A 140093-nucleotide genomic window follows, 5' to 3' on the forward strand; every position below is an offset into this window, starting at 1 on the left:
AAATAAATTATTAAAGTGAAGGGATGGAAGCAAAGGATAAAAGACAAATGTATGTGCATAAGTTTTGTCTTTCACTACCATAAACTTATTAGGGAAGAAGTTGAAATGCACAGGTTGACAGGATAGATAGTCGTGCTATAAAGAGGGGTAAATCAAGTTTGCAAACGTAGTTTATCTAGTGTCACTTGAGTGATCTAACTTTGCATATGCATTAGGATCGAGTGGCAGAATGTTAACAAGTGAAAAACTTTTGAAAATGTTTGTAAAATACTAACTTGGTGCTAGAAGTGTTGGTCATCCCATGAGATATCTATTGGAGTTAGCCATTTGAAAAAGTTTGAGAAAAGGAGCTGGTGGAGTGATTATACACTCACTGGAGCCCTTTGGTGTGCATTGAGTGTTGGCGCCAGAACTTCAGGTCTACGTTCTACTCGAGCTAGTTGTCCAAAGCATGCATATTACATCTTTGATGCCACTAGAGTTGTGAACACTAGAGTCTTAGAGCAAAAGATTGTCAGACGATGACAAACTCAAAATATGCCACTGAGCTCTCTGTGTGGCACTAGAGAGTTGATCCAAAGAGGGTGTTTTTATGCATGCACATCAAACTCTAACATGCACTAGAGCTTCTAGGTGTGAAAGGTCATTGTTTGGTTTTGGTAATTGAGTGACAACTTAGGTGGACTAATAGTATTTATGTGAGATATACAGGAGATTAGTCCATAGGTGGATATGTGATGATAAAGGAACTCATTGCATATGAGACATGACATGGAGTCATGTGACCAAGGTGGAGAAGATCAAGATGAGGCTTGGCTCGATGGACTAGTTGCAAGTGTGAAGGGCAAGTTAGAGGCTTTGAAGCGAGGGACCGCATGTGACGGTAAAGCTTGAGCAAGACTTGGCGCCGATGGACCAAGGCAATGGTGAAGAGCAAGTGAGGTCAAGATTGATGAACCAATACGGTCATGTGATGTTATGAAGTGGATCATATCATTTGTGATTGGTTGGTGCATGTGTTGCATCAACATCGAAGGAGATGGAATGAAATACGCAAGGCAAAGGTATAACCTATAGGGCATTTCATTTCACCGGTCTAAGTTGAGTAGAGAAGTGCTTGACCGGATTTAGGATAGATAACCGTACTATAAAAAGGGGAAATCTTTAATTGCAATGGTTATCTAGTGCCACTAAGTGCGAGTCTTTTTTTGCATATGCATTGCGCTTAGTGACGTGGTGGGGTCGATCGGAATTATTCACTACCCTACCTGGATATTCTGTATTTGTGCTTGCAACAGAGAGGGGTCGATCGGAATTTTCCTTGCTTTACCTGGATATTTTCATGGCCCTACCTGGAAATTCCGGTTGAGCTCAGATCTAACCCACGCCAACGGTCAAAAGTGTGTTCGCCTGGAATTATTTCCTACCCGCACTGGAATTTCCTGCGAGGCTGAATCTGACCGTTGGGAGCACGAGCTGAGGTATTTGGGGATGCTGCTGCTGAAAGCCCTAGTTTGGTTTTGGATAATTAATGAAACCCTAGTACTAACCTCTATGCTAAGTGTGTGTAGACTTAATGAGGTTGGTACATGCCAAGTGATGGAGCAAGTAATGATCATGGTGATGATGGTGATGACCACAAGATGATCAAGTGCTCAACTTGGAAAAGAAGAAAGAGAAAAACAAAACCCTATGGAGATCAAGGCAAAGGTATTGCTTAGGGTTTTGGTTTTGGTGATCAAGACATCATAGAGGGTGTGATCACATTTAGGATAGATAGCCGTACTATAAAGAGGGGAATTCTTTGGCTAAGCGGTTATCAAGTGCCACTAGGTGTCATTGTTCTTGTGCATGCATTTAGAACCTAGTGAGCTAACTTAACTCCTTCGAAGAAAATGGTTGTGAAAATGCTAACACACATGCATTTGTTGGTACACACGTTGTGGTGTTGGCACACTTTGAGAAGGAGGAGGAGTTTGAAAGGTAGAGAGACGATGGGTTCCTCTCTCCCAAGCTCGGCGGGATTCGGCGCTTTTCGAGAAAATGAAGTGCATATTTTCTATTGCACCGGTGGGAAATTTGGAGAAGTCGCGGGAGTGTTTCTCGCTGGATCAGAGGCACCGGACGCTGGATCAGAGGCACCGGACGCTGTGTCTGAGCGTCCGGTGTGTAGACAGTGCCTGGCCCAACTAGGGTAAGGCACCGGACGATAGGCACCGGACGCTGGCTTGAGCGTCCGGTGGTGCGCGTCCGGTGTGCGGGCGTTTTGCGACCCTCTCTGCGCATGGGTCCGGTGAGCACCGGACGCTAAGGGTGCGTCCGGTGGCTTGCGTCCGGTGACCCTGCGAGTCTGCGGAGCTCTCTGCGCATGAGTCCGGTGTGCACCGGACGCGTCCAGTGCCAACCTGCTCAGCGTCCGGTGCACTGCAGGTTACCGTTAGACTCTGACACGCGGCTGACGTTGGAGCACCGGACGCAGGTGTTGAGCGTCCGGTGCCCCTTTAAGAGCGTCCGATGACCCCATATTTCGCCCAGTGAAAGAGCCAACGGCTCTATTTGTTTGAGGGTCTATAAATACGTGTTTGGCCGGCTTAGGGCTGATACTCTTGGCATTCTAACATACTTGACATCCTTGTGAGCCTAAGCAAACACCTCCCACTCATCTCCTTCATAGATTAAACATCTTTGTGAGATTGGGAGTGATTCCAAGTGCATTTGCTTGAGTGATTGCATCTAGTGGCACTTGGGGATCGTTCTAGCTGCGGTTTTCTTGTTACTCTTGGTGGTTGCCGCCACCTAGACGGCTTGGAGCAGCGGAGGAGCTTTGGCACGAGTTGGTGATTGTTCGTGGCCATCTCCCGGTGATTGTGAGGGGTCTTGTACCTTCCCCGGCGGAGAGCCGAAAGGTAACTCTAGTGGATTGCTCGTGTCATTGAGCTACCTCACTTGTGGGTAGGTTCTTGTGGTGTCCTAGTGAGGACGAGGTTCGTGCTACACCTCTTAGCCACCGAACCACCAAGTGTTGGTCGACACAACGGGGACGTAGCGTGCCGACAAGCACGTGAACCTCGGGAGAAAAATCGGTGTCTCAATTGTGTTTGATTGGCATTCTCCCGGTGCTTGATTGTTTATATTGGTGATTGGTTCATCCCCTACACGGCGGTATAAATATCTCATCTTATCTTTACTTACCGCAAACTAGTGTAATTAGTTTAGTTGCTTACTTTGACTTGTGTAGCTTAGTTCTCTAGTGTAACTTGTAAAGTCTTAGTTCTTGTGTGCTTAGAGATCTTAGCAACTAGAATTGTTGGGTAGGTGGCTTGCAAACACCCCTTTAGAGCTAGAGCAAAAAGCTTCGCTTTGTTATTTACTAACCTTTTGCTCTAGTGAGTTTGTAGATTTTTTAAATAGGCTATTCACCCCCCCTCTAGCCATATTAGGACCTTTCCGCTGCCCTCTTCCTCCTCACCTCTCTCCCCATTTTCTCACTTTAGGAGAGCAAGCAAGTTAGGGTTCCTCCTCTCCACTCTCTCTCCCATGGATTTGAGCTAAAATTTCTTAGAGAGATTGAGAGCCCTTTGTGGGTGTGGATGAGAGGTTGAAGATCCACTTTTTCCCCTTCCTCTCCCTCTCATGCTCGGTGCTATTCTGAGTGAGGGAGTGAGAGCCTAGTGTGTGCTTTCGTGATTTGCATTTGGTGGCACTAGGAAATCTTTGTGATTGGGGATTTCTTGTTACTCTTGGTGATTGCCATCACCTAGACGGTTTGGTGGATTGTGACTCCGTTTGAAGCACGTGAGAAGATTGTGCGGTGCTCCGGAGGAGGATTTGTGAGGGGTATGGTGCTCACCCCACGGGGAGCGCGAAGAGCAACTCTAGTAGAGCGAGACGCGAAGGGCGACAAGTGGTCCGGCCGGGTCAAGTGCTAGAGCTTGTGGTAAGCACTCCATGTGGGAGAGTGTGACTTGCGGGTCACCACTACCAAGAGGACCGGCGGCAACCTTGGAGCTTGTCTCAACGGGGACGTAACTTGGTGGCAACCAAGTGAACCTCGGGAGAAAATCATCGTGTCAACATTATTCTTCCCGTTGGTTTGCAAGTCCCTAACACAAGCTTGTATTTACTTTCATATACTTGTGCTTGTGTAGTTTCTCTTGTAATTAGTTAGATTGTGTAGCTTGCTAGTTACCTTCTTGCTTGTGTAGCTAGAAGTAATTCCCTTACGTGGCTAATTTGGTTTGTGTAACCTTGTTAGTCACTTTGCTTAGTTTGTGTAGCCTTGTTAGTCACTTTGCTTAGTTTGTGTAGCTAAGTAATTTGCGCTCTCTAATTTGGCATTGGTTACCTTGTTATTGAGCATTGCTAGTGAGCTTAGGAGCTTTGTGCTTTTGCTTACTAGTTGTGTAGGAGCTCCCTGTTTTGCAAAGTACTAGTGGCATAGGTTTGTGTGACCTTGCACCTAGATTTGGTTAGGCAAGCTCTTGCTAAGGTAGCACCTTATTTGCTTGTTTAGGATCTTTTACAAGGTGCTAGAGAACTTAGATAGAGGGGTGTAGTCTTGGCTAGACCGATAGTATCAATTTCGCATTTGTTTCGGTTAGCCGGCGTGATAAGTTTTTAGAAAGGACTATTCACCCCCCCTCTAGTCCGCCATCTCGACCCTACAAGGTGGTGCACTGGAGACAACACCAAGGTCTAACAACTACTTTAATTGACTCAGTAGGTGACTGTTGGGAAGCTCTTGTGAGGCACATGAGCTCTTTTTAGCACATCAAGTTAACAATGACTAGTTTCTTGAGTAGAGCTATAAATAGAGGGTGTGGCTAGTCTAGATATAACTCTTGGACCTCCTAGCAATCATACATTCGAGCTCAAGAGATACACCTCCACTCATATTTGCTTGCTAGAGCTTGCATTCTTTGTGATACTGGAGTGATTCTAGTACATATGCTTTGAGAGATTGCATCGAGTAGCACCAAAGATAAAATTTGCTGTAGATTTTCTTGTTACTCATGGTGGTTGCGACTACCTAGATGACTTGTAGTGGGACTTCATTGAAGCACTCAATTGAAGATTGTGAGGTGCTCCAAAGGTGATTTGCGAGGGATATTGGGTTCATCCTTGCTAGAAGGCGAAGAGCCACTCTACTGAAAGGGGCTTGGATAACACATTATGATTGAGCCACCTCGAGATGGATCAAGTGCTCACATCATCACATCAGAGCCAACCTTGTGGGGTCATTAACTTTGATAAGGAGCAATGATTGTTGGGCTTGCCTCAACATGGACGTAGGTGACCATGAAGTCACAAAATGACATGTGATATATCTCTACGTCATTGTCCCTTATGTGGTATTTTCACTTGATCACTCTACTATTGTGCTTTACTTTGTGTTCTTACTATTCCTAGAGCAGAACTATTAGGATTTATCACCTCAGGAAGCAAACCAACCTAGTTAATTCAATTCTAGTGACATGCTTGGTTCATATTGTTGGCACTCAAATGGTGTAGGTTGTTGACCACCCTAGGTTTGCAAGACACTAAGTAAAGTAGACTTATTAGTGTCTCCTTTGTATCTAACCTCTTTGCATAGTGTGTGTGTGTGTGTGTGCAAGTTTTTAGATTTTTTTAAATTAGGCTATTCATCTTTTCTAGCCATCCAAAGATACTTTCAAGTGGTATCAGAGTCAAGTCTGTATTAATATGAAGAGTTCACTATTTTGAAGTAAAGAAATGGCTAGTAATAGTATCTCCAAGCCCAACTTTGTTGTCACAACTTATGACTATTGGAGTAGAAGAATGTGTGCTTCTTTGAAGGCTATGGGAAAAAGATGTTTGACTAGTAGTAGTCAGAGTTTGCTATGCTTGGTATGAAGGATCCTACCTTAGTCTAGAAGAGAAGGATCAACACCTCAATATGATCTATGAAGCACATGATCCCAAGGTCATGTAGACCATCAAGGATTTGGAGACGGCACATGAGGTGTAAAGAGATTAATCAAAGCACGAGGGTAGTACAACAATAAAGGATACCTAGCTATATATTTTTATGGACAAATATACAAAGCTCAAAATGTCAAGTGAAGAGAGTGTCCTAGAGACGTTTCATAGACTAAATGTGATTGTTAATAAATTGAGAAGCCTAGGACAAGAATGTAGGTGATGCAAACTTCTCTCACAAGTTCTTGAGATGTCTTCCTAAGAAGTTCAAAATCATCATCATCATCATCATCATCATTATCATGAGAGGTGAACTGTAGAACCTCACTCCCACACAAGTATCGAAAAATATCATCACTCGTAACACATTTGATCATGATAATGAGATTGATGAGCAAGAGAAGAAGAACAAGAAGAAGCTTTCATTGTTTGTGTGCAACCTTATATAAAGGCTAGTGTCCACAAAGCAAACTCAATATGCATTCCATAATTCGTTTTTCTGCATAAGTTTTTCTTCTTAGGAGTTCCAAACATGAATATGGCTGAAATTTCACATGACCTTTCCACTTCTTTTTTTTAGATAAATACAAATGCTAGTCTACGAGTCTACAGTCACCGACGGGCAGGACCCACAGTCAGTCACCCAGTGGGCGGCCACCACGTCGTACTCGCATCCCAATCTCCGTCGTCCCCCGCCTCACTCCCTCCGCCGCACTCCACCTCCCCATCCCCGCCCACCCCACCGCGTTGCCGGCCCCATGTGGGAGCGCGGAAGGCCGCCCCGCAAGCCGCGCCCGTCCCCGATCCTCGTGCCACCGCCACCGTCGTCGCCGCCTCCCCGCCTGAACCTCCTCCTTCCGAGATCCCTCCTCGCGCTCGCCGCGCGCGCCATGCCGTCGCGCCGCTCCTCCCCGGTCCTCCTCCTACTCCTCGCGCTCTCGCTCGCCCTCCTCTTCCTTCTCCTCTCCCCTTCCTCCCCCTCCGCCTCCCGCTTTTCCCACTCCCTCAGTTCGGGCTCCGTTATCGCTTACTCATCTCCGGCATCAACCTCCGCCCCGCCTGCTCCCGTCAAGATCTACCTGTACGACCTGCCGGCCAAGTTTACCTACGGCGTTGTCCGGAGCTACACGGCTACGCGTGCTCCATCGGGCTCCGCGGATGCCGCCGCAGCTCTGCCTGACGAGCAGCTGCGGTACCCGGGACACCAGCACTCGGCGGAGTGGTGGCTCTTCAAGGACCTGCTCCGACGCGGCCCGCGGGACCGCCCCGTGGCACGCGTGGACGACCCGAGCGACGCCGACCTCTTCTACGTGCCCTTCTTCTCCTCCCTCAGCCTTGTTGTGAACCCCATCCGCTCTCCGCCGGCAGCAAACGCCTCTGGGGCAGCGGCAGCGTACAGCGACGACGCCATGCAAGAGGAGCTCCTAGAGTGGTTGGAGCGGCAGCCTTACTGGCGGCGCCACATGGGGAGGGATCACGTTTTCATCTGCCAGGATCCCAATGCCCTGTACAGGGTGATCGACCGGATCAGCAATGCCGTACTCCTGGTCTCTGATTTCGGCAGGTTGCGTAGCGACCAGGCATCTCTCGTCAAGGATGTCATCCTGCCCTACTCACACCGAATCAACTCCTTCAAGGGTGAGGTCGGGGTGGATGGCCGGCCCTTATTGCTGTTCTTCATGGGCAATAGGTACCGCAAGGAGGTAACTCTCGAATTTTGGAAGAAACATGATGAATTTATTCTGATTGGGGCATCGGTCAGTTTATTTAAGTACAACTGTGTTTTAAGGGGGGGCATATACTGTATGCTGTAGATTACAGATAACCAAGTGAAGGTGCCCTTTGGAACTTGTAGTTAGCTAATTTACACAACATTCTTACTTGATACTCCCTCCATCCTAAAAAGAATGCAGTTCTAGATTTGAACCAAGTCAAAAATTTTTAATAAGTTTGACTAAATTTATAGAAAATAGTACCAACATTTATGTCTCCAAATAGGTTTACTATGAAAATATATTTCATAAATAGTCTAATGATACTTATTCGGTACATAAGTATGGTCAAACTTTACATTGTTTGACTCCTCAAAGAGCAAGAATTGCACTCTTTTTGGGACGGAGGAAGTATTAATAGAATGGTATTATATTGGTGGTGTTCTTATATGCATATTGTCATATATAAAAATGAAGCTTAGAAGAAAACAGAGTTAGGATGCCTTTTCTTTTTGCGAATAAAGAGAAGAGCTTTACAAATTACTCAAGCACACACTGGACAATGATTGCAATCTGCAGTATGAAACAACCGTTTTGCTAGCTGGGTGAGCTCATGAGTGACTGAATTCTGCTCTTTTTATGTGCTTGAAGAGAGATAGGCATGTGCATCTAGATAGGACTTATCCCTGGCTGCAAATTGGATGCCTCGAGTCCCAGAAGGTACACTTGGGTCAGATTGCGCCAACATCACCAAGCACCTGATCAAACCAACTACTCAGAGAACCAGCTCTAGCTTTGTTATCTAGGAAGCGCTAGAAGTAGCAGATAAACTCCCAATAGTTAGGATGCAATTGTGCCTGCTTTGAATTTGTTTTGTTCTATGGCAAGTGGAACCGATGCCCAAGGAAAACTGAACAAGGAAAAGTCAACTGGGGTTTCTTAAGACAATTGGTTTCAAGGGCCACATATACAAATTCCTCATTTTTTTATCTCAGTATATTTTTTGAATAATGTGTAAGGGCTTGTTGATTCAGAAATTCGTCAAATTTGAGAATTGCATAGCGTTAGAGTTCTGCAATCTTCAATTCATGGTATCCAGTTTTTTTGGATACTTCACCAAAAAGTTTGTCTTTTTTGACAATTTCATTTGCCATAGTTGGCCTCTGAAAGATTTTTGTTTCAGTTTCAATTACCTAGCTGAGATCTATGTTTGGATAGGAGTGCTTGGAAAGCAGCTATTGACATGCCTGAACTGTGACTAGGGGCTCATGTTGGGTTTCAACTCTAGCCTACCCCAACTTGCTTGGGACTAAAAGGCTTTGTTAATTACCTACCTCCTTTTCTTTTGCTCACCTTCTATGCATAGAATGTGATATTATTGTTGAAGACAAAAAATTTCGTTAGGAAGTAGGAACACTATAGAAGACAACTGCAGCATCCAAGCATCCACAACATCCTGATAAGAAACACAAAACCATGATTGATAAGATAAATTAAGTATGGAATAGATGAGGAAAAAAAGGAAGGTGCATTCTTTCTTTCCTTTTTGGTTTGAAACAAGGAAAAAAATTGTTCAAGAGTCTTTAGAAGATCCCCATCCTAAATTCGTCAAGTATCCTGCTTTTGTTAAAAGAAAAACAAATGTCAAAGCATTACTATGTTATCCTTTAGTTTGATCTTTTTGTTCCTAAAATGTGTCTCTTGAGCCTTAGTTTCTTTTACATATAGTTCATCATTGTTTTCCTTGTCAATGGAGTTACAGTCAGTGTCCTGTTTTGATTTTGTACTTTGTTTATGCAATATTATGTACTTACGCTACAGCTTGTCATTCTGAATATTGTAGGGAGGGAAGGTCCGTGATGCACTTTTCCAGATTCTTGAAAACGAGGATGATGTAACCATAAAACATGGAACTCAATCGAGGGAGAGTCGGCGTGCAGCTAGACAAGGAATGCACTCATCTAAATTTTGCCTCCATCCTGCCGGAGATACTCCCTCAGCGTGCAGATTATTTGATGCACTTGTCAGTCTGTGTGTTCCTGTTATAGTCAGTGATTACATTGAACTTCCATTCGAAGATATTATAGACTACAACAAAATATCAATATTTGTCGGGACAAGCAAAGCAGTACAACCTGGATACTTAACTTCAATGCTTCGAAGAATCAGTTCAGAGAGGATTCTGGAGTACCAGAGGGAAACAAAAAAGGTCAGTACTGACTAACCTATATCATACTGCTGTTTACATCAGTAAGATGCATGCTATTCTACTTATTAACAGCTCTTTCTTAAAGATTTCTTATTCCTGAGGCAAATGGTTGTTCCAACAATGGGTTAGATGTTTCCTGGCTGCAGTATTTGTTTCGTGCAGTGAATTTTGTTCTTTTAACTTGGAAAACAATGTGTAGATTGCACATACAAAACATGTTGGAAAATATGTGGTGCCTGAATGATGTAATAACATTTTGACTGTAGCTCAGTAAACTTCAGAGGATTTGAAAATAAATTTATGGGGACTGAAGTATAAACTTCCTCACCGATCAGCCTTTCAGGATTTAATGTAGTTAGCTTAACTAGAGACCATCATGAAATTCTGCCATCACCATGCCTCAGGCAAGAAACTCCATTTGTACTTTCCACTTCTGTATACATTTGGCATCTGAGTCAGCTACTTAGTGCATTTGCCAGGGAAGATCACCCCACTGTCTCATTCATGTTTGACTTATAATATGAAGTAGTAAGAATGTGGATATGTCATGGGCAGCCAGCAGGCTGACACGGCCGACGAGCTGATAGTTCGGCCCAGTTATCTTTATAAGTTTAGTTATCTTTGTATTTGCAATTTATATTAGTCCCAGATAGGTTATTTAGCGAAAGAGGTGAAGTAGAAGGGACATAAATATCTGTAGACTCTATTGATATAATTAAGCAATGAATTATGAAGAAACAATTCTAGTCTCCCTCAATCTCTCAAGCTCTTGGCAAAGCATAAGGCCTAGTTATCCCAAAATACCCATCACCATTACATCTGGTATCACGAGTCTGGCGATCCTCGTCGTTCCGCTCCACCTTCCCAACCGCCGCGCCATCTCCTCCACCACCAGCAGCCACCGGCGCCCTACCATCACCACATCCTATGCCATAATTCCAGATGGATTTTCCTCAATTTGATGGGAAATCTGATCCTCTCGCCTTCATCAACCAATGCGAGACATACTTCAACCGGGAGCGCATCATGGAGGAAGAAAAGGTGTGTCTGACTTCCCATAATTTGGCGGATGACGCCCGACTGTGGTTCCTTCAAGTCCAGCGGGATGAGGGCACACCGGCATGACACCACTTCACCAAGCTGCTACACTTGTGTTTCGGATCGCTCCCTGCTGCGACCACTGTCCTTGCTGATGGGATGCGCCGGCTCCAAGAGGACATGGATCGCGTCGCCATGATGATCAACCGCGTCTGTGCTCAACTGGAGAAGTCCGGGCGTGAACGCCTTGCTGCGGTGCGGCTACAGGCGGCAGCGCGATAATTCCTGGTGCGGCACGCCACAAGGAAGCTGTGTGTAGCAATCCAACCTGCCCTACTCGCTCCCGATCATCATCTCCACCTGCCGCCGCCGCCACCCACCCTCGTCGTCACGCCGACCACCCTCGTCGTCGCGCCGACCACTCCAGCAAGGGGCTCAGGCAAGAGCTTCCAGCAGCAAGAGCTTCCGGCGGTGGCAGCCTTCCCTGGTTCAAGGGGCTCAGGCCACAACAACCACCAGGGCGACCAACTGGCTGCTCGTCTCTTCCCATGGGATCCAGGACGCTCTCGGCACCTTCCTCGACCACTATCACTGCAGCTCCAGGACGAGCTGGTCCTCAAGGGAGGGGGAGATGTCATGGGCAGCCAGCAGGCTGCCACGGCCGACGGGCTGATAGTTCGGCCCAGTTATCTTTATAAGTTTAGTTATCTTTGTATTTGCAATTTATATTAGTCGAAGTAGAAGGGACATAAATATCTATAGACTCTATTGATATAATTAAGCAATGAATTATGAAGAAACAATTCTAGTCTCCCTCAATCTCTCAAGCTCTTGGCAAAGCATAAGGCCTAGTTATCCCAAAATACCCATCACCATTACAGTGGGTTTGTTTTGACAAACTGTCACTTTGGCCATATGATTATTTTCTGGCCTCATATATGAGTTATTTTGTGCTCTTTCACTAATTCGATCTTATATGGTATTATACTTTTGAGGATGCAAGTGGGCCCATTGCACTGAATTGTTGGTTCATTATGTACTCCTTCCGTCCTGAAATGTATGTGTATATTGATTAGGGAAAAGTCATACAGAATAGATTTTGACCCTTAATTTCTTTCACAATATGTTATCATTTGCTAAAGAATCAATATCTCAAAAACACTTTGAATACAAATCTACCGATGCAGGTTATATATCCTAAGCTTGTATATAGTTTGAGTAATTGTTGGTTTACGATATGCTTATCATTCTAGGACGAGGGAGTAGTACATATGGTTGATTGATCAAAATAACTAGAATGAGCTGATGGGTCCATACTAAGATTGCGACCTTATTCATGCATGGGGTAGAGATATGTGGTGTGAGGCTGGAACATGTGATGTTTCAATCTAGTCTTATATATTGCATAAACTTAGCTTTCAGAGGCATGGCATGCACATTCAAATTTCTTTCAGTATATTTATCTGTCAATAATTTTCTTATTCGCTGAAATTCGAATGACCTTTTCAGGTGAAACGTTACTTTGAGTATGAGGATCCGAATGGACCAGTGAATGAGATTTGGCGCCAAGTATCCCTTAAAGCACCACTGATAAAGTTGTTGATTAATCGCAACAAACGGTTGCTTGAAAGAGGCACCAATGGAACAGATTGCTCGTGCATCTGCTCTACAACTCCAACTGAGATAACTGCAGCCAGTTAAACAAGATGGAAGCTTTGTGCCTATTTTCAGTGATCACATTGCCTGGATTTTTGAGGCTGTACAGTTTTATGTAAAGAGAGATTACCAGCCACTATTTTGAACATTAAATTTACTAATTGCCATAATTCTTAAGTTTTCACTAGATTTGTATAGGATCGGATAGTCAGGATAGTCAGGAACCTTGTTGTGATGCCTGTCCTTGATACAAGGTACAGTACCCTTTTTGTATGTGTAAGTTACATTAGCTCATTTTTGTCAGCAGTTTGCTGCCCCAGTTTTCTGACCTACATAAGCATCAGTCCCCGTGCCAGTGCATGGACAAAGTTATTTGTGTCGATTGATTCTTTGGTAGCATAGCAGCAGGCGGTAATACAGGTCCATCCAGATTTAAGGCATGTTTGGATCATAGGATTTTAGTAAGGAATTTATGAGTGTTTGGTTTGAAGAATAATTCCATTTTAGATGAGGTGATGCATAACAAGTTAATGCCTCAATTTTGATAGAATGACTTATTTCTCGTATCAGTACTAATTATTAGCTTGCGAGGAACAATTTCTGTTTCATAAACTAAACAAAAAAAATGTGATGAACAAGAAAATGATGGATCATCTTATTACTTGGACCAGACACCCTATTACTCAAATTTGGTGGAATGAATTTATTGATGATGGGTCAACAAAACAATATAAAGAGTGAGGAAAAGATGAATCGCCTTATTCCTTGAACCAGACACAGTGTCTCCTTTGTCTTGAAAGGAACTGCTTAAGTCCCGTTTGTAACATAGGAAAGCTGATTCCCGTTCCAGAGGAAAGGGTTCAACTGGTGTAGCACTGGAAAGAGAAGGAAATAAACAGTATGGAGAGACGAGGCTGCCCTATGATTCCTCGTGAAGCAGCCCTTTTCCTCGAAGCTATGGATTATCCTTCCAGCACAAGGATCTACATTGTATTTTCTGATCGCAACATGGATCTACATTGTAGCATGGATGCATTAAAAGCAGGTATAGGCCTTGTTTAGTTCAAAAAAAAAATTTCGCAAAATTTCTCAGATTCCCCGTCACATCAAATCTTTAGACGCATGCATGAAGTATTAAATATAGATAAAAATAAAAACTAATTGCACAGTTTGGTCGAAATTGACGAGACGAATCTTTTGAGTCTAGTTAGTACATGATTGGATAATATTTGTCAAATACAAACGAAAGTGGTACTATTCCTATTTCGCAAATTTTTTTGAAACTAAACAAGGCCGACCAGTCTCAATGCATAATTTCATAGCACAGTTACCAAGACTATAAACTAGTTAACCGAGCCACATGAGTTTCATGGGGATGAAACTCCTCTCTCATCTGATGAAACTCCTTCATTTAATGACCGTGCCAAGTCAGCAATTTTGCTTATGTAGCACCCTATTTAATGTGCATGACACTCTTATGAAACATGCATTGAGACTGACCTAATGGGTTTATAGTCAAGCTAATGCTGATGTGGAGGAGAGAGAAGAGAGATGATAGCTTGGCTTTTATGCAAGTACCAAGCTAGGCACATATGCATATGTAGTAGTGGGCTCAAATAGCAATTATTATGAGGAGGAATAGGAAAGAGAAAGCGTTTTAGAGACAACATACTGTATAACTTGGCTCTAATCACTTGGCTTAGAGCCAAGCACTTGGCTCTCTTAGGGCATGTACAATAAGCAATGTTAGCTTGGCTTATAGCCAAGACAGCTCAGCAAAATTCTATGTGGAAGAGAGAGAATAGAGGAGAGAGAATGGGCTTGGCATCACATCTTGCGCTCGACTCCAGTATGAGAAACAATGCGCCAGAGCCCGTTTAGCGCTGAACCGGTCGATTCCACCGAAGCTCTGTGGTCCCCTTTCTTCCTTTCTCGATCCCGTGTGCATCGGCTCTTTTCTCCCTCCCGCCGCAATTTTACCTGAGCGCGCTCTCTCCCGCGGAAATTTTCTCTTCGCGCCAAATCCTCTCCACCAGGCGCCAAATCCTATCCTCCCGAAACCGAATCGTCTTCTTTCAACGTCGATTTAAGTTCTCCCCACAATTTGTTCTATGATTTTCCATCTGTGATAACCCTAGCCTTGGATAAATCGGATGCCTCGCCGCTCGAAGAGAGAGCTAGCGCCACCACCTAACCCCTTTCCGACTTCCTCTCCGTCCGTCAGCATGTCGCCCGTGGCACCACCAGGGTCCTCCAGCAGCTTACTAAACTTCAGGGCACAAATGAAAGTCGAGAAAAGATGTTGGAAAGCCAGAAACACGTTTCAAGCCAGAAGCTTGAATCGGCTAGACTTAACCACCTTGCAGCCAAAGAAAATGCTAAGTCGGCTATGCTGGAGACGTATAGAGCACTCAGTATAAAAGATACAACTTTGGAATGTCTGATGATGTCAAAGCTGAACACTTGGCGTTTATGAGATGTGTGAGGGAGAGTATATTTGGCAAAATTGGATTAGGTATTAGTTCTACAAATTGTTATGTTTGTAACATTTTTTTGTTGTACATTGTTGATGTCATTTCCCCCCTTTTACAGATGCAAATGGCAGTTCATAAAAATTATCAGGTATTAATTTTGTGAACAGCTATTCTTGGCATAGTTTTTCGTTGTACATTGTTATTATTTTTCCATAATTATTAGTACCACTGCACCTATATGCAGCATGCAGTCAACGTGCAATTAGTACTCCTGATAATCATGGAGTTAGTACTACTTATCATTAGAAAGATTTTTAAGTCTAGTTTTTTAACAAATTTATTTGGAGATACAAATAGTATATATTTTCTACAAATCGAGTCAAACTTGTGGCACAAAAACCCAAAACGACACTCTTTTTGGGACGGAGGGAGTATGTCTGACTCATCTTCTTCTTATTCTAATGATTCCGAGGAACTAGATCCAGCTCACGTTAGGACACTCACAATGCAGACTCTATCATAGAGTCTAAAGTTATTTATTACCTCGAACAATGTGGACTTAGAGTCTAAGGGCACTCACAGTACAGACTCTATCATAGAGTCTAACGTTATCTATTATCTCGAACAATGTGGACTTAGAGTCTAAATAAGACTTGGAGTCTTATTTTTTCTACCTCTTTCTTCAATAAATATGCTGCCACATCAGCAAAATATCATAAATAATATGTAATTAATTGTCTTGGACTCTGTGACAGAGTCTTGCATTGTGAGTGCCCTAAATAAGACTTAGAGTCTTATTTTTTTCTATCTCTTTCTTCAATAAATATGCTGCCACATCAGCAAAATACCATAAATAATATGTAATTAATTATCTTGGACTCTGTGATAGAGTCTTGCATTGTGAGTGCCCTTATGGAACATATTGCCCAACAAAATCTCCTAGGCTCCATTGCTAGACAGCTGATAGACACCCTCAACTCAGGACCTTCTCATCGCCAAAGTGGTCCAAGGAGGTGTATCCAAAGACACCATGTAGGTGCTCACCAACGTCTTGATTACTTTGCTGAAAATCCCCTCTACCCTGAAAGAATGTTCCATACTAGATTTAGGATGATAAAGCATCTCTTCCTGTGCATCGCCAATGCTCTGAGTGAATGGTCTCCCTATTTCACTCTAAGAGCAGATTGTGCAAATCGCCAAGGGCTCTCGCCTCTTCAGAAGTGCACATCGAAAATTCGCTTGCTTGCATATGGCACGCCTGCTGATGGCCTTGATGAGTACCTGAAGATTGGGAAGAGCACGACAAGTTTGTACAAGGTGTGATTGAGGTGTTCTCAGGGGAGTATATGCATGCTCCCACAGTTGATGATGTGCAACGTCTACTTCAGGTCAATGAGTCTCGTGGCTTTCCAGGCATGTTGGGAAGCATTGATTGCATGCATTGGAGGTGGAAAAATTGTCCTACAGCTTGGAAGGGACAATTTACCCGTGGTGACTACGGAGTCCCAACGATCACCCTAGAAGCAGTTGCTTCACATGATCTTAGAATATGGCATGCTTTCTTTGGTGTGCCTGGTCCTAATAATGATATTAATGTGCTGAATCAATCCCCATTATTCATTGAAGCATTGAAAGGTCAAGCACCTCAAGTTCAGTTTTCTGTTAATGGGAGGCAATATAACACAGGCTACTACCTTGCTGATGGAATATATCCAGAATGGGCAACCTTCGTGAAGTCGATTAAAGCACCTCAGATGGAGAAACACAAGCTGTATGCATTGAAGCAAGAAGGGCGCAGGAAAGATATTGAACGTGCTTTTGGAGTTTTGCAGTCACGTTTTAATATCGTGCATCGTCCATCACGGCTGTGGAAAAGGAAGAGTATTGGGAGAATAATGAAAGCTTGTGTCATACTCCACAATATGATAGTCGAAGATGAGAAAGAGATGGTGGAAGTTCCTATTGACTTGAATGAGCAAGGTGGATCATCAATTGCTCTACCTCCGGAAGTACAAAAGGGTGGTGGCCCAATTTTCTCTAAAATTTTACGTAGAAGAGCAGATATCCATCATCAACCAACACATAAGCAACTGAAAAAGACTTAATTGAGCATATTTGGCAAAAGTTTGCCAATAGAAGAAATAATTAGTTGTGCCTAAAATATCCTCTTTCTTTTACATGCAAGATATAACAGTTTATTAAATTTATTATTGTTTATCATACCGTTTATTAATATACTTGTCAATTTCTTACAGGTTCTTGTTGGGGGTTCTTTCAAGTATTATCGACGGCTGCTAGTCATCAAGAGATATGGCTAAATAAATGATAAACTATGGATGCTAGATTTATTTCCAAATCATTGTGTAATAGTTGCTCATAATAGTAGCCTTCTTTTGTGGATCAAGTTTTAGTTACAGTACAGACCATGTTTTATTCCTTAAGCTTTTAAGTTTGTGTGTCCTTAGTCTATCTGATGCTATGAACTTGGTTGTAAGAGCCATTATATTTTACTAGTGAGCTATATTATTGCTTAATTGCTTCGGTACACCTTGTTTGATTTATCTGTGAACATGTTGATGTGCCAGCAACACAAGTAGCTACAGAGATGTGTTTAGTATTGATCCTAGGTCTAGGTGTACCTCAGGGACTTAAATGCATGAGCATTTTTTATACAGCCAAGCTAACAGTCAAGCTATTGTATCACTTGTCTCTTGTGTTGGCTCAAGATGACATGGACTTGGCTAAAAGCCAAGCTTATTGCCCTTGCTCTTATTGACCTTGCTCTTATAGTCTTGCAACAGTAAATGAAATTAAAGCCTCTTGAGTAGTACCAAAAATAGATTAGCTGATATAGACTACAATGTAGCCCTCCACAGTGATGTTTTTGTGTATACATATGGAAGAAAATGTGGCCAAAGCAGTTGAAGACCATAGAAGATATGAAGGATTCTGAAGAACCATTAACGCAGATATAATTTTCAAAACACCTCCTAGGGACAGAAAAATGTATTATCCCTATCCAAAAGGCAAATTAAAGGAGAGAAAGACCCAAAACCACATAGAAAGGGCTTGATTTCAGAATAACCATCACCACAGAAGCAAAGATATTTCATTGACTGCTGCACATCATTACCTTATTCGGAACCGTATTGCATGATCTGATCAGGCTTCTCATGCCTAGGCAGTAGGCATGATCGCTAAAAAAAATTGATCAGGCTTCAGACTTCACTTTCGATCAGAGTTCAGTTCAGAATTGGATCAGATCCCAGTGTCTTGAGTTCAGACTCCAGTTCTGATGAAAGTTGACTTGCTTCAAGCTTCACGTTTTTCTCATGCTATAGCAGCATGATTGGAAAACTCCAGAACCTGAAATTAGGCCGTGTTTAATTCCTCACCTATTTTGCAAAATGGACAACATTCTCCGTCACATCGAATCTTGCGGCACATGCATGAAGCACTAAATATAGATAAAAAAATAACTAATTACAGTTTGCCTGTAATTTGCGAAACGAATCTTTTGAGCTTAGTTAGTCTACGACTAGACAATATTTGCCACATACAAACTAAAATACTACAGTACCTATTTTCTAAAAAATTTTGGAACTAGAACTGGCAACAGGAAAAGTCCACAAAACATGTGGCATCGTTCACCTACATTAGGCTTTATTGCCCGACAGGCTACAATGGAGCATTTGCTGCCGTACCTTCGTCCTGCCGTCGTGGAATGACACTGGATGCTTGGTGAAACAGTGATAGCAACCAACATGTCAGTGTCTAGAATCAGTATTTTCTGCGTGTATGTATCTTCACTTCAGAAATAGTGCCGACATCAACCAACATGTCAATGTCCAAAAATCAGTAGCTAGTTCAGACTCATACAAATATTGATCTATCTATAGGCTGCTGAAGGCTGAGCACTTGGGGTAGAGACCTGTTGATCCGATTGAATATGATACCGAGATAATGTTCTATGTTCTGGCATGGAACTGTATATACGCAGTAATAAGAAAAATGTAATGATCCCAACCCTTCTCTTGTCTTAACTGTTCGCGAAGCTCTGAACTTTTAGTTTTCTGAAGAAAAGAGCTAAGGGAACGGACAGTGAATGAATATGCATGTCCTCAGTAATTTTTTTTCGGCACTAACGTTACTTACTCGTTGTGACAAACTTTTGATTTGGACATGCCCTGAAGAATCAGAACAATATTATCATGATTAACACACACAAAGTGAGCAGTTATTTGGAATCAAATGATTCGATATGCTATGCTATTGTCTACCAAGAACACGATAATAACCCTCATTAGGTAAAATAAAGTTAGATCCAAGAAAAAGTAAGCACAATAACTCTGAGATGAGAAAGATCAGGGGATGTATGATAACCCAGAGATGAACCATATCAGGGATGCACCTACCAAGTACAGAGTACATGCTTAATTAGCTACATATCTGCACCCAAAAAAAAACACTTGCGTTGGCTCTATTACCATTACCAGTGCAGCCCTTAGACCAATTTTATGAATAAAAAATATTTGATTTCAAACTCTCTCGCCCACTACTAAGGAATGCAGTGTTGTAATAAATCTTAAATTTAAGGGTTGTGTATCCACCTACTCATAGTTATGGGATATTACAACACCTCATTTTATGAGTAGGTTAATATAGGACGATGTTCGCAGTGTAGTGCCTCGAATGTCCACCGAGAAGTAGATGAGACGATCCGAGAAAAAAGAAGGAGACATCGGCAGTCACTAGGAAGAAGTGAGCAGTCGCAGCTCTCCAAAATCCTGATCACCCGCACACACAAGTAGGTATTGCTTGATTCTCCGTGCGCACAGAGGATTAGGATGGGGAAACTCGGGAGCACCTCAATAGAAGAAAAGTGGTGTTGGGTGTGTTGTGTCTCGTCCGTGCGGGTGAAGGTAAACGCTTCTTCTTATAAGCACGGAAGGTGGAACATGAAGTGTAGATGATGAACTTGGATGTCATGAAATGGTCATGAATTACTAGTAACCTCTGCCATAAACTATAACCATAATAATAGGAGTTACTAGTAACTGTAGGTATAAGGGCACACTCAATGCTAGAAAATAGTTTCTATACATATTAATTTCTATACTCTCTCTCTATAGAGGAGTTACTGGTAACTATAAGCATAAAGATACTCCCAATGTTAGAAACTACATATAGTTTTTATACGTATTGATTTTAGACAATAATTTTTTATCCAATCACATTCATTCTCTCTCCATTTTAAACTATTCATATCACTTTATGTCTTAGATCTCGTGTAGACATGTGTAGATATGGTTTCTAACTTAAACCTGATTTCTATAATTTTTGCTCTTTCTTTAATAATCCCATGAAGTGCAACATTAGATCTAACGGTGTTTGTTGATGAACCGATGAACAACAAACCCATGTGTTTGTGATGCTTCTCGTGAGGGACGATTCCTACTTGCAAACTTGCAATGTCTGAATGAAGCGCCTAGCGAGCTGTATGTCTGTATAAACTAAGGGCATGTTTGAAACGCATAAATTTCGTTAAATTTGCACAGATTTCTCACTAGAATCAGTTCAATTTTACATGAAAAATACATGAATAGGGGAAAAGAAAATCCCGTGTTTCAAACAATGGGCAGGAATTTATTTCCACCTGACCCTACCATCCTGCAACATTCCGACCTAATTAAAAATGCTCAAAAGAACCATTGGATCGGGTTCCGAAAACGTGGCATTCAAGTAGCCCCACGAGTTCCACGACGCTTCGAACCGAAGGTTCATTCATCATTAGTGATCCAATTGTAAGGCCCTTTGGTTGGTCTGATAAATTTTATCGCCTATCACATTAAATATTTGAACACATATATGAAGCATTAAATATAAATTATTTATGACACTAAAAACACAGTTAGAGAGTAATTTGTGAGACAAATTTTTTAAATCTAATTAGTCTATAATTGGACACTAATTATCAAATAAAACAAAAATACTACAGTACCTATTAAACTTTAACCGCCAAACCAAACATCCCCTAAATACAATAAATGCAGCTCAAAATATCGGGACGTCATGTGTACAGGATAAACATGGGAATCACGTGTTTGGATCCATTGTACAAAAGTAAAAGACTGCAAAACAATTAAAATGGTCTGAGGAAGAAAATGATGGAGTTTAATACCACGAGCTGTCCCACCTTTGCCTCGTTACCTCTGGAAGCATAGGAGAAGGAAAGATCAAGGGAAGTTACAGTGAATGTCTAAAGTACTTCTAGAGTGAAGCAAATTTTCCTTCACAAAACTTATTAGAGGGTCACCACTTATCTTATCGTTACCGGTCCTTCAACGAAGTCTTCAAGTTAATTCTGGCAAGAAAAAATAATTCTAGATTCTTAGAAAATAAAAAGATCAAGGCATTAATTTGGTAGACTCCAATCACCACTAATAATAACAATCATTAGATGTAATATGCTTTTTTTAAGGAAAAAAGGTCTACTGGAACTCTCCTGTATTGGCAATTGTCTATTTCACACTCTCATCTATAAAACCAAACCAAGTATTCAGCCCCTTAAAATATTAAAAACTACCTAAATAACTCATTGAGACGGTTTTAAAGGCGCCTATAAACATGACATATTATATGGATGCTGACACGGCGGTGAGTTAGAGTCAGCAAATAGTAAAAAATCAATGCCTTGTCTCCTTCAAAGGTTGGTTTGCTGACACGGCGATGAATTAGAGTCAGCAAACAGTAGAAATGCACCATTTGTACTGGCGGCAGTGAAAATATGTTTCCACTGATGGTTTTTGAGTCGGGACTACCGATTTTTTTTTCATAGACATTTTTTTAATTGAAACCGTCTGTAAAAATTATGCTCCACTGTCAGCAAAGAGCTTTTACCACCGTGACAAACAAGAGGCCTAGGTCTAGGCCAAGCTTAACGCCCGTCCCTATAAGCCTCTTTTTAGAACACAGGAAATTATCCCTGTTCCTTAGTTTTTTTTTTAAGTTAAACTATTTTCTATGAAATTTTTGTTTTTAACACCTTAGCCTTCTAGCTAGGCCGCTATATTTAGAGTGAAATTCATCAGAGGTATCTAAAGTGGTCTCAGATATCATCTAGATCCTTAAAGTTTCAAAATTCATTTATTATTTTTATTATTATTTTGACCATCTTAATGATCTCAAATAGATTTCATCAAGAGCTATAATTTTTATATAAAAATTATCTTAATTTGAAACTGTATGAAAAAAAAATGATTTTTCTAATGTTGAACCTTGCTGCTGACATGTAAGTCCCATCTATCATGTCCACATAAGTGATGAATCCACATGCCACGTCAGTCATTAGGTCGAGTAAACACCCGTTTGAACCTGGACGAGATCTGAACCAATTTTAAAGACTTAAAATGCATTTTGAGATTGGATACCTATATAACACCTCTAGATAACTTTAGAAACCTCTGATGAATTTCACTCTTTTTTTTGCTACAACATCTAGCTTGCTCTTGTCTTCTATCACGGGGGATGAAGAATACGAGAGGTCCTTGATACCAGGAGCGCCTTCGTGATGAGGGGGCAAAAAAAAATCAAATGGTTGGGTCGCTTTAGAAGTCCTAAAATTCAATTTATGCCTTGAGGAGTAGGTATTAAAAAATAATGTAATGATAAAAATGAGAAACACTAGATTGTTGGTTTTAATTCTAGGATTCAAACAGACCCTAGGTTCTGTTTCTGGCTGAAGTTGACGCACGTGTTGCCAATTTGCCATGCCGCCAAATAATTGAGTCCTCTATATGCACGTGGTGCACGTGTTTGTGCCCATCCATCACTGTTGGCCGCACCTAATTAATAAATTGATATACGGCGTCTCTAGGCCGAAATAGAATTTTGGAGTAAAACGCCAGATTAGGCATATAATGAATTTCGAGGTGACCTCTCTGGCTCGGTTCGTCTATAAATACCATTCTCCTCTTCATCCATCGTCTAAGTAGCTCAAGCGCTGAGGCTGGGAAAGCTATATATATAGCTAGCTAGCATTTCTTTTCGAGTTAGACACATAGCAATACACTCTGATCCGCTTCCATTCCATCAACGCGAGAAGTCACTGAAGGAGTGGAGGCTGCAGCTATACTCTACCAAAACTGAATCTCTAGCTAGCTGTAAGGCGCCCTTAATAACGCTTTCTTACTGCAATGTGTATCTAAGCTAGCAGGGTACGTAGAATGGTCTAGCACGTAGTCTAGCTTTACAAAGTTCTGAAAATGTATCTTTATATATTGTCATGTTATTTAGTTTTATACTATAGTGATATAGTCACTTGCTGGTGGCGTGGGGTGTTTATTTACTTGGTCAGTGATTAATTCTTTCTTATTACACATCTCGGATTTAAAAGTGTCATAGACTGCTACACACACCATCGTGTTATACATATTGGTTTTAGATACACTGTTTGTACTTCATATCTACTCCCTTTGTCCCCGAATTTTGCTTGTGCATTCAAATGTTGTGTACTTGCAGTGCAATCCTGTCATGGATTTACCGACAACCATATGGACACTACTGGTCTTTGCTGCCTTTTCCGTCGCCATAGTAGCAGCGACCAAGATTATTACAAGACGACGACGACGACGACAACAATCAGCTGCCGGTCCGACGACAACGAAACGCCCACCTCCGCCCGTGTCTCCGGGGATCCCTCTGCTGGGCGACCTGCCGGCGCTGCTCACCAAGGGCCCGTTGGCCCTGATCCGCGACCACTACACGATGCTGGGAAGCGTTTTCACCGTGCGCTTGTTCCGCCTGAAGCTCACCTTCGTGGTCGGGCCAGACGTGTCGAGCCATTTCTACCGGGGCCTGGATTCCGAGATCAGCCAGGACGAGGTCTCCCAGTTCACCATCCCCACCTTCGGCCCTGGCATCGCCTTCGACGTCGATTACGCCACTCGGCACGAGCAGTTCAGGTTCTTCGGCGACGCCTTGAAGCCGGTGAAGCTCAGGACCTATGCCAGCCTCATGGTTCATGAAGTCGAGGTAAGTTAATTAGCATAACACGCCTCATGTTGTTGTTATTTACAACTTACAAATATCAAAACGGTGCCTACTAACACGCATGCATGTACAACTTGTATATATATATATATCGTGCAGAGTCATTTTGCGAGGTGGGGACAGTCCGGCACCGTTGATCTGAAGCAGGAGCTAGAGCACCTCGTGACGCTCATCACCAGCCGGTGCCTGTTCGGCGCCGCCGTCCGGGAGAGGATGTTCACCGAGGTCGGGTCGCTGCTCCGCGAGCTCAACGACGGAATGCGCCTCGTCACGATCCTGTTCCCTCACCTCCCGATCCCCGCGCACCGCCGGCGCGACGCCGCGCGCGCCAGGCTAGGCGAGATATTCACCGAGATCGTCAGGTCCCGCAAGAGCCGCACCGACGACGACGACGACGACGACATGCTGCAGTGCCTGCTCGACGCCCGGTACAAGGACGGCCGCGGGACGACGGAGACGGAGGTCGTCGGGATGCTCGTCTCCGCGCTCTTCGCGGGGCAGCACAACAGCTCCAGCGCGGGCACCTGGACCGGGGCGCGCCTCCTCACCCACACCAAGCACCTGCGCGCCGCCGTCGAGGAGCAGCGGCGTGTCGTGGCGCGGCACGGTGACCGCGTCGACTACGACGTGCTGCAGGAGATGGAGACCCTGCACCGCTGCGTCAAGGAAACCCTGCGCCTGCACCCTCCCGCGCTGATGCTGCTCCGCCACGCGCGGCGGAGCTTCACCGTGCGGACCAGGGACGGCCGCGAGTACGAGGTGCCCAAGGGCCACGCGGTCGCCAGCCCGCTGGTGCTCCACAACAGGCTGCCGCACATCTACGACGAACCGGACAAGTACGACCCGGATCGGTTCGCGCCCCGGAGAGCGGAGGACAAGCCCGGCGGCGCGCTGGCGTACTTGTCGTTCGGCGCCGGAAGGCACATCTGCGTCGGCGAGGCGTTCGCGTACATGCAGCTTAAGCTGATATGGAGCCATCTGCTGAGGAACTTCGACATGGAGCTGGTGTCCCCGTTCCCCAGGACGGACTGGAACGTCGTCATGCCAGGGCCGCAGGGGAAGGTGATCATCAGCTACAAGAGACGGCCCCTGCCTACGACAGACTGAACAAAGAGCTGGCTTGTTTGGAAAGCAGGAATATCTCACGAAGAACTACCGTTAGACATGTTACGTGGAACAAAGTATGTCGACAATAACGGGCTAGTAGTTTATATTGTCCTCGTCATCGTCTCTTCAGTTTACATGTATAGACAGTAAGCTTTTGAAAAATGCATAACTTACATTATACTACCTCCATTCAAAATATAAGATGTGTTGGCTTTTTCTAGTTATACATAGATAAAACAATATATATAGAAAAGCCAAAATATCATATAATTTGAAGAGGGAGTAGCAAACAATTCAGCTTCGAGTATTGACAGTCCAGTCTTCGAAGAAGCTTATATGATGAGTAGGGTTTGCGTGCGTGCGTTATGAGCATTGTGTTATTCTGTGTATTAAAATAAAAAAGAAAAGACGTGTACTATAATTATGTGCTAACATGCTTGTTCCCAAGTCGTTAATTCAGACATTTTCATGCTCTGAGAAATAAAAGCTTACAAGAGATCTCGATAAACCAGGGAATTCGGTACATGGACCTTTAACTTCTACTAATCTGTCTTACATCAATCATGTCATTTTAAAAATATCAAATTGTGAAAATTATCAGTATATGTGCAAATATAGAAGGGTACCGAACTAGTCAAAACTCTCTAGTTCCAAATGCCTTCAGTTCTTGCAGTCTGTATTGCCAGTATGAAGATTTTTGCTATCGACAACTGGTAAAATAACTAGTCAAGTCAACATGCTTGCACTTGCTTGCAGGCGCAGCTCCGGCACAAGGCTTGGTGAAAGGAATATATACACAGTGCTGCCGGTATTTTTCCCCACCACAATGTTCTGTAAGATTCAGCAATATAACATAGCCATTCTGAGTACCCAATGGAAGAATTCTTCTGTGTATGTGTTGTGTTCTAAACCAAAATGACTGCTGCAACTATAAAACATCAAGGCAACGGATGCAGTAACGGTTAAGGATTTTCGAAACAACACTGCTGGGTTCAGGCACCAGTGCAGACGTGATGCCATTCCAAAAATGGAAAGTGATAGAGTCATTCACGATCCTAGAAAAGATTGCATCATGATGTGTTTTTTCGACCATATTATCTGGCTCTGAGAAATATCTGCAGCACAACAACACCATGGTGAGTATGAATATCTTGAATCCGTAACTAGTACTCAGCTTCCAGCCAAACATGTGAAGAGGTACATATAACAAATAAATATAAGGAATATGAGAGGGCTCTAAGGTGGTTGAGCGTGACAAATAAGGTATGCCATTCAGGATAAAAAAAATGAGGATAAAAGATTGATACAATAGATAAAAAATGAGGTGACAAATAAGGTGGCTCAGATGCCATTCAGGATAAAAGATTGATACAATAGATACAAAAAAAATGAGTATAGTTTGAAATTATCTTTCTGGTTGAGATGGACAACAGAAAACTGTTAATCTAGCTTCTGGATAGTAAAATTGACCAAAAATAGGTATTGCAAGCACAAATGGATGAAATGAAATCATACCGTATAATGTCAGTAGAGCTTATAGGGTAAAATTTCACAGAGGGCTCCAACTTAATGTCAAGATACCCCCTATTTTCATCTGCTTTGCTAGAAAGATTGCTTATCACTCTTGTCATAAGTTCAGCCCCATTCCACTGCATGAGGGTATCATCATATGTCGAATAAAATTCCTTAAGGCACTCCTCCAATAAAGGGCTGCAACCAGCACAAGCTAAGTGAGAAACTCTAAACGTGCACGAGCATAGCCAGTCAATGATGTAGCTGTTCCAATCTGACACCTATTTACAAATGATTTTTTTAGTATCTTATTGTAAAAGAAAAGGATGGATATTGTCCCATGTTTCTGTGTGAATCAATAGAACGTTAGCTGACGTGGATTTCATCTGTTTGTTATGTAATGGTATAAAATGAGTTAAATGTAGTTTATCCAAAACTGAACCAGCCTCCTTGCAGAAATGAAAGGGTAATAAGTCTGTCTAGAGCTTTCAGCACCGGGTATAGCTCGTTTAAAAAAGTTTTCTTCAAAATAAAATAATGGCACTTTTACCTCTGTTTTTCAAATGCTAACACAGCAGCACCAAAACTGGAATTTCCAGAGACATGATTTGTAGCACCAATAGAATTCCGGAGCGATGTTAAAGGTTTAAGTACAATAACATCAGAGTCAAGGTATATTCCACCATATCTGCACATAAAGCATAAAGAAATAAATTAATCATATCAATCACAAAGCAAGGGGAACAAATAATGTTCTCAGGAGTCAAGATTACATCTATTTTCCAAATTTTGATGAATACCAGTGTCATATTCATCAATGTTCATGAAAACATATGTACCATACCATATTACAGGTTTCATAAGAGCAAGGTTGAAACTATTTAGTGCAAGAAAGTTCAGACATTATTTGCCGATCAATTATTTTCTCTATTTTTTATCATAATTATTTTCTCTATTTATGGGACAGTTTGTAATGATTTGTATGGTTTGTCTCTTTTTTCTTTGAGGGCAATGTTTTTAGTCTTACATATTCTCTATTGTTCAGCCGATCAGCTCTGAAAATAAGGACATCATCTGTAGATGACATCTCATTGTCTAAAGTTAACTAAAATAAATGGGTCAAGAATTAAGAGGGTGCTTCGTTTGACAGGCCACCTAACTCTAGGACTAGTTATTCCATCATGGGATCCTTGTAGTGTCACAATAGTCCAAATTTCCATACTGCCTTGTGCTTGTGAGGGAAGAGGTGGGGACAGGAAACACATTCCATTCCCCAAACGTAAGTCAGCTGGTAAAGTTCAGGATTAGGAAAGGAAGCACATTCCATTCCTTAAACCACCTTGGTCAGATCTCTGCTGCTTGTCAACAGAACTTCTAATTCAGGATTAGGACTGGAGGATGCTTGATTGTGCATAGTTATCTGTAAAAAAAAACTGGATTTCCAGTTGGTGATTTCCCTTTATGATGTTGTTTACTCAAACCAAGTTGCACAGTCTGAGCTGATAAACAGTGCTAAATCGTTCATCATCTGTTTGCTAAGGCCCTCCACAGCGTGAGGCTTGAGTGGTGCTTGTAGAGGAGAGAGAGACTTTGGGAGTCACTCTTTCACCGGTGCCAGAAAAACCAGGAGCAGAGCAACTACTTGCTCCGGTGCACAAATAACAGAATAGAATTTTGTTGGTACTTCCCTGGCCGATGCAGAGTACTAGTTGAGTTTAGCTAGTGGGTTCTGTGTATTTCTTTTATCTCCCCTATGGTTCCCTGTGCCCAGCAGCTCTACACGCTGCAGCAACTGAAGAACGCTCCTGGTTTTGGCAGTGGGGTCTGATTTTTTTGCTGGCTCTACTTCCACACTGTGGAAGGCCTAAGGTAACTATTTTGCCAAGAGCTACAGCATTATCTCTCAAGACTCAGTAGTATTTTTCTAATAGAATGTTAAGCAAACAACGCATGCCTCCCAACTTCCTGAACTAATGTACTGTAATTCTTATATCATCTTACCTGTAAAGAGCAGCAAGGCGTACTAGCTCACTGTAGTGCAAATGGTAATATTTTGTCTGCCGCCATTCATACCACACTGATGCAAATACATGAGCTGGACTGCTTTCCAAAAGTTCATCAAGATTTGGCAACGCAACAGCAACTTTATATCTGCAAGAGAAACAAACTTTATAATTCAAAATGCACACGCATACATGGATATAGCTAGAACAATTACAATTGATAAACAGGATTACAAGTGAGGCTCATAGCATTAGTGCATCTCATGCAAAGTCCATAGAAGTCACAATGTCTAAATTTCTAAGCATTCAGATGTAACTCTTAAGTGAATAGTTGAGTTAGCTTAATTATATAATTGAGGTTCAACTGAAAATGCACCATTTGGCTCCTGCAGTTAGTAGATAGTAACAATACAATTCCATTAATGTTCCAACAAAGAATACACTGCCAACTATGACTTGCCACAAAGCTAATGTTAAATAGTTCCTTTTTCCTCAGGAAAGAAAAACACACTAGATGGGGTATCTGCTAGTGTCTGAGGACTGCTAAGCAGACTAGGCTGCTGGTTCCTAGTGCCTATGTGCTGCATAGACAGGATAGACAACCGCCTTTTAGAATAGTGGCAGTAAATAAATGGAAATTAAGATAAAATGTCATTCCAATTACAAAAGTTACAAGTTGCACTACACTAGCTCATGCATAGCAATCACTCTATATTCTATATACAGAAATATTAATAAGTAAGCAATATAATGTGGATCTTGTTGGCCTAACTTCCTGGACCACAATCATGAAACTGCATATTAAAGGGGAGAGCAGTTTTGGCGCCCTCGTTAGCTAAAATAACATGTTGCAATGTTTCAAAAAATCATCACAAAAATCATGTATGTAGTACACATAAAGTTAAGTACAGTTGCAACAATTCAGTTTGAAATTCACCCTAACAGATATCAAGAAACAAAAATAGACAAGCAGTCAGCCTGGCACTGTTCATCATGCACTGACAGTTGGTGTTTTTTGAATGTCAACATCAAAGATGAATTCAAACAGAATTGTTGCTGCTACACTTAACTGTAGGTGTATTGCATACATGTCTTTGTGATGAATTTTTGAAACATTGCAACATGATATTTTAGCTAAAGAGAGCACCAGCCCCCCTGAGCACCCTGTAATTTCCCTCCAAGAAAGCGTATAAGATGGTGGAAAATTTTGAAAGTTGGGTGGCAAGTAGCAAAGGTTTAATCAAGTATCAAAATATATCATATGTGAGACTTGAGAAATTATATAACTTAAACTAGAATTGTATCATCAGGAAAAGATGTGTCACAGTTAACCATGGTTATAAGATCGTTGTTCACTTGTCAATGAGAATTGAGAAAACAATTGATAACTAATAACATCCTATATTTTTGTCATTGTGCAAAACAGTACATAAATACGAGAAAACTGAGAATCGATAATACTGCATCCTGTTTTTTTTCCTCATAGTGCACTAGATGCAATCAATGTCATAAAATATCTAAATGGTATATGGCCTTTAAATACTATTTAAATCTTATATAATACTCCTACATACCAATTCAGAATTCCTCTCAAAGATGCCTCACGTTTTCGGGTTGGAATAATGCATTTCTTGTTTGGTCTAGGTCAGCCTGTCACTTACTAAAACTAACTATTTAGATTATTTGCATTCTAACATCTTAAGACTACGGTTGTGTATCAGCATAACATACCCTTCCTTGACGAATTGCTCGAAGGATTCTAGCTCCAGTGTCTCCGATAGCATGACTACACAGGCATCTGGGTGCTGCTTGAGTAGACTCTCCAATCCCCTCTGGTGCCTGATGCCATAGGCCCACTGTGGGCTGTTCCACACCATGAACACCCTCATGGAGCACTTCCCATGCTCGAAGAACCTCTCCATGAACTCTGAGAATCCCAAATGTGGATCAACCCCCGGGAAATATCCCCACCTCCTTCCCTTCTGCGGCTTCTCCTTCATAGTTGTTCCCATGCTCTGCTTGTTCTCGGAAGATAGAAGCCTACGCCGCTCAAAGCTCTTGGACGCGGGCTTGTCGAGCTCGGCCAGTAGCATTCGCTGCACCATGCGGTCGCCTTTGGTGAGAGAGGTGAGGCCGGGGCTGTCCGGATCCTGGAGCAGCGGGTGGTTGCGCGGATTGAGGGACTCCAGGTTGGAGCGGAGCATCCGATCGCGCCGTAGGTAGTCGGCCTTCCCCTCAAGCCAGCGCGCCCACCCGACGCGGAGCCGCGTCTCGGCGGCCTTACCAGAGGCGGGCTTCAGGAGCAGCGCGTCCTCGATACCGGCGATGGACGAGATCTCGACCCGCAGTTCCAGATCCACCAGCTCGTCGTCCGATCCGAAGGCCGCGGCGGCTATCCGACGCGGGGAGTCGAGGCGCGGCAGCCCCGCGGGCAGGGATTGGCCGGAGGCGGGGAGGCGGAACGGCAGGCGAGCGGCGCCGGCGACGTGGTCCCAGACGAGGGGTGTGGCGGCTCCCGCCGTAGAGGCGGAGGCGGAGTCGGCCGCGTCGGCGCCCACGGCGTCCTCGTCCAACACGTCGAGCTCATCGATGCGATCGTCGTCGGCGTTGGCGAGAGAATCGCCCTCGGTGGCGGCGGCAGTGGTGGTGGCGACGGTGAGCAGCGGGTCGAGCGCGGCGGCCACGTCCTCGTCCTCCTCGTCGGCGAGGAGAGCGGAGGAGTTGTTGGAGTCGGCGGCGGGCGTGGAGGAGCGGGAGCGGGAGGCGGATGTGGGGAAGCGGGAGGAGGACGAGGAGGAGAGGCGCGAGTGGAGGACGGCGAGGGAGAGGAGCAGCAGGAGCGCGGCCGCAGCGGCGCAGAGCTGCGGGCCCAGGCCGGAGCGCCGCCGCGCCTGGTGGGAGTGCGTGCGCGGCAACATGTCGGTTCGAGGCGGGGGAGTTGCGACGCCGCTTTCCCTCCCCACCTCCCCGCACCAGCAGCAGCCGCGCGACGGAGGAGGACGTGGGTTTCTTCGTGTTTAAACCACGCCGACGCCTGGTAGCACGTAGCAGTTCGCGCGGCGTCACCAACCGAACTCACTAGGCTTTGTTTGGATGTTGTCGCCTCAATCCACATGTGTTGGAGTGGATTGGGGTAGAATTTAGTTCAATTTCCACTCCAATCCACCCCAATACACGACTACATCCAAACAAAGTCTAACTTCTTTCAGGAAGCTGAGTGAGGTGCGACTGCGACTTGTTGGGGACCCTGAGCACTGAACTTGGTTCTGTCAGAGCCTCAGGAAGCTGAAAATGTGGACTCTGCCACTCTGTCTGAATAGAAGTTCAGAAAACAGAAACACAGACAGGTCACAAGTTCAGGCCTTGTTTAGTTGCGAAAAGTGAAAACTTTTCGGAACTGTAGCACTTTTGTTTGTTTGTGACAAATATTATCCAATTATGGACTAACTAAGATCAAAAGATTCATCTCGTGATTTACAGCTAAACTATGTAATTAGTTTTTATTTTCGTCTATATTTAATGTTTAATGCATGTGTCACAAGATTTGATGTGACGGAGAATCTTGAAAACTTTTTGGTTTTCAGGGTGAACTAAACAAGGCCTCAGTTCAGAAACAGAAACAAGAAGGTTACAAGTTCAGAAAGTCCTAATAATTCCTAAACAACACAAACACTATCTTCTCGTCGCCATTTTCATCTTACTAACAAGCACCATCTTCTCGTCGTTTGTCAGTTAATCAATCTTCATCGCCCTCGATCTTTGGCCACCCGTTCTCAGCTTGCGACTTGACAAACGAAGCTAGGAGCTTGATGTCATCTTCCGATAGCCGGGGGCCGAAGGTGCACTGTCCTCTTGGGGTGCATTTCTCTCCAAAACCCTGATCAAAACGAAACGAACTGCTATTAAAATTCTACTTCTCATAAACAAGTGCTAGCTTTTGCTGATTCGAGAACACAAAAGGTCGATCATTTCAGAAGGCAGAACTGACAGGCATTCTTCCTTTCCCATAGTATGTGATGTTATACAATTCCTCCTCCGTGGCAACTCCATTTCTGCAACAAGTTTGCTGACTTTGCATCAGTAACAGGGAGCGGAGAAACCGCAGCACATTCTTCAGTTTGCCGTATGTGAGTGACAGGTTACAAGGCTATACCTCTCGAGATCCTTCAGGAAAAGAGTGGCTCCCTGGGCACGATCGAGCAGGATGGTTAGAACAAGCTACGACCAAAACTTGTAAGGGTGCGCTCCACACAAGGATTTTCAGCAACTCACTGGCTGTAGGATGTTTCCTCCCATGTCATGGCAACCGATACAGGCCTTCCGGAACAGCGCTGCGCCTTCTGAAACTGGTTGCGCAAATGCTGCACCATATGGTAAAAAAAAAACTGATCAGCCTGGATTCCAACTAGTGTGAACGTCCTGTGTAATATGCATTATGCTAGATTCAGCTTTCTTTCTTTCTTTTTTCAAGATTATTAGGCGAACAAGTTTCAGCATGTGATAGACAGATAGAGTTGCTTTCATGCCTGAGAACTGCGGAGCAAGTACTTATGTTTTTCATCTAATAATTCTATAAAATTTGAACCTTTCTGTTCCACCTCCCTGAGTAAGACATTACTTCACTGCAACCGCAATGTGTGCACTACAAACCCACACCAACCATGCGTGCGTGAGAACCAAGTGCCAACTACCAGTCTGCCAGTAACCACTAGTATTCACTATTCAGTAAGTAACCAACAACCAAACTCGAATGACACGGAACAGTAGATATGGTGTCTACAAATTCCATGTAACCACTAGTACAAGCAGCGGATTCACATGTAATTGCGCAATGCAGCGAATCCACACAACAGTAAAAGCAATAGGTTTGTGCATGTTACAACAGGCAAGAACTGAAGAAACCTGGTGAGATAGCAGCAGGCAGGCCAAGGGGTGCAGCTACAAGGAGGAGTGCCGCAGCCAAGAGCGGCGCGGCCTGGTGCACAGCGACGGCGGAGGGGGCAGCACTTCGGCCTGGGCCTGGACGCGCCTGCCTTAGGCTGGCGCAGCATGCCGACGCTGCCTTCGCCTGAGCAACGGAGGAAGAAGAGAAGAAGCAGGCGCAGTGAGACGGTAGCGGCGGTCGCGCGGCTGAAGGAAGCCCGTACATCGCGCGTGGCGAGCGAGCGCCAGCCGTCCTTCGCCGTCGCAGGGCACGGCACGTCGAGGCAAATCTGGGAGGGCTGGAGCGTACAAGCCGACGAGGGAGCTGCAGATTGCCAGATTGGCGATTGCCAAGATTGGTTCAAGTGGACGCCACGTGGTTGTTCTACACATTGCAACGGACTGGGTTGGGCCGGGCCATGCGCAACGGCATTTGGCCCAAATGGACTGGCTTTCTTTGCCAGGCCGCCAATTTATTATACAGTAATAAAACGGCTCCTCATGTTTACTTGTAAAATATTTTGCAAAATATGAATAGTACCAATTTCGTTTGTATTTGACAAATATTGTTCAATCATAGACTAACTAGGCTTAAAAGATTCGTCTCGTCAATTCCGACCAAACTGTATAATTAGTTTTTTATTTTCGTTTATATTTAATACTTCATGCATACGTCTAAAGATTCGATGTGGCGGAGAATCTGAACAATTTTGCAAAAATTTTTGGGAACTAAACAAGGCCTCAAAAAAGGGGGGGTTCAATTTAAACCAACTCTTATAAGTACGACCAGACAAAATTCTGAACGTTAGCAACTAGCATTTGAATGGAATGTAAAAGCACTTCAAATCGGCCAAGGTCAAAGAAAATCCAGCAATAAAAACAGGTCCTGAATTTATACAAACTATTATAAATTGTACAGCCCCCACGAAATTATAAACGTTGGCAACAAGCATTTGAATGGTGAGTAAAACACTTGGAATTTGCCGATCAGTGCACACTTCCGGTCTCCCACAAAGCCCACGACCCACAGGACATGAACAGTGTGCAAACTCACTTGTGAAATCAATACTGATCACAATCCACAATAGAAGGCCCAGATCATCATGATCACACACTTCTCGAGCAAAATAGCATAGGCAATAGAAGGCAGTACATGGATTGAGAATTAACAAAACTCTGAATTGGTTTAAACTTTTGTCTGTACATGAACAACATCCACCACGATAAATTACAAAGAAACATAATAATTAGTTAAACATCCGTATACACCACCAATTACATACATAGGACAATGAGATGTACATGTAATAGTTTTAAATTAGGAGCAAAAGAAGGACTAAAAAGTAGGTTCATGCAGAAATTGAATTCTGCATTTCTGCCTAACAAATAAATCACAGTTTAAAACAAAAGGATAGTTTGAGTTACATCAATTTGATCGTGCACAGCAAAGGAAACTCACGGCTCGCCCATTTATGCTACTGCAGTGTTTGTTGCCTCAATTGCTCATCAGCTGCACTTGCGTCAGACTTGATATAAGTCAGACTTCTCCACTTGCTAATGGATGAAGCCTTCAGCCCTGATATGAGTCATATGACAGATGAAGCCTCCACTACAATATAAATCGGAACAAACCTGACGAGACACGGGACTCATCACTCATAGCTAATGCCTATTTGAACTCACGAATTATTATTACAGTATGGTATCCCATTGGTACATGAACCGCTAATGCAAATGCAACATCTCCTTATTGCTGTCTCAGAATTGTCCCCAAAGCAGTTTCAGAGTAGCATATGCAACATCCCCTTTTCAATGTTTCTATAGTTTCAATGGCTGAGTATATATGTTACTACTAGGCATTTAGAATATGAAGCCCACACAACAAATCCCAAATACTCCCTCTGTGACGTTTTGGACAGTCTAATTAGCTCAGCGTCCAACGTCATATATTCAAAAACGGAGGGACTAATACAAGTGAAGTATCAGCTAGGGCAGGCAAGCTTTGCTAGAAGTTGCTCTACACTCTACACTGTTTTAAATCAACAGCAACCAAATTGCAATTCATGATCTTTTCCCAATAATACAACTGGAAACTTATGATCAGAGCATGGATTTCGCATTCAAGCCAAGCAAATGCCAAAACATCTGCAATTTTTTTTTCAGAGTTCATTCCTGCTATTTCTATAATGTTACCTTCAGCGCTAATCCCCAATGGGGCTCTTTACACACAAATTGGTTGGGGGCTCCAATGTTCCATAGTTGGATTGCATTTTACTACAAAAATATAAGAGGTTTACACATAGAACGAATACGTGTGATCATCAAAGTAAACAGTTACCGGATGAGATTCCTAACACAGATTGATTAGGGCTCTTGATGAGCCTCGAGGCAGAGGGCGAGGTCGATGCGCGCCCGCTGGCACTGCTGACGCTTGAGCGCGGTGCCGGCGCTGCCGCAGAGGGTGCGGACGGCGTCGGTCTCGTCGGGGCAGCACGCGGTCACGACGCACTCCGCCAGCGCGCGGTTCAGGTGCCGGCACAGCACCTCCGGCTGCAGCGGTCCGCGGGCGGCGCGGCGGTGGCACTCGGCGAGCGCGCGGTGCGTCGAGGCGCAGGGCCCCGGGACGGGCAAGGCCGTCGATGCGTCTCGGTCGGACTCGTGGTCTCGTCGCCCGCCGCTGCCGCCGGTCATGGAGTCTGGCGGTGGTGGTGAGAGATCGGCGACCGGCGTGATCTCTTTCCCCTCCTGCCGGCTCCTGGTCTCCTGGAGAACCTGGACGCTCGAGAATTCGCCATGGATTTCCGCCGTTAGGCTGATTCTAATCCAACAAGGGTTTCTTAGAGGCCCAAAAAATATTGGATCGGCCCATTGAAAGTTATTTACGGAGCCCATGATGAACGAGTTCTTCCCTCAGTTGATTCGGGCTGGGCCAAGAGGTTTCTGAGATCCAAATCCTAGCATCAGTATAATATAATATAATGGCATATTTATTTTTCTTTCTTTTTTTGAGAGAACGGGGATACAGATGTGTGGCAAGCGAACGGGGCAGATGAGCTAAGGGTCGCATTTGCGACGAACACTCCTCCTTTCAGTCCGCGGATCAACACTTGCACGGGCCGCCGTGCAGTGTGCCGTCGATGCACGGGCACCGGCATGCGGCAGCACTGCTGTTGTTAACCAGAAACGTCAAACGTCCCACCGAGGCACCGGTATCCTAGGGAAAGCTTTTGTCCCGCGCCGCGCCCCGTCTCGCCCGCCGGTCGTCCGCCATCGAATGATAACAGGCTTTACCAATCAATCCCAGCCGGACCAACCCCCGTCGGCACCGCCGGCCGCACATCCCTCCCCATCCCGCGCTCCCCGTGATTTTCATTCAAGAAAACCCAAGCCTTTCCCCGTCCCTGCCCGGGGATGGGGATGGGGATGGGGATAGGGACGGAGATGGAGACGACCGGTCGCCTTGTCGCGGCTCGCGTCCTTTGATTCCCCCTGCCTGGCCGCGCCAGCAACTGCCTGCAAGCAGACAAACAGACGGCCGCCCTGGCACCCCCTCCTCGGTCTCACTCACTCACTCACTCTCACGCACCGGACCCGCGAAGCCAACGGCGAGACGGACCCGGTGCTGCCCCCCGGACCCCAGTCACCAGCGTTATCAGCTTCAGCCCAGCCGTCCCCTCTCACTTCGCTTGCCTTGCCTTCAGTGATCACCGAGTGACTGACGCCTTGCCCGAAACGAAATTATTGGCCGACGACGCGATGCTCCAGGGGGTGCTGTCCCGCGCGCCCGCCACCGACGCGGCGGCAGCGGCAGCGATGAAGGCCAAGAGGTCGGCCGCGTCCCCCGGCGAAGAGGAGGAAGGGGACGGCCGTTCTGCGCGCGGTGGGAAGCGGCAACAGCTGCTTGCGCTTGGCCCCGCCACCGCTTTGGCGTCGGCGGTGGCGGCGGAGGAAGGGCCGGAGACGCGAGGCCTGCGGCTGCTCAGCCTGTTGCTGCGGTGCGCGGAGGCGGTGGCCATGGACCAGCTGACGGAGGCGCGGGAGCTGCTCCCGGAGATCGCCGAGCTGGCGTCGCCGTTCGGGTCGTCCCCGGAGCGCGTGGCGGCCTACTTCGGGGACGCGCTGTGCGCGCGCGTGCTCAGCTCGTACCTGGGCGCCTACTCGCCGCTCGCGCTCCGCCAGCTGGCGGCCGCGCAGAGCCGCCGCGTGGCGGTGGCGTTCCAGGCGTACAACGCGCTGTCGCCGCTCGTCAAGTTCTCGCACTTCACGGCCAACCAGGCCATCCTGCAGGCGCTCGACGGCGAGGACTGCCTCCACGTGATCGACCTGGACATCATGCAGGGCCTGCAGTGGCCGGGGCTCTTCCACATCCTCGCCTCCCGCCCGCGCAAGCCGCGCTCGCTCCGGATCACCGGGCTCGGCGCGTCGCTCGACGTCCTCGAGGCCACGGGCCGCCGCCTGGCCGACTTCGCGGCATCCCTCGGACTGCCGTTCGAGTTCCACCCCATTGAGGGGAAGATCGGGCACGTCGCCGACGCCGCGGCGCTCCTCGGCTCGCGCCAGCACCAGAACCAGCAGCGGGACGACGAGGCCACCGTGGTGCACTGGATGCACCACTGCCTCTACGACGTGACGGGGTCGGACGTGGGCACGGTGCGGCTGCTCCGGAGCCTGCGCCCGAAGCTGATCACCATCGTGGAGCAGGACCTGGGCCACAGCGGCGACTTCCTGGGCCGGTTCGTGGAGGCGCTGCACTACTACTCGGCACTGTTCGACGCGCTGGGAGACGGCGCCGGCGCGGCCGAGGAGGAGTCGGCCGAGCGGTACGCGGTGGAGCGGCAGCTCCTGGGCGCGGAGATACGGAACATCGTGGCCGTAGGGGGACCCAAGCGGACCGGGGAGGTGCGCGTGGAGCGGTGGGGCGACGAGCTGCGGCGCGCTGGGTTCCGGCCAGTGTCCCTGGCGGGGAGCCCTGCCACGCAGGCCAGGCTGCTCCTCGGCATGTACCCGTGGAAGGGGTACACGCTGGTGGAGGAGGACGCGTGCCTTAGGCTCGGGTGGAAGGACCTCTCCCTGCTCACCGCGTCGGCGTGGGAGCCGGCGGACGACGCAGCCGCTTCTGCGCCCACCACCACCAGTTAACGAGATTTTGCAGCAGCTAGATTGGGAATTCAATTTCATCCATGCCTGCTGCTAGTCTCGCAGCCGTCCTCCTTGGTGGCCTGGCCGTCTTCTCTTCTTGCTACCTCCCTGCTCGATCGTGTAGGCCTTTTTTTTTTTTAGGAAACTGGAGGGGCCGTGGCCCCTATCGTGTAGGCCTTTTTGTGACTTGTTTTTGTGATATATGATCGTATAGGCTTCGGCATTCGTTCTCCCTACCTCCAGTTTCAAATCAACTTTGAATTTTGAATGTTTTTTAGTATACTGTAGCTTTGATGAGTGAGAGAATTGCAAATGGCCACATCATCATCTGCAGACTGCAGTCGACAGTCCGGCTGATAAACTGAAGATTCGGTGGGGTGAGTTCCCCAGCTGGGAGGGAGGTGAATACTGAATACTAGGTGATACTGTGCAGAAGTTGTCTGGTCTTGTCAGTTTACTAGTTCGAGCAAAAATCATCCATCGCCTTGTACAGTTCTGGGTGTCCCAGACTGTAAATAGACACAGACATCTCCACTTCTCCAGCCCAGCCGTCGGCCGTCTATCTGCAATGGCTAACGCGAGTTTACATGTAAGTTTCCCGTCGGCTACACAACGCCGCCTGTGAAGATGACAAGTTTACTGATACGAAAGTGACTGCCTGCACGTACGCGGGCGTGAGCAACCGTTTGTTCGATGTTAACATGCCACAAGTTGGGGCGTCCGCAGTTTCGTTCCCCCGGGATGCATGACCACGACAGACGATGATATGTCGCCTCATGCACTCACTTGACTTCACGGATGGACACGCAAGAAAAACAGAAATGCACGAGGAGGAATAAGGGGATGCTGCCTGGGCCTGGGCCTATTCTTCGACCAGCCCATGTCTAGCCAAGGTCGGCCCATGTCTAGCCTATTTCTGGAGGCATTTATTAATCTACTGCCAGCAGGCCTCACCATGGTGCCACCCATATAAGGACCAAATGACCCAAGAAAGGGTTGAATTGGCTTTAAAAATAATTCAACAGCCTTAGCCTATGCAAAAATTTAAACCCCCACTAGCACGGTGACACATAAGACTACAACAAAAGCACACTAGTGAGTGCTTAGGGCCGCTATACTAAGCATGTCCTTAACAAGGTTCACACTAAGAATAATGCCCTTAAGTTCAAGAAGTAAACCTATGCTAGGCACATTTTTTAAACTTATAATCCCAGTTGTCACTCGAAGCGAACTTACACACAACAAGCTAAGCAAGAAATAATGCAAGAACAAAAAAGGAAGCAAAGAGACAACTAGATTTTTCTCGTGGTATCGGATTGGTGCCACAACCCCCTAATCTACGTTACAACGCCAACAGTCACCAAGATTTGGTTAATTTCCCATCTACTAGTGAATGTCAATTCTCCACTCCAAAAATAGTGCCTTTCAAGACCATATACACCTTTTGGAGCCAACTCAACAAGAGCTCCATTGTGGACGATCACAAAATCCTCCACAGGACCATCTAGGTGATAGCAATCACCAAAAGTAACAAGTCTTCAAAGCCATCTCAAAGAAATCCAACCAATAACGCTGGTAGAACTCAAGGCTAGCTTGCTTATGCAAGAGCTCTTGTTGTGTGACAACTAGGATTGTTGGTTAAACTATGATTAGCATCTTAGGATATATAGATTTAGATTCTGCTCTCAAGGATCTTTCTCTTACTATGACCATGACCATCTATCTAGCTGATTTTTTTTTTTTACATTGTATCAAAACTAGTGTGAAACTCATGATAGATTTGCTAATTAAACACGTTGCTCTAGGTCTTCCTACTGAGGACGTGTTAGAAATGATGGCCCTAAGGACTCAATGGCGTGTCCTTTATATAAATTTAGGCCTTGTTTAGTTCACAAAAAATTCAGTTTTTGGCTACTGTAGCACTTTCGTTTTTATTCGACAAACATTGTCCAATTATGGAGTAACTAGACTCAAATGATTCATCTCACAAATTACAGATAAACTGTGCAATTAGTTTTTATTTTTATTTATATTTAATGCTCCATGCATACGACCAAATATTCGATGTGACGGGGAATCTCGAAATTTTTTGCGAACTAAACAAGGCCTTAGGAGCCACCGTGCTATAGGTAGTAATTCTTCCTTAGGTGCTGCCGCATTAAATTTTATAGAGCCCAATTCACCTTCATTCCTCTTAAGCCATTCGATTCTTTTAACACTGTTTTGTTTGACATATGCTAAGATGCTAGATGACGGGTGTGTTGCATGTCGGCAGTTGCGTGTTGACCACAATGACATATCGAGTGCAATACAGAAGTTTGATTTGTATACACGGTAACCATATTTTTCCAATGCTTGGCTCTAAATTAAGGATGATCAAGAGGAGAGTGGTCTACTATAGTTTAGAAAAAGGAGAATGGTTTATCAATGTCAGAGGCTAAGAGCAACTCCAGGAGTAAATGGGATTGGATCTCTAAACCTATATGCTTTCCAAAACTAATTAGACTCTTAGAATGGACAGTGCCACCAACAGAATCTCTAAAAAGGAGAATGGTTTATCATTGCCAGTAACCAGACGTGTGCCCTGGAACATTGGCTTCAGTCGGCAGTTGGATAGGAGCAGTATGTTGGCCTGCCCTCCTTATAGGATAAGTTCTGGTGAATGAGGTACAGTATGGAAGTATGGAACGATAAGCTAAAGTTCAGACAAGCATAAGCTACTGTACTCATCGCTGAGACAATAAGTAACTCGCAGACCAGCCTCATGAATAAGCTATACATTGTATGCATAAGTTAGCTTAGAACCTCTTTGTCTGAAAAATAGCACCAATTTCAGCTATCGTAAGTTCTGCTATGATAGCACAGGACTTCACCAGGTTGTCTGAAATTATCAATGAAATGAGCTCAAATAGCTTAATGATCCAGGCATCCAGCGATGGATGCATTCAGTCAGGACAAGCAGAGATTGATTAATGTAAGCCGAACTAAAATCACTGCAGGACCAATCCAAAGGACGCCTGCTCCAGATGCTCCCACCCTCCGGCTTGCAGGATTAAACAAGGGACCCTGTACGTCGCCGGCCGCTGGGGGACATGCAACTCATATCCGGCGGGGTGATTGGGTTTCCCTACAGCTTGGACACCAGATTTGAAGCACGCAGAGACTGAGACATGGTCTTGGTGTGTGGCAGCTACGATCACAAGGAGCTCTAGATAAAAGAACAGGGGAAGGGGAGGAACACACGAGAAGAACTGCGAGACACGCTAGCGGAAAGGCCACGGGAAGGGGAGGCTAGCGCGGCAAGAGTCATGTGGGCGCGGAAAACGCCGAGCGAACCAGCTTCGCCTTCTATGCCGAGCGCCATATGTGGGATGCCGGGATGGCGAGCTCGGGGTTTTGGAGAACGGGTTACTTGGAGCCGGTTTTTTAAGTTTTTTATTTATCGATCGATGGCTGGTGGGATAGATCAGAGCAGCTCTTGGAGATGTTCTCATCTACGCTAAAAAAGGCAGTGATGAAAGCATTTTGGTACTCGGAACTTGGAAGGCGACACAAAACATGCACTTGTTGTAGCATCGTGCATCCCTCAAATTCTTGGTCTGGTAATTTACCATGTTTGTTCCCCCGTGCTGCCGCCTCCGACACTCCGCCTGTTCTTTTGTTCACAGCGAAACCTGAGCTAACAACAACTGACGTGACCGAGGCCGGCCGGCCGGCCGGCCGGCGTCTGTGCCGTCCAGGCGCGTGCTTCCTGCCTATCACATCGAAGTACACCACCAAAGTCCTTGTCCGTATCGATCGATACCTACTCGTTCTCCGCGTTTTCCTATTCCTATATATAAAAACGCGCGCGCGTGCAAGCCGCAAGAGCATCGCCGAGTCCGTCCCACCTACACGAACTTCTACCAGTTTTTGTTGCGCCTGGCCTGGGCGTCGCACGATCGATCGCTCGAGCGAGGACCGACGATGAGCTACTACAACCAGCAGCAGGCGCCCGTGACAGGTACGGTGATCCTCCACGAGCTCCGGCCTCCGGAAACTGGTTTTCTCCTGCGACGTCTCGGCTTTTGATCACAGCTGAACTGACCTCGTGTTTCCGTCGCTCTGCCAAGCAGCGTACCCGCCGCCGGGGCAGCCGTACGTGCAGCCGCCGCCGATGCAGGCGAGCCACGTGCAGCCAGCGCCGCCGCCGGGGTACCCTGGCAGCTACAACGGTGGCATGATGAACCCTCCGCCGCTTCAGGTGGTGGCGCCCCAGACGCAGACCCGCGGCGACAAGGGCTTCTGGGAAGGATGGTAAGCTTCGTGCCTTTCGATCGCACGCGCCATACATAGATTATTATATTGTGATGATGCACTGATCCCGCTTAGTTGCCTTGCAGCTGTGCAGCCCTCTGCTGCTGCTGCGTCCTGGACATGTGCTGCTAAGTAAGCCCGGCGAGAACAGTAGTATACCTCCAACTAACGAACCATGGCATGATCTCTCCAAGTCTACATTTGTAATTGTCTGTGAGTCCGTTCGTGCCTAGAGAATAATCAGTGCGTGATACAACTACCTGTAACGTTACTCACGTACCATCTGTTTTTATTATTATGTTGGCATGAGGTTTGAATTTGTGAAATGCGATAACTCATGTACCATCTATTTTTATTATGTTGGCATGAGGTTTGTATTTGTGAATTGCGATACATGTACGAAGGTACTCCCTCTCTGTTCCAAATAATGAGACGTTTTGGTTTTTCTAAATACATTATTTTTGTTATGTATCTAGACATAGATATCTAAGTGCATAGCAAAAACCATGTATCTAGAAAAGTCACGGCGTCTTATACAATTTGGAACAGAGGGATAAAGATTTATCATACAGACAATCTGGAAAATAAACAGATAAGCGACAAGGTACAATAATAACGACCATAATTACCAACGGTATTTCTGGGTTCTTTTTTTTTTTCTTATCATGAGGGCAACGATGTTTAATGGTTCTGAATTCTGCCAACTATGCGGGATAATAAAACTTCAAATAAACGGGTAACAACATCTCCAACGAAGGTCTGAGCAGTTCTTAACTCTCAGGATCAGTGAAGTAAACGGGGCTTTCCAGATCATCATTCTTTGCGGAAGCGAACGAGTCTTCTGATCCTACTGTCGACGGAGTTGAGCTCTCTTCAGAATCAGAGATCTCACCATGCAAAGCAATATGTTCTTCCGCCTCAGGCTCGGGCTCGGACTCAGACCCAGAATTCCCCAGCATGAGCTTGTGAATTGCAGCCTTGGCGGTGTCGACAAACCACTCATCCTCAGGAAGAACACTGAAATCGTTTTTAGTGGAAATACAAAGGTGATGTTAAACACTAGGCAAGCATACAGCCTTAAATATTATGAGAATACTACAAAAAAGAACAGAAAAAGGATTCTGGTTAAGACCTTTGTGGATCAACACCCCTTGCTGAGAAAGATGCAACTGCTCTGGTTATGATTGTGGATACAAGCTGCTGAACTGGCCTATGTGGAAACCTTCCACAGACAGCAATCTCAACAATGAAGTGCATATCAAGAATAAGCTGCAAGGAGCATTCAAGAAAAGAGAAACCATCCACAGACAGCTCTGGTTATGATTGATAACTTCAGCATTTGCATCAAAGTAGCATGAAAACTCAATAATACATACCTGCTGCAGACCCGAAGGCTGGAGTTGGACAGACCGGTCCTCAAATATATCCCAGAACTCTTGCTCATTGGAGAGCCACATGATAACTGTTTCAGTTAGCCTTGAGAGTAAGACCTTCTGTATCTTATCCTTTCCCAGTAGAACATCACCAGCGACACTAGCTACCTGTTGCAATCTTCCAAACAGTGCCTGAGAAGAACAAAAACAGATGGGTGAGATAACTTTGTTTGGAACATCAACATTCAAATCTTTGGGTGTTTGGATAAATAACTTTTGTCTAAACCAAGTTGTAATGGACATATTGTTGTACTTCAAGTAACAGAATAAGTGAGTCGAATGTAAAACTCTGGAAAACATAATTCCTTTAACTTCAATCTGATTTGCCAAACAGAACTTTAGATTTTTCACACATGCTTTTCCTCAGCAGAATAAGCAATGGATAGCAAAGGAACCACAAAATGGCACTTATAAGCTAAATGACAATGAAACATCATTGCCTTTTCCCCTCTTAACCTACAGATTTTACACTGATCGAACTCAAATGTAATACTCTGAAGAAAGATGTGTACTGGTGCATTTAACTGGCATTGTTTCTTTATACTTATAATATGCAATACATCTCGCGCTTCCTTTTCCCTCTTAAGTTACTTTACAACCATCCAACTCAAATGCAGTACCCTGAATAAAGATGTGTACATTTTATTGGCATAGTTTTGTTATATTAATATGCAATACAATTTGCCCTTCCCCACACTTCAACCGTTCAACGTCACAGGGATGGTCCTTGCAAGGACTGGATTTGCACCCATTTCATTTAAAAACATTTGCTCGCCAACAAATTAACACAAATAAACACGATGTGTTTATGGTGCGTAGTTTTTTGTTCTAAAATTTAATTTTTTTTGTTCTAGTCTAAAATGAGATTGATAATGTATAGATAATTATAGAAGTCATTCTAGGATCCATGTTGGTCAAACTTTTTTGTTTTGGTAGATTGACATTGTAAGGTGGATGCTATGGAATTTTTTTTTTGGTTTTGATTATCAAGGTATACATAGTTATGTAGATTTATAAAGTGCGATGGATGCTGCCGGGTCCATCACGAAAATACCTTATAAGTTATAATACATTTTTTCCTTATGATGCATAGTATAGTACATCCAATCTGAAATATAAAATGTAGATTGGGAATCTAAGATGGATGCCGCCAGATACATCACGAAAATTACCTTCATAATATATATTTTTATTTTAATAACATATATTTTTATAGAAATTGGTTGTCAAGGCTAAGCATCATCTTAGCCACCATGTCAATGCCCCAAACTGACTTGTACTTTCAATCAAGGTGGGGGGGGGGTATAACGAAATATATGATGCAGCACCTATGCCATAAACATACAAAATACTTTTCCAGAAAGGTAAGGAAAAAATTATACCTTCCATCAGTACCATATGTTTTTTCTCGAAAACGCAGGAGCACATCATTATAGTAAGAAGATGGAAAAGAGGAACAAGTGCCCATATATAAACATTTGATATCAAATCATTGATATTCAAATATGCAATTACCCTCTAAATGAAAATGTGCTTAGGCATCGTCACACAAAAAAATTAAATAAACAATCACCTGGAAGGGCAGTGAAGGCAAGGGATCAGGATCAAATAAAAGATCATCGTCTTTCTGTCCCAAGTACATTTTAGCATCCAATCGTGACTTCCCTTCCAAGTAAATAAAAGATAAGACATACTGTCGACAAAAGTGATCCCTCAGTTTGTCCAACGAATGCTGCAAATTACGTTTCCACTCTTTGTATTCAATGGCATATATGGACCCAGGGCCGAGGCCTTCGCTTGATCCACCAGCTCCTTTCTTCTCAGCTTGCATGTCAAAGAACTTGGATACAGCAGCTGGCAATAACTCATCTGCTACAGTGTATGCGGTTCCAATTAGTGTAAGTTGTTGCGCATCACTTTCAGCTTTAAATTCAACAGGCTCTTTTGACTCCAGTAGATTATCATCTTCAGAAGGGCCAGGCAAGACTTTGATCAGTGTTTCTACATATCTATCAAAAAGCTGGAGAAATTTATTCAGAATTGCTCCACCAAAGTGAACTATGGTCATTGGAAGAATTTGATCCAAAACATCCTGTAAGGAGGATATGCATATATATATATCAGCTGCTTCAGTGTATCAGATAGCAGGTGAAGTAGAGAAATTTGTGAAACTATCAAACAAACCACGAAGTATAGTAATCCATGTTCCAGTGAAAGATTATTTTATTCATATTTTTATTTTATTCATATTTTGAACACTGGCACATAAGTGCATAACCAGTAAACTGACTGAAGTAGCATGGTTTGTACACAAACTCATCACTGATTGAGTCAAGAAAATGCATTGCATCTATTTATCCTAGATATTTTCATGCAGAGAGTTATTGCTATTGTGTATGGTTGCCAGTGCCAAGTACCTAGCATATGTAGAGACTAAAGAGTGTGCAGACTGCTTGTGTCTGTTAGAATTTAGAGACTGAGTGGATCCTAGAAATACTGAAATGCTCATTGATTGCAAGTTGTTCAACTCAGTAAGAATTCAATGGGTGTAGTGGTGCATCTAAAAAACTAGAAGGGTACCCCGCGCGCTCGTTGCTGCAAGGATCGCGAATGAATTTTAGTGGATAGTGTGGTATGCTGACGTGGAAGAATAAATGTATGTTAGTGGATGACATGGCTTGCTGACATGGATAGCTTGCATAAATAGATAGGTGCCATAATTGCATGCTCTAGATATATAGATATATATAGATATATAGATAGAGATGTAGAGATATAGATATAGATATATAAATATCTAGATATAGACATATAGAGATATAGGTATAGATATATGGTAGGACAAATCACAGAAGTCAAAATGCACAGTCCAACATGACAGCAAGCTGAATTTCCAGACAAGTTAAAATAAAAGGTTGCATTAAGGCAAGTTCACTTAAAAGAGATATCAGAAGAATCAGCGAAGAACTCACATTGACAATGGACATGAACTTCTTTCCACTGCTTGTAAGCATAACATTTGGTGAAACTGCACCAGAGAGCGGTGATCCTTCTTGAGGGGTGAGAAGCAGAATATCATCATTCCTTGCCCCATCCACAATCTTTCTCCTCACCCTTCTAAAATTCAAATCAAGAACTTCTTCGATATAAGGGCGCAATAGTACCATAATTAATTTTGAGAATTTCAGACCTTGGGATTCTAGACAAGAGCAATGATGGAGACTAGTTTCGATGCATATACAGGCAGAGCGAAGGGCAGAAACACTCTCAGGCAAAGGAGAATTTTCTTTAACCAAACGTGCAAAGGTTTCAATTTCATACTCAGCCCATTGGATAATCCGGTTTGTATTCATGGGGCTATCTCCAAGTAGTGTATTAGTTTCTTTTGCTGCTTTTGCAATAGCTGAGAAAACAAGCTGCGACAAAGTTGCAGAGTAAGTCTGCGTGTAGATTGAACAGTTAGGAAGAAATGCCTCAACATTTTTCTGCAGTTGTGAACCATAAGCTTTCAGAAGTACTTGATGGGCTAAAGAACTTTTGCCTATCTTAATTAAACCAGACAAACACTTCCTTAGTTCGGTCATAGATAAAGATGGCTGTCCACAATACCTAACAAGCTGATCTTCAAGAATTGCTTTCCTTTTAATCAGTGCTGCCTTAAAGGCTGTATTCTCTGCATTTGATTCTTTACCAGATTCATCTGCAACCAAATATTTCTTCTCTTCAGCTTCCAAAGCAAGAACCGCCTCCTCCATTTTGTGCTCTGCAAGCAAAACGTCTAACTTATCTAGAAAAATAGCTTTGGGATCCTGGGTACCATGAGACAAAATTTCATCAAGTTCAGTTTCAGGATCCTTTTTTGTTGCTTCTTCTTCCTTGCTAGATTTGTGCCAATTATCAAGCTCACGGGACACACCACTCATTAGATCCTGCACAAGAATTCCTTGGGAAGAAACATGCTTTTGTAGCTCAATTAACTCTTGTTCTGCTTCAACAACCTCCTCAGAAATTCTATGCAGATAGTGAAAAGGAGGAAAAACATTAGGAAAATGGTTGAGAGAGAGAGAGAGAGCAGGGGGGGGGGGGGGGGGGTGAGTCCATAGACACATATTGAATTCTGAATTTTCAGTTGATTCATTTATTTTTAGAGAAGAAAAATCAGGCATGAATTTTGTAATTACCTGAGAAAAGCCAGGACCTTTGATTGCCTATTTCCAGACAGATTTTCAATAGCATCCTTCAACTCCAACAAATCAGAGCAAATTTTCCTGATACCCTGCAAGCACAACAATCGATGAGTACCATCACCATACAAATGAGAACATTTTGGCAATGGCAACCACTAGAACACCTCTCTGTACCAGTCCTGGCAGACAAGGATGCATGAAACACTAAACCCTTTGGTCCATCTCGATAAAAAAAAGACAAGTTAACCAAATTTTACTTGCATTTATTTCGTAGAAAAAGGTGATATGTTTTTGTTTGGTTATGCTTCTAGTTTTGATGCATCAAGGCTCGGTGAGAACATGCTGTGTTACAGAGAACAAAAACACAGGGGTTCAAGGATAACAGATCAGAAATACTAGTGCCAATTCTTTCCAAAACAAAAGAGGGGAAATTGTCTAGGGACAAATGCGGGATAAATTCCTCTCCCTACGCGATATTACCCACTATAACACCATCGCAACGGGTCTAGATCCAAAATTGCGTGATTTCAAGCCCAAGCAGCCCCAGCCGCACAGCGAGGAAAGAAGCAGGAACTAGCCGGGCACAGCAGCAGGAGAAATTCCCCACTGTATGCTCGCCGGAATGCAGGAGAAACAGCTGGAGCGCAGAGCAAGGCAAGGAAGGAGAAATCGAACCTTCTCGGTCTGAGACTGGTAGGCGGCATTGACGGAGGACTGCGGGGTGATCCACTCGTGCCCCGGGAACTCCTCCTCCAGCTCCTCCCCGCTGCTGCTCTCCATTCGGCACCTCCGCACGATCTCGGAAGCCTTACACAGGGCAGAATCTGGGAAGGTGAGATTGCTCGGCGCGCGGCTAGCCGGTAGTGAATGACGAGACGACGAAGGCGGCGGCGGTGGAGTGGAAGTGGAAGGGGACTGGAGTGCCGTTACGGGTAGCCACCCACCGGCAGCGACCGCGGGGCTACTTTGTAGGGGGTTTTCTGGCTTGGCGTGTCCTGGACCTCCTGGTCCTGCAATAGGTGAGAAACTGTGGGCCGTCGACGATTCGGCGTCAGGAGGATTAGCAACCTTCTGTTCTTCTCGATTTCCACCGCCTATTCCTGCAAGAATACAGTTCAATCTTCCCAATAAAATCCGGCCAAATTTTATTTAAATTAGCCACAACAGCCTGTAATTATAAATTCTTATGATTGTACGTCTCTAGTTTCTCTAGGACTTCTTAATTCTAGAAGCAATATAAGGCCTCTTTGGAACATATAGAGAAGAAAAATCTTGTTTTCTACATTTTCCCTATGAAAATGAATTGATTTCTATAAAATTCCTGTACATTCCTATAAAATTCATGCATTCTAAAAAGGTTTACAAAAGAGTAAAGTTCACCACCTGTTCCTAAACTTGTACCGTCATATCGTCCCGGTCCCTAAACTCGCAAATCGACCATGTTCTCAAACTTGTTCGTTGTGTTATCCCGGTCTCTAATGGTCCTAAACTTGGTTTTGAGTCTCGTGTGGGTCAAAATAAAGCAATCTAAAATTCTATATCAAAAAATAATTCATAATTTTTTTCATATAAACTTCAATGAAGATAAACTTTATATCAAAGTTGTAGCCCTCAACCCGATCTACAACTTTGTAGTTTAAAAGTTTTATATTTGAAGTCGTTTAATGTCACAAATTTAATTTTAAATTTCAAAATCTATAAACTTACAAAAAATATTTTGGAACTCTAAATGAATTTAATTTAAAAACTTTTCAACTACAAAGTTGTAGATCGCATTATTGGCTATAATTTTGATATAAAATTTATCTTCATTTGAGTTCGTAGGAAAAAGTGATGAGTTATTTTTTGATATAGAGTTCTTAGATTCACCATGTTTTAACTCAGATAAGACTTAAAAGCAAGTTTAGGGGTCAAGATGACACAATTGAACAAGTTTGAGGACTTATATATGAAATTTTTAAGTTTAGAGATTAGGATGACACAACTGAACAAATAGTGGTTTTACAAGTTTAGGGACTTGAATGACATATCCGAACAAGTTTAGGGACCGGTGATAGACTTGTATTGAGTTCTTTTAGTCAGTGTCAATATAGGCTTCAAATAGTCTTCTTTTTCGGTGTGTCTAATAATATAAAACCTCATCAATATATCTTCATTTCAAAATAATATCAGCAATGTTAATATATTGGTATAGTATATGAACATTGTTTGCCCGTATATAGCTTACCATATTTGCTTCTTTCAAGCATTGTTAGTATCAAAGCCTCTACAGCTCTACATAGTTAGTGGTAAGGAACTTGTTTGGAACAGATAAAATTTACTATAACATATTGGAGATTGACTTAAGAACTTTCTCGAAATCCGCTGAAACACTATTGGACAAGACAAAATAGCGGAGACCACAAAGTGAAGGCTATGAAATAGGAATCCCCAAATTCAAGATGTTAAATTAGAAAACTCACCTATGAACTTAGGGATCTTTGATCCCCACTTAGGCATGATGGCAGATCTTGTGATGTAGAGATGATGTTGTCACCTTGTTTGCTTTTTCTGTGTACCTTGTCGCTTGATCCCCCCCACAACTAGCAAATGACAACATAGAGAAAGTCCAAAATAAGGAATTGAAGGAGTTTAGAGGAGATAGGGCATCAATATCTAGTGAAATCCTTATGCACTTTATACAAACCTGATTTCTCACAATCGATATGCACGAGAAAAGTCTAGGCGAAAAGAAATTTCCTCAACCAATCAGATCTGAGCGAGGAGAGGTTGAAGAAGAGAGGGTTGTACCTTGTCGTTCAATTCCTCGCAACTAGCAAAGACAACACGGAGAAAGTCCAAATAAGGAATTGAAGGAGTTTTGAGGAGACATTAACATCTAGCGAAATCCTTGTTCGCTCTTGTACCAACCTGATTCCTTACAATCGATCCGCATAAGAAAAGTTTAAGAAAAAAAGAGTTTCTTCGACAGATCAGATCTGAGCGAGGAGGGGGGTGAAAGAAGAGGAGGTTGTACCTTGTCACTCGATTCCCCCACAACTAGCAAAACACAACATGGAGAAAGCACAAATAAGGAATCAAAGGAGTTTAGAGGAAATATGGTGTTAACATCCAGCGAAATCCTTATATGCTTTTGTACCAACCTGATTCCTCACAATCGATCTGCACGAGAGAAGTCTAGGCAAAAAGGAATTTCTTCGACTGATCAGATCTGAGCAAGGAGGGGGTTGAAGAAGAGAAGGATGTACCTTGTCACTCGATTCCCCGCAACTAGCAAAGACAACATAGAGAAAGTCCAGATAAAGAATTGAAGGAGTTTAAAGGAGTCGGGGTGTTAACATCCAGCGAAATCCTTGTTTGCTCTTGTACCAACCTGATTCCTCACAATCAATTTGCGTGAGAAAAATATAGATGAAAAAAAAATTCTTTGGCCGATCAGATCTGAGCGAGGAGGGGCAAAAGAAGTGGGGGTCGAGTGCTTAAATAGGGAAGGTATTTTAACATAAAGAGACAAAAAAAAATTAAATTACCGATACCACAAAGCTCAAGGAGTTTTCTTATAATTAATTCCCTCCTTGCAAATAAGAGCGCAAGACTTGTCTTAGTTAGATTTGCTAGCCATAAAGCTCCTTTTTGAGGACGCGGGGGGGGGGGGGGGGGGGGGTTTCATGCCCACAACCATCCCACGAGTTACATGAGGCATGATTTTCTCATGCTGTTTTTAAGGTAAAAATAATTCAGTTACATATTTTGTATCATGCTCAGGCAGAGAAAAAGTTTTCAGGTTTGCATTTCACTGTTTAAGCCCTATCCACCAACTATTTTTTAAGGAAACGGTAGGGGAACTCCCTACCTTTTTTTTAAAAAAATTTCTGTAAAAAGTTATAACTTTATAGAGAAAGTTACATATGTATAGATACAAGGCTTGCAGAGTCCAAAAGAAAAAGAAAGCAAAAAATACAAGTGGCTCTCTTTCCACACAGATAAAGGGTCTGAAATGCTCTTCTTTGCTTTGACGCAAACATGGCCAAGATCTTCCTTAAGAGCTGCTCTCCAATCCAACAGAGAGGCATCTTGGCTGTAAAAAATGACTCCATTTCTCACTTTCTAAATTATCCAACAAGCTGAAATGAAAATTTCTCTGAATAAGTGACTAGCAAAGTTTGATCCAGCTTGGATGATCATGTCTAGAGGTTGCAGGTTGAAGTTTCAATGGATATTGATGGAGTTCCATTAATCAGAACTAAATGGACACTCGAAGAACAAAAAACTTGTTTCCTCAAGACCATTGGAGAAAAGAACACAGGAGTATTCATCAAGATACATATTTTTCCTTCTTAAAAGATTCCTGGTGCTTACTCTATCTCTAAGCAGAAGCCAAGCAAAAAATTGTGTTTGCCAAGGTTATTTGATTTCCAAATCCATTTGAATAGAGGGAAGCTTCCAAGGATCCCTGGAGTTGAGAGCAGGCCTTCTTTGAGGAGAAAACAGTTCCCAGCTATAATGCCAAATATCATGTGTAGTTTGATCCCACTTTCTGTCACTGATGATTTCTTGAAGTTCAGTGAGTTGTTGTGAGGCTTGAACTGACAAAAGCAGGAACTTTTTTTGATTGATCTCATTGCTGAAGATATATTGAAAAGAGCAATTTGCCTTCTTGGAGAAGGAGAAAATGTGTGGATATTTGCTCTCAAGAACTTGACCAGTCCAATTATGCTTCCAAAGGGAGGTAGAGGCACCAGAGTTTGGATGGCAAATGGTAAAATCTTTAAATTTCCCAAACAACTTGATGATATCTTTGTGCCAAAAGTATCCACTTGGGCTTCTATCATGAGGTGGGATATTGGAATTATGATATAACTTTGGCCAAGTTAAGTTGAACCAGGGGATATCTACGTGGTTATAAAATTTACCAAGGAACTTCATCAGCAGAGCAATGTTTTGGTTTTTCCTATCGATAATCCCAAGTCCTCCATCATCTTTGGTCCTGCAGGCTGGTTCCTAGGCAGCAAGGCAGGTGCCTCTTCTACTGATATCTCCCTTGCTCCACAAGCAGTGCTCAACTCTGTATTTTCTGACCTGATACAAGGCTGCATATATAGTAAGTGGGTAGGTCAGAAAATACAGAGTTGAGCAATATGAGTCTTCCTTGGTATGAAAGAAATTTACTTACACCTAACAATCTCCTTTCCATTTTGGACAGGAGAGGGCTAAACTCTTGAATTGAGGGTCTGGTGGTCCCAAGGGCTAGACCCAGATAAGTAAAGGGCAATGCTCCCAATTTCACATCCAAAAGTTTGTGCTAAATGAACTGTTTTTCTGCTAGCACATTTATGGGAACCAAGAAACTTTTTTGAAAGTTAACATGTAACCCAGAAGGAACATGTAACATGTATTAACGGATCCAAACATGCTCTAAGGCCTTGTTTAGTTCCCTATAAATTTTGCAAAATTTTTCAGATTCCCCGTCACATCGAATCTTTAGACGTATACATGAAGTATTAAATATAGATAAAAATAAAAACTAATTACACAGTTTGATCGAAATTGACGAGACGAATCTTTTAAGCCTAGTTAGTCCATGATTGAACAATATTTGTCAAATACAAACGAAATTAGTACTGTTCACATTTTGCAAAATTTTTTAGAACTAAACAAGGCCTAAAAATGCTCGGGTTTTGGTATTACACGAAGGAACTGAAGGCCAATATATATAGGAGTACAAAATAGGAAAAGCCCAGTAGGCACCAATGCTCATTTTGTGTTGGGCCATGGGCCGGTTCCAACGTGCTTCTCTGAAATGAGGATTGTTCTATAGGCATCATTCCATCCGCCCCGAAGTCCGGTAGTACGTGAAGTTGCGAAACTGAACTTGCTGCAAACAAGAGACTGGTGCCGTATTTATTTTCCTATCGTTATCTGGTTCAATTGTTTTTGTGCTCCAGGTCAAAGGCATATTGGAGAAACGACTTCGAGCGAAACAAGTTCTAGATGCCATCAGATACTCAGACGGGTTGGTGTTCCTCTTAAGATCGGTAAGCTGCCGACAATGTCTAATAACAATACTCAAAATCACACTCAATTGACACATTTCTCCCTCACCCTCCCCCTTCAGAGCAAGGTCGCAAGGAGCATCTCGCTGACGCTGGTCAAGCCTGTACCGTAGCGCTCACCCCCCGTGAGCATACACTGCCCAAGAATATCCGGGCCTGCGGCGGCAACGATCGATGACGCACCGGAACAGTGCAGTTGCAGCGAAAGAAAAAGCGCGCCGTCGCTGTCGACGGCCGTGCCGAGCGCCAGCAGACAAGCGGCGATGCTACAAAACAACGCGCCAATCAACCGCCCCACTGCTGACCCTTTCCAACCCTCCAAGCTCCCTTTGCCTTCCGCCTGCCGGCCGGCAGCGGTGGTAGCGGCCACGCCCCCGTGGTATGGCCGCCCGCTCCCTCCTCCTCTACGCGCTGCTCCTGGCCCTCGCCACCGCCGCGCCGTCCCACGGCCTCACTCAAGGTAGAGTCTTGCCGTCGTGACTGAATCCCTTTTTCAAGTTCTGATTATCAGCTCGCGCGCGCGCCCTGAGTGCCGCTGGAATGTTTGGTGGATTGCATCAACGACCGGATTTTGCGTGCACACAGCAGGCTACTGTTTTTGCATCTGAATGACGTGACTTACTGCTGCTTCCTTCCAAATTCAATGCTTCGGTTGTGTCGTTGTGCTTCTTTCTGATGTGATGGTGGGGTTTTCTGTTGACTTTGACGCAGCGGATGTTGCGAAACGATTGAAGGAGGAGCTGTCACAGAGGAACCGTGGGCATGAGATGCTCGAATCATGGAACGGGGACCCGTGTTCTCCGTCTACCTGGGAAGGGTTCTCTTGCGAACCCAAGGATGGTGGCCAGGTCGTAGTCAAGCTGTGAGTGATCACCAAAAATTGTGGACGTTAATTTGCTCATCACGCGCACATGTAGTTTTGACTTTTGAGAACACGCCGGCAACACCTATTTCCTTGCTGCTAATTTTGGAATTTGTTGTTCTTGTGCTGTGAATTCGGATCCTTCTATGTCGCTCCTACCGTCCTTGCCTTTCTGAATTTTCCTTTACCTTTTTGATAGAGCATTGCATTTGTGAGTTGGTGTTGAATTGAACGAAACAGTGATTGGTTGGTATTTGCGATTTGCGTAGGAACTTTTCTTCGAAGAACTTGCAAGGGCCGATTCCTGCAGCGATTGGTAACTTGACGGAGCTAAATGAAATGTATGTTTAGCTGTCTGCTTTCATGTGAAATTGTGAATTCATGCTTTGCATTTGCTAGGTGTTGACTTTATTTTCTTACTGCTGTGGGTGCAGTTATCTTCAGTATAATAACTTCACTGGATTTATTCCGGCATCCTTTTCTGCTCTCGGACACCTGCAGAAGCTGTAAGTACATGCTACCTTGTTCTTCTTTTTTCTCCTTATGTTACAAAGATGATTGCTTCAATCGAATCAGTAAGCAATTCTAGATTTTGCCATCCAATTCAGATCATCTTGTTTCCATTTGATAACATATGCTTCTTACATCACTTGGATATTTTTTATGATTTCTACCAAAAAGATCTAACTGGACACTATCATTTAATTAATTCAGGTCGGTGATTTGCAACCCCTTGTTGAGCTATAAGCAGCCTGATGGATTTTCTAGTGGCGTAAATTTCAGGTGAAATTTCTGTTATGATGTTCATCTTTTCTTGTCATGTGTGGCGGAAACATAATTTTACTATCCTTTATTATTTCTGAAAATTGAAAAGCCATGGAGGATGTGCTACCCAAGAGTACTATAGCTCTCCTGCTGAAGAGTACCAAAGCCCACCTGCAGTTGCCAGTCAGAGAGTATTTGTTATTGGTGGTGTTGCCGGAGGATCTTTGGCATGTACTGTTGCACTCGGATCGTTCTTTGTTTGTTTTAACAAACGTGAACGGCGTTCTCCAAAAAAGGACTGTTCTTCTACAACAAGTATGTCTCCTGCTGCTAAAGTCAGATAGTAGATGTCTTGCACCGTGCATTGTTCGATCGTGCTGTGCAGTCCTGCTTGCATATGTACATTTGAACATGTTTGTGATCAAAAGCCTTTATATTTTCCTATTTGGTGGATGAAACAGACCTTTTGTGCAATGTATAACCTCTAAGATGCCATGCACGATTACCAGAAGCTATATGATTGAGTAAACGAAAGGAAGCACACCAATGATAATATGCCATGAAAACCATTTGAACAGAATCAGCATTCAATTTTGATTTCAGTGGGAGACTAGCAAGAATAAAGTAGTGCAAATGTTTCATTCTTCTGTGCATCCATGGCTTAAATACGTAATAGATAAGTCAATGCTTGTTTTACACTGGTCTATGCAGATCCTGTTTTTCAAGAATGCAGCGTCGATACTACAAACCCTGCAGTACAACAGTTTTCCTTCAAATCAATCCAGACTGCAACAGGCAGCTTCAAAACTTTGATAGGAGAGGGTGGGTTTGGATCAGTTTATCGAGGTGCATTAGCAAATGGGCAAGAAGTTGCAGTAAAAGTCCGCTCAACTTCATCGACACAGGGAACACGTGAGTTTAACAATGAGGTACAGACCAATTCTACCCACATTAGCATCATTTTTTTTTCTTCTAAAGAAAACTATACTGGCATAAATGAATCTCGTGGGGAAGAGTTTGTTCTTAACCATGGATGTGGCATTTGGCCGTGTCACAATCTTCTCTTAAAAGTTATCTTCAGTTGCTGCTGCCATATCTTGCAAAATATTCCATAATAACTATATTCTATGATGTGGTCAAATTCTACATCAACCCTGTTTCTTCCTTTAGTTCTATTCTTTTATTTTTACCATACATATCTGTTGAATAATTTTCCCCTAATCACAAGTGCAGTTAAGACTTCTTTCTGCTGTGTGGCATGAGAATTTAGTCCCGCTTATCGGCTATTGCTGTGAAAAAGATCAGCAGATATTGGTCTATCCGTTCATGTCCAATGGCTCACTACAAGATCGCCTCTACGGTATCAAGCTTGACATAGTTTTTTTTTTAAAAAAAAAGAACAGTTGGAAGACCCTTATTTATATTATTTTTTTTCATTCTGTAGGTGAGGCATCAAAAAGAAAAGTTCTTGATTGGCCCACGAGACTGTCTGTTTGCATTGGTGCTGCTAGAGGTAAACTCAGTACACTTCTACAATGGGATTGAACTAAATAATATCATGCAGTTGAAGGACATGCCATGTTACTTTATGATCTTACCTTTTCTCTATAAATAATTGAACAGCGTAAATACTTCCTTTTTATTTGTCCATATTACATAATTCACAGCTTGTTTTGCTTGTTCAGGGCTAGTATATCTGCACAATTTTGCTGGGCGTTGTGTCATACACAGAGATATTAAATCAAGCAACATACTTCTGGATCACAGCATGTGTGGCAAGGTTGCTGACTTTGGGTTTTCCAAGTATGCACCACAGGAAGGTGACAGCAATCCATCAATGGAAGTGAGGGGAACTGCTGGATATTTGGACCCTGAGTAAGTTCTCTCGTCTCTTTCACTTTGGAAACAATGGAAAAGGGCTGAAAGACTGTAAGTTGAAAATAATGGAATAGCAGTGATTTAAATAGATAGAACAATATTGTTTGGTAAGAAAGTTGAGTGAAATTTAAATGTTTTCTATTAACGTGAACATAGCATTATCCCGGGAGTAAGTTGTCCAAAATGACAAGTCTTTCACCTTATGTTCATTATGTTTGGGCGTTGTTTTTTTCTTTTAGATACTATTCCACTCAGGTGTTATCAACCAGAAGCGATGTCTTCAGTTTTGGAGTAGTCCTGTTAGAAATTGTGACGGGAAGAGAACCTCTTGATGTCAAAAGGCCTCGTGCTGAATGGAGCTTAGTTGAGTGGGTAAGTTCACACTGCACTCTACAATCTTTTTTTTTTTTGAACAAGCACTCTACAATCATCCATTGTAATTTGTAACATTATCTGTTTGGAAGCTGCCACTAGTCTATATTCATCATAGTAGTTTTGAAAAACAAATGAAATGACATATTTCAGCTCCAGGAGTCCAAAAATAATCTTGCATCCATCCATGCCATGCAGGCAAAACCTTACATCACGGAGTACAAGATCGAAGAGATGGTGGACCCTGGCATAAAAGGGCAATATTGCTCAGAGGCCATGTGGAGAGTGCTCGAGGTCGCATCTGTATGTACCGAGCCCTTCTCAACCTTCAGGCCAACTATGGAGGATGTCCTCAGGGAGCTGGAGGACGCTCTGATCATTGAGAACAATGCTTCTGAGTACATGAGGTCCATCGAAAGCACTGGGACTCTGGGTTCCAACCGCTATCAGTCCATTGACAGGAAGATGTTTGCATCAGGGTCGGCGCGAATCGACTCAACTAAGGGACATTTACAAACAATGCCACCCTCGCTTCCGCGGTAACTAGATGCGCATTGTGATTTCATAATGGGCGTCATCAGGGATGTGATCCATGTTCAAGGCACATCTAAGATCTAACCACGCTGAGCCTGAGCATAAACATAAAGGGATCATGTGCTAGTCTGTAGCATGTACAGAGCCAATCCAGTGGTGAGAGCACAGATCAGCGACACCTACGCTGGGAAAAGCTTTCCGAAGCCAAGAGGCTTTGCTAGTTTTGCCTGTTGAGTTTCCATTTATTCGATTTCGATCGCCCAAATGCAGACCAATGTGTGGGCACAACTATTCTTTGGACCATTAAACACATAAGATATGTGTTGAGGTAACCCCTCAAAAAAAAAATGTTCAGGTGAATGAGCCATCACTTCATTATTTAAACTATTTCTGTATTGGGATTTGGGAAATTGTAGTACTCTTGTTGTAATTCCTCTTCTTGCGTAATAAAATGAAGTTTTCTGATCAACAGTGGGACGATTTTCTCCAAACAAGTATTATTTGAGCACGTGCAACTGAAACCTAAGACATTAAAATATGGTGTCTGGAAAAAATGGATCTCGTGAAATTTAGGAAAAAGCAAGTGTAGGTCACAAGCAAGCAAACCTATATGATCATCACAACCTAAAGCATTATGCCAAAATGTGTCAAGTGCCAAACTCAGAAATAGCTAGTAACCCAAAAGACACCCAACAGAAGATGCAACTTGTAGCATACACCAAACTTAGATCACGGAAAAATAATGATCTAACCTAGCAAGTAGAGACTCTTAACCTCAAAACATATCATGAGTATACAGACTTTTCACAAGCACGCAGAGAACATATGCATTTTCACAAGTAAGCTTAGAACATTAGGATTTAGGTCTTCTGGGCTCGTCGACAGAGATACAGTCTCAACTCTCAAGTTTAGTTCAGGTATAGTTCTTATATGGTGCAATATTACACTTGTTCAGCTACCCCCACATAGTACATGTAATAAAAAGCAAGAGTATAACTCTCAGTAAAGTTTAATCATAAAATCTCAAAGAAAAAGGTAAAAGATTCATCATAGGCTTCCGAACAAGAAGCACATGATTCTATCACATAAAATTTGATAAGCCACTGGAGGATGAAGCGCCGATGCGAAATGAATCGTCGATCACATCTTTGTAGTTCGTTGGTCTCATCTGTTCTTGTTAAGTATCAAGACTGAAATATTTAGGCAATAGGCATGCACAAAACTATAGCTGAAACAGAAACCTCAGTTGTATAAGCTTCTTCCATTTGTTTCTCAACAACAAACTAAAGTTTGAACAAGCAGTACCCATGACTTACTGCAGGCTGCATTCTGACCATACCATCACTGCACTCTCTTAACCAGCAGTAATCGATTCAATAAAGGTTGACTAATCCAAAGTTATAGCAGGATATGATCGACCTTACTACCATGTGATCTAAGGTATGCCAAACAATTCATGAACTCCTTTGTCAGTAGACTTGTCTGCTCCAAACAAGTCAGGGCTACCTTTTTCTGTGGATTTATCAGAGGAGCTGCTGTGAATCATTTGGTACGGAGGATTATTCATCCGCCATCCACTGACATCCATGGGTGGATCGGGAAAACGAGAAGTACATTCTTTGCCTTCAGAAGGAAATGGCAGTGCAACATCAGGTGATCGTCGTGGTCGACGAACAGGTCTGCTGCTCCTGCTTGAAGATGGGAAACTTGCCTCCCTGCCCTTCTGTTTAGTCCCAAGAAAGCCACAGGCAAGAGCTTCCAGAGCTCGAGCTGTTGGTGGGCGGCTTCTGCTACTATGTCTTCTTGAGTTGAAAGAAAGCTCATCATAGAGCACATCACTAGAGGCATCTATGTCTGGAAGGCGGCCAGTCACCTCCTCAGCTCCTGAAGTACGCTGAGGTCTGACCATGGTTTCTGCATTGTTGTCAGATGGAGGGATGATGTAGCTCACAGTTGACTCAAAATCAGAAGGCATTTGTGGGATATTAAGATCAATGACATGCCTATTTTGGCATGTTTCCTTGTAAACCATTGTTTCAGAATTAGGGGGCATGTTGTCAAGCTGTCTGCAGTACGGTTTCTTGTTATCCACTTCAAAGGAAATGTTAGTTGATGAGCTTGGAGTTGCACCCCATACAAAAGATTTGGGCCCACTTGCTTCATTTTCTCCAGATGCATCATAATGCACTGGCTCGTCAACTTGCTTCCAGTGATGGTTTTCATGGGTGGCGGTATTCTTGCGACCAGTTCTTTCAGTCTTAGATGAAACTAACCTCCTCCTTTTTGAAAAAGGTGCTAAGAAAATTTGGGACTCAGCATTAAGCCTTTGATCAAACTGAAAGCTTATTTCAGTGGAAGTAGTAGGAGCATGGACCATTTGAAAATCAACAGGAAGAATAGTTGCATTTGAAGAGGATATATTATTCATTGTGCTGAAACCTTGATCAGTTGAAACATGACCATCGATCGACACTAATGTGCCTGAGGAAGCAGACATCTGAATTGCATTAGAGTCCACCTTATCAGCTGTTAGGGGCTTACTTTTTCTCTCCTCGCTAGCATACTTTGCATCAGTTGTCCTTCGATCATCAGTAATTATATGTTCATAAGGCTGAGAGCTGTCCTCAGAATCTGAGTGTTCCTCTGAGCTGTCACTCCCAGAACCTCCAGAATGTGGTGAATACATGTAACCTTGACTGGATTCTGTTGGTAGGTTTCTTAGTGACCTCACCTTAGATGGTTCTTCCCCTTGAACAAGACTGGTATCCACCACAGTAAATTTCATTAGCTCTGGAGAACAACCGGGCTCAGTGGGACGACTATAGCTTGGTTTCTTGTTAGGAAGTATGTTTCTGTCAGATTCAGAATCATGGCTCCATCCATTTTCATGCTTAATCCCACTGTCATCATTACCACGCTCAACTCCAAATTCAAGCAGCCTTGGTTCAGATGCAACTTTGCTCAAGACATCACTAACAGAATCAAAATAATGATTTCCCTTGACAAGCTTCTTTCTAGAAAATTTCTTTACACCTGGAATCAGAAAGACTAAAGCATGCTTTCCAATTGGTGAAGAATCCTTAGGCTGCTCTGAGTGCCAGCCCCTTGAAAGCAAGCGAGGCCAGACAGCCTCCCAGAATAGATCATTCGATCTTGCCTTGCTCAGTCTGAAATCACCAGTCAAAAACTTTATGATATCTCCAGATGAAAGTGCCGAGCAAGCCTTGCCAACAGGGATTTCTGGGCGCATGGAGATACCATGATTTCTACTAGGATCTAATGCAAATCCTGTCAGGTCATATTTTCCCTTGCCAACTCCAATTGCGTCTACAAGAACTTGAGCACCAACTGTGGATCTTAAGGTCAAAATAAACTGCTCAAAAGTAGATATTCCTTCATTGAAGATCTTAAAGACCTGCAGAAACCATATATTGCGGTCAGTCACTTGAGAGAGCTGATGGAATTACATCGATGCAATGAGCTGCTAGATGAAATTCAGGGGCTTCTTAGCGGAAAAGGTGAAAAAAAACTACACTCTACAAAATAAATAAGAACAATCATACTCATGCTAGGTCTTTCGAAAAGCAGAGAAGCATGGTTTAAAAGGCTATACAATGGAACAAATACAGCAGCAATGCTGATGAACTGCATTGCCCTAAGCATCATTAAAAAAAAATAAAGACATTAGAATATGTATAGGCCTGTAGTTATCGAACTGATCCTACACATCGGTTTTCAGTGGTTTGATTCAGTAGGAAAAAGTAGAGGAAAAGAAAAGTCAACACACCTCCATCAAAGGAGCTTCAACTTCCCTAGCTACACCAGCAAGCAAACGGGATAACAACTCCTGCTGCCTTGGACCAGAAAATATACGCAGCCCAAGAATACACCTCCTACTTCTTGCTTTTCTACAAGCAGCCCATCGTTTGTATGCATCAGACCTGAAAAATTCTCCATAGTAGTATGACAAAACTTCTCCCATCGTCTTAGTTTCAGTAAATTTTGTCACCTGGACAAGATTTTTCCCAAAAATGTAAAGACCGAGAAGAAAAGTCTGTGCCTCTTCATCAGTCCAGGAGTATCTTGGCATCCCAGGCAATGGAAAAGAATCATTGAGTTTCCTATTTACACAAGAACCACCTAAAAGCTTCCTTTTCTGTAAGCAGTGCATGTCTTGTCTAGCAGATCCTGATAAATTCTCAACTTGTTCAGCAGATTCAACTTTACAGTTTAGACAATCTGAACAAACACCATGCTGATACAAATTTTCCGGAACATTTCCACTGTTGTGGTTGGAACCTTCATCTTGTGAAGGAGATGAACTGTGTCCTGAAAATCCCCTCTGCTCTTCTTTTATATGACTGCTTCTATTTTGGGTCCATGTGACTGGAATAGCTAACCCTACTCCCACAGGGTACTCAAAGCCAAACACCACGCCGTCATAAACTGTTGATGACCTTAGTTTCATCTGTTCCTCTACAGTAAGTAGATCTGGAACTTTCACCTGGTACTCATCCCCTACACGAGGGTAGACCCGTGTGTCTTCGTTGACCTCCTCTGGACATAGAGGTTCTAGAAAACGAGGCTGATCAACAAGCATCTCTATCGCATGCTCTTCATCATCCTTGATTTCAATGGGTTCCATCTGTACGGAAGCAATGGGAGTACAGTATTAGGATCCATGATGGCTAATGCAAAGATGATTGGTAGAACATAAATATGCAGAATGAAGATATCTACCTGACAATCTTCTTCTTTCTTGATTTCAAGAGAATCCATCTGTGAAAAAAGGTACAGGATTAGCATTAGCGGGACCAAAATTCCAATGGAAAACTTGTGGATCAATGTACTCAGCAATATACATCAAATGACAAGAAGTGCAGAATAACACGTGGCACTTCAAACTAATGAATAATCCATCACATCGCAGCCTGGATATGCCATTGATTGCTCATTGGTCAATGAAGAAGAACTTCCAAATTTGCAGTGCTGTTTTATGACATAAATAAAGCATATACCAAAAAGAGATTTAAATACAGCAAGTTAGACGTCATGGAAAGCATACATGGTTCCTGCATTCCAACATTTCCAACTTCTAAATCTAAAAAGCATACTATGCCGATGGATAAAAAACCTTCTACTGCTCTAAATAAAAACTAAAATGGCAGCATTTTGCAGTCACCCCCACCAGAAATTTGCATTAGCAGTGAAAGCAATTGCTGACTAGGCTTGATCCACCGATCAGTATATAAAAAAGCTAACGAACAATTGCTTTTTATCAATCCCACGCCAGCCAGGAGAAAACTTAAACGTCGGACATGGTTTTCAATTGACCCCCCCAAATTTTTCCGACTTGGAAACTGAACTGCACCCGCGCTTCGGTACCAAGTTGTACGGGGTCAAGTGAGATCGATCTCGCGAGCTGACGAATAAGAGCCTAACCGAACCATCGACGGATGGATTGGATTAGTAGCGTCTCACGAAACAAGCAAATCCGATGCTAACCGACGGAGAGAACTAACGAAAGATGCGGATTTGATTGTTCAAAGCAAGGATGAGATCCCGGACAAGACAATTCTTAGAACAACACATCTAAGCAAGCTATGGTACTTTACCAGCAGAATCAGTCGCGGGTCCGGACGGATCTCCAGTCCACGCCACTACAATACAGAAGAGGAGTACGACGACGAAGATGCAGATGGAGGATTATACTTGGAAGCGGCCAGCGTGCTCGGCGTCAGGATGCCGGAGACGCGGCCGCTGGTGAAGTGGACGGCGGCGGCGCTGGCGCCTGGCGCGGGCGCTGCCGAAGTGGTGAGGAGGTCGATGCGATGGTGAGTCTGTGAGAGAGTTTGAGAGATGCTTTGAGACAAACCAAACCAGACGGGGGCAGCCGGGTGGAGGTGGACCCCCAGCGCATTACGGGCCGGGTTGGGCTGGCAAAAGAAAACCCGGGGAAGTTTTGGGCCTGTAGAATGGGCCTGTGCGTGCACCTTTTTTTTTTTGCGACCTTGCGTGCACCTTTGTTTGAGTACTTTCTTTTAGCCAAGGTTGTACGTGGTAGATTCTAAACCTTAGCAACCGATTAATATAAGATCCTGAAAGATTATCAATCAATTCAAGATAATGATACCAAGTACAGTACAATGTTTAATGCATCATGTGCGAGTGAATTATATATATATTTAATTGTTATATTAACTACTACTACTACTACTACATGCAACATATATTCTGGTTAGAACATTGTTATAAAAGTTGCCACATTTTTTACTCTAGAACTAGAATTTTGATTTTAGTGTCAAAAGAATAACTGTAGCATGTGAGTGAAGCAACCATCCCTACCACTGGGACTCTCCCCCAGAATAAATTTTCAATTTGCTATGGGGAGGTGCCATTTTAGGAATTTTGCTACATGACACCGCTACAGTGAAAATTGGCTAGCGGACGACGTCATTAAATCCTTGTGCATTTGTTGTGTGTCCTGTAGCAACAGCTACACTTTTAACAAATGCACACAGGATGATACATAGCGGCAAAAACTCCACCGTGTATCGCTTTTTTTTTTCGAAAAGCACTATGTATCGCTGGGCAGAAGTAAACAAAATTGTTCCACAACAAGAAAATTGAATTATATATATATATATATATATATATAAAGATGTCGGTTTAAGTGGCCAAGTAAAGAAGATGATGGTGGGTGCCCTGGTTTGGTCAAACTTTAGGAACAAAAAATGTCTTCTCTGGAATTTACACCAAACACCTCGAAACTTGCAAAGATTTATCCAACAGGGCAAAATAGTGCGAGTGTGCGACGGATACAAAAATCACCATATCTGCCCAACAACCTAAACACCATGAAAAACTGTACAAAACTGGCAAAAATATCACATGCGACGCAACAAAACAGGTGTCGACGTCAGCGCCGAACATCCCCCGTCTCGGATTAGAGGCATGGAAGGACAAAAGGAAAACTGTTAAGCGAGTTCAACAATGTCATCCAGAGTAGCATCTACAATGCTTCTAAATCTATGATACGTTTGAGGTCCTTCCAACAATTGCTTTTGCCTTTCCCCATCCCATCATTGCCTACTGTAGATATACACGGTTTTTACTAGGTTCAAGGAGGAAAAACTTTATACTAATCATGGCTGCATTTTCATCAGGGTAGCAAAGGGAAAAAAAATAACAACGACTGCATTTTCCGGTCATCCCCCCACCAAAGCATTAGCATCCCCGCTGACAGCTATTGCATGTTACACTCGATCCACTAATCGCTTTATCAATCAATCCTCTCAAGTAACGCACCGATTCATCGATGACCCCCAAATTTTTTGCGAGTCGCAAAGCGAATTGCGCCAAGTCATAAGGGAGTCAACAGAGATCGATCTTGCGCGTCGGAAAAAATCGAGACATCAAGTTGACATCAATGGATAGATGGATGGATTAGACCACTAGCGTGCCGCCGAGCAAAGAAATCCGCTTATATAAGTTTTATATAACCGATGGGCTGGACGAACAAGAGACGCGGATTCGATTGCGCACACAGAGATGAGATCCCACGCAACACAGTTCGAGTAACCATCCATGGAAGCAAGATGAGGAGCCATACCAGAAAATGGAAACGGCCGCAGGCCCGGACGGATGGATCTCCAGTCGTCCACGCGGTTCGGCTGAGAGAGGGCGACGACGACGAGGACGAACAAGAGAAGACGCGAATTACTTCGAGATGGATGGATGACGTGCTCCGGCGGCGGGACGCCGGAGATGCGACCGCAGGCGAAGCGGACGTGCGGCGGCGATGGCGCCTGCCTGGCGTGGCGTGGCGCGGGCGCTGCCGAAGTGCAGAGGAGGACGATGGTGTGTGTCCACCGTGTGTGTGAGAGATGCTTTGAGGCGAAACGGCGCAGCACTAGCACTAGCAGGGAGGAGGTGGACCCAGAGAGTTTAAGCGGGCTAGGCCGGGCCAGAAATGATATGTTGGGCTTACAAAGGCCTCACTGGACCGTTCTGTTACATTACTGGGCCTAGTTTGTAAGGCTGGGCAATTTTGAACTTTTTCGCTGCCGGCTCGATCAACCTTACTTCGTCTATATTCCAAGGCATGTGTTGTTCGACATTACAAGGCTTATTACATCCTAACACACTTCATTCCCTAAATACTCCTTCCATCCTATATCCTGCGATTAAAATATATCCAAAATTATAAGGTACTCTATATTATAAAGTACTATTTCTTTTTTAACTAATCCGTACATGTATCTGTGCATACCTTTTAAACATTGTCTTGAGCAAAATAATTCCTATAACAATAACAAGCATACTTTTAAAAATTGTTTCAAAAAAAAGCAAGTTGACAACCAAACTACTCCCTCTGTCCTAAATTATCTGTCGCTTTCAATTTCCGTATCATAAATTTAATTATATATTTTTTATTAAAGTTGTTTCTCTAAAAAAAAATAACATGTATTTTGAGACGGACGGAGTAACAACTAATTAGTGAGCGACAAATTAATATTATGCCATGCTTCTTGTTTGATCCTGAAATTGCTTGGGTACCTTATATTTTAGGAGAAAAATATTTTCATATCCAAAACTTAACTACCCGTCACATCGAATCTTGGGGCACATGCATGAAGTATTAGATATAGATAAAAACAAAATTAATTACACAGTTTGCCTGTAAATCACGAGATGAATCTTTTGAGTCTAGTTAGTCCATGATTGGATAATATTTATCAAATAAAAACAAAAATATTACAATATCGAAATCCGAAATCTTTTCGAACGACCTTAACCGATAAAGTGATGGGTGTGGAAAGATGTCGGGTATGCTAATGGATAAAAAATAGTATCCATCGGTTGTCGGTACATAGTACCCACATATGTGTACCCATGTGTAATCTATAATCATTTTCAGCTGCATATATGTCTTCATTGAATACTATAAAATGTACATGTCTCTATTAGACTTATGACTATGAGACTGTTAATTGGCGAAGTTTTGTTCCTGCGTTGTTACTGTTTGATTTCCATTGATACATATTCATGATATATAATTTTAGTAACAATATATTCATATTCATATTTATTGTCTATAGTGGATATATGCATTTGGATGTGTGCTGCCCACTGGGTCTTTTTACCGGCGCGGGGTACGGGCATAGTAAAATCTTCTACCCATGCTCGGATAGCTATATTTTTAGCAGGTAGAATTTTGTTTGGTTGGTATATAATGACATTACCCGTCAAGTTCATACTTGTTGCCGTCCACACCCCCAAGCTTGGTTCTTGGCCAACGTGACGACGAGGGGTTGGTGCCATACCGAGTTGATGATGAAGTCCCGACAGTCAAAAGTAATCACAAGAAACACATGAATCTACGCACATGATCCCCTGCTTGATATGCCGACTATAGGTGTGTTTTACCATCTATATATGTAACTATATGGGTGTATTATGCGTAGCAGATCATGATAGAGAAATTATTCTCTGCTTTAGACGTCCAGAGAGTCATGCTACGTTCAATGTACGATAATTCTTGTATTGCGTATGCGTTGTATGTTGCTAGAGGGAGAGGTTATAGGTTGACTCATTTTCGTATTATAATTTGGCTCCTTGACATATTAGAATTTAATAGCAAATATGTTTGTGCGTTGCAACGAGAGAAAAACATCAAATAGATGTTACATATCTATTTATATTTATTTTTTATAAAATTTAAAGTCTATAATTTATTTTATTGATAACCATGACATCTATGGTATTAGATAGTTAATATTTACAATAATATGTAGCTCGGAGACATATTTATTTAATAATAAAAATAGAAATTAGTCTAATCTTATCTTACTCTAATATTACATCTCTTGCTAGCTTTAAATTTTTATTTAGATTAGGATTCCTATGAAATATGATATATCAGTTAAATATACGTAGACTATGAACACATGGGCTTACGAAGTGTTCATATAACATAACAACACATCGTGCAAAGGTAGTGGAAGCATCCTAAAACATAAATTTAGATAAATTAGTAAATTAGTGAGATATGCAGGAATGGTGCTAAAACTTTTACCACAAATCGAGCATCATATTAAATAGGCTACCATAAAATTTTTATAATAATTGGAGCAGATAACTACAATTCAATTTTGCACTAAAAAACATAGACAAGCATCTCCAGCAAAAAAAATGTACTAAAGTTTATGATATTTTTTGTTTACTGCATGGATCTATATATGTGGAGCTGAACAAAATTTGTTTTTGTAATTTTTAGATTTTTCTATGAATTACTACACATTTATCAATTTTCAACCGATCAATTTTATACTAAAAAGCATAGGCAAGCATCTTCAGTAAAAAAATATACTGAAATTTATGATATTTTTTGTTTACTGCATGGATCTACATATATGGAGCTGAACAAAATTTGTTTTATAATTTACTATGCATTTATTAATTTTCAACCGGTTTAAAGAATAAAAGAACAGTAAAATAATAGGACAAACACTTTTTATTTTCTTTTCTCTTCCACCTGTGTTGGATGGAGGCGGATGAAAGCGGACAGAGGCGGGCAGATATTTTAGGGTGGAATGAAATTTTCATAATTAAGTATTAGGTAAAGATACATCATATTTCTCCGTCTCTTTTCTAAGTGTTGCATAGATTTTTGGGCTAATTTAACTAGATTTATAAAAAGTAGTAATATCTACGTGTTTAAATAAGTGTATTTTTAAAATACATTCAATGATCAATCGATATTAGTAATTTTTGTGCTAGGAGAAAATGTATGTCGCTGCATCTAACGGATGGAGAGATAGACCACATGTGACATGGCTTAATGAAATTATGAAGAAAAATACTAGTGGCAGTTTTCTACATGGTATCAAATAAATATCGGTTCACATTTTTATCATACATTTATTTTATTTAAAATTGTAAATAATTAACTGGAAGCAAACTACTCTACCCCTGCACTATAAAGACGAATTTTCTACTCTCTGAACTTTTCAAAACCGGTCAAATAAGCCCTTGGGGTAAAGTAGTTGACCCTGTATGGTTGAGGGGGAACATATCTAGTGCAAACCACAACCTCCGTGAAAACCTGTGCAAACCATGGCAAAATAGTCATCTCAATTCACCAAAAAAATCACACATGTAGATGATATGATGATACACAACCTTGTAAAATATCTTATCCAAACTCGAATTCATTTGTGAGATATAAAAATAACAAATTTCTAGCAAATTCTGTGGACACCTTTCTGGCTTGAAATTTGTTATTTTTATATCTCACAAACAAAGTTGAGTTTGGACAAGATATTTTACAATGTTGTGTATTATCAAATCATCTACATGGGTAATTTTTTTGATGAATTTAAACAACTTTTTTGCCATGGTTTGCACAGGTTTTCACAGAGGTTGTGGTTTGCACTAGATATGTTCACATGTAGATTTTTTGCTCTACTTTTCCTTGCCAACATAACCAAGGGACTGTTTGGTATAACTTTGCTTCACCAGGAGGTTTTGTGACTAGCTCAAAGAGACAGCTCTATCGTTAAAGTTAAAATTGTTTTAATGAATGATTTGGTAAAATGATTTCTCTTAGAGAATGAAAATGATAAGATGATTATCGTACCCTTCTCTTTCTTTCATCTCCATTCTTCCTCGCGTCGGTCTTTCTTTTTGCTCTCCTCTTCTCTCATGACCCCTCTTTTCCCCATAACGACCACACGATGCCTCCTTCCATACCTCGCTCTCCCTAGCGGCGACTCGATGCCCTAGCCACAACACCATTTTCTCGTGCCTCTGTCTCTCCTCGTTGGCACGACTTGTCCTCGTCGGGTATGTCACTTCTGCCTCTCCTCGTCACCACGACCTGTCCTCGTTGGGCGCTACACCTCCACCCCTCTCTGTTGGTGTGGCCCTCTTGATAGTGTGGCATCTACTGATGGCGTAACCATTTTTCGTGTGGGGCACAACCTCTGTGCCTTTGTGTGTGACTGACCGTTGCTCCTTCACACACTTTGCCTCCAACCACGGAGGAAAACACAGACCATGGTGGCGATAGACCTCGTTAGACAAGGAAGAAGCTAGGCTAAAGCTAGAAATTTTGGCCGCAAAGAAATTATATTTTTTTCTTATAACAAATCAGCAGCAAAACGAACCAGCACATATAATAAATGTACGATGTGTTCGTAGGGTGGTACGAGTTTGGCAAGTGTCTTTCAACATAAACATTTTTTTTGCATATCCATAATCCATGGTGAATAGAAGGATTTGATTGCTGTTCCACGCCTCCGCCGTATATTATGTTTGACCGTAACGCCAAACCCGTTCGCGTTTCCGTCGTTGCCTCGCGACCGTTTCCATAATCCCGTAGTATTCCCGTTGCTCCCGTGAGGGTCTCGACTCGTCCCGTCACACTCCCACACCCAGCCCATCACGGACAGGTGGGCCCAACCTCGCAGCCCCGGGGATTTGACCGCTGTCCTTGGCTCCCGGACCTCACCAACCCCGCATCCAATCCACCTCTGCGGCCCACTCGAGAGCACGACGCGTCCGCCCCCTCCCCTGGACCGCGCCCACCGTGCTCCGGTCCACGGCCACGTTTGTCACATTCGTGCGCGTCTGAGAGCGGTCCACAGACCCGAGTCCAGGCGACGCCACCGACGACCTCTCCGCCGCCGACCTCTCCGTACCGCGACGGAGATGCAACCGAGGCTTTCGGCGCCGAATCTCCCGTCCACCACCTGCCCGCACGATCCCTGGCCGTCCGTGTGGCTAGGCGACGGCCGGATGGGGCTCCAGCGCGGCACGTGGCGGGCGAGCAGCGGCAGCCACCCCCGGACCCCACCGCGACGCGAGCGGCCAGCACCGCGCACCGGCACGGCACCCGACTGTTTGAATCCCGTGCGGGCCCCACTCGCAGTAAATTCTCCTGCATACATCCTGGACCACCCCTCCCCTATACACTTGTTCAATTGTCTAAATGACAGTGGGCCCTACAGGACCCTGTGACCCACTTGTCGGTGAGCGTTTTAAGACAGCGGACCCGACGAAGCAGGACGTGGTGCCCGAGGAATAAGACAAGTTAACTCCACCTCACCACCGCCAGTAAACTGCGAGTCCTCCCATCCTTGCTTTGTCGCCCTCTCTCTCTCTCTCTCTCTCTCTCCTCCCATCTCTCTCTCACACACTGCCGTTCCCCAAACCCAAAGCAGCCTCGGCTTCTCTTCTCTGGAGCGAAGAGGGGGGCGGCCGCCGGCGGCGACCTTCGCGAGGAAGGAGAGGAGGCCGTTGGATCCAGCTGGATTCGATTGGATTAGGACGGGATCACCGCGGGCAGGTAAATAGTGCTCATTAATTGCTTTCCTTCCTCGCGTCGATCCGGCCTTTGAATCGCGAGATTGCTCACGGTTCTAGCCGGATTGGACAACCGATTTCTTTCCGAGGAGAGGTACTTCGATTCTTGGAGCTAGTTTCTTCTCCTCCTTTCCATTTTCATGCTTTCCTTGTTTGATGATTTCTTGATCTCGTTTTCCAAGTTATTTTATATCTCCGGGCCCCGTCTTGCTGAATCTAAGTCCTCGCCGTCGTTGCAGATGCGCTGAGCTCTTGCCGTGTGCAGTCAGCGATGGGCGACCTTGCTGATCTCGGGGGTGCTGGCGAGTCGGCGCGTTCGCATGTCGCCGCCGCCGGCGGCGGCGGCCAGCGGGACAGGCTGGCGGCGCTGCTGGAGCTCGCGGCGGCCGACGACGCCGTGGGGTTCCGCGAGGCTCTCGCGGTGGGAGGCGCCCAGGGCAACTTAGCGGAGCTGGCGGACGGAGTGGGGCTGTGGTATGGCCGGAGCAAGGCGTACGAGCCGCGCACGCCGCTGATGGTCGCGGCGACTTACGGCAGCGTGGAGGTGGTGTCGCTGCTGCTCGGCCTCGGATGTGTCGACGTCAACCGGCGCCCTGGCGTCGACGGCGCCACCCCGCTGCACTGCGCCGCCTCCGGCGGCTCGCGGAACGCCGTGGCCGTCGTCAAGCTACTCCTGGCTGCTGGCGCCGACCCGGTAACCCCCGACTCCGCCGGTCGCTTGCCTGCAGACGTCATCTTGTCTCCCCCTGCTTCGCCCGACGCCTTGGGCGATCTGGAGATGCTCCTTGGCCGCCGCCGAGGGCTCGCTGTGGCGACCTCGGTACCATCGCGCTCGTCGTCCCCGCCGCTCTCGTCCTCGCCGGATGAGGGCAACAGGTCGCCATCCTCGCGGTCGTCTTCGCTGTCCCCGATTACCGTGGACCGTGCCAAGAAGGAGTACCCGGTGGATCCGACGCTGCCCGACATCAAGAGCAGCGTGTATGCGTCCGACGAGTTCCGCATGTTCGCGTTCAAGGTGCGCCCATGCTCCAGGGCCTACTCGCATGACTGGACAGAGTGTCCATTCGTGCACCCTGGCGAGAACGCCCGTCGCCGGGACCCTCGCAAGCACCCATACACGGCCGTGCCCTGCCCCAACTTCCGCCGCCCTGGTGGCTGCCCCAGCGGTGATAGCTGCGAGTTCTCCCATGGTGTCTTCGAGAGCTGGCTCCACCCGTCGCAGTACCGCACAAGGCTCTGCAAGGAGGGCGCAGCTTGTGCCCGCCGCATCTGCTTCTTCGCCCATGATGAAGATGAGCTCCGCCATGTGCCTCACAATAATGGTGCAGGTCTGCTGTCTCCCCGTGCCTCTTCATCCATTGACATGACTGCTGCTGCTGCTCTTGGGCTTCTACCTGGATCTCCTACTAGGCACTTTGTGCCACCACCGCTGTCACCATCTGCCGCCAACAATGGTGGAGGTGCTGCTGCTGCTCATTGGCTCCAAGGCAGCAGGCTACGATCTTCTTTCAATGCAAGGGATGCACAGGTTGATGACCTTGGCGCGCTCCTGGAATGGGAATCACAATACCTTGGAGCGCTCAGCCTCCCACAAAGCAGCCGATCCCAGCCCCGTCTTTCTACTGGTCTGAGTATTCGTCCAACAGGAATTGCTCCATCCAACCTTGAAGAGATGTATGCTTCAGACATGGCTATGTCGCCAAGGTTCACCAATGACCAAGGTCACTCAGTCTACTCACCAGCACACAAATCAGCCCTTCTAAACAAGTTTCATCATCAGCAAAAGGGCCTTTTGTCGCCTGTCAATACCAACAGGATGTACTCACCTAGGGGTCTTGATCCATCAATTCTCCATTATCCATATGGTGGCATGTCTCCTCGGTCCCCTCGGACTATGGAGCCAACATCTCCCCTAAGTGTCTGTGTTGGAGCAACTGTTACACAGCGTGATATGTTGGATCAGTTCTCTTCACTGAATAAGCATCAAGTGCCATCTGTGGGATCGCCACGGAACCTTAATGCCTCATGGGGCAACATTGGTACCCCAAAGAGTAAGGTCGACTGGGGTGTTGACGACGACGAACTAGTCCGTTTGAGGCACCCTGTGCAACCTGGAAATACAGCAGAGGAGCCAGATGTGTCTTGGGTGCAGTCACTGGTGAACCATGCTGAGCTGAATGGCAAGAGGGGTGAAATGGCAGGTATGGCTTCTCGATCGATTAACAGGCCTGACCTGAGCAGTCAGGGTGACTCACTGGATCAGAGTGTTATTGCTTCTTGGCTTGAGCAGCAGATGCACTTGGAGCCGAAGTAAAGAGGCCTTTTGCTCTCAAGGTGGACGAAACCATCTTTTTGCCGAGTTAGTTTCCGAGAAGAATAGTTATTTGTCCTAGTAAATAATAATATTCTTTTTTATTCTTGAAATTTTTGTTCGCAAAGTCAGAGATGGTGGTCTTCAGGAAAAGCATTCGCTCACAGATTGGTAGCTGAAAGCAGCTGTCGAGAATTGGTAAACAGCCTCGTTACCTTGGAGGTCCTAACTAGTATTCTTTTGATTAGTTCAGATGAGGTAAAAATTCATATGGTCCACCGTGAGAGTTAATAGTAATTGTGTTGATCTCTGTAACAAGAGAGGTTATAGATTTTTTTCCATTTATCAATGAACAATTTCATGAATACATTCATAATCCCAGTTTATTTTTCTTCTGAATACATTTGTACCTATATATTTTTCCTATTTTCTACCATGGAAATGTTGTATCTGTGTCAATTATACATTATAAAGTCCCAAATTTGGACACAATTCTTGCCATACAGGACTGGAAACAAATTGCCCAAGTGTATATGAAATTATTGGTGCGACAACAGTTCCCAGTGATGCTCTTATCTTCTGTTGTAATGATTTTCTTAGAGAAACTAGCATTTCATAAGTATTTCGTGGAAATTGAAATGTCCAGATTGTTTAAGTTGTTATTATTGTTTTACGTTAAAAATTTCAAGGGTCGCTACAAACGATATCTGGTAGTTCCAAACTATTAAATTATCATTGACTGGTAAAAAATTATGGTTCAACTTATTTTCTGTGTGAGGCAGTGAGGTGCATGACATGGCCTGTTCTTCGCTTAGGTCAAGACCCAAATGGGCAGCCGCCTTCCCAACAGAAAGGTGGTCAAAAGAAGCGCAACCGTTTTGGTCCGTAGCAAGTTCGTTCAACTGTCACGTGCCACCGTGTCAGCAAATTCCAGATCGGGGATTTGCTACGATCAGCAATTCATTTTGCAGCAAATTGATAACATGCCGATCCAGTGCATCTACATTAATCTATTCACATATAGAGTTGTACATCTAGTACAAGCACAAGTGATTTTCAACTGATCCAAACACGCTCTAGTGGAAACAAATCTAGGGGCCATTGAAATGGAAATGGAACTGCATAAACAGCTCACAGCTCAGCCATTTTTGTATTTGTAATGTAAACGGCCAATGGATGCTGCAAATTTGTCCAACACCCATTTTTACAAGTAGAAGTAGTGATGTGGGAGTATCTAGCTAAAGCTAAAACATAGTTTCCAAATTTAGCCCTTCATTCAGGAGCAGTCGGATTCACAATCCAAACAAACTGGGTGACCTCAACGGTCAGTTTTTGGAGCAGATCCAATAACAAATTAACGAACAATATTCTCACCATAACTCTTCAGCAAACAGGCCCAGATGGCAAGTTCAGATTAAGTTTCAGAACAAGACACACCAGCGTCCCCGGCTCAGTTGGATTTGCACCGTCAGCCTCCTGGTCGAACCTATTTACGACGTACGTATACTAGTTTGCTGTCTCAAACATAAGCAGCATTCTGAAATCCTCAAGCACATTGCAACTATAAGGCAAAGGGACAGCTAGGAGAATACAGAATAGAGACCTGTTTGCTTCTCAACCTGACAAAGATGCTTGGGCCAGGCAATTAGGCCTTATTTAGTTCACCAAAAACCAAAATTTTTCAAGATTATCTGTCACATCAAATCTTACATCACATGCATTAAGCATTAAATATAAATAAAAACAAAAACTAATTACATAATTTATCTTTAAATCACGAGATAAATCTTTTGAATCTAGTTACTCTAAAATTGGACAATGTTTATCAAATAAAAACGAAAGTACTACAATACCAAAAACCAAAAAAAATTTTGTAGCATGTGCCTCCTCAGCTATGTTTATCTCCTACTATTTAAAAGTGCTTTACGATTCATGCTGCAGTACACTCTCTCCTATGTTCAACATTTTTCTTTCTAATGTTTTGCACTCTCTCTCCTGCTGCACATATCTCAAAGTCCCTTTACTCCTTTAGGTTCACGGTTTCTAATCGACACTTCGAACCAATTAATTTACTTATATCCTCCTCCGTACTCACAAAGGAAATCGTTTTGAATAAGATTTGAATCAAACATTAAAAATATAAATTATAAATAACTTTTAAGATGTTAAGTTTGAAAATATAAAAACCATATGAATAGATTTATCTTAAAAAATACTTTCATAAAAATATACATATATCATTTTTTAATAAATATTTTTATAAAAACAAGAAGTTAAAATTAGGTTTTGGAGACCATGTCGTTGTCCTAAACGACTTCCTTTACGAGTATGGAGAAAGTTTTTTTTCCATGAATATATCCCTTCCGTGCGTGTCAGCTTCTTAATCTTTCTCTTATAAATAAATGCCCATAAAATCTCTAATTAGTTCATTCTCACATGAATTTTTTCCTTACATGGCTGATATATTTCATGGAAAAAGTCTACATAACCCCCCAAACTATCTAAGGTGGAATACTTCATCCCTCAAACTATAAAATTGGATATTTTACCCCCTGAACTTTTAAAACCGGTCAAATAACCCCCTAAAGTGGTTTTAGAGGGTGGTTTTGTCTTTTTTTTTATTTATTTCTGCTGAATCTTTGAAAAACCATAATAAATCACAAAAAAATCATAAAATGAAAAATTTAATTTTGTTGGACTTCTGATGAGTAGATCTACACAACGAATATATAATATGGTATACTTTAGTACAAAGTTTTTGTTGTAGATTTAAATCTATGTTTTCTATAATTAAAAAGAATAATTCATATATGTAGTTCCTATGGTTCAATTGTGGTAATTTTTTTATGGTGGGCTCATTATTGTATGCTTGAACTATGGTAAAAGTTTCGTATCCATTGGATCAAGTATAATTTAGTTATAGATTTATTTAGCTTTATTCTTGTTAAATCTATGCTTTATCTATAACTAAGTTATATGTGATCCAATGAGTATGAAATTTTTACCATAGTTCAAGCATACAATAATGAGACTACCATAAAAATTTTACAACCATTGGACCATAGGAACTACATATATGATTTATTCTAATTAATTACAAAAAACATAGATTTAAAGCTACAGAAAAAACTTTTTACTAAAGTATATCATATTATATATTCACTACGTAGATCTATTCATCAGGAGTCTAACAAAATTGAATTTTTTATTTTGTGATTTTTCTGTGATTTATTATGATTTTTCAAAGATTCAGCGGAAATAAATAAAAAAGAAAAAGACAAAACCACCCTCTAAAACCACTCGAGGGGGTTATTTGACCCGTTTTGAAAGTTCAGGTGGTAGAATATCCGGTTTTATAGTTTGGGGGTGAAGTATTCCACTCTAGATAGTTTGGGGGAGTTATGTAGACTTTTTCCTATATTTCATTCACTCCTAACTTTAGAGCAATTCCAAGAGACTCTTTTCTTCCTAAATACTAGGAATAGAGGTTTGGTGAAAAACTATCCTCCAACAACTTTTCTAAATAGTTATCTAAATATAGCCATCTTCTATTCTGAATTTCTCGCTAGCTAAATAGAAGACGAGAATGACTCTCTAAATAAAGTGCGTATGAGATTTAAAAAGAGTATTGGAGAATAAAAAGATATAAAAAGGGTTTCTTTATGCAAGTGACTCTCCAAATAATGATTTAGAGACTTAAATTAAAAAGGCTCTTGGAGATGCTCTTAGCAACGAATGTGCATTTCATGATTCACGTTGAGTGCACAAGCAGATAAATGTACTTCTTCCTTTTTACTTATTTTTTATGCATAGTTATTTCACTTCGTTATAGCCTATCACTAAATCGTTTCATCACACTTGCACGCCATGTAAAAACAAGTTGTTTGTGGTTCTTTGTCAACCGATTACCCTGTGTAGAACCACTTTTACTATTTAATATAGTCAACCATTTACACACTAGACAACATAGTATTTTGTCAAGTAACGTTTACATGACATGTACGCAATTGTTCATAACAACACTGTATAAACCACACAGCTTGCATCCCTTCTCTGCATGCACAAAAAAATCGCAATAACGATGTGCATATTGTGTTTTGTAGCTGTACGACAACCATAAAATTCTCTACTTTTCACAGTTACAGGAGCACTCGAAATGCCTATCGTTCTTTAATTTATACATTGTGAGTCATTTCTCTTTAATAGCTAACGAATTGCTCCGTCGTCCATCCTGAAATACAAGGTATCCAAGTAGTTTTAGGATCACATAAAAGAGTTTGGGTTTGGCAAAAAAATGCTAGCCCTCCCCTCACTAATTAATCAATTACAGTAAATTATTAACTTGCTTAATTTTCTACTGAAGTGCAGTTTTAAGAGTCAAGCATGCCATTGATTTTGGCTACTATTACATGAGTCATTTTGGCGAAGATATCATTTAAAAGGCATGCATGGACAGGGTTTAAAAGGCAAAAACTATGGATAGGGTTGAGAAATCCAGAATACTTTATAATTTATGAGTAGCCCAACCAAACTCAAGTCTTCTTGGCATTGCCCACAACCAAATCAGCACTGCAGCATCTAGCATGCAATAGTCTTTGATGGAGTGAAGTCCCTTCCAAAATTACGAGCAGTTTGCATCGTTACTGCTTAAGAAAAACCCTCCTCACCGAAGTAATTTCTTTTTTCTTAAAAGAGCAAACCATGAGTCTCTGCCACCTCTATCTAGTTTAAAAATACATTTAGTAAGCAGGTATTCATAACTCTAATATATGTGAAAGCTATTTGACATACATTTCTTGTTTTAATCATTTCCATGCCAAAAGTAATTAGCTCTATCTTTGTCTAACATTTGATGAGTGGGATCAAGTTGAGGATACACACCCACGGTATAATTGGGATAGCACTTAAGCCAGCCTTAGTCAGACCAGAAGACGGAAAGGGGCACTGCCAAGTTCCTAAACTTTTATCTAGAAGAAATTGGTTGCTCTCAAGTAATAGTTATGTACTGAGATGCCAAAATGTTTTATAGGTGGTTTACTAGTATTTACAGTTGAAAAAAAATAGCAACCCTAAATATATAGGGGCAAAAGCAGTTCGGTCCCTGATTTGTCCATAATTCCCTCAACTTATTCAGAATAGTTGTAGATGTTACACGACGGCGATCACCATGGACCAAAACCCAAACTGCAAGTTTTTTTCGTCTTTGACACTTTTGGAGATGTGTTTAGATTTGGTTTATAGAAGCAATACTACCATCCAATGTCTTTGCCTTGGTTTGGGTTGGGGTAATTGAAATGAGGAAATGTAAATTTAGAGATATGAGTTTAGAAATCTTTTGTTTATTTTGTGGGAACAAGAGTTTAAGTGGGACATGAAAATATGAGTTTAGAGAGCTCCCACTAATCACTTCCTTGCGGGGGGGGGGGGGGGGGGGGGAGTTGGATGGAAGTTGTGCTTTCAATAAAAGATGAACCCTCTTCAACTCCCCTTCTTATTTTCCTCTACCAACCAAATGTAAAATTGGGACTAAGTCAAATTCACACCTTAATTCCTTCCGCCAACTCGTGCCACTGATTCCTATGCTTCTTCATGTATAGTTGCCAAACGCAATGACAGATCAATTACCAATCCTAAACTACAAGGGCTGGAAGCAATGATAGAACAACTACAATCCTAAACTACGTGGGCTGGAATCAGCCGTGCCCATGACACACCAGGGCCTATGGGCCTAGGAATAATGCCTATTAAAACTACTTAACAATAATGACATTAGCAAAAAAAAAGTCCATATTACTCCCTCCAAGTTTGGCCTATGTACAAATAATCCCCTAAACTAAAATTTGGTTCAATTTACTCTCTCCAACTATTTAAGTTGGTCAAACTAACACTTTTAAAAGATTTTTTTTTGTTTCTCTATGCACAAATTATATTTTAGATTCAAATTTTGAGAGGTGATAAAGGACATTGTATTTTGTGTTAGAAAAATGCACTATAATTTTTTCATCATTATGTTTCATATGATATTGTATCTCTACAGTTTGGTAAAAAGTTAAGATATATTTTTTCTAACATAACTTATGATGTTCTCTATCATATCATAAAAGTTGATATTAAAACTCAACTAATACGTAGAAAAACAGACATAACAAATCATGTTAAGGGGTAAACTAGACCACTGAAATAGTTGGAGGAGGTAAATTGAACCAAATGTAAGTTTAGGAGGATAATTTGGACATATGCCAAACTTGAGAGGAATAATTTGGACCTTTTCCGAAAAAAAGTTAGTTAAAAAAAGCATTTTTTTTTTGTAAATTTCACTAAAAGAATGTAAATAGATCAGGCACGTGAGTATTTCATTTTGTTCAATGCAGTTTTGTTTTATTCTAGCCGTTCAGAATAAATTTCGAAGACATAACCTTTTTGGGGAAAGTTTTTATTATTTTAGTTGGAGTTGAACATTCAAGCAATTAATTTGGTGTAAGCATAACCAAAATTGAATAAAAATCAAATGTGATGTTCACTGTATTTTTTTTTCCCTGCGGTCGAGATTTGTGTGTTATCAAACTGTTGTGAGGCAAATTTTTCACCAGCTCCGCAAGGAAAGAATGAATTTCACAGGCAGTGCAAATCTCCACAAAATTTCCTCGGAACCCCTCCATTTCCGATGTGCCCAGAGCTGCACCTTCATCGCCACTTAGAAGCACCATATAATGCAGTTTCAAGGTATTTCAGCCCTGAAGTACAGACCGAACATACGTTAGGATAAACAAGTACTGCCCGTCGAAATAAAATTTGCAGGTAGCCAAACTTACAAACAATAACTTCTGAGGAACGAAAATCAATTGCAGTGTTGTTCGAATGCTATTATAACAGCTGGTCCTATGATAAGAATTACACAGGACTTCTATATGAACAAAACAAAAAACACACCCTCTACAACTGTAAGTAGCCATTTCAAAAAAACCACCCTTTCTGAATCCTGGAATTTATGTAGTAAGCACCTATCTGAACAGATTCAGATCAGAGTGAATGAAAGCGGTGTGGGATATGAATGGGACATCAGGATACATTCCACAAAGAGCACACCGCAAACACTCGAGCACTGTGAAGATCTGTATAAATGCGATAGACATCCAGAAGTACTGCATTGCCTTCCCCTGATAAACGATGCTTGGCATCCAGGTACACATGGTGGCCACTGCTTGGGAGCCAGTGTCCAGAAGGATCGCTAGGATCACATGGAACCTCAGAAAGTGCGGCGACCACTTCCGCCTCACAACGAAGAAGTACACTGTCATAAATATCACCAGAAAGAGCCACCCAGGACACAGAGTCATGGTATCAATGAAGGTATACAACAGCGAAAACCCCTGCAAGTAAGTGTGAAGCTGGTAGATCACATCGGCATAAGACCACATGTTGTGCAGTGGCAGTAAGTACGGCACACAAGCTAGAGTTCTCCACCACCATCTGGGTTTGGATGTCAGCTCAGGGTAACTGAAAGATGCCAGTGAGGATGCCTGACAACTAACGGACCTTGGATGTAGGTTGTGCTGTCTTGAGAGTGATGGGATGCCCCTGACAGAATTTTCCCTCAGGAATGATGTAGGCATGCCATGATGAATGGAATCAGTGACAACTGAAAAACACAAACAATGATGAAAATGAAATCCATTATAGTAACTAGGGACAATAATCAAAGAATGTGACAATGGAACATATAGATAAATCCCCAGGCATTAAAGAAATCAGTATACAAACACTTGCAAAATGGTATCATTTCCCATGTCATTCTAAACATAAAAAGTATCAATGGAGATAACTAAACCAAGACTCAAACTCCGTATCATGTTACATATCCTGTTGGGCAACGTATCATATGCAACACAGCTTCATGTGCAACCTATGCAACCACCAATTAAGGCCACAGGATCTAGATCCAACGTCTGAGGTTTTTTTCACTTAAACCCCTCCACCTGTGGGTTTAAATCTAACCCGTTTGTATCCAGATGGAAGGGTTTAAGTGAAAAAACCTCAGACGTTGGATCTAGATCCTATGGCCTTAATTGGTGGTTGCATAGGTTGCACACGAAGGTGGGTTGCACATTGACAATATGCTCTGGCTGGAACTCTGAACAATTCAAATTCATACCCTGTTCAAATGATTGTATTTTGTCTATTACTTGGTATTGTCTCACATGTGCCAACTGCCAACTAGACATTATATATTTTTTTCAGCAAACCTATATCAGAAAATGGGTCCTCAACAAGTAATCAAAGGAATAAAGATCCTAAAGCTGCAAAAGTTTTTTTTTCTTCCATGAAACACAAAATTGAACTGTCAGGTAGAGCCCAGGAAATCAGCAACACCAGATATTATAGCATCTAATACAGGACTATAAGTATATGATGACACTTATTAGGAAACAAAATATTTACCAGAAATAACATATAATGATAAGGTGAAATGAATATGCCAGCACACACACACACACACACACACACACACACACAACTACACAAGAATTGCTAGCGCTAGCCACCTTCTGGAGAAGCACGGGACCGGTTTAGCCAAGGTAACTCTACAGGCTCTAAATCATAACAGCATTTCTTTAGTTATATTTCAGTTATCCTATTCTGGACATTCAATGGCGCATTATGTTATTGTCCCATGTTCTGCATGCTTACCCATATTCTAGAGTGGCAAGAGAGGATAATACTGTTTGAGCAGAAGCAACATGCACGACTAAAGTGGAATAGTTTAAGACAATACTTTGCTTCGAGGCATACAGTGATCTATGTTTAAAGGAAGGTCTTAGGGTATCAGAAGAAACATTTTCAGTTCATTAGAAAAGAAAGAGCTTCATGATATTCTGTCTAGAATTAGAATTATCAATAAAAAATGTTTAATCAAGAAGATATAAACGCAGAAATATCAAGAAAACAATGTTGGCAATGGCAATAGAAGAGTGGGTGCGTCGAAATTGAAGTGAACCAAAAGAAAATATATTTGCTGTCTTCATACCACGTAGAGCTCTTGCAGGAAAATGATTCGCCTTAACATGAAACTGGGTTCTCTTAAGACTTGATGATCTACCAGGAAAAGCTAGCAGCTGAGCATTTCCAACAGATACGCCCTGGCACAGAACCATTTTGCATGAGCTCGGCCTTACCCAGTTATCTGCGCATACAAGTAAACGAACTGAGTGTTTGGTCTGACACTGGAATTAGCTGTACACGAACACGGATTAAGTTATCTATTAGTTCAATTCGACATGCATACTGAAACTGTTGGACACCAAATCGAAGCGATGACATTTAGAATATTTCAGAGCTAAATAGCTGAAGCCATGGACCTAACAGAGAATTATGGAAAGACGGCGAGAACAGACCAAAGGCTGACTTTGAAAAAGTAATAGATATCACCGAGGGGCATACGGCGGGGAGAGGAGCGCGAGAAGGGCACATGTGCGGTCCGTGACCGCGAGTACCTAGAAATCAGTCGACGCGGCGGTGGATGGTCTGGAGGTCTAGGGAAGGGACGGACGGCGGCCGATCTGTGCCGTAGCGCGCTCTGCTGGACCGGAACCCGGACGAACAGACCGGAGCAGGCAAGGAACGCCCCCCAAATCGGAGAACACCGGGATGGGGAGGCGGGAGGCCGCGCCGCCGGGGCGTGGAAGAGATAGGGTTATGCAGCGGTAATCTTCCCCTGACAGCTCTCTGGATTCTGGAATTCACTCGCGAATACATCATGGACCTCCTCGCGCTGGGCTTGAACAAAACAAGCAGGCCCTAGGAAAATCTAGGCCCATGTAAGTCTGGCTCGAACTCGGCGTTGTATTCGGCCTGCTTTGCCTTTGCTACCGAATAGAAAATTTCTGTTTCAAATAAATTACCATTTGCCATCTGATGCGTGTAAATTGGCACAGATTAGGGTAATTTTAAGGTGGTCTTGTGACAGCTTCTTTGTTACTAGTTCTGTCACGGCCAAAGCCAGATGGGACCATTAATCTCACTATCAAGTTTTTATGCTTCTACAAGCAACGTTTGATTTGGTCCCGTCTTGTCTTATGTATTTATCATGCAGCACGCAGCAGACAGATGAGGGTCTGTTGATCAGATGATGTCAACATTAACTGCCTGCATCTTGTATTCCTGTTGAGCTTTGGTTGCACATGAATGCATGATCCACTGACGGTTATTTATCAGGCCGTGCTACTGTGCCAGCAAGTATGCCACTCTTGTGGGAGAGGGAGTTTTGGTTTGTTGGTTCGGCAGCTTTGCGTGCCGATGCATGACGTGGTAAAGATTAGGCTGATGATGATAGTGTATATGGTTATGTTTAGACAGTACGTCTCAACCTAAGTACCTAACCAACTCGATCAAATAGCTGCAGGCATTTAATTAGTTTGGGCAGCCAATGACAAATATGGTAGGGCGATTATCAGAACATTAAGTGGAAATGAAACTTGTACATGAAGTAATGTGATAATCATGGGCCGACGGACGACGGCCTTAGGCCTTGTTTAGATCCAAAAACTTTTTGGATTTTGACACTGCAGCATTTTCGTTTTTATTTGACAAACATTGTCCAATTATAGAGTAACTAGGCTTAAAAGATTCGTCACGCGATTTACAGACAAACTGTGTAATTAGTTTTTATTTTTATCTGTATTTAATGCTCCATGCATGTGCCGCAAGATACGATGTGATGGGGAATCTTGTAAAGTTTTGGATTTTTGGGTGTATGTAAACAAGGCCTTAATGCCCTTGCTTTTCTGATGCTAAGGGAAGGCTGTCATCGAACTTGGGCAACCAGTGAGTGAACAATACTAGCATTCCCATGCAACTTGACTTGCAAGGGGAGCCATCGATCGGTTGGGATCAGCGTGTACGTCTCTCTCAGTTCTCATCAAGCGAGAGTACCTGCCGCAGCAAGACTCCTGCTGCGTGCTGCCTGTACTGTACTGACGTCGCCCCTGTCGATGTGTCCCTTAACCACCATTTAAATCCTTTGACAAAAGCGGTCACCGGGACCAACCCCGCGTCCGCACGAATCCGAGCGGATCACACAGGGATGACAACAGCCTGCAGGCAGCAGCAGCAGCAGACGGCGTACGTGCGTGTGCAGCGTCAACCACTCAACCGGGCACGCACGAGAAGTCAAGCGAACAGGACGGACGGACAAGGGACACCAACGGCCTCCGCCGCGGCTGCACCTAATCCGCACCTGCTTCTCGCCGAAGACGAAGAGAGGGAGGAGCTCGTGGACGTCAGCTGCAGGGCGGCCGGCAGCAGCAAAGCCGGCAACTCCCGCTCGGTCAGGTCGCTGGTGCCTCAGCGAGGGCAACCCGGTCCCGGACAGCTACGTGCACCGGCCGATTTTTCAGGCGCGTTTACGTTTCCCTTTTGTTTTAGCGTCATAATAGGCAGGCTGTTGACCAGTCCAACTTTAAATTGTGTGTTCAAACGTAGTAGCATGTCACGTCTAAACAAACCCACCTGTCCCATCTTTTGAACGCCAAATTGCCAGTGCCCTCATTTTTTAGGCATGGACAGGAAAACGTCACGTTTGGCTCTACGCTCACAATGACCAAGATTCAAAGATTTCTTTTGTATATCTCAATGGATCTCTGGCTGGACTCTCCATATATGGCATATAGGTCATCTACACCTCTGGAAATTGGCAATCAGAGACGTGGTCAAGCAGCAGACTTTGGAGTGAAGCACCTTCATGTCTTCATCCGTTAAATTTGACCCGTAAATTCAATTCCTCCATCCAGGTTCAAACAACCGCTATCGATCGAGCACCACACGCGTGAACTCGTCATCAGGATATTAAAGAACAACCCACAAGCAAATGGATAAACAGAAGTTAAGAAATGCGTACAACTTCCTAATCTTTTTCCCCTCTTTCTCTTGTACAGTACACTTTGCCCTAATAAGGCGTGGAAATGAGTGAGGCGTGGATCATGCAGTCTAAATACAATCGTAGCATCAACAATCCCTCTAGCTAATGCTTCAAACAGGCGGCGAGCGAAGAATAGAAAGCAATCATCAAACATCAGGACGAGCAGAAGAGCTGTCAACAAACAACCAGAAAATCTACACAGGGTTTCCATCTGTAATTCACAACTTGCCTATGGGTGTTATCGGCTACCGCGTACTCGTCATCTGCAACGATCCATCCTTTTGCAGCTTAAGGCTCAGGTTGGTGAACCGCTCTCTCGAATACTGTCTCGATGCTTTCCTCCAGTCTGTTCCGGCCTTCATCATCGCCGCAAACTCATCATAGCTTATCTTGCCATCCTGGGGAACAAGATAATGAAAACAGTTTGAGATACTCAGTACCACAGAGTTCAGCGTTTTAATCATTACACCAAATGAGCTAAACGAGAAATGAGAAAGAAGCTAGCATACATTTACAACTAATTGACCAAGAAGTACAAACCTTATCAGTGTCTACATCACGGATAATGGCATTGATAACCTCTTCATGATTTTGTCCAAGGTCATCAGCTAATGACTCACGGAGTTCATCGATTTCAATATAACCACTCTTGTTCCGGTCAAAGTATGCAAATGCCTTATGCAGATGCTCATCATTTCCAATCTTTCTTAGATGAACAGATAATGTAACAAATTCTCCATAATCCAAGGACCCATTTCCATCAGCATCCGCCTGGCACAACATACACAAACAGTAAATATAAAAGGCCCAGGAAAACATTAAAACGGGTTGATAAAATATTATTTAAAGGTATTTGACATAAACAAAACAAAACAAAACAAAAAACTAGAGTCCAATATTAAAGAGGTGCAAGTTTAAGTTTCTGTTGTGGAGGAAAAGAATGTCAACTCACAGCTTCCATTAGTATTTGAACATCTGCATCAGGCATTTGGTGACCAAACTTATGCAGACCAAGCTTCAGCTCATCGAAACTAAGCATTTGATCCTTGTTAAGATCCATCTTCTCAAACATATCCTTTATGTCAGCAGCCTCTTCTACTGAAAGATGCTCAGCTATGACCTGTATTCAAAGATGTGAGAAATTCCAGAGCAAATATGACAATTGAAGGGGTATCATTTGAGGTTAAGTCAGACTGAAAATGTACCCTAAGTGCATGCTTCTTGAACTTGTTCATCACAGAGAATTGTTGAAGTCTAGCCTTAACAGTTTCACCCAGATTGACATTTGGAGCCTTCTTAATGTTCTGCAACCATGGGTGATCTGGATGGAGATACAAGGTTATCAGACAAATATATAGGGGAGAACACTTATGAAATATTATAGCATTATCTTCCATCAATGCTAACACAAGGTTCAGAAATCTAGGATTATAATTCTCACTGGTTTAAGGTTGAAAAAAAAACAAGCAAAACACAATATAGTCATCTAGTGTGAGAATGATTATTACCAAGCACTTGCTGAGCTGTCAATCGTCGTTTTGGATCCGGATTGAGCATTCCTCTGACAAGGTCTTTGGCATTATCAGACACCCTTGGCCATGGATCCCTCTTGAAATCAATGGCAGATCGGATAATTGCCTGAGCAACACCCTGTTCCGTTTCTGCATTGCAACATTGAAACAAAAAAAAATGTCAAAAACATTTAACAACATAAAATTAAGATGCATTTTTATGCTCTACAGCCCCATCTCCCAATCACCAGGCCCAAATTCAATGTTAAGAAAAAAGAGTATCAGTCCACAGTATGCCATATTGAGCATTTGAATTTACAAGAGATTAGAATATATTCTTTTTTGTAATTCTCAACATTCTAAACTGCTATTGTATACAGATGTATCACAGTTGTCCATCATTCCATAGAAAACTAACCTGCCCAGAATGGGGGGACACCACAAAGAAGAATGTACAGAATCACTCCTGCACTCCAAACATCAACCTCTGGGCCATAGTTTCTCTTTAGCACCTCTGGAGCCATGTAATAAGGACTTCCAACAATCTCAGTAAACCGTTCGCCTACACAAATTCAAATTCAGTACTTCAACATATGCCATGCAACCAAGAAGCAAAAGAGATAAGACAGGCCACCACAGTCCAGTGATCATACTGTCAACAAGATGACATCATCGACAATGACTGATGGAGCAAAATGACAAATAGATAAAGGAACATAAACTGCACCTGGAGTGAAAAATACAGACAGGCCAAAATCAATGGCCTTAAGGGCCGCTGATTCTTTCTTGTTCGCAAACAAGAAATTTTCTGGTTTGAGATCCCTGTGCATCACTCCATGCTTATGGCACATCTGACATTGTACAAGACATAACAGATGAACAAGTTAACTCATCTCATCGTTCTGATTATAAACGAGTTAAAGACTGAAGAAATGAAATTACAAACAATCTAATTACAAGATGTTAGCCAAGGAATGATAGTCTAAATTAGTAGCCAGAGTGGACACAGCTAAACATTTACTACTACATAACCTATCGAATCAACTATTGAGAAAGCTATCATATTAGTGATGACTAGAAACTGACCCCACGAGGCATAATGAGAGTAACTGAAACACATATAACGACATTCATTTGTAATTTTGCTGTCCAATAGTAATGATTCTACTATGTATCGAAACAAAATCTCACCTGCACGACCTCGACGATAGTGCGTGTGACCAAGGCGGCAGCGCGCTCAGTGTAGTGTCCCCGCGCCACGATGCGGTCGAAGAGCTCCCCGCCCTCGCAGAGCTCCATGACGAGGTGCACGGCATTGTCATCCTCGTAGGTGTCCCTGAGCGTGACGACGTTGGGGTGCTTGGGGAGGTGGCGCATGATCTCCACCTCCCGGCGCACGTCCTCGATGTCGACGGGGGTGCGGAGCTTCTTCTTGGAGATGGACTTGCAGGCCAGCGCCTCCCCCGAGGCGCGGTCGGTGCAGAGGTAGGTGACACCGAACTCGCCGCGCCCGAGCTCGGCGCCGAGCTCGTACCGCGCCGCGATGTCCCGCCCCGTGGGCTCCCGCAGCACCACCAGCCTGGGCGCGCTCGCCGGCGCCGCGCGGTTGTACTCGATCGAGAAGGGGTTGGGCTTCTTGCCCTTCTTCTGCTTCGGCTCCTTGGGCTCCTTGGACTTCTTCTTGCCGCCGCCGGCGTCGGCGGCTCCTTTCGGCGTCACGCAGCAGTTGCCCATCCCTCCTCCCTAGCCGCCGTGGAGATCCGACAGCCCCGGAGTAGGCGAGTCAAGGAACCGCACGGCCCGCGGAGATCTGTGAGGGGGGAGGAGAAGGGCGGAGATGGAGAGAGCGGCCGAGGAACGAACAGCGCGTGCGCGTTTGGTGTGCGCGTTGTAGGGAAGCGGAGACGGCGAGGCGAGGCGAGGCGAGAGGGGTTAAATCGCGCGGGGGGGATTCGGTGTAGACGGAGTCAGCGGTGGCGGCGTCTGGCCCCCGAGTGGGAACCCGCCAGTGGTAAAGCCAAGCCCAGCAGCGACGGGGCCGCGGAGGGGGGAGGGGAGGCAACGGGGAAGGAAGGTGGGAGACGAGACGAGCGGAGAAGGGGAGGTGGTGGTCAAACACGACCCTCGCTCACGCCTTTTCCCCTTCCTCCCTCGCGTCTTTCTTTTCTTTTTCTCCTCTCGCTGTCATTTTATTTTATCTTCTCGTTCGTAATTTTTTGAAATTCACTTCAATTCAATTTTTGTTCCGATGAATTATCTAAATTCTGCTAGTGACTATAAATATTTAATGGCGTTACGGGAGAAGGAGACTTTGTTGGAAGAGTGAAGAGGACTGGACGAAAAAGGAGGTTAGGTGAGAGGGGATTTAAAATGACATTGCGCAGGATTCGTGCAATCTCGGCCGCCTAATCATAGCGGACAGGTCGACGTTTTGATGGTGGCAAAAGCGTAGCGCTACAGCGTTTTAAGCGGCGAACGGATTTCCTGGCTCAAGTGGGGGGCGTTGCTGCTGTGCTGTGTCCAACGAAACGTGTAGAGGAATCGCCAGATCGAAGAGTGTCTCGTGAGCATTTTATTGTCAAACCAAATAGAAATGCGTCTATCCTGTGGGAAGTTTCTTCACTTGGTTCTTCCAGCTCAAAGCAAAAGGGCGAGACCGCGAGAGTGAGACCAGCTACTTTGACGCTATGACAATAGCATATGTTGTGGGTTGGTTACGCAGGGACTTGCTTAGAACGCAAGAGTTCCTGCAATTCCTCCAAAACTTTTGAGTAGGGTTTTAGAATGGGGTTGTTTGATAGATATTTCTGGATGATCGTGTTGGACTTCAGAGATTCTGATTTAGCTTTCATATGATCTTCGTGGTCATGTTTTTTCCCCTTTGCCATTCAAGATGCCTTAACCATTTTTCATTTCATCCATTAATTACAATTCACACACCGCGTTCCACTTTGAGTAAACCCCAACTTAATGGTACCTTGTGTGTTAGGCACCCGTTCAGCAGCCATAAACGCGACTTGAACGCCGTCAGCATGGCAGGGATTAAGCCCGGACCTGCCCCTACTTTCCTCCTGCTCATCGGATATCACCGCACTGCCCGTGTCAGTAGCAGTGTGCGTGGTACTGCTGTCCTCCCGTTTCGCCGTAAGCGGCCCGTTCGTCAGCACCCGCCGGAGGTCGCACGCACACGCACACGCACACCGCCCGCGGTCGCGGACTCGCGGCAAGCAAAGCTAGCGATCGCCGATCACGGGTCGGCGTCGACGGGAACCAGGCATTGATGTCCCGGCGTCTCGTCGACCCGTCGCGAGGCGCGGGGCCGTGCGAGCGGGACTGCTGCCCGGCCGTAAAAGCGCCGATGGCAGCGGGAACCACCGGGAAAGGGACGCCACGGCCCGCCCGTTCACACCTCACCGTCTCGCTACGTCCGTGAGTGAGCCGGCGCGGATCGTGTCGTGCGACACGGACGCCGTACGTGGACGTGGCATTTCTGTTTTGGCGGGGCGATTTTTGCCGTGGCACTGCATATGCAGGCAGCGCCCGCACACATCGGCGCCGTCGCCCTGTCTGCCTGCCTTGTTCTCACGGTCACGGCATGGCATGCCGCGAGTTGGCGACGGACAAGAGGTGCGTGCGCTTTGGCGACCAGCCTACCCTACCCCGAGAGTACCCGTGCAGCAGCATAACGACAAAAGCAGAAACCCCACCCGTGACGGTACATCGTGGCCTCCAAAGGATTGGGAAAACCGGTCCGTGTCTGTCCAGCGAATCACAGTGATGGAACAGTAGTAGCCTAGTACTAAAATTTGTAAAATTTTTCAAATTATCAAATCTTGCGACAAAAATTAAATATAGATAAAATAAATAACTAATTATATAGTTTACCTATAATTTGCAAGACGAATCTTTTAAACATAATTAATCCATGATTAGATAATATTTGTCAAATACAAACGAAAGTGCTACCGTGTCTATTTCGTTAAAAGAAAAAAATAATAGCCGGCTAATGGAGTAATGGATATGCATCAAGTTGCTGTTGCTACTGGTCTGAACCCACTGCCTACCAAAAACGAGTCCACGCCCACGGCTGGAGTCGTGTGTCTTCAGATCAGGAGCGACGCCGGAGCGGATGTGCTATACTGCTATGCCTATGGCGGTGATTTGGACGGCCAGTGAAAAATATGATTGGTGATGACGTGCATGGTGCCTGCCCTAATCAGACGCTGCCGATGGCAACAGTCATGTGGAGCCATCCATGGAGGGAGCGGAGTGCGTGGTTGGAAATGTGAAAGGAACAGAGTAAGCCGCCCCGTCGGACGACGAAGAGGTCGTGAGTCTTGCTTGGCATCCAGAACAGTCAAAGTACGCCATTCATCGGAGGCGCACTAATAATAAAGGAATTAGTATCGTTTGACGCTGGGTGTAGTCGCCGGCGCTTGCCGATCCAGTCGCGGGTCAGACGGCTCGCTGCGGAACGGAGCACCAGGCCACCAGTGACGTGCTTTCTGCTTTGTGCGTGCGTGAATGCGTGCTGGTGCTACCAGGAACGCGCTGGAGGTCGAGGGAAATCAACACGCTGTTAAGAAGCACTCGAGCTCATGAGCAGGACATTTTTTTGGTTGCCACGCGAGGCGCGGTTCAAGCAGTGTTCGGGCTCGCGCACAATGGTCAAGGGGGGAAAAAACAGAGCGGAAGGGAGCACCGTTGCGGTGCACCCTATGAAACACGCGCAGACGAAGGTAATCTGCACGTTGTGAAATCCACGAGTTGTATTGTACCCCCTATGTAACATCCCAGATTTTTTTTACGTAAACCAAAAATACGAGCTTTTTAAAATTTTTCCTGTAATCGTGTGAAGCATATAGTTTTTAGATCTAACTCGATCCTAACCCGCTAACAAATCGTGGCATACATGTAGATTTGTTTCTAGGTGAGTGCTTTTGTTCGTGAGTCGGTTGGGAGTTTAGTCTTGTTTAGGGTTTTGAGTTTCTTTTGGAGTGTACAAATCCGTAGCGAAGTCTGTCTAAATCTATGTTGAGCCTATCTCAAAGGCGAAGCGAATCCCTTCTCAATCTTTCTGTTGGAGTACGTCTCAAACTCCTTTGAATTCTTTTGAACTCTTCCCGAAATTCCCCTCTCAATCCCCTCTTTAAAAATCCTTTAAACCTAATCCCAAATTTCTTTATCTTTTAATAGGAAATCTTGTTTCCTTGGGCTCCAACTCTTTTCTTTCTCCCACTCTCGCTAGGCCCAGCCTGCCTCCCCCCTTCTCCTCCTGGCCTGCTAGCGCCACCGGCCCAGCCCCATCTCCGCGGCCCAGCTACCTCCCCTCGGCCCAAGCAACCCCGCGGCCCAGCTCTCCTTCTGGCCCAGTCGCGCCCCTCCAACCCTAGGAGAGGACGCGCCCCTGCCTTCCCCAGAACGCCGCCGCCGCCGCGCCAAGGAGGAAACCCGTGCGCGCCTGCCCTCTGCCCCTCGACGTCCGTGCTGATGCGCTCCACGTGTCCCAACGCGGACACGGACGCCGAGGATGGACGCGCTGCCCCTGGAACCCTAGCCACGCACTATAAGAGCCCCTAGCGCCGACGCCGCTCTCCTCCATTCCCGAGCCGCCGCCCCTGCACCCTCAGCGCCCTCGCCGCGCTGAGCCCTGGCCCCGCGACGCCTCCGTCCCCGTCCTCGCCACGGTCGCCGCGTCCAGGAGCGACGCCGCAGCGAGTGCTCCCTCTTCGTCGAGCTCCAACTCGAAGCCCCTCGCTCCGTCTTCACCGACGTCGAAACCACCGCGAGCACGACACCCCGGGAGCGCGTCCTCGTCAAGCTTCTGTCTCGACGCCGAGCCACCACCGCGACCCAGCCCCGTTCGCCACGACGTCCGCGCCCGCGCCACCACCGGTCCACTCTACCCCCCCCCCTCGCAACGTCGACCCCGCCCCGAGCCTCGGTCGTGGCCTCGTCCTCGCGTCGCGCCCTCGCCGCGAGCGCGGCACCCCAGAGCGCGTCTTCGTCAACAACGCCAGCGCGGACGCCACCGGAGCCCCCAACCTCGTCGCGACGCCACGGCCATGCCTCTGCTTCGAGCCCCGAGCACCCCCTCGCGCTGGAGCCTCGACCACGCGCGTCGCGCCTCGACCTCGCCGCGCCGAAGACGCCGAGCCCCGACGCGTCCTCGTCCTCACCCTGCGACGCCACCGAGCCGACCGCGGCTCCGAGCTCGCCTCGGTCACCACCCTGTCCGCGAACTGCGATGTCGCGAGCCGCACCGAGCAGTACCTCCACGATGTCGTGCCAAGCTGCCACCTTGCCAAGCTCTTCTCCGCTGCCGTCGGTGAGCCACCAGTGCCCATTTTCCCTCCTTTTCCCCTTCATGTGTTCACCTTGCTGAGACCGGCCTTCGTGCCGCGTTCTTCTCTGTGCAGGGATGCTGCAGCCACGCTGTGCCACTTGTCGGAGCCGCTGGACTTAAGACATCGCTGCTGTCAGAGCGCCGAACCTGCGAAGCGTTGCCGAACCCCAAGCCTTCTCCTCCAGCTCTGCCTTTGCCAAGCCGCGACCAAGCTATAGAAGCCCTCTGCCATCCTCGCCACCAAGGTCGAACCCTAGTCGACGCCGACGAAAAACCCCTTTTGCTTTTGTACATCTTTCTATCAACGTTCATACATGTCGTGCGCCTTTCACATGATTTATCTATATCCATGCCTGTGTCGTGCCTTCGTGCCGGTCTATTACCTATTTGTTTATCTATCTCTGTTGGACGTTATGGAAATGTGCTACTCTATTGTTGTCTTGTGTTGGTCGCGACATTGTGGTTCTTTGTGTGTTGGTTCTTGTGTAGTGTGGTTGGTTGGTTGTGAACCGTGCCTTCGAGCCGGTTGAGAGAATGATGTGTTTGAATGTTGCGATCGCGAGTTTGTCTCGCCATGGTCGTAGTGCCAAGCATATCCCTCCTCTCGGGTTGTCGTCGTTCTTTCGTTTGTTATTTGCCTGAGGACTGAGCCTTCGAGCCGGTCGGGGAAGTGGTGGTGCACTCGATCATTTCGATCGTGGGTTCGTCCCGCCGTGATCGCGATGCCGAGCGTAACTCATTCCCTGTGTTTAGTTGACTTCGTTGCGCTACGGTCGTTAGCTCCTATTCCCGTTCCTCGAACGTGGTCATCGTGGACTCGATGACGTTAACGACGCGGTTCTTACCCGCACACTCGAGACCTAAATGACCTAGTCTAGTGGGATACGAATTAGGGGACAACCTTCGTAGAACTATCGGAGAAACTCGTTAGGTGAAGCTCATGGCCGCGAGTCCACCTTGCCATGGCCATTGGGCTTTACCCCATTTCTCCCGTGTTTATCCTAACCACCTCGTATGCTTGTACCACTTCGACTATAGCATTCCCTCGGACCTAGCGGTGACAACCACATCGCTATGGGCCTTAGGAATAGCCTTGTGCTGATTTAGATGCACAGTCATGGTGCCCTACGAGTGGGTTGGGATCGTGGGGTCGTATTCCTTTTATCCAACCGTCGTTGTTCCATGATGAGTTGGTCGAACGAGTATGGACTCCATTCTTCTTCCCTCTCGTTCTCAATCCCGTCGATCCAGTAAGATGGGGATTAAGCCCCTTTTGCTTGTTTGATGTTTTGTTTCCAATCCCGCGATTCCCGCCGTTGCTATGGCGAGCGGATCAAAGGAAGGTGAATCCCGTGTCTTTTCCCGCCTTTTTGGTTCTTCGTGCTTAAACTCTTGTACACTTGTACCTATTCGACCGTAGCATTTCTTGGTTCTCGTGGTGACAACCGCACCGCTAAGAACCCTGGTGATGTCTTAGTGCATTTAGTGCACCTAGGTTGTGGTACCCTACAAGTAGTTTGAGCACTCGTGTTCTTGTGTGTCACTCTTTCAGATTCCCCGTCTCTTACCATGGCGAGTGGATCGGAAGGAGTAGACCACTTTCCCTTTCTTCTCTCTTTGTTCCACCCTCTCTTGCCTCTCGCCAACTACAATGGCGTATAGATTGAGAGAGACCGGAACTTCTCGTGCTCATAGTCTTTTCGATTCCTGTCAATCTCTATGACACTTGGATCGAAAGACCGTAAGCTGTGGTGTTTGCTTAGAATAAGTTAGGGTCTACGCCCTTGTTATTAAAGCCGTACAGGTCGGCATGATCGACCCGGAAAGTACCGGCTAGGCTAAGACTCAAGCTTGTACTCAGTGAACAACCATTCCCGTTTCTTTTAGCCCAGGGATCGGACATCCGCCGAGAGGGCTAAGTTGTTTTCCTTTCAGTGCTCTTTTAGGGTAGTTGTTCTTCAGTGTTTTGTCGTCTCTTTTCGCGATCTTTCTAGGTCTAGTGATTTGATTGTTTCGCCTTGTTTGTCGCTTTCGAGGTAGTTGCTTCGGTTAGCGTTGATCGGATCGGAACCCGTTGAAGAAAGGACATGCAGATGGAATAAGGACCTCAGATGAGAATGACTACAAGTGCACTGAGGATCTCAGAAATGACATTCGACAGGTGCCACGTCCCACCCAACCTCGTAGAATCCTAATAGACATGCAATAATGTAGATGCTAGTGCTTTACTTTTATGCAAATGAACCGAGATAGGTTGCATGATAGAAATGCTTGTGAGCCATTGCCTTGTTGCAACCTATAACCCTCGCACACCCGCTGTCAGGTTAGATGCTTGCATACTACTTGCTACTGCTTCTACTACGCATTATATCTGTGATGTGATGCAATGTGGGAGATTGGATGTGAGTGGATAAGGCACGTGGTGCCATTAATTGGATAATGAGATGGTAATGGATTTGGGGAGATCTTGGCGTGTGTCTTGGGTGTGTGGTGAGGGTTGAGTCGACCGAGCAGGATCTACGACGAGTCTTGGGACAAGTCTTGCCGGAGGATGCTACCTGGGCGTTCTCCATGAGAGTTACCTGTGGCGGGTACATGTGACAGGGAGAGGTCCCGGAGTGGAGTGTCTTCGTGGGACGAAGCGCCGGGATGGGAGGTGCTGTATAGCACGGGGTAACCGGATGTTCCGTCGAGCGGGGCATCGGTTGGCCCCTCGTGAAGATGTCCTGTTTGGTCACCCTAAGGACTGAGATGTTCTGTGGACCGGGTCTTAGGAAGCCTTACACGCCACTCGCCTTAGCCATAGAACGGGACGGATGTACGACCAGCTAGTGCGGTGCCACTACTACTAGGTTGATAGCAGATAGTGTAGGGAGGTATGGGCATGAGGACCCACACCCTCCTAAGACAGCGTAGTGACCTTAGGGGCCCGGTACTACGCCTCACAGTCTCAGCATGCCGGTGGTACTCCGGTATGGCTCCAGTTCTGAGTGGTAGGGTGGCATCGTATTTAGCTGGGAGGCAGCTCGGAATCAGCCTAGACGGGGGCCACCGTCGATGATGGTGATCTTGTGGTTAGTGTAAACCTCTGCAGAGTTTGGTTGATCGATCGATACATACGCCGATTCGTCGGCTATCGACCTTTCCTAAGTACAGCTTCACTTGACTAGTGAGAGGAGTCCTTTCTACCTTCCCCTGGGTTTGTGTTGGATCCGACGTTGGCCGTGAGGCAAGGCACGAGCGGGAGTCGTACTTGCCGCCTAGAGAGTGAGAGTGTGGTGAGATGTGTGTGATGGGATGGATGGATGGACGTGTGGTTGAGATGGAATAAAACTTGATGAATTATTATTATTAAAATATTGACAAGCTTGCATAGGAAAAACTACAGCCATATATATAGGCCTCATGATCTACCCTTTGCATTCCACTTACCACAAAGCTTACGCAAAAGCATAGGGTGGGAGCCAGTGGCCAGTACAAATCATACTGAAAGTTGTTTAGCAGGTTTTGAACGTGGTCTATGACGATAACTACGAAGAATAGAAGGATTAGGTGGTCTCGTTCTTGCGCTCAAGTTTGGTTCGGAAATGAAGGCTACGCCCGCTGATAAACTACGCCGCCTCTGATGATTCCCCGTGAAGGAGGAGCCTTCACCGCTGACGCGCTACATCGACTCTGATAAAGACCCGTGTGTGTTTTCGCTAGAAAAACGATGTAATAGGCTTGTTGACCAAGAGTTGTAAAGTAAATGTGTTGTAATCTTGTTTTTCACGATGTATGGCTACGATAACAGCTGATATATGATAATGAGATGGTTCAATTTGTGAATTGTCACATTATAATTCGAATCTGTGGATTTTTCCCTTTTTGGAAAAATCTAGGTCGTTTCACCCTCCCTCCCAAATTACAAGTCATTCCAAGAATCTTTGAGAGTCAAAGTTTTTCAAGTTTTACCAAATTTATATAGCAAAATAATAACATTTTTTATACCAACCAAGTATTATTAGATTCTTTGTTTGTTATATTTCCATAGTGTACCTATTTTATGACATAAATCTTTATATTTCTCTCTATATTTTTTGTCAAACTTGAAAATGCTTTGACTCTCAAAAAATCTTGAAATAACTTATAATTTGGAACGGAGAGAATAGTTCGCTTGGTTGATAAGTTATAGTTGAAAATATTGTTTGCTAATTTGTTATAAAAAATTACTGTTAAATAACTACTAGTAGATCATTTCAAGCGAACAAGCTAGTTGCAGCTTCGTTGGTTGAAAGTTGAAACGGAGACTCGCAGTCTTTTTTCTTTTTTCTTTTGAGAGTCAACGGCGACTCGCAGCTGAATTGCCTGGACGCCCGTGCTAGGCTTCGAATGTATTGCGTGTTCGCCCCCGGTTGGCCCATTCATCGTTGAATTGAAACCAAACACAGGCGTTCGCCCGGTTGGCCCATTTACGGTTGAAACCAAATCACAGGCGTCCGGTCCAAAATTCCAGATCCGTAAAGGCCCAAAACTCCAGATATGTAAAGGCCATCCGAGCAACTCTAACAAACCCCAAAGCATAGCCCCTACTCCAGACCCTATAATTGGTTAGACACTCATATTTCTCTCTCAGACCCTATTCTTGTTGGCCCAACAAGACAACCCCCATCCTCCATCGCGTGTCCTAGCCTCAGCACATGCTCCCTCTCTCTCTCTCTTCCCTTGTATGTGCATGACACCCTACGGTAACCGGCTCGATGCTCTAGTTGTGTCCATGTCCAAAGAAAGAAGAAAGCGGAAGAAGAAAAAGACAATGACGAGTGGGTCCCTTCTGTCATTCTCTCTAGAATAAGTTTGAGGGCCCAAATTTGGGTGCTACTGTTGGAGTTGAAGCAAAAAAGTTAAACCCTAAAAAGTAGGAGGAGCACCCAAATTAAAAATAGAAGCCAAGTTTTGGAGGCCTGCTGGAGTTGCTGTTAGGTGCTCCAAGATGTCCGCTGCTCCTGAAACCTGATAGCAAAGCGATGCCTCAAATGAAACCTGAAACCTGAATGTGCAATTAGACTAACAACAGTCACAAAATAGCACTTGCTCATTAAGGCTTCAGAACACGAATGATGAGCAGCACCAGCCAATGCTGTTTCTGAACTAAGAAATGAAGAAATTAATCCCAAACAGATGAACTGCACAGAGGTCCTTTATAGAGAGAATTATTATCTTAGCCCTAAAAGAAGTGCCTATTAGTTTCTTAGCTTTTTTTAAGTTGAACTTAGTTATTTGGTCCAGATTCGAGTTTTGCTTGGTTTTATGGTCCTTCCATTAGTTTGATGAGGTAATGAGGTTAAGCAGTACATGAAAAGACTATTTTACCCCTGGTGCTGAATGAAAAGGAGCAGTAGCCTACACCAAAAACCATAAGACCATATTGTGAAATTATTGATGCTAAGCCATCTGAAAAACCCGTACAATGTATATGTAGGCTACTGTTCTTTTTCATTTAGCGCCAGGGGTAAAATAGTCTTTTCATGTACTACTTAACCCTGTTACCTCATCAAACTAGCGAAAGGGCCATAAAACTAAGCAAAACTCGAATCTGGGACAAATAACTAAGTTCGACCAAAAAAGAGCTAAGGAACTAAGAGACACTTTTTTAGGGCCAAGGAAATAATTCTCTCTCCTTTATATGCTATGACAAAGTTTATGTACAAAAAGCATCTAAAAAAATATCAGCTATGCCTGCCTATGTTCTCTTCATCTGTCGTCCCTACTAATCCTGAAACTTTTTTTTGTCAAATACGCACGACAGCTGCACATCATTATATTGAAAAATTGAACAATCCAAATCCAAAGTCGGTTCCACGCCTTCGTTGGTTTTTCTTTGTTACATTCGCGCCCTTTGCGAAGATTGATACTGAAACCTCATAACAAATGATGACAGAGATAGCCTGAAATATAACATGCAACATTCAGATCGACAGAGATATGAGAATGCCTGAGTGTGCATTCAGACTGGCAAAGTAATCAGTACATGCTATATATAATATAACATACTAATAAGTATTCTTATATATTAAGACTTCATATATGTACAAACCATAGCCATCCAAGAGGCTTACAGACCTACATAACACGACATGCATGACATGGCTTTACACTACTGCTGCAAACTAATAAAAGGTCCAAAAGATCTTACCACCCGGCTACACTGCTATCTAGAACCTGCACCCACCTATTGCTGTGCTATCCAAACGACAAAAAAACATGTAGCAGAAATAACGAAGTAACATAAACATACCATCAGTCCATCACACCATTTCCTAAAAACAAATTGCTGACAATAAGATGAAGCCTACCATTCCAGTACCAAGACATGACAGCCACGGTCGTTAAGTGTTACAAGAACAGCAACTAATTGTTCAATGTGGGTTTTAGGCGGCCTCAGGCCATCATAGAAAAACTTCATTTCCTCAGGAATAGGACAAGGGTCATCAGCATCAGTATTTTTCTCTCACAACAAATCGTCATCAACATCAGCCAAAACGAAACAGCCAGCCGAATAGCCCCTAAATTGCCTGCACATACGAACAGCTATGCTCCTCTCCTTACTCCCAACAACACTAGAACAAATGCAAAGACGCTACTCCACATCAGCCACTCTCTTTTCCAAAGACTTTGCCTTTTCATAGCTCACATCCTTCACAATGACAGAGGCACTCGATTACTATACCACTAAAACTTTCCATTGCATCATACTTATCACAGCTTTTATCACCGAAAAACTTATAACGAGATACAACACCGTCAGCTACATAGTATGGAAGATCCATGTCAATCGGCATACTCCAGCAGCCTACAACAAGGCCAACACCATGAGGCCTGGGCCTCAGTCTGCCAAAAATTTGCCAAAGCACCACCCGCTTACATAAAGGAACACAATGAGCGGTCTACAGCAACAACATGGTGACCACAAAGAAAGAAACGAATCCAGGTTAGCCCAAAATAATACAAAGATTAAGATATGTAGCACAATCACAGTAACAACGCACCGCCGATACATAAATATCAGCAGGACTGCAGGTTTCTTCACAATCAGGCAGATGCACTGAAAAAAAAAGGAAACGAGCCAGCACCCTCCATCTGCGGCAGAAGCAGAATCGAACCAATCCCTGACAGAACATGCCCAGTACCAGCATTACCGCTATGGCGCTATCAGCACAGCCTTGATTAAGCTTCTGAAGATCAACAGATACACAAAATGCTCAGCTACAAAAAGATATTAACTACGCTTCAGATTACTAGATGAACTCAGTATGGCTACCAAAAAATGCACCTGGCGACTCGCCCTTCCACAACCCGGCGTCTTCAGCAGGGAACGGCGTCTTCCTCCGCATATTAAAAGAATCTTCGGACTCACCCAGAATGGCACTGAGAGAACGAGCAGCAAAGGAATTGTTCGAGCGATAACGACACCGACCAAAGGCCGCAAGCAGAGAGAACGCACCAGGATTAGATGGCGGGGTGGTTTAGGGTTTAGGGTTATTATGCTTATCGGGTGGGCTACAAAATGTGACCCATGTTTAGTTCCTCCTCCTAAAGCTTAGTCCTCAAGGATCACCAGCGCCGGTACCAGCCGAGCCGTTGCCATGCTGGTGGGTCGGATCGATCTGACCAGGCCGGCGGTAGCAGGGTCAACGAGGCTGACCGGCGGGTAGGGCCAGGGAGCAGCGAGGGAAACTGTTTGGCTAATTTGATTCGGACCGCTCTTCATGTGTTGTAATTTCATCAGCCATGGCTCTTCTTGCGTTGTATTATTGCAACAAGGTACTCTCTTCGTCCTTAAATAATTGTTACTGTTGGTTTACTAGTAAAATTTGACTCAATTTATAAAAAATATATGCAACATTTGTATCTCCAAATAAATTTATTAAAAATTAGAGTCAAAGACTTTTTCAATAATACTAATTATGTAATATAAATATAAATATTTGTTAATATATATTTCATCAAAATTATTTTTTGAAAAGCGCAAACGACAGATATTTAAAGACGGAGGAAGTAGCAGATCACTGAGATCGAGAGGGGCAGGGCCGAGTGGAAGCGAGGAAGAATCTGGTTTCTGGCGTAGGTTATGGAAATTAGATTGTCCACCGAAAGTGAAACATTTCCTTTGGAGGCTTTGTCAGCAGTTAGACGTGTGCTGAAAAGAAGAGGAATGGAGATCGACACAAGGTGCTGTATGTGCAATCGCCTAGAAGAAGATGGGGCCATCTGCTTTCGTAGTGTAAGGAGGTGAAGCAGGTATGGAGAGAACTGAACCTAGAGCAAGTGACATACAGGCTGACTGATGCCGTGTCCCCAATACAAATGATGGAACGTGTGATGGAGCTGGAAGAGAAACAGAAGCTCATAGTGATCACGCTTCTGTGGCTATGGTGGGGAAAACCAAATAGCTTCAGAGAAGAGGTAGTCCGGAGATCAGCTATGGAGGTCGCATATATCACTGCTCTCCAAGCTGACAAATTTCAGAAAACGGACCGTGAAAGAGTTGTGCCGGAAATCAGTCAGAGTTTGAGATGGTCCAAACCACCGGAGGGGGTCCTGAAGATAAACTCGGATGGGGCTTTCAATTGCAAGGAGAACTCGGGGGGGGGGGGGGGGGGGGGGGGGGCTTCTGTCATCAGAGACGAGCAGGGCTCTGTGATCAAAGCTGGAGCAGCTGCTGAGCCTTTTCTCTTCGATGCGTTTCATTTCATGCCGAGCTATTGGGCTGTATGCATGGCTGGTCTGAAGGAAGCCGCAAGGATGGGTATTGCTCATGTATGCATAGAAACCGATGCTACTATGGTGAAACCTGAAGGAGGCAGTAGAGGGAGATGATTTCCGGCTGTCAAAGATGGGAGGCGTCATCACAGAGATCAAGGATCTGATGGCCTCTGAATTTATTTCGTTTTCGAGTGTGTTTGGTTCAAATGAGGTGATATATCATCTTCTCACTCCTCACTTTTATATTTGATTTGCGGAATGGAATGAGTTGATCCATCACCACCTTATTCTTCATAAGCTAATAATTAGTATATGTATGAGGATTGTATTGATTCCACCAAAATTTATGGGATGAACTCATGATGCATCACCACATGATGCATAGAGTAACTTCACAAACCAAACACACCTATGTTTGTCATCGTCTTTGTGATTTGCGGCGATAGGTTATAATTGTCCAAGTGAATCTGGTATCACTTGGGATGGTGTGCCTCATGGTGTTGAGGATCTAGTGCTGAGCGAATTAGGCTAAAGCAAATGAGTAATGAAAGACCGGAAGTTTTTAAAAAAAGTCACTTGAATCGGAAATTACATATGGAATGGTCAAACGAACATTTGACACATATCTAAGACCACCGTGGATATATGCATGCATTAAGCGTGCTTTAAATGGGACACGGAAATTGCATATGGAATGGTCAAACGAACATTGGTCACATGCAGCGTGATTTGCACGATATTGAACAGGTGAGGAAGCAAAGTATTTGGTTTCCACGAGTGAGGAAAATAACATTTGGACAACAAGAAGGCCAAATTGTCCCCCCCCCCCCCAAGAAATATTTCATGAAAACATCAGGAGCATATACTTAGAGTATAGCAAGACGAAATCAGCTGCACATAAGAAAAATAAAAGAAGCCCATTTCTCGGCCCAAATAAAGCGCGAGAAAGCAGCTCGAGAGCGAAGGCAGAAGAAAGGTATTTCTGCATCCTTCGTTCATGCATCACGCAAGCGGGGCTAATGCTGGCGGTGCTGTCTCCGGTCTCCCCACCGGCCCACCCCATCCCAATCCCGGATAGGGGCATCGGGCGGCCACCTCCAATGCGTCCATGTCCTTCCCTGAACCTGGACTCGTGAGCATGACAGTGCATCCTCTCTCGACTCTGGTGTTGTTCGATTCCCCTCCGGGCTCCGGTGGTCCGGCCCTCCCGGTCGGCCGCTCCGATCTTTCCAGTCTTGTTTTTACTCTCACTTCCCCCTGGACCACTTTTACCCAGCAAGCAAGGCCTTGTTTAGTTCTCAAAAAATTTTGCAAAATTTTTCAGATTTTCCGTCACATCGAATCTTTAGACGTATGCATAGAGTATTAAATATAGATGAAAATAAAAACTAATTGCACAGTTTGGTCGAAATTGACGAGACGAATCTTGTGAGCCTAGTTAGTCCATGGTTGGATAATTTTTATCAAATACAAACGAAAGTGCTACAGTATCGATTTTGCAAAATATTTTGGTACTAAACAAGGCCCAAGTGAAGATAGTGTCATAAATCCAGCGACCTGCCAGCTCGTGGAGTAAAAGGAAAATGCAGTAAAAAAAAAGCAGGATTTGAAATGGCTTGCTGCCCTGTGCGGCTGTGCCCTGCTCTCGTGCAACGGTCTGCTTGCAATGAAATACGTAGTACTCCTTGTTGCGCCGTGTAGGTGAGCACTTGCAGCACTACTAGCTGTAGGAGTACTACAGGTACTAGAAAGGGGTTACTAGTCCATACAGCTAGCGCATTCTAGCCGTTAGAAACAGTCCGAAGGAGTCTTGGCAAGTCACCATTGTCCGCAAGCACAGAGATGGCACGACACGCGTCGTATCCAACTGTAGGAACTGCCAAGCAGCCTGAGCTTCCAGATAATATTAGGGTATGTTTTGTAACATAGTAATAATTCTACAAAAAAACTGTATACAAATTTTACTGACGTCAGTTAGCTTTACAAGCAAATATGTGATCTAGAGGAAAAAAAATGGCGTTCTGAAGCCTGAGTTTTTGGATAGAAACTTCACAGATATCAGTTTTTCAATGCGATGAGTTTTTGGATAGAAACTTCAACATAAACAGATATTTGCTGGTCTGAAAAGTTAATGATGAATTATTGTTGGGTAATTTATTGTGAGAAAAAAACACTACTAACTGACAAAAAAAGTACGGCTAAAATGAAAAAAAGATGAGGCTCGCCACGATTCACAGCATCCGACCACGCAACTTCGCAGACAAGCGCAACTTCTTAAAAAAAAAAGAGGAAATATATGATGATTTGCCATTTATAGTACGTAAACATCCTTTTCATACATCAGATCCATACCAAATACACAGTACTACATCCCACACTTCATCAGACACAGTACACGTACACAGCTGTCATTTCGTACACGCTTAACTGCTCAAGATCAACCGCGCGTGCTTACGCGGCCGTACTTTTGTCTATAGCTAAACACACCAGGCACCGTCGTGCTTACACACACACCACCACGATCGGGACGCGAAAAGCACACGTGCGCCGCCGCACGCCGACGAGGGAGAGAGCAGAGGCCGACGAGGGAGAGGGAGAGCAGAGAAGAGAAATCCCAGCTCCGGCGGGGTCCGGGCGACCGGCCGGCTCACTCCAGGTCCTGGCATCCCGCGAGCGGGGTCCCCTTGCGGCACTGGTTGTGCGCGTACGGCTTGCACCCGTGCTTGATGACGCCGTGGCCCTTGGGGAGCGGCCCGCACAGGCGGTTGTAGCTGAGGTCCAGCTTCTGCAGCGTGGACAGGCGCTCCAGCGACAGCGGCACCGTGCCCCGGATGTGGTTGTGGGACAGGTCCAGGTACGTCAGCTCCGGCGGGAACACCAGCTTGCTGAGGTCGAAGTCGAGGTAGTTCCACGACAGGTCCACCTTGCCGATGGGCCGGCCGGCGACGAACAGGTGGGAGGGGTCGCCGGTGAGCTTGTTGTGGGAGAGGTCCACGGTGTTGATCTCGTCGTGGGCGTCGTCGCGCGGGATGGGCCCCGTCAGCTGGTTGTAGGACAGGATCAGCGACCGGAACTGCCCCTGCACCAGCCCCGCCGGGATGGTGCCCGTCAGCTGGTTGTGCCGGAGGTCAAGCGACCGGAGGTTGGGCAGGTCGGCGAACGACGCCGGGATGGTGCCCGTCAGCTGGTTGCTGGAGAGGTCCACGGAGTCGAGGCTGCGCAGCCGCGTCAGGGACTCCGGGATGGCGCCCGACACGCTGGTGTGGGAGATGGTGAGGAACTCCAGCTTGGACAGCGCGGTGAGGCACGCCGGGATGGAGCCCGTGAGCCCCGGCAGCTTGAACAGGGTCAGCGACATGAGCTCCGTCAGCCCGCCCACCGCGGACGGGATCTGCCCGTGCACGTCGTCCGCGGCGTCGATGAAGACGTTGTTCACGCGCCCGGCGTCGTTGCACCGGAGGTGGTCCCACGCGCAGCAGTTGGGCGACGACGCCGTCCACGTCGACAGCGTCGCCGGGTTGCCCAGCGCCTGCTTCACGCTCAGCAGCGCGTGCAGGTCGCTCGGTGCGCAGGACCGCGCCGGCGCCGAGGACGACGCCGCCACGAGGAGGAAGACGGCGAGGAAGGTGGCGGTGGTGGTGGACGCCATCGTGCTCGTGTGCGTGCTGGGCTCTCGAGTGTGGTGTGGGAGTGCGGAAGTGAGGCGCACGGAGGGCTCCTATAAAAAGGGCGCGGCGTGACGGGATAACCCCTTTCTTTTTCCCCCTCGGCATCTTGCCTCCGGTTTTTTTGACCACCCACCACCGGACCGGGGCGCGTGCGCGGACACCGAGATCGCCAGCAGTGTCTGTGCACTGCGAGCACCACCGTGGCTGGCATTGGCATGGTCCTGGGACCTGAAACACTGGCTGCAACCGGACAAAGCCACCCCCGTGCCGGAGTGTCCAGTTCGGCGGTAACTGGCCGGGTGGGAAGGATCCGAGTGGGTTCGCCGGCGTCGCGGCGCGCGCGATTGGTGCGTGCAGGATGAGCATGAGCATGTGGCGCTGCGGCTTTCGTCCGCCGGCGTGCGTGCACATTATTGGACGGCCGTGTAGCACGACCATGCGCCCATGCCTCTGCCTCCTACACGTAGGGTGAGTAAAACTCGCGTACATGTGCGTGCTGATTTCCGAGAACCGAGATGGCGTCGCCTAGCTAGCTAGCGCCTGCCCTGGATCCGCTTGTCCTGGTTATGCTTAGAGCAAGTATAGTAACCTGTATGAGCCGGCTGAGAGATGTACACGTCAATAGAAAAAAGAGCCACGTTGGAGAGAGATTACCGAGCGGGCGCTTCGCATCTCGCCGGCTGTAGCACAAGGTACGAGAAAATATTTACTCTCCCAGCCCTCTCCCAGCCTGCGTGTGAGCGAGAAGCCGTCTGCACTTGGTATGTAGATGCAAATAATAAATGTACAAGTCTCCTTTACAGCCAGCTCTTATAGTTAGCCTATTATACGGTAGGTTGTTAGTGAAGGCTGCTAGTGACGTGGAATTCATATAACGCCGGCTGCTGGCTGGCTTATTATTCTTGCTCTTAGCAAGGCCTGGATTAAAGGACACGCAAATTAAATGAGCCACTGTTTTATTGTAATCGCTTGTTTAGTTAGTAGTTACTATTGGACAAACAAATTGAGAGCATCTGGGCTGGAGATTGTTTAATCCAGATTCCAGAAAACAGTTGTCAAACTTTGTACAGTTATGGACTAGTACTGTACAACAACAGCCTGTATGTAATGCCACCACTCTCAGGTCTCAAACAGATTTCTGGTGGAAGGTCGGTTATGTTCGTTCACGACACCGAGATTAAAACTCCCGGGCGGATGCACTGAGAAGGGCACGTCGGTTGGCATCGTTACACCCGGACCCTGCAACACTCACGTTCAGACAGGACGTGCGTGCCGTGAAGCGTGGGAGCAGTAGCAAACATCGCCACCTTCTGCCGCCACAACCGAACGTTATGTGGCGTCAGAACCGCCCACGCATGCCGAGCAGACGAGCAATCATCTTCTGATCCGCACAACAAACAGAGCTTCTCGTCGAGGGCCCTTTTGCAGCTCGGCCTCGATATCGCGTCATTACTGGGGCATCATTACGTATTTTCTTAATGTTTTTTCCGCGACACGGTGGCAGAGTGCCCCCATGTGAGAGCTAAATAATGGGAGGGGCATGGAGGCGTCCGACAGGGTTCAGGCCGCACACGAGAACGCATGTGAAGGAGAGAGAGACGGAGCCCGACGATCGGACGGTGGCGAAGCGAGAAAAGGGAAAGGGATTCTTTCGGCCGCCTTTCTTTCTGGTTCTGGGCACGGGCAGGCAGGCAGGCCGCTGCTGCTGCTGCAGCTAGCTTTGCTTTGCTTGATGCTGTGCGCTTGCGCTCTCGTTCGCATCCTCGCTCCAGCTGCGCACCACATGGTCTGAAACTCTGGATGGATGGCTGGCCCTGCACCCCGGCTGCTGCTCAGACACCAGTTCGGCAAGCGTGCACGTTGCGGCGGAGAGCCGCGATGAATGCCACCATTAGACGCCATGGATTGGATCGGGTTGGTTAGATCGTGTACCGAGCAGAGCGTGAGTGATTTGCGGTTCGATCCACGATAGTTAGAAAATGTTCGCAGGACCAGGACCAGATTTGGCATTATGACCGACCAAGTGCGCGAGAGGGACATCTACTGCTCCTCCTACGATGGACGATGGATATGCTCGCAATCACTTCTCTGCTCCAACTCACAGTCTCTCTGAAAACATGCACAGGTGGGCCTACTAATTCCTCGCGTCATTAGTGAGGAAGGAGCATCTTCGTAAATGGTCAGGGAGTGATCGGTCTCATCAACCCTACCTCGCACAAAGCTCAAAAGCACACTACTGGCCATCACACCACTGAACAATGCCGTAACGCAGTCCGGGTCCGGCCGGTGGCAAGATCTGAAGAACTGCAGGAGTATAGGATTCCACCGCCACTGGTTGGCAGGCACCCGTCACGTGCACGTCGAAAAAATCTTGCCGAGATTAAAAAAAGGAGAGAAAAAAATCTTACTGCTACACGCCAACAATCGACAGCCGGCAAGTGCGAAAAGTACGTACAGGGAGAGCCTGGGCACGGACACGAACCGGCCACTCGTTCGTCACCTCGTGAGATCTGCAGGCCCGTGCCGTGTACTGTACGTACCTATGGTGGCTGGCCGTGGCCGGAGAGGTAGGGCATGCATGCGGCTCCGGCCGGACGCCAGCCCGGCCGCGCAGATCACGCGAATTATTACCGCCTGATTCGAGCCACGCAAGCACACATGCATGGATGCATGCATGCTCGCGGATCGCGAGCGCGGCAGACAGCGTGTGAAACGTTTGCTTCCTCGCTTCGCTACTGCGCTAGTGCGCGCCCGGCCAGGCCACGGGCCCCCGCGCCCCATCATGGCTTCGTGACAGCAACGGCGGCGACCGCGACCGATGATTCGATCGAGGAGGAAGAGGCCGAGCGCGAGCTTCCGGTCCCGGGATGGATCTGATCGTCGCGCGCGGGTCCGTCCGAGCTGCCACCCCGAGCCCATCACGCGGGCGCATGGGACGGGGGCGATCCGTCCGGGCGCGCGGTCTGGCGAGGCGGGGCGCATGGGCTGCTGGCCGCGGCCGCGGCCGCGCCCGCCGACTGCCGACGTTGCGCTCGGTGTCGGAACGAGGGCCGGACACTTGTCCCGCCTCGCGGTGATGGCCTCCCGATAAGGTGCATGGATCTGGGGACGACGCTTGACTCTAGAGGCTAGAGCGCAGCAGTGGCAGCGCCTGCCTTCTTCCTGGAGCGCTCGAGTTTAATGGCGATGTGGACGTCGGTTCGGCACGAGATCTGCCAGCACGAGGAGGCCGGCCTCGAGGTGAAGTCGTCACGTTTCGTTCAGCAGCAGTCAATGGATTTCGTTTCACTGTTGCTCGTGCAGCAGCGGCAGCTTCCGGGGAACTCGACGTTGAACACACGGACACGTACCCGTGCTATAGATTCGGCAAGGTAGCGCTAATTTTATTTAACTGGAACAAAACAGAGCACGCGGCACATGCGATGCTGGTAGTTGGACTGCACGTCGCGTGGCGCCCGAGGGAGCGCGATGAGGCATGTTCTTCGTTCGGCTAGATCATTAGTCGGCATGTTGCCAGGATCCGCTTTTAAAAACCTTATTATTCTCAGCAGAGATCAATCGAAGATTAGATGCGCGCGGCGTTTCGGCTGGCCAAAATGAAGGAGAATAAACTACGATTGATCACGGGGTGGATCAAGGCCGATTTATATAAAGATTAATAAAAAGGAAAAGTGTGCTGTCGTCAAGGATTGAAGTTAATGTGTGGTCAAAGTTTCTTTCTGTAGCTCCCCAAAAGGTTAGTGTGTTCTGTAGCCACACTGAAAACAAAAATGTGCACTCTGCACTGTTTATCGCTGGGACAAAATACGTGACAAAACGATCGAACTGTATCTGGTCTACTAAGATATAGTATACAGCAAAGCAATTCGTGGCCTTGTTTAATGAAAGTTGAGTGTTTGAGAAAGCTCAATCTCTACTGGAGCAGAAAAGAATGCCGACAAGCGAACTCTGCTACAATATTTAAGGATAATGAGAAAAAAAACAAAGAAAGAAAAGAGGAATCGGAGGTTTTATTTTTTTAAAAAAAACGAGGAGTTGGAGGATCAGAATAAAAATAAAAATAAAAATGAACACCCAATCCCTAAATACAGGCAGGACATGTTAGATCTAGGGACCAGAGCACCCCTTCCTCTCACTTGACCTTTGTTAACGCCTGTATTCATGTCCGTGTTTCTATAGTGCAGATCCATGTTCACTCTCGATTCCCTAGTGAATGTAACTCATAAACCAGTTGCGTATGGTTTATTAGACTCAGAATGTTGATTCCACAGATGTGGTGGATCCACATGCCATCTTGTGTAATGTAATTTAAAGCAGAGATGAAGGAGCATGCAAAACACACCAAATCTCCCAGTCATGTACCAAGAAAACTAAATCCCACCAAATAATGGTTTACTTGAGAAAACTAGTATACGAAGCTAATGTGAGTCCACTGTCCAGTATTCCGTTTCACTTGGGACACATATCTTTAACAAAACTGTATGTTGTGCACTGTGCTGAGACTACTCGGATGGTCTATCTGCTGGATTGACTAGAGGCGCTCTCTGAATCCTTTCAGGTGGATCGAAGCCGTCCACAGAAGGTTTGACGTACAGATTGAACATGACGTTGGTGAAGATGGTGAGGATGACAAGTCCAAGAGTCGAGAATGCCAGATATGTTGGAGAGATCTCTGGCAGTTCATCGGTTGATCCCCGCCCTGTTATCATGGCTCGGTCCAAGTACGGATCTGTTTCAAGCAAACCACAATAAATATACTACAAATACAGTAATATGACGTCAAAACGTTGTAATCGAGCAGCAACTTTACATAATTTGAGTTTTGTTTGCAGGTATGCTGTTTCAAAGGAAATTGAGTTGGGTTACAAAGCAATTGATACCTGTTCGCAGTACTAACTAGCACTTGGACCGTTCTAAATTATAAAGATGTTTTAACTTTTTTGATACATTACCTTTGTTATATTATATATCTAGACATAAAGTATTTCTGATTGCATAGCAAAAGCTATGTATTTAGGAAAGCTAAAATATCTTGCAATTAGGAATGGAGGGAGTAAATAGTAATCTTAGTCTTCGGATGGTTCAAGATCAGTAGAGGTTTTTCATTTTCCTTGGCTAAAGATTATTGAAGCATTATTTTATGTTCGACCTTTTAAAAAGAATCTCTTCCAACTTTTTTGACCGAGCATTTAAAATTAAAACACATGACAACAGTGCTTCTTCCATACTGTACTCACTAAGAGATGACAGTACGGCAAGTTCATCAGCACCAATGTGTAGTATGTACTACGTACTGTTCTACTATAAAAGTGACAGGAGTTGTACACTGTGCAGCACACTGCATACTGTAGCATTCTCGCAATTTATGAGTACCTAAAAAGTAAAAAACCAAAGTTCCTACAGAACACAGAGGACTGGTCTATCTCTTCATGCCGTAGCCCGTAGGCAGGTCAAAACTTTCAGTATTAAAGAGACAATCCTGCATTGCACGTTACTCACAGTTTAATGCTGATACTGTTGCCGTTTCAGAAAACACAGATTCAACCCTGAGACAACACACTTTAATGCTGATGCTGTTACTCACAGTTTAGTTGGCAAAAAATTTGTTTACTGAAGTACTTTCGTTTGTATTTAATAATTATAGTTCAATCATGACGTTAGTTTTAAAAGATTCATCTCGCAAATTATAAACAAACTGTATAATTAATTATTTTTTTTATCTATATTTAATATTTTATACATATACCGCGAGATTCGATGTGACGAAAAATTTTGAAAGGTTTTGAAAACTAAACCATGCGTCATGCAAGCAAGCAAGCACTAGTTTAGGAGAAGACTTGTACCACTTAGCATCAATTGTTGGCATTGAATAAGATATGCCAGGAAGTTTTCAATTTCGAACTGAAAGATTAGGGGAATGGACAGAGACACACTGCATGCAAATGCTGAGATGGGTAGGCAGAGTCTGGAATTAGGATTACCCGGAGGAGGAGGTGGCGTCGGTGGCCGCATCTTGGGCTCGACCAGCCCCTCCAGCAGCGCGTCCAGCTCCTCCAGCCGCTTCCGCGTCTCCTCCGGCGTCTCGCGCCGCGCCGCCTCGTCGCCACCCTTTCCCGCCGACGAGAAGCTGATTACCTTCCGACATGTCCTCCCCCTCCGCTCACGCACGGACTGCGCAAGAACCGCCGAAAACGCACCTCCTCCTCCGACGGCGCTCGGGACGAGCGGGCGGAGGCGGACTGGCACCTGCATCCTTGCCAGAGGTCGCCCAGGACAGGAACGAAAGTGTCAGCGGCGTGTGGACTGTAGTGACCGAGCGCGCGCGTGTGGATAACGATTTTGACGACCTAAACGGGCCAAATAAAGCTACCAGGCCTTATGGCCCATGTTATTTCAAGTAAGTTATTGATGGGCAGGCTCTCGGCTTTGGGCCCAAACAAAAACCATAGGTCCACAAGGGTAGCATCTCTCACTAGCATGCAATCGTTTCGTTGTACTCCCTCTGTCTAAAAAAAAGTCAATTTTTTAAAGTTGTCTTAAATTAAACTTTTAAATTTTGATTAAATTTCTATAAAAAATACTAAAATTTATGGTATTAAATTAATATCATTAGATTCATCATAGAATACTTTTTATATGATGCACATTTTATGTCATAGATGTTGTTATTCTTTTCTATAAAGTAAGTTAAACTTAAAAAAGTTTGACTAGTACGAATTCTAGGAATTAATTCTTTTATGGACAGAGGGAGTATATCTCTACTATAATTAAAATCTTCTTCAAGTCACCTCCCTCCTTCAAGATCAACGGCTCAGAACACACCAACTAGAAATCCAACGTCTGAGATTAAGATGTTAGAAGCCGTTTCCAACTCTCCTAACTCCTCTCTACGTAACGAGCCCTACTCCTCCCCGCATCCCCGCACCACCCTAGGTTCGATTCCTACTCCAATTGAATTTCTCTGGAAAAAAAAAAACTCTGCTTTTTCCCTTCATCCCTCCCTCCCTATCCGTGTCGCTCCTCCTCTTCCTCTCTTGCTGCCTCCGTCCACGGTGAGATCACATTAAGAGCACCGTCCTCGCCCCCGCCGAGGTCGTGACTGGCCAGCACTATCACTAGCCCTTGACGACTAGAGTCGCAGTCGTGGCCATCACCGTGGTTGGCTCCACGGGCACCCTGGCTAGCTCCTTGGCTAGGGACACTACTGGCTAGACCTCCGCCATGGTCGGCCCCATGGCTGGGGGGCGGCCCCTTGGCAGCGGCAACTGGAGGCCTGGCTGGTAGGCAACGCCGACGCAGGGCTCCCTCATGGCGCAACAAGGGTAGTGGCGCACGATGCGACGCGAGGCCTACTCGCGGGGCTAAGCAGGGCCCACACGGGGCGGCCAACCACAGCAGCGCTGTCTGCCACTAACGGGCATCAGGATGCGGTGGCGGCCAAGGCAGCGTCCATGCATCTCCCCGTGAAGATGTGCATCCAGGTATGGTCTCTCTTCTCTCAATTCATCACAAGATTAGTGTTTCTATACACTTTCTGGCTGACCATGGCGACTGCTAACTCATCTCCAATGTTTGGATTCTGTCAGCAATCTGACGCTATTTCCCTTGATCTACAAGGTCATGTGCTATCTCCCCTCCTTTGGCTCTTTCTCTATCAGCACAAGAATCTGTTCACTATGTGTTTGATAGAATGCTTCACAAAGATACCACAAAAAAGATTCACTAATTTTGGTCATATCATACCTTTTAAACTATCAACAAGTTAGGTTATCAAGGATTCTAAGAAAAAAAAACAGTTAGAAGAAATTTACTTGCGTCTTCCAATTGTCTGAACTACTGAATTTTTTAAGGGACCAGTCTTATTTGTACACAAGAAATTTGAGCTATACTGCATTAAACAGAATCATACAGGCTGGGTGAATGGATGAGAGATTATATGATTGCCATGTGAAGGTGTTTGGATTATATGAAAGAAAGGTTTATACATACAGAGTAGATTTACTATGGATATATTGCTAATGGATTAAATATACATTTTTATTTTTTTAGTTTCATAAGTTTATATCTTAGAAACAGTTTTTGTTCATGTGCAGATATTTCTGCAGGGTAAATATTAAAAATGAGTGAAGACTGGATTGGTTCAGATAATCAGTTAGCCCTTGTAACAACAGCTTTATTGATCAGGTGATGCATTTCTTTGAATACAAACTTCTTGAGAGATGCCTAATAATTATAGATGTGCTATATTCTTCTTGCAGAACAGGTGTATTCTACTGTATCTCACTTCATTTCAACTAATTCAATTGTTTCAGGAAATGTGGTTCAAATTATGTGGTTTATGATTGAACAAGCATTTAATTTTGTCCCAATAGTGTCTGATAGTGAAGATGGGATAATTAATGATAATTAATGACTGAAACAAGGTTCTGAGTGAGTCGACAGAAGTACATCCGAAAATTACTCATCTGTTTTGGTCCCTTTTAATTAGTTTGTTAATGCATGTGTGGTATTTGAAGTAGCCTTTTAATTAGTCATTGTTTGGTCGCATGATAAAGTAGCAGATCAGAGGTGCTCTGCCTCATACTCTGCATGTGCACAGATGCGGCGAATGGTTTGGCAGGTCACCTATCTCGATTCCATAGTTTTGCCTTCTCCCATAATTTTTTTTTTATTTTTTGTAGATGATTTGCTCTCTCGTAATCCTACTCTTCTGTTACAAAGCCTTGGGAAATTCATTTCGATTTTAGTTTAGGTTGCCAAGTGACCACGAAATCAGTACTGGTGAATTAATGTGTCACTGTGTTTCGTTCGTTTTAGTAAACTTTCAAGGAAAATGTTGGTTGTTTTCTCTACTGTGGGTTATGGAGATTGTAGATCAGTATGATGACGCATGTGTCTCTGCTGGTGCGACTGATAACCTTGCTATTTTTCTTCTTGCTTGGAACATGACCTCCGGAGAGGTATTAGTCGACTTATGATTTATACCCACATAAATTCACTTCTTTGCTGCTTATCGGTCTACTATTTTGTGCAGTGAAAATGACATCCACTTCATAACTACGCGTTGGCACTGTTTGTGGGACAGTGGTGTTGACATCAACTTGGTAGAGTAAGTTACGTGCTTATGATTCCCATTTCTCTTTCATATCTGACAAAGGGAAGGCAAAGTTAACTACGCAAGTGTTGCTTATATGGGATGGTTTCACCTCTCCTCACAAGGCGTTTATAGCTTCTCAATGTGCCCGTAAGTTCATCTCCAATTGGATACATGCTAAAAAGATGTATAACCGGTGTGAGTGCCTAATCTGAAACCATGAAATCTTAGCCAGAGCAGCATTGAACTTTTTTGCTATATGTACTGGAAGAATGCTATTAGTAAAATTTTGTTCTTATCTCGAAACAGTCTTGGGGATTAGCAACGGACTGACATTTGTAATAACCATTTGATCAAGTATAACAATTATATTGTCTTTTTTATATAATTTAATTTTGTTGTTTTAGTTTGCATAGAGTATTTCAGTTCTAATTTGTATGTAGCCGAATTTTGTCGTAGCGTTAGCACGGGGCACTGTACTAGTACATATATGAGCCTACGTATACATACGCAACATATAATGGTGGTCGATATTGCTTTAATTGCTAACTTATTTCATGGCATGGATCGGTGATGATATGATCGCGCCAAATAATGTCAGTTTATTTTGAAACTTATTAGGAGGCGAACGTGGTGATGACACCGGCTCCGGCTCCGTCGAAGCTGCGGTGGTGGAACCGGGAGACGGCGCAATTGGTGGAGAAGAGACCGGCGGACAGGTACTTGGGCGCGCCGCCCATCTTGGCGCCGATGTCCAGCTTGCTGACGTAGCCCGGGCGGTACGTCTACCCCAGCACGCCGTCGACGTCCTTGGTGAGGTTATGGAACTGGAAGCCGAGGTCAAGGTGCACGAGCTGTCGACGCTGCCCGTCTCGCCGTACTTGTGGATCCAGTCGTCACTGTCGGTGATGGGCACGACATTGGCGGATATGGTGAAGACGCCGTCCAGCTCCACCATGACTGTGCTGACGGTCAAGCACAGTAGATTTATTTAATATCAATTTTACCTATTTTTTATTAAAATATTATGATCTTGGTTGTAATAGTGTATTTTTTTAAAAAAATTGTTGAAACATATAGTTTTGTATATTTTGTTATACTAAAAAATACGATTACATTTGTCTGTCCTCTCTTAATCAAAATCGGTGGCAATGCCACTTATTTGCTTGACGAAGAGCCCAGGGACAACCTTCGATGCCCACCGCGCTTGACGGCGTCCACGTCGACGGGCTCCCCGTTGAAGGTGACCTAGATGTGGTCCTCCTCGTCCCACTCCATGCATGGCCCTTTGGGCGCCGACGTAGAGCTGGTGCTGGTACATTGTCGCCACCAGAGAAGTGATGCCCAGCGCCTGCACCTAAGTGAAGTCGCAGTTGAGGGCCAGGTTGTGGTTGCCGATGAAGTGTACGTTGATGTGGAGGTCGGCGCCGGTGACGATGCAGAAGTCCTGGTCCTTCTTGTCATGGTCCTTCTTGAAGCGAGGGCCGCCGCTCACACACTGGTTGAATTGCATGAGAGTACGTGTGAAGCGTGAGTATGTGTGAGATACTGAGATCGATCGATCCATCTAGGGATGAATGTCTTAGCAGCCCAACTACAACACTTGCTAACAAAGAGGAGGCCCATCGACCTCAGGTCGAGTCATGCATCCACCGGTGCTGAGTGGAAGTGAGAGTGCCTGCGTGCACTAATGGGCTGTACGCCATGTAAATAGCATAAGAATGAGAGAGAGGGGGAGGATTGTCATCATTCATGTAAACAACTCTAAGATCTCAAGTACTCAATCCTTCCTCGCCTAATTTCTATGTTGTTCATCTAAATCCTCCGCTCCAGTTCTCTTATCCTTGCCCCTACTAACATTTGTATCGGAGACACCAATTTTGGGCTATCCCATTTGATCTGCTCGTACTCCATCGGTTGAATGGAGCAATTGATCTGGTTGGCTTGATCGTGTTGCTAGCAATGAGCTGCTACTAGGGATTGAGTCGCTGTAATTCCCTTCTCCACTTGAATCAACTTTTAGTTGCAGTCGATCTGGATCACCCTCAACCTCTCACCCATGACCACTTCAACCGACGACAACATGCCTGGGGATCATGAACACGGAGATAAAGATTATCCTCAATGAGATCACCTGTCGCTTCAATGAGCATGACTAGAATTGGGATCCACGGTTTGTGGATCAGATACGCGCCTCTCTTGCTAGATCCAGACTCTAGATTAGGTGAAGGAGGACCACATGGTGATGCTGGAGAAGGTCACAGTGTCGCTTGATGAGTGGCAGCTGTCGATTGAAGGCTTTGTCAATGACATGAAGCTTGATCTCTCAAAGACCAAGATAGAGGTCTCAAAGATATCTTGCAATTGGGAGCGCACGATCCTAGGTCAACCTGCCACTATGCCGAGAATCTTCACGGCTGCTCCCGCCACTATCGAGCATCCGCTTGGCAACGCTCCAACAACTGTGCCTAGTAGGCACTACATGGACAATCACCATCGAGAGAGTGGATTTGGGGTTGTTTCTATCCTAATTCATTCCCTAGTAAAGGGCATGCCACCACTCCCCATCCCTCCCACTCTAAGATCTGTTTTGCCACCTATTGATGATCATGGAGTTCATAGTGGTACCATAGGGGTAGGGCATAATGGGTTCCACTCTCCTAAGCTTCCTAAATTCTACTTTCCTAAGTTTGATGGATCCTAACCTAAATATTTTCTTTGTTAATGCAAGGATTACTTTGAGCTTTATGGTACTAAATCTCACATGTGGGTTAGAGTCTAAAAGGTCCTTATTTAGTTTTGATAATTGAGTCACAGCCTAGATTGATTAATATGTGTTTATATGAGATACATAGGAGATTAGTCCATAGGTGAATATGTGATGAAAGAGCTTATTGCATATGAGACATGACATGAATTCATGTGACCAAGATGGAGAAGATCAAGATGAGGCTTGGCTCGATGGGCCGCTTGCAAGTGTGAAGGAAAAGTCAGAGACTTTGAAGTGAGGAACCATGTGTGACGATAAAATTTGAGCAAGACTTGGCAATGATGGACCAATGCAATAGTGAAGAGCAAGTGAGGTCCAGATCGATGAATCAATATGGTCACATGATGATATGAAGTGGATCATATCATTTGAGATATTGTTGGTACATATGTTGCATCAACATCAGAGGAGATGGAATGGAATGTGCAAGGCAGATTTATATTTGTTGGGTATTTTACCGGTCATAGGTGAGTAGAGAAGTTTATGACCAGGTTTAGGATAGGTGGTCATATTATCAAGTGGGGCAAACTTGTTTACATATCAGTCGTCTAGTGCCACTTAAACGATCCAACTTTGCATACGTGTTAGGATCGAGTGCGTGGCAAATTGAGAGACTAACTCCTTTGAAAAAATAATTATAAAAATGCTAACACACATACACATGGTGGTGTACACTTGGTGATGTTAGCACATTTGAGCAAGGGTTGAGAAAGTGTTGAAGTCATAGGAGCATTCCTCGTGTAGAAACACTCATCGGACACTAGCCATGGGAGCACCAGGTGCTGGGCTAGCGTCAAGTGTGTGCTGAGGAGTTAGCGTAGAGCAGCGAGATGCATCAACTTGTCTACCATATTGGCACCGGATGCTACCACCCAACATCAGTAGTTGAGCACGCGTGACTAATGAGCAATGCACACTCATCAAATGTCGGTTGCATCAGGTTGCACCCCATTGGATGCATCTGATGATGTATTTTCGTGGTTTGGGAGCTCTCTGAGTTGCATTGGACACACAAGGCTTAGTGTTAGGTGTGTTCCACTTGAGCATCCAATGCTACTATGACTGTGGCACTGACTTACTCTATGACTATTGAGATCTAACACGTGAGATTCAAAGGAGAACATGTGATAGAAATCCATGGGGCTTGTCAGGGTTGCATTGGACAATAGGCCAACATCAGGTGTGTATTGAGGAGTTAGCCTAGAGCAGTGACTTGCACCAACACTTCCATCATGTGTGGCACCGGATGCTACTTCCTAGCACTAGGTGAGCTTGATGGACGTCGGCTGCGTCATGTGGCACCCCATCGGATGCATGGAGTGATGTTTTCTCATGGTCTAGGAGACCTTTGAGTTGCATTAGATGTAGAGAGCCTAGCGTCACCTGTGTTCCACTTGAGCATTCGATGACAGTGTGACTATGGTCTGATCATGAGACATAAAGACAACAAGTGGTCTGGCTGAGTTAAGTGCTAGAGCTTGTGGTAAGCTCTCCATGTGGGAGAGTGTGACTTGTGGGTCACCGCCAGCAAGAGGACCGGCGACAACCTTGGAGCTTGTCTCAATGGAGATTTAGCTTTGTGGCTACCATGTGATCCTCAGAAGAAAAATCACCATGTCAACATTGTCATCTCTTCTTAGTGGTTTGCAATTTACATACACAAGCTCTTTACCATTTGTTCATATATATAGTGCTGTGTAGTTGCTCTTGTATCTAGTTTACCATGTGTAGCTTGCAAGTTACCTTCTTACTTGTGTAGCATAAATGTAGCTCCCTTGCATGGCTAAATTGGTTCTAGTCACATCGCTTAATTTGTGTAGCTAAGTAATCTACACTCTCTAATTTGGTATTGGTTTGGCATTGGTTCCCTTGTTATTGAGCAATGCTAGTGGGCTTAAGAGTTTTGTACTTTTGCTTACTAGTTGTGTAGGAGCTCTCCATGCTTGAAGTACTAGTGACATTGGTTTATGTGATCTTTCTTCTAGAATAGGTTAGTTGTGACGATAGTTAAGTATCAATTTTTAACATCAGCTTAAACAAAAGAATGCTATAAATAAAGTTATCACCCTAGACTAGGGGTTTAACTAATAGAATTCCACAAGTTTTGGAGAATATCTATTTCTATAGGGTGCTAGCTGAAAACACCCAAAGATGGTCCATGTGCCAGGTTTACATAGAGAGAAAGGACCATACAACAAAAAAGTATAATCTAGAAGACTCAAGAAGCCACCCCCTCATTGGTGGGACCCACCTGTCAGCATGACAGGGGCGGGCACCACCTCCCTGGGCGGCCGCCCCACCTACAGAGCCAATCAGGCTATGTCTCGTGGATCATGCCTCCACCACCTTTGAGGATGAATAATAATCGTTGATCAAGGTCAGTTTGATCCGAGGGCTATGGTGATTCCTAGAGGGCTATATAAGCAAGCCCCCTCGCCCCTAGATTGAAGAGTTTAGAAACCCTAATTCATATTTTTAGAGAGAATACGCGTGAGAGGGGTTCCTTGAATGGATCTTTCTCTAGGGCACATACAAGAGAGTTTAGCTTTGTAGTCTCTATGTGAGATTAGAGTTATTCTTCTAGATTGAGAGAGTTAGAGTGGAGGTAGAAGTTGGAGGAAGCCTAGCCTATCGGTGTCTCCTCTCTTGACTGTACCTACAGGATCAAGTCTCCTAACTCGAGGCTTGGTTCTAGGATTCTTCGACAATTCAACTTCTAATACTAAGTAAGTATGTTGTTATTATTGTTCTTTGGTTTACTACTTTACTTTATTCGCTTTGCCTAGGGAATCGAGTAATCGTTCGTAGTATAAGCATGGTGCTTAGGCTAGGAACACTCGTAGCTATCCCCTATCTGGCCAGATTGGTGTGTAGTAGCGTGGAACATGACAATCCCATTGTTACCTTTAGAGCCTCCTCCCGTTAGAAGGTTTGGAAGGACCTAAGCCCTGGTTAAGCATTCTCTGTGGTGTCTCTTTTCCAATAGTGTGTCCTCTTAGACCATTAGTTTCATAGCTTACCATAGGTTGGAACTAGACTATCGTAGTAGTCTTCTCTAATTGCTTGTATCTTCACCACCTTGTAGTGCAGCCTAGGGATAATAGTAAAGACTTGGTTAGTCATCGCACGCTTTCTCTTTGCGGATAAAACAAATACGATACTCTAGACTTATCTCCCGGATGAAGTGCTCATCGATATCCATGTGCTTGTGGATTATTCATATTAGATTCTTTCGTGTGCATAACCAATATCAATAGTTAGGTGGCTCTAGCTAGCCTAGCACCTTAGTTGCTTGTTTAGGATCTTTGTGAGGTGCTTGTGAATTTAGTTAGACGAGTGAAGTCTTGGCTAGACTGATAGTTTTAATTTTGCATAAATTTTGGTTAGCCAATGCAATAAGTTTATCAAAAAGACTATTCACCCTCCTCTAGTCTGCCATCATGTTGCTACAGGTGTTGACACTTCTTAACGCAATTACTATAAATAGACTTTTAAACCTATCTCTAGCAACGATGTCAAAATTACTTTACATCACTTAAGCTAGGTTGTCATCCCCAGCATGATGTAGAAGTGTTGGTATTAAATCTATATGCTTTTATAGGAATAAATAATAAATAAAGGATCCACAAGCGCACAGATAATACCGATTTAGCATTTTAACCGGGAGTAATCTAGGTATCGTTATTTATATTTTTACCACTGGGAAGTAACTTGCATTGGATAATGAGCAATGAGCACTGCATGTAATCATGGGAATCTTAACCATGTCTTTATCTATCTCTCATGCAGGGTAAGTGTCACATAAGATAAATATATAAATATGAATAATAAGTGATAGATAAATAAGAATTCATAGCCATATGATAAATATGATAATCATCTCAAATAGATTACTCTAAGTCTATAACACTAGCATGGTATTAGGACAATCTACAAGTATATATTGATTAGTGCAAGTACACCTAGCATCATTGCAAGAAAATGTTATATCTATGCATAGTGATATTAGCAAGAAAGATCATGAATATAGCAATCACTTCCCTGTAATAATGTGGTCTACAATCCTTATAATCGGGAGGAGGAATACAAAGGATTCAACAGGACTGTCACTCCCACGATCTACCTCGGGCTCCGGACTATAAGGGGCAATTGTAGATAAATATGGTATAGGCACCTCGCCTACACAATATCTACCACTTACCCATCGGCCTAATGAGTAAGCGCTATACGATCCTATGCATAAACATAATTCTAATCTAACTATGCTAAGCATATAATGAAAGTAGACTAATAACAATATAACTGAGAACATAAGCAAATAGAATAAAATCAATTCTGATATAATCAAATAGATCAAAGTCATATTCATAGTAGCAAGAACTAATACAAATATCACAAAGAAGAATAAGAGTTTACCAAGAACTAAGATAGATGGACTCCAAGATTAACTTGACTCCTTCTAGATCTATTTCTATGTAGCTATGCTATAAAACTATAGAGATCTAATTGAGATGGTGACTAAGAACCCTAAAGAGACAGATCCATTTGAGGGACACATCTCTGTCTAATTCTTCTTCTCTTGATCTTCTCAGAGAATAATGAACTCCTCTCTAGGGGGGTTAGGGTCATATTTATAGTCCCCTAGGAAGCACCACAGCCCTCGGATCAAACCGACTTAAATGTACGCTCAAGATGAATCCTCAAAGGCGATGGAGGCAGGATCCACGAGGTGGCTCCTGATTGGTGGAGAGGGCCGAGCGGCTGCCCCACCTGTCAGGGGCGCTCGCCCCTGGCTGGCTACCAGGGGCCCCCCACTTTGCAGGGTCGCCTTCCCGTGTATTCTAGAGTATTCTTGAGTTGATGTTTCACATACTCTCTCTATGTAAATCTGACATGTGGACCTCCTTTTGCTCTTATTCCGATAACCCCTGCAGTAATAGACAATCACCAAAACTTGTGGAATTCTATAGTGATAACCCCTATAGCTAAAGAGTATTCTAATTTAGTCCTTTCTCATGCTATGTTGACGGTTAAAAATAGTACTTATCTACCGTCAACAAACTCCCCCAAGCTTACCTTTTGCTCATCCCTGAGCAAAGATAGACTCAGTGATGGATTAGGAGTTGCTACAATACTTTCTCGCCTCACAAGTGCACATGCTTTCAAACAAGGACTCTCCTCCAGATTAGAGTGAACCATTCTAACTCAAGACTCACCCATATTACCTTTCACATGGGGCTTATAACTATCACTTAGGTCTTGAGCAGTTGAAAGACAAAACAGTTAAGTCGAGCACTATGCTACTCGCTCTTTTGATCAACTATTATTCCAGAGTTTTTGCAAAATTTTCAAATAAAACTCAGAGATTTCTTGTATGACCCTTACTAGTCTCTCATATGTGGTATTTTGGATCCTCTCCAAGGCAAGTGAGTATGCCTTCTCTCAGAATATAGTATTTATATCACTAAGGCATAATTGCCTTCTCTCTCACCCTATTTCTAATTGGCTTATGTGGAGCTTATAGGTGGAAAAGACAATTCAAACCTACTTGCATGTATTGCTAGTTATACCATGGATCTAGAGAAACTAATTACACAATCAAGTCATATGTGCATGCGAGTGCAGTGAAGTGAATGAATGATAAGAATGGAAGTGGTTATGAGGGGTGATAAGTGATGGTGAATATCTAATTCTACATTTACTCCTTGGGGATAACATACCTCCCTAATCAGAACATAAGGACTTGGTTGTCTTTCTTTTCTTTTAGATTAGGACTTTTGTCCTCTTTCTTTTTTTCTCTCTTTTTTTATTTAGAGATCAGCCAACCCTTTTAATGCACTGATAATAGTAGGGAGTATCAAGTGAAATAACTGGAGCTTAGTTGAATAAGTAGAATGAGATATAATGGCAATGAATATTTTTGGGAGTCTTGAAGAAGTGAATGCAAAAAAGTTGTCGGTGACAGGAAATCTTGAAGAAGTTGTTGGAGATGCTTAAGAAATTATTTTTATAAAGTTGTTAGAGAGCTTGCGAGGCGAAATTCGGCGCTTTTTGAGAAAATGAAGTGCATATCTTTCTTTGCGCCGGTGGGACGTTTGGAGAAGTCGCGAGAGTGTTCATCGCTGAGAAACACTCACCGGACGCTGGTTGTTGAGGCACCAGACGCAGAGGTTGTGTGTCCGGTGTGCTGTGGTGCTAGGGTTAAGCACCGGACGGTGAGCACCGAACGCAGGGTAGCTCCTGTTCATGCGTCCGGTGCTATCTGACTTCTGCGAGTAAACCTGTCTGGAAGCACCGGACGCTCAGGGAGCGTCCGGTGACCTACGCGTTTTGCAGACCTCTCTGTGTTTAAGACCGTTGAGCGTCCGGTGTTTTGCAGGTTACTGTTAGACTTCGACGTTGAGTTTCAAAAAGCTGACACGTGGTTGTTTTTGGAGCACCGGACGCAGGTGTTGAGCGTCCGGTGCCCCTGAAGAGCATCCAGTGACCCCGTGTTTCGCCCAGTAAAAGAGCCAACGGCTCTATTTGTTTGAGGGACCTATAAATAGTTGTTGGCCGGCTTGGGGCTTACTCTCTTGGCATTCTAGCATACATAACATCCTTGTGAGCCTAAGCAAACACCTCCCTCTCATCTCCTTCATAGATCATTCATCTTTGTGAGTTTGGGAGTGATTCCGAGTGCATTTGCTTGAGTGATTGCATCTAGTGGCACTTGGAGATCGATTTGGCTGCGGTTTTCTTGTTACTCTTGGTGGTTGCCGCCACCTAGACAGCTTGGAGCAGCGGAGGAAGATTGGCACGAGCTGGTGATTGTTCGTGGCCATCTCCCGGTGATTATGAGAGGTCTTGTACCTTCCCCGGCGGAGAGCCGAAAGGTAACTCTAGTAAATGCTCGTGTCATTGAGCTACCTCACTTGTGGGTAGGTTCTTATGGTGTCTTAGTGAGGACGAGGTTCGTGCTACACCTCTTAGCCACCGAACCACCAAGTGTTGGTCGACACAACGGGGACGTAGCGTGCCGGCAAGCACGTGAACCTCGAGAGAAAAATTGGTGTCTCAATTGTGTTTGGTTGGCATTCTCCCGGTGCTTGATTCTTTATATTGATGATTGGTTTATCCCCTACTCGGTGGTATAAATATCTCATTCTTTTTTTACATTCCCGCAAACTAGAGTAGCTTACTTACTTGTATAGAAATTTTAGATAGCTTTCTAGTGTAAGTAGTGACATAGCTCTTGTGTGCCTAGTGATTATATCAACTAGAATTGTGGGATAGGTGGCTTACAAACACCCTTTTAGAGCTAGAGTAAAAAGCTTCGCTTTGTTATTTACTAACCTCTTATTCTAGTCATATTAGGACCTTTCACTCGCGCCGTCTCCGCGATGTGGAGGGGTGTGTCCAGGGTGAAGAGAGCCGCCGCGACCCTGGCTGGAGCACAGCGGCGGGGAAAACCGGTGGAGCAGAGACGACATTGGATGATGGCAAATGGTAGCCTCGGCGGAATTCCACGGATGACGAATGACAACGCACGTGATGGATGTGGGGGGCGTGGATCGGGGTGCTAATGGTGATGGCGAGCCCGGTTGGTGTTTTTATTTTCGAAAAAAGATGTTGGCGCAATTAACGGGTTCAAACGGGTCTTACGCTGGTGATTTATTATTTAATGTTTGTGGGACAATCCCTCATAAAAATCCATCAGCTTTTGTTTGAGTCGCCGGATGTTTAGGGTCTGTTTGGTTGGATGGCTAACACCTAACCAGACTCTAAGAAGCCAACTTTGAGTTGTTTGGTTGTCTATAAACAGTCCATAGCCAGGCTCAGGTAAGCCACTTTAGACACCTTAGCCAGACTCTAGAAAAACGAGATGGCACTCCGTTTTTCCGTGGCCAGGTTTGGGCCAGCTCGCTGATCCATTCCAGTCACCCCCTCCGCTCCCCTTTGTTCGCCTCCTCCGCTCGTCATCTCCGGCAGGCTGCGGCCCTCCCCACTCGTCCGTGACCTCACCTGTATCTCCCCTAGCTCCATCTCCATCCACGCAGGATGGTCACCATCTCCGGCGTCCGCGCCAAGACCGAGCCCGAGCTTCTCCAGCGTCCGCGCTCGACTGCAGCTCGTTTCAGATCTCCGGCAGTTTCTCCGCCTGCACCTCCGACGCTCGTTGTAGCTCGCCCCACCATATCCTTTGTGCTTGTCTTCCCCTCTCAATGCTATGAAGGTGGGCAGCCACCATGGTGTGCCCATCCGTTGTAGCATGCTCATGGAGGCCTTGAGGACCTTCACTGAGGAAACAGCACCCCCAATCCCATAAGAATCCATGGAAGAAGCTTTGGGTTCTTGGTTTCTTAGCTTGTATGTTCTCTATTTTTGTCTGTGTGTGGTGGATCTGAATCCCAATTCTAATTTGCTCACCACTTTCCTCTCGTATTCTCTCCTTCCCTGCTGCCTTGCAGCTTCAGCTCTAGGCAAGCTAAGGCACATCCGTATCTACAAGCTCAGGGCTTCACTTCCAGCACCCGGCGGTGTGTTCCCACTTACCTTCTCCAACGTGCCTTTCTTCACAAGCGTCGGCGCCGAAGGATGTACTGGAGTTGACCGTCAGTGAGAGTGCGTGCCACCTGTTCGAAGGTTTGTTCCAAAGGGGTAAACTTACCATGCCAAAGACAGGGTGATTCTATGCAACGTGAAGCAGGCAACCAAACATATTTTTTCCAATCCAGGCTTGAGTTGCCAATGCAACCAAACAAGTGTATCTTGGCTTATACAAGCCAGGCTTTGACTGCCCAGGCTTAGTTAGCTAGCCAGGCTAATCCAAAATGTGAACCAAACAAGTGTGCTGCTGATGTTTGGTTGTGTTCTTTTTGAATGATCGTTCTAATTATTTGAAGGGGCTTAAACGTTTCTACTCCTATTTTTGAAGCGAAACAATATGATCGTTCTAATTATTTGTTATTTTACTCCTGTGATTTTAAAATGAAAGCAGACTTTACCCCTGCTCTGTATAGTCCTTTTTTTTTGACAAGGTCTGTATAGTCCTTTTAACGGTGCTAACTTTTAGGCCAAAGGATAACTTTGCCCAAACATTTTTACCCCTGTTTTATTTTGATATTTAAGTTTTTACCCCTATTTTCAGATTAATAATTTGAAAATTTTAATACAGAATTATATAATTCAATCATTGCAGAACTCAACAATTTTTAGAAAAATCGATAGCATTTTAACTAATAATCCATATAAAGTTATAAACAAAAAATTATATCACACAACAAATTAATATCACACGCGTTGCATTAATGGCAACTAGCCAGGTCCATATAACATGCCATCATACAGTAACATACAAGCTAAATAGTTATATCTCGGTAGATATCTAAACATTTGCTAAATTTACAGAGCGAGGCAGAATGATATTCAAAGTAGTAGAATTTGTTTGATGACTAGATATGCGGACATTTTCCTGTTCAAACAAAAAAAGAAACAATGGCGGAAATTTGTTAATGGTAGTAGAATTTGTTTGACGACCAGATATGCAGACTTTTTTCTGTTCAAACAAAACAAAAAGGAAACAATGGTGCAAATTTGTTAGGCTCACAAAAGTATTGGGAGAAGCGAGCAAAACAGAGATCAGAGTTTAACTGAGACACATAAGTGTGGTGTATTAAAACCATCAAGAGCATCAACCAATAATGTGGTGTATTAAGACAGAAACGAACATGAATAAGGAAAATGGAATCCATACAGATCAACCCATACATGGTTTTGAGTTTGTTGAGAACAATTAGGTCATGTTATCAAAAATTCATGAACAAAAAACCAAGCTTCAAGTTTCCACAACGGTAAAACCGAATTTCACTACCAAGTCGCTGTTTTGATAACCGAACCACCATGACGATGAATACATGCTCATGATCACAGAGGGAATATGAACAAGGATACAAACTACCATTACTAAAAAGGCTAAAGTAAGAAGCGCCAGCAAAACTAGCCCAACAATTTTAAACGGGTTCCAAACAAGGCATATAGCCCAAAAGGCACAGAAACTACAAGTGACACTAAAACGGCACTCAGCCAGCGAACGGAATCAGTTGTTACTCATTGTCAGAGCGCAAATGTCCATTCTGCTTGTGGAATGAGAGAGCCACCATCTTGACAGCCTCCGCACCTTGCACCACACATACCTGGCCAATATGTGAGAAAGGAGCATATCATACAAACAATCTCAGTAGGATCCACCAAATTGCCCAGCAAACAGCTGACAACCCCACAGCATGCATTTGGGATCCTAGAGGAAGAATGTTGTTAATCCAGACCCAATATTGCTCCATACTCCCAGGTCTGCACTCAGACCCAAGAGAAATAAGCCAGCAAACTCCAGATGTATTTGGCTGTCAAACATCCAAAGAAAAGATGATTTCTTGTTTCTATTTCATTACAAAAAGCACACTTTTTGTTTCCTTTACATTTCCTTTTACTCAGGTTGTCTTTTAGTAAGAATGGCATCCTGTGTTACTAGCCACATGAAGATTTTAATTTTCAAAGGCATTTTAGCCTTCCAGATTTTCATGAAATTGGGACCATATTCATATTTGCATAACAGTTTATAAGTTGATTTAACAGAGAACACACCAGATTTTTCCAAATCCCATTTTGTCTATCTTTATCCTCATTTGTACCACATCTAATCAAAATATCATGTAAACGTCTTAGCTGATTTTGCAAATCTTCATGCCACCATCTTCTAAAAGTAATGTGCCACCTTTTCCTTTTCATAGTTTCAACAGTAGCATCTTGTTCCTTATAAATAGTGTAAAGTTGTGGGAATTTGTCTGCCAAGGAGACTAATCCGCACCAACGATCATGCCAAAAACTGCATCCTCAGTGATGGATTCCAAATGTGTAGCATATCATCAGCGCCTATTTGTTGGTTCTTTTGTTTTGTCATATATTGATACCTGACCTGATTCAGCATATCATCAGCTCCTATTTGTTGGTTCTTTTGTTATGTCATATATTGATACTTTGACCTGATTCAGACCATGAATCTTTTATATTTCCCTGTTTTTTTTCTATGAAGACTGAGAACCATTTCACTAGAACATAGCAAAAACTGCAGATACTAGGCCAGGCATCTAACCAACTATTGCTTATCTACTTAAAGGAGCCAAAAGTTCTGTACATGGGAAGGGTCTTTAGATTCTCAATGAGAAGGAAACTGAACATTTCAGGATTCAAGCTTAGTACATTTCAAGATTCAAAGGTTAGTAGATTTTCGCAGTTATTTTACCATTACTTAGTTGCAACTTAATGATGAAATACAATCCAGTAAACTGAATTAAATATCGAAAATATAATGATGGCGATCAAATCATACAACTTACTAATCTAGCTAAGGTACACTGAACAGTACTACGAAACATTACACAGACACAATGATCCTACTAATTAACCATTACCATCAGTGGAGTCACAGTCACTGGCAACAAATGGCTCATCAGCAACTTTCCTAACTGGTGTGGTAGTAGAAAATTATATAAAACCAAAATCTGCGGAAGGCATTATTAAAGACGCTGACCTCTACCAACACATGTGGAACATTGTTTTCGGAAACGCCAAGAGTAGATAGAAGAATCAGAAACATGAGATACTAAATCAGCCTCATCATAAGCTTCATAGCTAGGAGTGCCCTGCAGATGAACAAAAGCAAAGTACAGATTCAATGAATAAACATATAGTGGATAGAAGTAAATGCAACAAAAAAGAACCACCTCACCTTAAATTAAAACTTTATTATAATACGACTATTCAAATGATGCGTCTTTTTTTGCCCTTCTTCTGGTCTTCTGCTCCTCTTCTCTTTGTGTAAGCTGGTAGTTCTGGTGATGGAAGGAGTCTGGATATCTGAGCCATGACTCCTTTTGCCAAATAGCAAACCTTCTTCTCAGCAGCACTATCAGGATTGTAATCAAATAGGACTATGCCTAAAGCTCTCTCACTCATACTAAATACAGGAGCAGCTAACAACCTATCAAATCCAGCATTAGTCTTTTCTGTGTAAGGACATGAGACTAAGAAAAACTCATCTGAACCATCAACAACGACCGTGGACTTCATGTGATAGGAGTCACTTGACTCGAGAGTAACAAAGATACGAGTACAAGAGACATTAGTAGACGAAAAGGGCAAGAAGATCAGAGCTTGAGACACAGCGGTGATAGGACCTTCCTCCCAGTAAACTCTCTCAGAATCACAATGGCGCGCTGTTCTCAGCATGCAAAAACTCCTGTCAATTGCAACAACCGAAGCCAACAGCTCAGTTTTGTCAAAAAAAGATACCTTGATTCTGTCTCCTTTGTCCTGAACGAAGGACGATTGAGTTAACACAAAAGTCTCATCCTTAGTCACTTCTGCAACAAGTCCAATGCAATAGTCGGTGCTTTCTGTTTCTCCAACAATCACAACAGACTTAACAAGTCTATCCTCAATCCTTGCCATTGTTGAATCAGAGACAAATGATCTACAAGATTATAACAATTTATCAGATTAATACACACATGCGGCTATATAAAACTACGATACATGCTGCTCAAACAAGAAAAATTCAAAAAAAAAAATTATGATGTTCAACAAAAAATGGCAAGATCTTAGCCCCACAGTTCCAAAAGGTTCTTTTTAAATCAAAAAGGATGAGCTCCTTAGTTCAACAATGAAAAAAAATGCAAGACAGCTAACTGGCCAAACACACAGCTCCTATACATTGTTGCCTTATGACTTATGAGAATAGCATTATTGTTAGAACAACATTATAATATGAGCATTATTGTTAGAACAGCATTATAATCTGAACATGTAGTACACTTCCATCAACTATGAAATAATCTGTACATTTACTAGCAAAGGTACATGATGTAAAAATACATGTTGGTAGGTTATTACTAGCAGATATATTTTTTAATATTAAGTTGGAGTACCACAGCAAAATTATGAAAGAAATTCTCATACTCACTTCCTGATAAAAAGAACAATAACTAGAAAAGCAAGACCTATATATAGCTTAATGCCAACTAGAGATAGCAGTAATAGAACAATGAACATGCCAACTAGAGATAGCAATATAAAGTAAACCATGAAACAAGGATAGTGCAGTGCTAAGAAGTAGCAGCTTACCCAGAAAAACGGTAGCTGTGCTAAGGTAGTGCAGTGCTGTATCTGATTGCTAAGGATGACTTACCAGAAAAAACAAACAGTCATAACAAAAACGAAAAAAATACATTCCAGGTAATAAGGAATAGGGAACAATTCTCTCATACTATCTCAAATAATGCAGTCATAACCCATGTAAGCACAGGTGCCACTTCTTAGCTTCAGAAACAAAAAAAAAATCAAAAGTACATTCAGTTTGCAAGCTCCCAAGACAAACTTTATAATTTAGGACCTTTTTCCTCAGCCAGCGAGGCTGTCAAACAGTAAACTAGAAGGTATTCAAAAATCACATTGCCCCAAGAGCCTGGTGAAAGCAAAGCCTGAAGTAACAGTTAAAGCCCAAAGTCACACAAATACAGCATTAAATTGCTACTCCCTCTGTGTATATAAATTGCTACTCCCTCTCACAGCGCATTAAAATGCTCCTAGCTATGTTTTTCTTTTAAGGAAAACACATCTCATATGAAACCTAAAGAATTAATACCTAACTATGAACGACACAACTGCATGCATTGTTTTGATCACAGATCATAAATCCACTAAATCGCATATTACTGAAAACAACTAAATCGCCTATTACTGAAAAGCGCATTCTCCTGCTGCTATTCTACACAAGGAAATGAAAAAAAAATATGGAAACAGGAAATCACAAACAATATGCAGGTTGGCATCCCAAGCAAGCTCACAAACAAAATATGACATCAAGAATGGAGAGGGATGGAGACCAAGCCGGACCTAAAAACTGAAGTGCCCTAGTCGAGACCGTGTTGAGATAGTAGATAGAACCGCAAATCCTGGTCGTGTCTTGGATGAGATAGCAGCGCAGATCCTGGGAACACAGTACCGTACTAACAGGTTCAAGCATCCCGGTATCGTACTAGCAGGTTCAAGCAAAACGAGAGGGAGAGAAGGGAATTGATAGGAAGAGATCCGCACCTCAGGACCTGGAGTTTCAACCGTCTCCCTCTAAGCCGGCAGGAACCGATGCCGCCGCCGGCCGCCGCCGCGGTGTACTGAAACCCTAACAAGGTAAACCGGCTGAGGAGAAGGGAAGGGAGGAGGGGATGAGGCCGAGGAGGACTGAAGGAGGCGGAGAACATACCCTTTTCAAGCGCAAGCGGTGGCGGGGCCGTCGCCGGCAGATGTGGCAGCGAGTTGCGTGCACCGGAAGCGAGGCTAGAATCGCGAGCGTGAGAAAGGGAGCGACGCGAGTTCCGGCCTCGGCACTCGGGTAATTCTTTCTCCCCCTTCCACAGCCTCCGGATAAGTCACCGGATTCCATGCCACGCACGCACTGGAGTGACTTCAAAATGCCAATTCAAATTTACTTGAGTTTTGATCGAATCAAATTTTCCACGCACTGGAGGGGTTGCAGTGGGCCCCGGTGGTCATCTCTTTCACTCCTCTCCTTGTGTTAGAGTTTCGCAAAACATAGAGTTTGCCAAATCCCAAATCAATATGTGAGCAGAAAAAGGTTATCTCTAATAGTTTGGTAAAATTGAGTTGGCAAAACCCAAGGTGTGGACCGAGCGGTTATTATTTCAGGCAAAAATTTTCTTCGCGCCATCAACTCGGCCGCGCGCTATTACTGGCGCCGCCGCCTTCCAGTTCTTGGTTCCCGGTGCACATACTGGAAGGATGAATCCATGGCCATAGTGTACGTACCTCTCCCAAGCCGGCGTAGATGTCCAATGATGTGCAGAACCGAAAGATCATGGCATCCAACTTTCCGCGGAAAGAAAACGGCGGTGGCAGGGGAATCACGCGCGGGAAAGGAAAACATGCGGGTCTATACGATGCCAAGCGTAATACACGGTTAACATATATGTCAAACCTGGCCAGAAATTTGCCAAGTTAACCAAAATGCAAAGCTCATTTGCCAAACCGTTGAATAGAAGTTTTTAAGATTTTTTTTGCAAAAACAAGAATGCAAAGTTCATTTGCAAAACCGTTGAAAATGTCAATGATTAATGGAGACACCCCTGTATAACAGCATCTCCAAGGGTTTTGCGTAATTGAGTTGGCATTTGTTGTTGTTTGCAAACTCCCAAAACAAAATGTAAAGTCTAAAAATAAGCCAAGGGTTTGCATAACTGAGTTGGCAATTAGCTAAAGTGAACCCGGCCGCGATTTTTTTTTCCTTCGCGCGCGCTCGCGATCGTCTTCCCGCGCGACTTGCTGACCACCATCAGGCGAGATCGGCCTTTTGCCAAGCCGTGCGCGACTTGGCATATATGACAAGTTTGCTCTCTCATTTGCCAAGTTGCCCAAAATGCAAACTCCAAATACAAAACTATTGGATATCTCTTTTTGTGATTTTTGGCAAAAGAATGCAAAGTCCAAATGCAACACTCTTGGAGATGCTCACAAAAGGCTCAATTTGGAAGCATGGCCTTATTTCTAAAATTCATTTGTTTTTAATTTGATTATTAGACCTATCGTACTATTAAGAGGGGTTGATATCCGATGAGTTGCAGGTGTCAAAGTGCTCATAGATCACTAACCAAAATCTTAGATTTGTTAGGCTCTAAGTTAGAGCTTTATAAACTGTAGTTTTCTTTCAGGCTCAAAAATTCTGAGATATTCGGAATATCCAAGCCGGTCAGAATTTCTAAGAAAAATTCCAACCCAGGCTGGTTTCTGGTTCGGAAATTCTGAACTTGGTCAAAATATCCATACTTCTGTTAACTACTCTCCATTAACACTGTGCATATTTATTTATGAGAAAATCCAGGGGTCAAAATTCCCAAAATGCTTTGAAAATTTTGACATCTTCGGAAATTCCGAAACTTAACCAGAATGCACTTTATTAAATTTGAGTGGGGGTATTTATATATCTTCCCTTCTCTCCTCACCCTTTCTACATGGCACCAACACCTAACTCACGCCAGTTTTCTGAATCCGTTTAGCCCCTAACCTAGGGTTTCTACGTCCTCTAGCGGCTACGCTGGAGTCCAACTAAAAAAGTGCAGAGATCGACGTGATCTCTCCACCCACGATCATCTGTTGACGCTGCATTGTCCCTCCGCAAGGAGCTGGGCGTCCGTTGGCATCTGTGCATGGCTGATCAACCGAAGGAGAAGGGGAAGGGGATGGCTTCAGAGGAAGGGGGCGTAAGCCCTAACTTGGAGGAGCGATTGGAGAAATTGAATCTGCAGGGAGAAGAGGAGGATGATCTTGATTTCTCGAGTGAATTTGAAGAGTTAGTGAAGGAGGTGAGATGGCTGGTCCTCTTTAGGGTTCATACTTTGAAACCCTTTAGCCATGCAGCTTTGTTCAGTGCTTTACGTAATGCATGGTCTGCTGCGAAAGAGGTTACTTTCAAGGTGCTGGCTCCAAATCTGTTCCTGGCTCAACTCCATTGTCTAAGTGATTGGAATCGGGTGATGGATGGAAGCCCATGGCTATTTAGAGGGGCGGCAATTGTGATGGATGAATATGATGGTTTTTCTAATGTCCATGCATATAAGCTGGATAAAATCCTAGTATGGGCAAGAATTCAAGGGGTGCCGGAGGGCTTGATGAAGAAGAGGGAGTTAGCAGAGAAGGTTGCTCGGAAGGTGGGGGATCCAATCACGGTGGTGGTGAATGAAGGAAAACTAAACCCTACTCCATATCTGCGTACTAGGGTTTGGATTGAGATCCATAAATCGCTGGTAAGGGTAGTGCCAATTACACTCAAGGAGAGGATGAAATACTTGGTTCAGTATGAAAAGCTACCGACTTTTTGCTTCTTCTGTGGATGTATTGGGCATGAGGTCACGGAATGTGGAGATGGAGTGCATAGTAAGGAGAGTTGTCAATGGGGAGATTGGTTGCGGGTCCCCTTTTTGTCCTTGATGCCAGGAAGGGAAGATGCACGTGGAGGTAGAGGAGGAGGCCGTGGAAGAGGGAGAGGAAGAGGAGGTGGAAGAGGAGACAACGTCCAAGATGATATTGAAGACATGGAAACATCCATGGGGGATGAAGACCTAGATAAGACGCTAGCCTTGAAGAAGGGGGAAACAAATGAGGGTGGTTCTGGAGGTGTGGCTATGGAGGTCATCCGCACAGAACAATCAACTCATATTGATGCATCAATTAGTCCTCTGAAGGAACAAGAGAAAAAGCATCCTAGGAGGAATGGAGGTGAAGAGGAGGATAGGATGAACAACTCAAGCATTAGATCGGCGCTCTCCCTAGAGGAGAGTGATCGGGCACAATGAAAATATTAGCATGGAACTGCCAGGGCCTAGCTAGTGCTCGGGCAGTGCGCGCGCTCCTGGAAATTCAGAAGCGTGAGAAACCCGATGTGTTTTTTCTGTTTGAAACGCATTTGGGTAAAATAAAGGCAGAAAAACCGAGATGAAGGTTGGGGTGTGATCACTTCATTATAGATGAGAGTGATGGAAGGAGTGGGGGCTTGCTGATGTTGTGGAGAAAGGAGCTAAATATTCAATGCCTGGGTGTGTTGAAATATTTTATTGATGTGGAGATTAGAGGAGATGAGGTTTGGAGATTTACAGGCATATACGGTGAGCCGAAGTGGGATCAAAAGCATCTAACATGGGAGGCATTGAGATCTCTATATGGAGGGGGGGTGTCAATGCCCTGGTTGGCTATTGGTGATTTTAATGAGATTTTATATCACCACGAGAAGGAAGGAGGGAGAACTAGAGCTCAAGTCCACCTACAAGCTTTCCGAGATGCTTTGATGGATTGTGAATTGGATGATATTGGGTTTTTAGGAGATGGGTTCACTTGGCAAAGAGGAAGGATCAGAGAAATACTAGATCGAGGAATTGCGAATGCAGGCTGGAACACTTTATTTCCTAATGCCCAACTTGTTAATGGTGAGATGGTGAAGTCTGATCATCGTCCTCTCATTGTTAATACGGAGGGATGTTCGAGTTATGCTCTACCAAGGAGTGGTCCAAGGAGGTTTGAAGCAAGGTGGTTGAAGGAAGAAACAGTGGAGGAAATTGTGCAGGCAGCATGGGCTTGTGCAGTGGCGATGGGGCATGGTCCCAAGCTGATGTCGAAGGTGAAGGTTTTACATGCTGATATGCATGAGTGGGACAAAAATGTGTTGAAAAAACCTGCTTAGTGTATGAAGAAGTTAAAACAAGAATTGGAAACTTTGAGGCGTGGTCTAATGACTGATGCTTCTCTGGCGGCTCAAAAAGAAATTCTCTTAAGACTGGAGCTGTTGCTGGAGCAGGAGGAAATTATTTGGGTACAAAGAGCTAGAGCTAACTGGCTCAAGCATGGGGACCGTAATACAAATTTCTTCCATCACTATGCTTCGGCAAGGAAAAGAAGAAATATGGTGAAGGGGTTAGTGGATGACCAGGGTGTCAGACATGAAGACATTGAGGAGATGAGCTCAATGGTGAGAGATTATTTATCTAATCTTTTCTCATCAGAAGTGTAGGAGGTAGACCAGGATGTACTGGGGGATGTAAGTCGCAGGGTTTGTACAGAGATGAACCAGTTTCTCTTGTCACCTTTCTCTAGGGAAGAGGTGAAGAAAGCTCTGTTTAGTATTGGGGATCTCAAAGCCCCGGGTCCTGATGGGTTACATGCTATATTCTTCAAGCGATTCTGGAATATGTTGGGAGATGATCTAATTGATGAAGTCTTGACTGCGGTCAACAATGCAGTTATCCCAGAGGGAAGGAATGATACAAGTATAGTGATGATTCCGAAAGTGGATAATCCAGATAAAGTGGCCCAATTTTGGCCAATATCATTGTGCAATGTTGTCTACAAGGTAATATCGAAGATGCTATCTAGTAGGCTAAAAGGTATTCTCCCAAAAATTATTAGTCACCATCAAAGTGCTTTTGTTCCGAGGCATTTGATTACTAATAATATTTTGGTGGCTTATGAATGCATTCATACTATGAAAAAGAAGAAATGGAAAAATGGGCTATGTGCAGTAAAGCTTGATATGCATAAAGCGTATGATAGAGTTGAGTGGTGCTTTCTGGAAAAAATTATGATCAAGCTTGGCTTTAAGCTAGATGGGTGAAATTAATTATGGCCTGTGTTACTTCTGTCAAATATAAAATCCGTTTTAATTCGATGGAAACGGACACCGTGGTACCCACACGAGGGTTGGGGCAGGGTGATCCTTTGTCACCGTACCTATTTTTGATGGTTGCTCAAGGGCTCTTATGCATGATTAGAGGAGCCGAGGAGAGAGAGGAGAGATTGAGGGTGTCCGGGTGAGTAGGAACGCCCCAATTATTTCTCACTTGCTTTTTGCTGATGATTCTCTCATATTGATGAAAGCAGATAAGAAGAATGCAAACTGCTTGAATGACATTCTGAACAAATATTGCACCAACTCTGGACAGAAAGTAAGTGAAGCAAAATCAAGTATATTCTTTTCGAGCAACACTAAGGTGAATGTGAAGGTAGAAGTATGTGATGCTCTAAGTATAATGACTGAGGCTCTTGGGGATAAATATTTGGGTCTACCAGCATTGGTTAGGACAGACCGAAGTGATTGTTTTCGCCACCTGATTGATAGGGTGAGTGGCAGAATAAATGGATGGAAAGAGAAGCTTTTAAGTCTAGGAGGAAAAGAGATCCTTATCAAATCTATTGCTCAAGCTATACCGGTGTATGCTATGATGGTGTTTAAAATTCCAAAAAACATTTGCAAAGGAATTACAAATGCCATCTCGCACTATTGGTGGGGTGATGACAATAATCATAAAAAGATTCATTGGCAGGAATGGTCGAAACTATGCTTGCCAAAAGGAGAAGGAGGTATGGGGTTCAGAGATTTACAATCTTTCAATGAGGCAATGTTAGCCAAACAAGTTTGGAGATTGTTGAGTGATCTAGATTCTTTATGTGCACGAGTACTTGGAACTCGCTATTATCCTGATAGCAAACTCTTGAATGCAAGAATGAAGCCTGGGAGCTCTTATACTTGGCAAAGCATACTAACAGGATTGGAGTGCTTCAAACTGGGCTATATCTGGCGTGTGGGAGATGGTACTGAAATAAATATTTGGGAGGATAATTGGATACCAAGAAGCCACAATTTGAAGATTCAGACTAGAAGAGGTAACAATTTGGTTACAAGAGTGAATGAATTAATTAATCCGGTAGATTTCACGTGGGATGAGCCGCTAATACGCTCGATCTTCTGGGGAATCTATGTGAGACGCATTTTGCAAATACCAATTACACTAGGAAGAGAAGATTTTGTGGCCTGGCATTATAACAGAAATGGTCTTTTCTTAGTAAGATCGGCCTACCATGGACAATGGAAACAAAGATTCGGCCATAGACTGAATAAGGCACCGAGCAATGGTGTGAGTAATGTGCAAGTTTGGAAAAAACTATGGAAGCTCAAGATACCGGCAAAAATTAAGATCTTTGGCTAGAGGGCGTTGAAAGGCCTTGTACCGTGCAATGCAATTTTGGCTAATAGACATATTATTCCTAATGGTGGATGTCCAGTATGTAATGGAGGAGCTGAAGATGTCAAGCACATTATTTTTTCATGTGATCATGCAAAGGCAGTATGGAAGTCAATTGGGATGTGGAACAGGATTAGTGCAATGCTGGATACTGATCATTCAGGGTCGGTGGTTCTTCAGGAAGTAATTCAAAGAGGAGAGCATGTCCAGGGGTTGGATATAGGTCTTGCCGAACTAATTTTAACTGGAGGCTGGTATCTGTGGTGGGAGAGAAGAAAGATTACCCATGGTGAGAATGTGAGTCGACCTCCAAGGTCAGGTCTTATGATTGTGTCATTGAGTAAGAATTTCAAGATGGCAGAAGGTAAAGGTCTAAGAATTCGGCAAGGATGGAGGAAACCACCAGAGCATTATATTATGATTAACATTGATGCTTCCTATGATGAGAATGAGGGGTGTGGAAGCACGGGTGTGGTAATCAGAGATAGCACTGGGGGAATGATTGCAACAACTAACACATATATCCCTCGTTTAGTTGATGCTCAAATGGCAGAAGCATATGCTTTGAAGGAGGGATTGATGCTAGCTCAACATATTGGAGGTA

The 140093-nt window shown here is 44.2% G+C and overlaps 15 protein-coding genes, 2 long non-coding RNA genes and 1 pseudogene across 26 annotated transcripts; 7 read left to right on the forward strand and 11 right to left on the reverse strand.

Moving 5' to 3' along the window:
- LOC8056351 (probable arabinosyltransferase ARAD1) lies at positions 6643-12887 on the forward strand. The gene is made up of 3 exons (XM_002460826.2): positions 6643-7643; positions 9496-9861; positions 12409-12887. Exons 1-3 carry the CDS (start codon positions 6699-6701, stop codon positions 12598-12600), a joined length of 1503 nt encoding a protein of 500 aa, XP_002460871.1. The 5' UTR covers positions 6643-6698; the 3' UTR covers positions 12601-12887.
- On the forward strand, positions 15942-17347 carry LOC110432783. Its single transcript, XM_021453607.1, has 3 exons — positions 15942-16335; positions 16368-17038; positions 17285-17347. The coding sequence occupies exons 1-3, from the start codon at positions 15942-15944 to the stop codon at positions 17345-17347; spliced, it is 1128 nt and encodes a 375-aa protein (XP_021309282.1).
- On the forward strand, positions 22947-25517 carry LOC8081764 (obtusifoliol 14-alpha demethylase). Its single transcript, XM_002460827.2, has 3 exons — positions 22947-23191; positions 23550-24062; positions 24180-25517. Exons 2-3 carry the CDS (start codon positions 23562-23564, stop codon positions 25185-25187), a joined length of 1509 nt encoding a protein of 502 aa, XP_002460872.1. The 5' UTR covers positions 22947-23191; positions 23550-23561; the 3' UTR covers positions 25188-25517.
- On the reverse strand, positions 25612-31707 carry LOC8081765 (uncharacterized protein At4g19900). The gene is made up of 5 exons (XM_002462996.2): positions 30434-31707; positions 28701-28850; positions 27250-27387; positions 26703-26897; positions 25612-26302 (listed from the first exon to the last, which is right to left on the reverse strand). The coding sequence occupies exons 1-5, from the start codon at positions 31618-31620 to the stop codon at positions 26116-26118; spliced, it is 1857 nt and encodes a 618-aa protein (XP_002463041.2). The 5' UTR covers positions 31621-31707; the 3' UTR covers positions 25612-26115.
- On the reverse strand, positions 32253-33999 carry LOC8056352 (cytochrome c6, chloroplastic). The gene is made up of 5 exons (XM_002462997.2): positions 33605-33999; positions 32975-33063; positions 32856-32887; positions 32691-32754; positions 32253-32579 (listed from the first exon to the last, which is right to left on the reverse strand). Exons 1-5 carry the CDS (start codon positions 33849-33851, stop codon positions 32439-32441), a joined length of 573 nt encoding a protein of 190 aa, XP_002463042.1. The 5' UTR covers positions 33852-33999; the 3' UTR covers positions 32253-32438.
- Positions 34854-37137, reverse strand: LOC8056353. 4 transcript variants are annotated; one of them, XR_002449566.1, is made up of 3 exons: positions 35981-37137; positions 35819-35899; positions 34854-35201 (listed from the first exon to the last, which is right to left on the reverse strand). XR_002449566.1 is itself a non-coding variant. In XM_021452079.1 (2 exons), the coding sequence occupies exon 1, from the start codon at positions 36515-36517 to the stop codon at positions 35990-35992; it is 528 nt and encodes a 175-aa protein (XP_021307754.1). In that variant the 5' UTR covers positions 36518-37137; the 3' UTR covers positions 34854-35899; positions 35981-35989. The 4 variants fall into 4 exon arrangements, 2 of the variants coding, with proteins under 2 accessions (XP_021307754.1, XP_021307755.1); XR_002449565.1 differs by having other exon boundaries at positions 35819-37137; XM_021452079.1 differs by having other exon boundaries at positions 34854-35899.
- LOC8056354 (scarecrow-like protein 23) lies at positions 37230-39061 on the forward strand. The gene has a single exon (XM_002460828.2). The coding sequence runs from the start codon at positions 37382-37384 to the stop codon at positions 38762-38764; it is 1383 nt and encodes a 460-aa protein (XP_002460873.2). The 5' UTR covers positions 37230-37381; the 3' UTR covers positions 38765-39061.
- Positions 42887-43722, forward strand: LOC110432239. Its single transcript, XR_002449646.1, has 2 exons — positions 42887-43060; positions 43147-43722. It is a non-coding gene; the product is annotated as an uncharacterized LOC110432239 (long non-coding RNA).
- On the reverse strand, positions 43646-52135 carry LOC8081766 (exocyst complex component EXO84C). The gene is made up of 12 exons (XM_002462999.2): positions 52054-52135; positions 51824-51950; positions 51591-51719; positions 51367-51492; positions 51143-51262; positions 49356-49780; positions 48675-48769; positions 47466-48504; positions 46067-46585; positions 44437-44625; positions 44193-44329; positions 43646-44077 (listed from the first exon to the last, which is right to left on the reverse strand). The coding sequence occupies exons 5-12, from the start codon at positions 51177-51179 to the stop codon at positions 43831-43833; spliced, it is 2688 nt and encodes an 895-aa protein (XP_002463044.2). The 5' UTR covers positions 51180-51262; positions 51367-51492; positions 51591-51719; positions 51824-51950; positions 52054-52135; the 3' UTR covers positions 43646-43830.
- LOC8056355 (nodulation receptor kinase) lies at positions 54893-59528 on the forward strand. The gene is made up of 12 exons (XM_002460829.2): positions 54893-55193; positions 55445-55595; positions 55865-55936; positions 56030-56101; positions 56310-56378; positions 56470-56675; positions 57072-57289; positions 57594-57720; positions 57805-57873; positions 58046-58235; positions 58478-58610; positions 58809-59528. Exons 1-12 carry the CDS (start codon positions 55115-55117, stop codon positions 59151-59153), a joined length of 1731 nt encoding a protein of 576 aa, XP_002460874.1. The 5' UTR covers positions 54893-55114; the 3' UTR covers positions 59154-59528.
- Positions 59971-67043, reverse strand: LOC8081767. Of its 3 annotated transcripts, none has more exons than XM_021453173.1 (4): positions 66757-67043; positions 63885-63923; positions 62932-63789; positions 59971-62559 (listed from the first exon to the last, which is right to left on the reverse strand). In XM_021453173.1, exons 2-4 carry the CDS (start codon positions 63921-63923, stop codon positions 60580-60582), a joined length of 2877 nt encoding a protein of 958 aa, XP_021308848.1. In that variant the 5' UTR covers positions 66757-67043; the 3' UTR covers positions 59971-60579. The 3 variants fall into 3 exon arrangements, with proteins under 3 accessions (XP_021308848.1, XP_002463045.1, XP_021308849.1); XM_002463000.2 differs by lacking the exon at positions 66757-67043 and adding an exon at positions 64760-65047; XM_021453174.1 differs by lacking the exon at positions 66757-67043 and adding an exon at positions 64007-64738.
- Positions 72254-75238, forward strand: LOC8056356 (zinc finger CCCH domain-containing protein 50). The gene is made up of 2 exons (XM_002460830.2): positions 72254-72495; positions 72752-75238. Exon 2 carries the CDS (start codon positions 72784-72786, stop codon positions 74824-74826), a length of 2043 nt encoding a protein of 680 aa, XP_002460875.1. The 5' UTR covers positions 72254-72495; positions 72752-72783; the 3' UTR covers positions 74827-75238.
- Positions 81581-84572, reverse strand: LOC8081768 (protein TIC 20-I, chloroplastic). Its single transcript, XM_002463001.2, has 3 exons — positions 84315-84572; positions 83849-84004; positions 81581-82462 (listed from the first exon to the last, which is right to left on the reverse strand). The coding sequence occupies exons 2-3, from the start codon at positions 83973-83975 to the stop codon at positions 81825-81827; spliced, it is 765 nt and encodes a 254-aa protein (XP_002463046.1). The 5' UTR covers positions 83976-84004; positions 84315-84572; the 3' UTR covers positions 81581-81824.
- LOC8056357 (calcium-dependent protein kinase 20) lies at positions 86665-90312 on the reverse strand. The gene is made up of 8 exons (XM_002463002.2): positions 89440-90312; positions 88976-89099; positions 88667-88810; positions 88246-88398; positions 87943-88058; positions 87690-87857; positions 87278-87508; positions 86665-87135 (listed from the first exon to the last, which is right to left on the reverse strand). The coding sequence occupies exons 1-8, from the start codon at positions 89980-89982 to the stop codon at positions 86983-86985; spliced, it is 1632 nt and encodes a 543-aa protein (XP_002463047.1). The 5' UTR covers positions 89983-90312; the 3' UTR covers positions 86665-86982.
- Positions 105616-107049, reverse strand: LOC8081770 (polygalacturonase inhibitor 1). Its single transcript, XM_002463003.2, has one exon. The coding sequence runs from the start codon at positions 106986-106988 to the stop codon at positions 105987-105989; it is 1002 nt and encodes a 333-aa protein (XP_002463048.1). The 5' UTR covers positions 106989-107049; the 3' UTR covers positions 105616-105986.
- On the reverse strand, positions 111338-113324 carry LOC8056359. The gene is made up of 2 exons (XM_002463004.2): positions 112989-113324; positions 111338-111736 (listed from the first exon to the last, which is right to left on the reverse strand). Exons 1-2 carry the CDS (start codon positions 113257-113259, stop codon positions 111510-111512), a joined length of 498 nt encoding a protein of 165 aa, XP_002463049.1. The 5' UTR covers positions 113260-113324; the 3' UTR covers positions 111338-111509.
- Positions 116719-117465, reverse strand: LOC110432784 (annotated as a pseudogene).
- On the reverse strand, positions 128587-133328 carry LOC8056360. Of its 5 annotated transcripts, none has more exons than XR_002450034.1 (7): positions 133171-133328; positions 133005-133081; positions 132804-132897; positions 132033-132081; positions 130639-131382; positions 130441-130552; positions 128587-129046 (listed from the first exon to the last, which is right to left on the reverse strand). It is a non-coding gene; the product is annotated as an uncharacterized LOC8056360 (long non-coding RNA). The 5 variants fall into 5 exon arrangements; XR_002450033.1 differs by having other exon boundaries at positions 132033-132091; XR_002450035.1 differs by lacking the exon at positions 132033-132081 and having other exon boundaries at positions 130639-131125; positions 131202-131382; positions 133171-133327.

The sequence above is a fragment of the Sorghum bicolor genome, chromosome 2 (assembly GCF_000003195.3).
Source record: "Sorghum bicolor cultivar BTx623 chromosome 2, Sorghum_bicolor_NCBIv3, whole genome shotgun sequence".
Taxonomy (NCBI): Eukaryota; Viridiplantae; Streptophyta; class Magnoliopsida; order Poales; family Poaceae; genus Sorghum; species Sorghum bicolor.

Bases quoted from the DNA above. Each gene is read 5' to 3' on its own strand.
- LOC8056355 (XM_002460829.2), top strand. From the start codon at position 55,115: ATGGCCGCCCGCTCCCTCCTCCTCTACGCGCTGCTCCTGGCCCTCGCC. The intron at 56,676-57,071 runs GTATGTCTCCTG...TGGTCTATGCAG, and splicing joins GGACTGTTCTTCTACAACAA to ATCCTGTTTTTCAAGAATGC. The intron at 58,236-58,477 runs GTAAGTTCTCTC...TTTTTCTTTTAG, and splicing joins GCTGGATATTTGGACCCTGA to ATACTATTCCACTCAGGTGT.
- LOC8056352 (XM_002462997.2), bottom strand. From the start codon at position 33,851: ATGTACGGGCTTCCTTCAGCCGCGCGACCGCCGCTACCGTCTCACTGC. The intron at 32,888-32,974 runs GTGAGTTGCTGA...GATCGTGCCCAG, and splicing joins GAGGAAACATCCTACAGCCA to GGAGCCACTCTTTTCCTGAA. The intron at 32,755-32,855 runs GTATAGCCTTGT...AACTTGTTGCAG, and splicing joins TTCCTGAAGGATCTCGAGAG to AAATGGAGTTGCCACGGAGG.
- LOC8081765 (XM_002462996.2), bottom strand. From the start codon at position 31,620: ATGTTGCCGCGCACGCACTCCCACCAGGCGCGGCGGCGCTCCGGCCTG. The intron at 27,388-28,700 runs GTAAGATGATAT...CTTTATGTGCAG, and splicing joins CGCCTTGCTGCTCTTTACAG to ATATGGTGGAATATACCTTG. The intron at 26,898-27,249 runs GTAAAAGTGCCA...TGCTGGTTGCAG, and splicing joins TTAGCATTTGAAAAACAGAG to CCCTTTATTGGAGGAGTGCC.
- LOC8056353 (XM_021452079.1), bottom strand. From the start codon at position 36,517: ATGGGCTCCGTAAATAACTTTCAATGGGCCGATCCAATATTTTTTGGG.
- LOC8081767 (XM_021453173.1), bottom strand. From the start codon at position 63,923: ATGGATTCTCTTGAAATCAAGAAAGAAGAAGATTGTCAG. The intron at 63,790-63,884 runs GTAGATATCTTC...GCTTCCGTACAG, and splicing joins AGAAAGAAGAAGATTGTCAG to ATGGAACCCATTGAAATCAA. The intron at 62,560-62,931 runs GTGTGTTGACTT...TGGTTTCTGCAG, and splicing joins TTGAAGCTCCTTTGATGGAG to GTCTTTAAGATCTTCAATGA.
- LOC8056354 (XM_002460828.2), top strand. From the start codon at position 37,382: ATGCTCCAGGGGGTGCTGTCCCGCGCGCCCGCCACCGACGCGGCGGCA.
- LOC8081766 (XM_002462999.2), bottom strand. From the start codon at position 51,179: ATGCCTAAGTGGGGATCAAAGATCCCTAAGTTCATAG. The intron at 48,770-49,355 runs GTTCGATTTCTC...TTGTGCTTGCAG, and splicing joins ACCAGTCTCAGACCGAGAAG to GGTATCAGGAAAATTTGCTC. The intron at 44,078-44,192 runs GTCTTAACCAGA...AAACGATTTCAG, and splicing joins AGGGGTGTTGATCCACAAAG to TGTTCTTCCTGAGGATGAGT.
- LOC8081770 (XM_002463003.2), bottom strand. From the start codon at position 106,988: ATGGCGTCCACCACCACCGCCACCTTCCTCGCCGTCTTCCTCCTCGTG.
- LOC8056357 (XM_002463002.2), bottom strand. From the start codon at position 89,982: ATGGGCAACTGCTGCGTGACGCCGAAAGGAGCCGCCGACGCCGGCGGC. The intron at 89,100-89,439 runs GTGAGATTTTGT...GTACAATGTCAG, and splicing joins CTATCGTCGAGGTCGTGCAG to ATGTGCCATAAGCATGGAGT. The intron at 87,136-87,277 runs GTTTGTACTTCT...CTTGTTCCCCAG, and splicing joins GTGATGTAGACACTGATAAG to GATGGCAAGATAAGCTATGA.
- LOC8056356 (XM_002460830.2), top strand. From the start codon at position 72,784: ATGGGCGACCTTGCTGATCTCGGGGGTGCTGGCGAGTCGGCGCGTTCG.
- LOC8056359 (XM_002463004.2), bottom strand. From the start codon at position 113,259: ATGCAGGTGCCAGTCCGCCTCCGCCCGCTCGTCCCGAGCGCCGTCGGA. The intron at 111,737-112,988 runs GTAATCCTAATT...TGCTTGAAACAG, and splicing joins GACGCCACCTCCTCCTCCGG to ATCCGTACTTGGACCGAGCC.
- LOC8081764 (XM_002460827.2), top strand. From the start codon at position 23,562: ATGGATTTACCGACAACCATATGGACACTACTGGTCTTTGCTGCCTTT. The intron at 24,063-24,179 runs GTAAGTTAATTA...TATATCGTGCAG, and splicing joins TCATGGTTCATGAAGTCGAG to AGTCATTTTGCGAGGTGGGG.
- LOC8056351 (XM_002460826.2), top strand. From the start codon at position 6,699: ATGTGGGAGCGCGGAAGGCCGCCCCGCAAGCCGCGCCCGTCCCCGATC. The intron at 7,644-9,495 runs GTAACTCTCGAA...TGAATATTGTAG, and splicing joins GCAATAGGTACCGCAAGGAG to GGAGGGAAGGTCCGTGATGC. The intron at 9,862-12,408 runs GTCAGTACTGAC...TGACCTTTTCAG, and splicing joins ACCAGAGGGAAACAAAAAAG to GTGAAACGTTACTTTGAGTA.
- LOC8081768 (XM_002463001.2), bottom strand. From the start codon at position 83,975: ATGGTTCTGTGCCAGGGCGTATCTGTTGGAAATGCTCAGCTGCTAGCT. The intron at 82,463-83,848 runs GTATGAAGACAG...TGTGTTTTTCAG, and splicing joins TCCTGCAAGAGCTCTACGTG to TTGTCACTGATTCCATTCAT.
- LOC110432783 (XM_021453607.1), top strand. From the start codon at position 15,942: ATGGAACATATTGCCCAACAAAATCTCCTAGGCTCCATTGCTAGACAG. The intron at 16,336-16,367 runs GTTTGTACAAGG...AGGTGTTCTCAG, and splicing joins GATTGGGAAGAGCACGACAA to GGGAGTATATGCATGCTCCC. The intron at 17,039-17,284 runs GTACAAAAGGGT...AATTTCTTACAG, and splicing joins CAATTGCTCTACCTCCGGAA to GTTCTTGTTGGGGGTTCTTT.